The 105003-nt window shown below is 43.9% G+C and overlaps 2 protein-coding genes across 4 annotated transcripts; one reads left to right on the top strand and one right to left on the bottom strand.

Moving 5' to 3' along the window:
• Positions 1-11463: 11463 nt before the first annotated feature.
• On the top strand, positions 11464-57654 carry LRGUK (leucine rich repeats and guanylate kinase domain containing). 3 transcript variants are annotated; one of them, XM_072340434.1, is made up of 21 exons: positions 11464-11739; positions 12850-12957; positions 13571-13652; positions 14707-14807; positions 15270-15351; positions 17938-18062; positions 21207-21350; positions 24133-24213; positions 25670-25756; positions 27761-27867; positions 31624-31743; positions 34772-34868; positions 35917-36030; positions 39338-39539; positions 40443-40556; positions 44014-44171; positions 46891-46979; positions 51596-51730; positions 53829-53858; positions 56027-56196; positions 56965-57654. In XM_072340434.1, exons 1-21 carry the CDS (start codon positions 11569-11571, stop codon positions 57099-57101), a joined length of 2454 nt encoding a protein of 817 aa, XP_072196535.1. In that variant the 5' UTR covers positions 11464-11568; the 3' UTR covers positions 57102-57654. The 3 variants fall into 3 exon arrangements, 2 of the variants coding, with proteins under 2 accessions (XP_072196535.1, XP_072196544.1); XM_072340443.1 differs by lacking the exon at positions 53829-53858 and having other exon boundaries at positions 56965-57652; XR_011904071.1 differs by lacking the exons at positions 46891-46979; positions 53829-53858; positions 56965-57654 and having other exon boundaries at positions 56027-56142.
• A 5650-nt stretch (positions 57655-63304) lies between these two features.
• SLC35B4 (solute carrier family 35 member B4) lies at positions 63305-75993 on the bottom strand. Its single transcript, XM_072350442.1, has 10 exons — positions 75741-75993; positions 71954-72067; positions 71379-71481; positions 70328-70377; positions 69755-69836; positions 68366-68426; positions 67849-67958; positions 67019-67094; positions 66724-66799; positions 63305-65954 (listed from the first exon to the last, which is right to left on the bottom strand). Exons 1-10 carry the CDS (start codon positions 75815-75817, stop codon positions 65708-65710), a joined length of 996 nt encoding a protein of 331 aa, XP_072206543.1. The 5' UTR covers positions 75818-75993; the 3' UTR covers positions 63305-65707.
• Positions 75994-105003: the final 29010 nt, after the last annotated feature.

Here is a 105003-nt window from a genome sequence, read left to right as displayed (position 1 = left end):
TACAGCATAAAAATAGATGTCACTCCCAACAGAAGATGGGCAGGCAGCGTTTGGCCATTTGGGTTGGCTATTATAAGCTTTTCATGTGCAGTTTGTTCAGTGTAATTTCTGTTGGAAAAACACAGTTTTTGTCTTAGGTGCTAGGGAAGGAGAATATGTCATATCTAAGGTAACCTCCTGGCTGGACATGCTGTGTTGGACACAGGAAGGGTGACATTTTCTGCACCTACCAAAACTACCTTTACCACCTAGGCGTTTTCAAATCTGTTTCTTTTTCTTTTTAACAGCCCCATTCAGGAACAATCTGTCTCTGGCCCCGAAATACATAAGCCTCATTTCACTCCCATTGCCATCCTCCATGGAGCAGGGTCTTAAAGAAGCTGTTTCAACTCAGAGAGCATGAGCCAGCAGCCGGTCCCTGCATCACCAAGCCAAACAGATGGGATGGGGAGGGGACAAGGAGAGAGGGCCCTTACTCCTGTCTGAATCATCACAAATCCCACTGGAAGGGCAGGCATTTTCCAGATGGTAGGAAATAAACTCTGGGAGACTTCCATGCAGAGAACTCATTAGCCCTGCTGGCACTGCTTCAAGCCCGATGGTAGCCCATCTAAACTCTGTCTGGACCTGCCCTTTTTTTTTTTTATCATCTGTTCCCATGAAATCTCCAGCTCCATCTTACATGGAGCAGCTGCCCAGCTAGCTGTTAATTTGATTACATGTTGCCTTTGCCTCTTGGAGAGCTTGGAGCTCAGGCAAGTATCTTTCCTGCAAACCTACTGCATACTAATCCAAGCATCTCAGCTGCCTTCACACCTCCCATCAGCCCACCACTAATGTTAACCTGCCTGTGCATTATGAGAAATAAAGAGGTATTTGGAGTGAGGTATTGCATGTACATGCATGTGAACTGATTTAAGCCCAGCCACAGCTAATGTTATTACTTTGCTTTGCATTGGCTGCAGTGATGCTCTCAGTCCCAGCACACATCCCATGCAACCTATGGGTGTTTCTGTTGCTGTAGGTGCTTCTGGATGCAGTAGAGATCTGGCTTAGCTGGCAGTGTGCTCCTCTTTTTGTGGTTGCTGGATATCAGACAGCCCAAGCTGTTGTCTGGTACAAAAAAAAAAAAAAAAGGTACTTTGCTGTTTTCTGTCTAAAACTTCATAGCTTTTCCATAGCACAAAGCTTGCCCAGCTTGTAGATGGCTCGAAGCACTTTTTAAAGTCCATTGAACAAGCCCCACTGAAAGATAAATGTTTCTGCAACTCAATTGGGTTAAAAGCATGCCAATTCCCTTGGGGGTGACCCAGTTGCCCTCTGCTTTAAAATATGGGAGGCAGGGTAAGAAAACCCCCATGACAGCTGAAAGAGGTAGCAAAACTGTCCTATTTCACTGCAGCATTTTACACCCAGAAAGCTCACAAGAGGCCTGCGCAATATAAAGCTCCATGTAAGTGGTGTTTGCAGAGAGCAGATATTTGTACATGCTCAGCATCTGCTGTTCGTATGTTGGCTGATGGTTCTTCTGTTTCTGTTGAATGGGGAAGGCAGTGGGAAGCCAGGGAACAGTGACTGGCCTAATGGGGTCAGCCCTCCCATGTTTGCAGCCCAGGGTGTGAATAGAGTAGAGTAGAGTAGAGTAGGGTAGAGTTGAGTTAAGTAGAGTAGAGTAGAGTAGAGTAGAGTAGAGTAGAGTAGAGTAGAGTAGGGTAGAGTAGAGTAGATTAGGGTAGGGTAGAGTTGAGTTAAGTAGAGTAATGGGATGGGGTGGGATGGGATGGGATATTTAGGATAGGATAGGATAGGATAGGATAGGATAGGATAGGATAGGATAGGATAGGATAGGATAGGATAGGATAGGATAGGATAGGACAGGATAGGACAGGATAGTTCAGTTGGAAACGACCTAAAATATCATCAAATCCAATTGTCTGACGACCTCAAAGCTAACCAAAAGTTAAGGCATATTATTAAGGGCATAACCCAAATACCTCTCGAACACTGGCAGGCATGGCACATCACCCACCTCTCTAGGAAGCCTGCTCTCATTGAACAGCTCCTGCTTGACTTTGAAGCTCTGGCATCAAAAGAAAGTGTGGCCTGCGGGGAAAAGGAGGCGATCCTGCCTCTCTACTCTGGCGTAATGCATCCAGATATGGAAACATCAGTACATAAGAGACATGGACCTGCCTAAAGTGGGGTTGTGAGAAAGAAGGGGACCAACTCTTTAGCAGGATCTGTTGTGACAAGACACGGAGAAATGGTTTCAAAGGAAAAGAGGGAAGATTTGGACTGGATATAAGGAAAAAGTTTCTTATGATAAGGGTTGTGAGGCGCTGGCACAGGTTGCCAAGAGGGATGGTGGATGCCCCATCCTTGGGTGATCAGGGTAGAGCAGGTTCTGAGCACATTAATCTAGTTATTGATATCCCTGTTCGTTGTTCACTGCAGAGGAGTTGGACTAGATGACCTTTCAAGGTTCCCTTCCAACTCAATCGATTCTATGACCCAATGGTTCTAAATCATAGAATCATAGAATCATAGAATCATAGAATTACTCAGGTTGGAAAAGACCTTGAAGATCATCAAGTCCAACTGCAGCCTAACCAGTACCCCATCTCTAAAAAACCTCTGCTAAATCATATCCCTGAGTACCACATCCAAACGGCTCTTAAACACATCCAGGGATGGTGATTCAACCACCTCCCTGGGGAGCCCATTCCAGTTCCTAACCACCCTTTCTGTAAAGAAGTTCTTCCTAATATCCAACCTGAACTTGCCCTGGCGCAACTTGAGGCCATTTCCCCTCGTCCTGTCACTTGTCACTAGTGAGAAGAGACCTGCCCCACTCTCACTGTAAGAACCTTTCAGGTACTGGCAGACGGCAATAAGGTCTCCCCTCAGCCTCCTCTTCCTCAGACTAAACAGCCCCAGCTTCCTTAGTCTCTCCTCATAGGGCTGATTCTCCAAGCCCTTAACGAGCCTCGTTGCCCTTCTCTGGACCTGCTCCAGTACCTCCATGTCCTTCTTGTGCTGAGGTGTCCAAAACTGGACAGTAAAGTCATGCAACAGATTTAGAAATGTGAATCTTTCAAATTCAAGGCTGAGGTCCTGGAAGCTCCTCATTCATTTGTCCAGGAGCTCCATTTGGTTTTACCAGCCAGGCAGAGATGTGCTAATTCCAGAAGCAGTGCAGTCTAACAGACAGGAGACCACAGCTGTGTCCAAGATTCCCTCTATGGATTTGGCAAATAACTTCATTCACTCTGCTTATATTTCCCTATCCCTATGGAGATGATGCTTTCACAGGGTTGTTCTAAAGGTAACATCCATACATGGCCAGGATGCGCTCAGTTTACTACAACTGAGCTGCTGAGCACTGGCTGAGGACACGGTGTGCGTTCTGTTAATTAATCAGATCCAGTCTGTGCCAGTGCAAGGCTTCCCCACACAAGATGTTGGCTTTAGGAGGCTGTAGCCAGGTGAGGGTTAGCCTCTTCTCCCAGCTAACAGCGATGGGACCAGAGGGAACGGCTTCATGTTGCAGCAGGGGAGGTCCCCGTTGGATGTCAGGAAGAACATCTGTGCTGAAAGAGCGGTTGGGCACTGGCACAGCTGCCCAGGGAGCTGGGGGAGTCAGCGTCCATGGAGGCGCTCCAGAAGCGTGGGGATGTGGCCCTGAGGGACGTGGGCAGCTGGGGGGTGGTCGGTGGGACTTGGTGATCGTAGAGGTCTTTGCCAACCAGAGAGATTCTGTGATTCTGTGAGTCGTTTATTGGCATGAGTGGTACAACTATCAGCAGGCAACAGCCCACAAGCAGAGCCTGGAGAACATCACGGCAAGACGTAAACGCTCGACTGGGACACTGCTGGAGCCACAGGCCCCGTAGCGTTCAGGTGGGGCCAGGAGGGTGGATGTGCAGCCCAGTGCCTTCGGCAGCACCAACACGCCGGGTTCCAGCCTGACAGAGCCAGAGCCAAGGCCTGGGGCTCCTTCCCGGTCCTCTGCCCTCCTCGCAGCCCTTCTCACCTCGCCCATCCCTTCCATCTTCCCCCAGGGCCTTCTGCTGGGAGCACCGCCCGCAGAAGGCAGTGCAGGCAGCACCGGAGCCGGACACGACCTGCATCATCTGCATGGAGACCGTAGGTGACAGCAGGTCGTACGGCACCACGGTGTGCCCAGCCTGCCAACACGCCTGGTTCCACCGGGCCTGCATCCAGGTAGGAGCCCTCCCCTCGACCTGTGGCACCGCAGGCGCTCAGCAGCACCAGGCCTGGCTCACACCCACACTGCTTGTGTTTCTGCTGCAGAGAATGGCCCTCGGCTGTGGGCTTCAGCGCTTCCACTGCCCCAACTGCAGAGACACGCAGACGTTTCTGCAAGAAATGCTGACTCTGGGGATCCGAATCCCAAACAGGTTGGTGTCTTTCAGCCAGCTCTTGAGATGTGAGGGCACAAGAGCTGTGCCTGCCCAAGGACTGCCCCGGCAGGCCTGGCGCTTGGCAGCCATTAACATGGGCCTATGTGTCAGTGAGAAGCAGGAACCAGGGATAAGGTGGATGGGGATGGATGGATTTCATGGGTTAGTTTTAGTCCTGGGCCAGTGAGTGCTCATCACATTCCCTCCCTTCTCTGGTAGAATTCCAATATGGTGGGAAAACATTGCCTATGCAGGACTGGCAGTTTGGTACCGACGCTGCGTGGCCAGCGACTGCCATTACCCCCTTGGCAGACTGCGGTCAGGAGAGGGGTGAGTGAGCTCAGCTGCCCTCTGGGGCTCTGCGTGGCATCGCAGCCTCACCACAGGCTGGGGGAGCACAGACTGAGCACCAGAGCTGTGCCAGGCACTCCCTGGCTCAGGGCACTTTGTGCTCACGGCCACAACCTGTTGCTTTCCACAGGCCTTGGGAGCTGCTCCTCTGCAGCTCCTGTGCTGCACAAGGCACACACGGCCTCTGTTCCCACCTGAGTATCAGCACAACCATCTGGGAGTGCAACGCCTGTGCTGGAGAGGGCACCGGTAAGAGGCAAACAGCCACGTGCAGCTCGGTTGGGCCAGGCAAGGCCTGGCAGCGGCTGCTCAGAGCGGCCTTGCTCAAATCCCTCCAGCCCGGGACAAACGGGAGCCAGTTCCACCCCGTGGCTGGAATTCCATCCTGCTCACCTTCCTGCCTCCCCTTACAGCCTCCGGCACCAGCTCAGGTCTTGCTGGCCTCAGCAACACCAGCCAGCAGGGACTGCAGCCATCTGAGAGCTCTGTGGCAACAGAGAGCAGCAGCTCTGGCACCTCCATCCAGGCACCATCAGGGCCAGATCACCGTTCCTGTGTGCCTGAGAGCAGCGGCCTGTCCATCCAGAGCAGGACGGACCACAGGAGAATCTCTACACGTCTACGCCGGGATGAAAACATCTTGAATGAGTCCCGAGGACGACGTGGGAGAACCCACAATGCTGCTCTGATTGCCGAGAGCAGCACAGACTCTGCCAGCCAGGGGACATCTCGGTCCTCGAGGCACTGCCCTGCACTAAGATACAACCTCAGGTGCAGGCAGGGACAGCGGGCCCGGACAAGAAGCCGCTCTCCGTTGCGGCGCCGGGCCCCAGAATCTGCGAGCCGGCCCCAGAGACACCGTGGGAGCAGGCAGACAGCAACCCCAGGTGCTCAGAGCTGCACCCGCAGCTCCAGCACACCGGCAGCACCGGGGTCCTCCAGGGCTTCCCCAACAGCCCATAGAAGCCCATCCAGACATCCGGGGCGGGCCCGCAATCGAAGCCGCTCGCCTCTCCATCGCCGGGCTGCGGACACCGACAGCCAGCCCCGAAGACGCCGCACCAGCCGGTCCAGGCGGCGAGGGCCAGCCCATGGACGGAGCCGCTCCCGGGTACCACGTCGGGCCCAGCAAATCACCGGCCGGCCCGGATGATGCAGTAGGAGCTGCCGTCTACAAGCTCCATTCCAATCTCTAACCCTAAACCCTAACCCTAATCCTATCCAATATCATCTGAATCCATCTCAATAAAACTTAATTCCCTTATGCCACTGTCAGTTTGGTTCTTCTCTGCCTTTCCCGAGGTGGGCAACTTTAGGGCCTGGATCCATGGGCTTCCCTTCCCCAGCACCCAACCCATTCCTTCGTCCCTGCAGTCCGGGACAAACGGGAGCCAGTTACACCCCGTGGCTGGAATTCCATCCTGCTCACCTTCCTGCCTCCCCTTACAGCCTTTGGCACCAGCTCAGGTCTTGCTGGCCTCAGCAACACCAGCCAGCAGGGACTGCAGCCATCTGAGAGCTCTGTGGCAACAGAGAGCAGCAGCTCTGGCACCACCAGCCAGCAGGGACTGCAGCCATCTCAGAGCTCTGCGCCACCAGAGAGCAGCAGCTCCAGCACCTCCATCCAGGCACCATCGGGGCCAGATCACCGTTCCTGTGTGCCTCAGAGCAGCAGCCTGTCCATCCAGAGCAGGACGGACCTCAGGAGAATCTCTGCACGTCTACGCCGGGATGAAAACATCTTGAATGAGTCCCGAGGACGCCATAGGAGAACCCACAATGCTGCTCTGATTGCTGAGAGCAGCACAAACTCTGCCAGCCAGGGGACATCTCGGTCCTCGAGGCACTGCCCTGCACTTGGATACAACCTCAGGTGCAGGCAGGGACAGCGGGCCCGGACAAGAAGCCGCTCTCCGTTGCGGCGCTGGGCCCCAGAATCTGCGAGCCGGCCCCAGAGACACCGTGGGAGCAGGCAGACAGCAACCCCAGGTGCTCAGAGCTGCACCCACAGCTCCAGAACACCGGCAGCACCGGGGTCCTCCAGGGCTTCCCCAACAGCCCATAGAAGCCCATCGAGACATCCGAGGCGGGCCCGCACTCGAAGCCGCTCGCCTCTCCATCGCCGGGCTGTGGACACCCACAGCCAGCCCCGAAGACGCCGCACCAGCCGGTCCAGGCGGCGAGGGCCAGCCCAGGGACGGAGCCGCTCCCGGGTACCACGTCGGGCCCAGCACATCACCGGCCGGCCCTGATGATGCCGTAGGAGCTGCCGTCTACAAGCTCCATTCCAATCTCTAACCCTAAACCCTAACCCTAACCCTATCCAATATCATCCGAATCCATCTCAATAAAACTTAATTCCCTTATGCCACTGTCAGTTTGGTTCTTCTCTGCCTTTCCCGAGGTGGGCAGCTTTAGGGCCTGGATCCACTGGCTTCCCTTCCCGAGCACCCAACCCATTCCTCCATGCAGCCCGGGACAAACGGGAGCCAGTTCCACCCCGTGGCTGGAATTCCATCCTGCTCACCTTCCTGCCTCCCCTTACAGCCTCCGGCACCAGCTCAGGTCTTGATGGCCTCAGCAACACCAGCCAGCAGCCATCTGAAAGTTCTGTGTCACCAGAGAGCAGCAGCTCCGGCACCTCCAGCCAGGCACCATCAGAGCCAGCTGACCGATCCTGTGTGCCTGAGAGCAGCGGCCTGTCCATCCAGAGCAGGACAGACCGCAGGAGAATCTCTGCATGTCTACGCCGGGATGAAAACATCTTGAATGAGTCCCGAGGACGACGTGGGAGAACCCACAATGCTGCTCTGATTGCGGAGAGCAGCACAGACTCTGCCAGCCAGGGGACATCTCGGTCATCGAGGCACTGCCCTGCACTTGGATACAACCTCAGGTGCAGGCAGGGACAGCGGGCCCGGACAAGAAGCCGCTCTCCGTTGCAGCGCCGGGGCCCAGAATCTGCGAGCCGGCCACAGAGACACCGTGGGAGCAGGCAGACAGCAACCCCAGGTGCACAGAGCTGCACCCACAGCTCCAGCACACCGGCAGCACCGGGGTCCTCCAGGGCTTCCCCAACAGCCCATAGAAGCCCATCCAGACATCCGAGGCGGGCCCGCACTCGCAGCCGCTCGCCTCTCCATCGCCGGGCTGCGGACACCCACAGCCAGCCCCGAAGACGCCGCACCAGCTGGTCCAGGCGGCGAGGGCCAGCCCAGGGACGGAGCCGCTCCCGGGTACCACGTCGAGCCCAGCACATCACCGGCCGGCCCTGATGATGCCGTAGGAGATGCCGTCTACAAGCTCCATTCCAATCTCTAATCCTAAACCCTAACCCTAATCCTATCCAATATCATCTGAATCCATCTCAATAAAACTTAATTCCCTTATGCCACTGTCAGTTTGGTTCTTCTCTGCCTTTCCCGAGGTGGGCAGCTTTAGGGCCTGGATCCACAGGCTTCCCTTCCCCAGCACCCAACCCATTCCTCCCTGCAGTCCAGGACAAACGGGAGCCAGTTCCACCCCGTGGCTGTAATTCCATCCTGCTCACCTTCCTGCCTCCCCTTACAGCCTTTGGCACCAGCTCAGGTCTTGCTGGCCTCAGCAACACCAGCCAGCAGCCATCTCAAAGCTCTGCGACACCAGAGAGCAGCAGCTCTGGCACCACCAGCCAGCAAGGCCTACAGCCATCTGAAAGCTCTGTGTCACCAGAGAGCAGCAGCTCCGGCACCTCCATCCAGGCACCATCAGAGCCAGCTGACCGATCCTCTGTGCCTGAGAGCAGCGGCCTGTCCATCCAGAGCAGGACGGACCGCAGGAGAATCTCTGCACGTCTACGCCGGGATGAAAACATCTTGAATGAGTCCCGAGGACGCCGTAGGAGAACCCACAATGCTGCTCTGATTGCGGAGAGCAGCACAGACTCTGCCAGCCAGGGGACATCTCGGTCCTCGAGGCGCTGCCCTGCACTTGGATACAACCTCAGGTGCAGGCAGGGACAGCGGGCCCGGACAAGAAGCCGCTCTCCGTTGCGGCGCCGGGGCCCAGAATCTGCGAGCCGTCCCCAGAGACACCGTGGGAGCGGGCAGACAGCAACCCCAGGTGCTCAGAGCTGCACCCGCAGCTCCAGCACCCCGGCAGCACCGGGGTCCTCCAGGGCTTCCCCAACAGCCCATAGAAGCCCATCCAGACATCCGAGGCGGGCCCGCACTCGAAGCCGCTCGCCTCTCCATCGCCGGGCTGCGGACACCGACAGCCAGCCCCGAAGACGCCGCACCAGCCGGTCCAGGCGGCGAGGGCCAGCCCAGGGACGGAGCCGCTCCCGGGTACCACGTCGGGCACAGCACATCACCGGCCGGCCCTGATGATGCCGTAGGAGCTGCCGTCTACAAGCTCCATTCCAATCTCTAACCCTAAACCCTAACCCTAATCCTATCCAATATCACCCGAATCCATCTCAATAAAACTTAATTCCCTTATGCCACTGTCAGTTTGGTTCTTCTCTGCCTTTCCCGAGGTGGGCAGCTTTAGGGCCTGGATCCACAGGCTTCCCTTCCCCAGCACCCAACCCATTCCTTCCTCCCTGCAGCCCGGTTCATGCTGAGCTGGGTTCTCTCCCCAACTCCAGCGGGGCGCAACGTTTCCAACGCACACCGTGGAGGAGGCCAGGCTGGCAGCTGCAGCCCCGTTCTGGGGCACACATCTTCCACACACTCTAGAAACCTCCCAGGCTGCTGCTTGTGCATCGTTCTGCATTTTCAGCATAGATCGGGGAAGTCGAAGTCCCCCATGGGAACAAATTCTGCCAGCTGCTCATAGAGCGCCTCGTCCATTTATTCATCCTGGTTAGGTGGTCTATAACAGACCGCCACAAGGTTGTCAGCTTTGTTGGCTTTCCCCTTGATCCACATGGACTCAACCTTATTATTCCCAGGCCCAAACTCAGCAACACACTCTTATAGAGCCCTTATGCCCCTCCTTTCTTGCCTCTCCCTTCTGAAGAGTTTATTGCCCTTCACTGCAGGAATACAGTCATGGGAATTGTCCAACGCTGTCTCATCAATGGCAACAAAGTCACAGTTTGCCTGATGCACAATGGCTTCCAGCTCCTCCTGCTTGTTGCCCATGCTTTGTGCATTGGTGTAGAGGACTCAGCTGAGTCACTGGCCTCCCCCCCAAACCCATCATTGCTCCCTCAGGCTCATCCAGCAAACCTCGTTTCATCCCTTTCCCCCTTCATACCTAGTTTAAAGCCCCAGCTCCTGAGCTTGGGATCCACTTTTCCTTTTGAGACAGATGGAACCCATCTGCAGCCATAAGGCCAGGTGCCAATTAAATCACCTCGTGTCAAAAAAACCCTGGAATTCCTGCAATTGCACCAGCCTATCTTCCACATATTTATGAGATGGGTTTTCCTGGTCCTCTTACAAGGCAAGAGGATGCAAGTGCCAGTCTGCCTTGGACTTGTCACTAGTGAGAAGAGACCTGTCCCACTCTCACTGTAAGAACCTTTCAGGTACTGGAAGACAGCAATAAGGTCTCCCCTCAGCCTCCTCTTCCTCAGACTAAACAGCCCCAGCTCCCTCAGTCTCTCCTCGTAGGGCTGATTCTCCAAGCCCTTAACGAGCCTCGTTGCCCTTCTCTGGACCTGCTCCAGTACCTCCATGTCCTTCTTGTGCTGAGGTGCCCAAAACTGGACACAGTACTCGAGGTGAGGCCTCACCAATGCTGAGTACAGGGGCAGGATGACTTCCTTAGTCCTGCTCACCATTCCTGATACAAGCCAGGATGCCATTGGCCCTCTTGGCCACCTGGGCACACTGCTGGCTTATATTCAGCCGACTGTCCATCAGCACACCAAGGTCCCTTTCTGTCTGGGAGCTTTCCAGCCACACCTCCCCAAGCCTGTAGGGTTGCCTGGGGTTGTTATGACCAAAATGCAGGACCCGACACTTGGCCCTGTTGAAACTCATTCCGTTAACCTCGGCCCATCGATCAAATCTATCCAGCTCCCTCTGTAGTGCCCTTCTCCCCTCAGGCAGATCAACACTCCGTCCCAGCTTAGTGTCGTCTGCGAACTTACTGAGGGTGCACTCAATCCCCTCATCCAAATCATCAATGAAGATGCTAAAAGCCGATCCTGTACAAATCCTGACAGGACTCAGCCTTTCCCTTCAGGATTTGCCATCTTTCCATAAGCTGTCCAGCCTGTGCCTTTGCTGCCCTCCTCTGAACACAGCCCCAGCCGTACCCTATCTGAAAGAGCAGCCATTGCAAGGCAGCCACTGTGCCCAGAGAGCTCTGGGAAGGAGGCACAGGGAGCTTTTAGTGGAAAAAAAAAAAGAGTAAATCTCATTAAGGTTTTTAACATTTAATGGGCCGTCGAGATAATGAAGGAAGGCAATTCGGGGTAGCTTTATTGCAGTTATCATCACGTTTCCCTGAAGCACAGAGATAAAACACAGTGGATGGTGTCCATAAGGAGGTTGTTATGAGGCGGTGTGAGGAGGGCGGCTGAGGAGAGCGGCCTCAGAGGCGGATTACAACTCCCAAGATGCTCTGCGGCACGCCTGTCCCCCTACTGACGGAGAACTACACGTCCCAGCGTGCACCGCTCCAACCGCCGCTTTCTGATTGGCTGGCTGTCGGGATGGCGCGGATGGGAAGGGAGTGGTTTTTTCCCGTCTCTATGACAACGAGAGAGTAAACAAGATGGCGGCGGCCTGAGCCGAGGGCTGAGCTTGGATGCGGAACGCCGATAACGCAGCTTTCTCTGCCTCTCTGCTCCCATTTCATGGCTGGGATAGAAGAGAAGCAAGGAGAGGAGCTGCCTGTTCCTTCTCCTGACCTCCAGCACGACCGCGGGCTCTCCGAGGGGCCCAGCTTGCAGCACAGCCCCCCTTACCAAGAGGATGAAGAGGAGGAGAGCGATGATGATGAGCCTCAGGAGTTGCAGCCCACAGAGGTTCAGCTCAGAGCTTCCCCAGCTCTTTGGGAAGGGTTGTGCCTATAGGGACAGTGTCTTTTCCCTCCTCATCTCTCAGGGTAGTTGTTGGGGGTTAGGGGGGGAAATTGGGGCAAAAGGATGTGATTTTTGATTTCCCCAGCAAAAGAAAAGGATGCTTTGGTGCTTTCCTTTATTTGTTAAGGTCCCTTTCATCCCTACTGTATCCAGGAGGGTTCTGTATTGCCTCCTTCTCTCTCCTTCTATGAAGATTAAGACAAACTAAAATACGGATTAATTAATTAACCCAATGTATATGAATTAGCAAATGAAGCCCCTTTCTTGCACATACTCCCAGCCCTCAGGTTAAATAAGCTCCTGGACCCAGCTTCTTGGCTGGGCTTTCACATCCACTGCTACAGCAGTCATGAAAATATCTCTGCAGTCAACACTGCTATAACGTATAGGTGTAATAATTTAAATGATTGCCATTGGAAACGTTATTTATCCTTGTCTGTAGATAAGGGATCGTTGTGTGACTTCTCCCGTCTCATAGGAATTTCACAAGCCATTGGCTTATTTTCTCATTAAATCTACACAGTTGTTCATTAGTGCCATCTGTCAAGTAGCCTCTTTGGCAAAGAGTGTTCTCTGAAGAGCAGCAGTAGCTGCTCATGCTGAACAAATGTAAGGGGCCTCCAATAATGCATGTATTGGGGTACAACGCGGGGGTTATGTTAGTGCTGATTCGCTGAGATGTTAACATCCATAATCATTGCGAGTTTCATGGCTCAACACCTCTTCTTAATGCTGAGCCTGTAAATCAGAAGGTTAAAAAAAAATCTCAACAACAACAACAACAAAAGAAGTATTGGAGAGATTGACTGTGAACCTTTTTCAGTGCCTGGACTTAGTCTGTAACGTGTTTCTATTTATCAGTTTTGAAGGCTCTATTCATCACTCTTCCTAATGTGTAGTTAGGTGATGGAGCGCTTAAAGCCGCATTTGATTGAGGTCTTATATTAAGCTGTTCCCAGTTACTGCTCTTAGATTCTATAGACTGGAATTTTGTTTCATAAATCTCCCCTAAACCCATTCCTCTACTTTTCCCTCCTTCCTGGTGTTTTATAGGAGTGTTTGGAAGGAGTGTTGGATGAAGACACTGTGGCTGAGGGTCTCCACAAGCTGGGGCGCTCAGCGCCTGGTACTGAATACGTTTATCTTAATCTGTCACTTTCAGTAAGTATAAGTGAAGAGTATCATTGTAAAGTGCTTTTCTACTCAGAGGTTTCTTCTTGATCACAGAAAATAGTTGACCTGGTAAAATAATTTTAAGAAATAAAGTTTTCTCGACCCATCAATTTCCCATACATGGGACACTTCATAAAACACAACACAGCTACTGCTCACAACAGCCACATCAGTACTGTTCTTTTCACTTCGTTGCAGCAGTAGTAATGTTTTTCTGTGCTCCATATTCAGGCGTGGAAATGTATCTTCATTCTTTTATCAGCTAGAAATAAAAACAGAAGAACATACTAAACATCTAAGAAAGCTGCATTCAGTGTCTTCTGGACAGATGATTGCCTTAAATAGTTCTTGCTGTAGGCATCTCTTTATGGAGCTGCAGCTGTGTCATGGTTGTGTTCTAAAGTATTCTTATGATATCTTCTCCATTTGTGGCTGGTCTACTGGTCTAATATAGTCTGCTTTCTGCCGTTCTGTTCAGAGAGACCCAGCTGGAGGGACCTTGGAGGATGTCTTCAATGTCTTCTGATACTTCATGTCTCTTGAGAGAGAAAGGTGAGGCTACACAGTTAGTTATTAAAGTCTCTTTGCTCTATTTTTCCAGGGTCGTGAGTTGAGCGACATTAACATTCTCTCCAGATACATTCACCTACAGAAGTTGGAACTTTCATATAATAAAATTAATGGTATGTAATAAATACACTAGTAAATTCTTGGGTTGTGAAATCATTTAAGATAAGAAATGCAGCGTACCATGTAGGCTTAATATCACAAACCTTGGTCTACATTTTAATGGCATAACTATGCTGGCTCTACAGACTGAGGCAGTGGCTCAGTCTTCTCATGGATGATGTATGGACTGTTCAGACAGCTGTACCAGCATATGCTTATCAGTGGGAACATGGAGATTATTGTCCAGTTTATTATCCACAACTAAAATGCAAGCAAGCATGTCAGTACAAGATTAAGGTTGAGACTTTGCACATACAGATGTCACAGTGTCTAAAATTATGGCTGGTACAATTTTGCAAGCTTTGGTCTATCCTTCCTCAAGGTTTTCCATCGCTGACCAAAGAACAAATAGTACACTAGATTTAGAGAGATAACTAATGGAGACTGAAGTAAACCCTGTTGTCTTCTGCTCCTTTCCTCTGCCCTATCCCCCCCCAACTCATTTTTTAATTTAACATGAAAACAAATGAGCTGTAATAGCAGCCCATTACAGTATTGCTTTCAATTTCATTTCAGTTGAGGTGCTGAGTCGTGTCATAGCAGCACTTTGGTAAGGCAGCACTTTCTCTGTTTTACAGACAAACTGTTAGTAAAAGCCTGCATCTGAGCTGAGCATGGACTTCTTTGTAGCACTCATTATTTAGTTGTCAGTAAAGACTCAAATACTTTTCTCCAATAATTAATAAGTTAGGGCAGTAGGAGTCTCTCTATTACTTTAAAGGGAATTAGAATGCCAAACTATATTCTGGCTTACAGACAAATACATTTCCTAATGGAGATTTTATGTGGAATTCGAATATTTGTTCTTTGATGTTTAGTAATGATCTTTTTTTCTAGTACAAAGTGTTAATATATTTGATTTCTGCATTTCAAACACTGCTTTCTGAATGTGTAATCACAAGCCGATTTTCAGTTGCTATTGAACATAATTATCACATTCTGACATGATGACATCTGCATTTACCTGTGCATTCATGTAAAGCACTTGTGCATTTGTTTTGTTATTAGATCTTTCTTGTGTCAGTCAGATGCCTTATTTACTAGAACTGAATGCTTCCAACAATGAATTGACTACATATTTTGATTTTAAGCCACCAAAAAATCTCAAGGTAAGTTGCAAAAAGATACATTTTATATATGGGTGTTTTGTTTTAATAAACTTTAGGCATTGTATTTGAATGTGTGCAAACGCCAACTTTTGAGCTTTCCTTGTTCTTCTCTGGTTGACATTTGACATTTTAGTATATCTTCCAAACGTCTGGGTGTTTTACATTGTATGTTTCAGTCTTTTATTTTCTTCCACATTCTGAACCTCAGCATTCCATGGGGAGGTATATTTTTCATACATATGCATCATTGTAAACCCATTAATGATAACTTTGTTTGAAAAAAAGTCGTTTTGAATTCCTTCCTGTAAAAATGAGCCTTCCTGCTTAGGTCCCGGTATTAACATTGATGTTCTTCTAACTTCTGTATCATTGATCACAAGTTTAATATAACAGCCATTTAATTTCACAAGACATCTACAAGTGGTGAAAAAAAAACCTAATTTTGTCTTCTTTTCTCTTTAGGAAGTAGATTTTTCACACAATCAAATACCTAAAATGCAAGATTTGTCAGCATATCAATCACTAACTAAACTCTTGCTGGACTGTATCCTTTATGGAGATTTGAGTGGAAGAAATGTTGCTTGTTTGCTTTATGAACAACTTTTTTTTTCAAGTAGTTCTTTGTATTTTTTCCTTCATGTGATGCTTTTCTTTAGAAGGAAGCTTAAGTAATACTGTAAATGTGACATGTCATGCTGCCTTCATGTAGCAGAGCTAATAAATAACTCCACTGTTTTTTATATAAGGGTAGTTAATAGGAAATCAACCTGAAACACTAAGATCCTTTAAGTGGAAAAGTTGTGTGTTATTTAATCTTAGTCTTAGCTACTGAGGACCTATGGAGGTTCTATGGAGAGCAAGGCTGTTTAGTGCTAGTGAAAAGAATCTTTAAGTGAGAGGAAATCTCCTGGAGTATACAACTGTATACATGCACAGAGGCAGAGTATTCTGCTGCACAGAACCACAGAGTCACACAATGGCTTGTGTTGGAAGGGACCTTAAGGATCATGAAGCTCCAACCCCCTGCCACGGGCAGGGCCACCACACTCCACATTAATACCAGACTAGGCTGACCAGGGCCCCATCCAACCTGGCCTTGAACACCTCCAGGGACAGGGCATACATACACGCTACACTGTCACTGGTTTCTCTTTTGCATGACTAAAAACACCACTGTGGCAGAAATCAGATAAGTATGGAACTGCAGATAGAATTTCTTGATTGCTTACTTTTCTAAGGTTGTCCATAATGCTCTTTGTATAGATTATATATGCTTCTCTGAAAACTCTTCTGGAGCTTCACAGTGATGCGTAGCCTCGTGTACAATTGCTTCCTGAAGCCTTGTGACCCTTTCCTCTTTGCTTCATAAGTTGCATCTTGACGTTCTGCTCTCTGAAAAGGAGAAGTCAGCAGGCTGTTGCAGGCTTTTTTCCTCTCTGTCTCTTGTCCTTGAAGTAGCCCATTACCTAACACTATTAGTACAATGTCTTTTTAATGTAGGAACAGATAAAGCATTTGCAGGGTTTCCAGGTTACCTTATTCACACATTTTACAAGGTGTGCAGGTGACAAAATTCTTGTCAGAAAATGGCATTGAGATGCTATTCCTTTGCAATTCTAATTTTCTATCACCGTGCAGTATATATATATTCACTTACATACATATATATGTGTGCATGTGACAAAAATGAAAAGGGAAAAAGAACAGATATTTATATTATGGATCTGAATCAGTATTTCACCATTTGGTTGGAATGCTACAGCATGCTGTCTTCAGTTTCTTCATTTGCACTGATGCCAGTGTAGTAGAGATAAAAGCTGTTTCAATGTGCACGATCATAGTGGGACTCTCAGAAATAGAGGCAAATAAGGACAGAATTTAGAGCAGTAAAGTGACATTGTTCCTAACCCATGTCAAGCATTCCTCACGGAAGACATGGCAGACAAAACAAGCTGTTCTTTGTAATCGTAAATGAAAAAGGGAATAACAATAATAAATATCATGCGGTCGTGGAAATGTTTGGCATGCATTTCCTTCTTGACAGCAACTAAGCATTTCTTACCATATTTAAATGAATTCTAATGCAGATGGTAAGGTCATTGTAACTTTCTTTCTGACAGGTGCACCTAGAAGCACACCTGACAGGAGTATAAATGAGTTTTCAAGGAGGAAGCTGCCCAAACCGGAGAGGAGACAGCTTGGGTGATAATAGCTGACAAGGCATTCTAGTGGGCTGTTAGAAAACTGATTATATTAGTTCTTAGTGCTGAGCAATTTGCTGCCTCATATTGGTGCTTATGGCTTAAACCTGTTCGTCTCAAATCAGGCTGGTGCTTGTGTTTACTGGCAGTGAATGATTTGTTGATCTCCTTCATATTGACCTTAATTCTTTGCTCACTAACGCTTTTCCTCCTCAGTTGAAAGAGGAGCAGTCCCTTGCTGTATTTGCATCAATGAATATCTGTCAGCTATCAGTGCCGGCACACGGTTCTGGTTTCTTTCCTAAGTGTAGGAGACAGCCAACTGAGGTCTTTTGAAAAGAAAAATCTCTGCTTACCAGCTCATTTCTCCTCCTCTCCTTTCCTATCTCAGCCTGTGAGTGCAGAACTTAGAGGCAGAATATAATTAAGTCCTCATGTAAGATGGCAGCTAAGGAAAAAAAAAAAACACAACAGTGTAAGGTTATGGTTATTAAAGAGGATTATGTTGACACTGTCTAAGCTTACATTTCATTTAGATTTGCGATATCATTCGGATTTAGAAGAAAAAAAATCCAGATAACTTGTCCACTGCTTGATAAGAGTGAGAACTCATCTGTTTTAGCAGGCAGAGTTCGTTATCTTGAGTCAATTAAAGAATGTTTTCTTCTGAGGTTGCCTAAAGGTATTTCTCTGTGTCCTGCTTGTTCTGGCTATTTTGCTCGGTTATGTCACTTGTTTTTCACATCCATAGTTCCACATTGATACTTACCCACCAAAAAGAAGGGGAGGGTAAATTCAGTCCAGTCCAGCTCCCTGTACCACAAAATTCAACCCCAGTGAGTAATGTGGCCACCAGCGACTGACCACCAATTATTGCTATGATTTTTTGCATCCAGTTATTTTCCTTGAATTCCAAATCCTTTACTAAGTCAATAACATAGAGGAGATAAGAGGACTGGAGAAGTGTCATAGTCTGACTCATCTAAGTTTGTCACACAACAGACTCACTGCAATCAGTGGCCTTGCGAATTTACCTATCAGAATACTTGATCTGGTAAGAAAGTATTTCTTATTGTTGTGCTGTCAATCTTTATCAATATATTGAGAACTTAATAAAAGTGAAAGTAATTACATAACAAATTTTAAAAGGTGTGTAATACAGGGCTTTTTCCTTCCTTCCTTCCTTCCCTTCCTTCCTTCCTTCCTTCCTTCCTTCCTTCCTTCCTTCCTTCCTTCCTTCCTTCCTTCCTTCCTTCCTTCCTTCCTTCCTTCCTTCCTTCCTTCCTTCCTTCCTTCCTTCCTTCCTTCCTTCCTTCCTTCCTTCCTTCCTTCCTTCCTTCCTTCCTTCCTTCCTTCCTTCCTTCCTTCCTTCCTTCCTTCCTTCCTTCCTTCCTTCCTTCCTTCCTTCCTTCCTTCCTTCCTTCCTTCCTTCCTTCCTTCCTTCCTTCCTTCCTTCCTTCCCTCCTTCCCTCCTTCCCTCCTTCCCTCCTTCCCTCCTTCCCTCCTTCCCTCCTTCCCTCCTTCCCTCCTTCCTTCCAACATAAGGCATATTTTAGATTTTTAGTGGGATTTATCTCATGTGGAGAGAAATGGACACCTAAGCTACTGCATTAACCTCATCCTCAGTGGATGACATCTCCCTTAACGCAAGGTGCATCAGTCCTTGGAAGCATCTCTTGCTCTGTGTTGGTGATAAAGATTGCTGAGGATTAACTAACCCATTGTAGACCTTTATCAGTCAATGCCTACACTTGTTTGAGTGCATCTGGCCCCTTTTCTAGTCTTGGAAAGGTATTTATCTCAGTATTCCTCAGTTCCACATTAGAAAAATGTTAACACCAAGCATTTCTTCTAAATTATATCAAGATGCCTAGTAGGGAGGGCTATCACTATAGAGGTTGCAAAGTACAAGCAAAAACTACTTTTAATGCAATTGCCATAAAAATACAAGTCTACATCTTAATAGGTTTTACTTTCTAGTAGTATTTTAAAATAGTAATTTAAATCTGGGTATGAAAAAGCTATACATAGAAATATGTTCATATCTGCTACATTAGTGTTAAGCACCTACATAAATATTTTAGGTAAAGCGAATGAATCCTTTATTCAAGGAATTCTTTTTCAATCCTTTTACAGTTTTAAAGATTTTTTAATGTGTGTGCTGTAGTAATTGGTGTAGAAGAGCAGAAGGTCTGTGCCCATCACTGCCTGATTGTCCCTTATACTTTTTGCTGCTGTGGTACAAGCATTCACATTCCTAAGTGGGCAGTTGTATATTTTGAATAATACATTCAAAAATCATTCAGCAGCATATTTTTAATGGACTTTCTATTTCTTTCTAATGCCTTCAGTGGCAATAATACTATTTTTTCACCTTATTTTTAGTGGATAAGATTGGCAAAACCTTGTCTAGAAGTTTTGGAATGAACTATAAGAATATGAAAATCTGAGCTGACGGGAAAATCTTTTCTCTAAATAACTCTTTTCTCTACTAACTTGCTTAGCCTTTGTGAACCTTGATTTCCTCATCTGTTAAAAGGCCTAATAACAATTCTGTTAGTAATGGTTATCTGCTCTGTAAAATGCTTTGGAGATCGTGTTAACAGCTAAGGCTTATTAATATGAACACGTTCTTCAGTTTGGGTTCTTACATGCTGATACGATTATTTATCCAACTGCTTGTCTTTTTTAATTAGCAAAGTAGATAGTCATGTGAAAATTATGTAAATAGACAGATTTTAGCATAGCATTTTCTTTTACTAATTAGAATGAGATGCAGTTCCTCTTTTACCATGGGCAGTCATCCCCCTCTCTTCTCATTGATTCAGATTCCCTTTCTTTTTTCCCTAGAGCTTTCAGGTTGAAAGAGTAGTAAAGGTCTGAAGTTTGGAAGAAAGACTTCAGAAACTAAATACTGCCTAACTATTGCAAAAAAAGCCTCTGTTCTGCTTGAGCTTGCAAAAAATAACAAGTGCAACTCTAATGAACTGGACTCTTAGGAATTTTATGCTTAGCAAGAAAGGACCTCTACACAAATGTCTTTTGTTCACAGAATTTTGTGTGTACCTCTTGCATAGCATTTTGCGACTAGAACTCCGAGCTCTATCTTATTAAGGAGGTCTAACAACATACAGGAAGAGAGAGCCTCCATGCTATTAATAACCTAATTAAAGATTTAAAAGTCAGAAAAAATGTCAAGGACAGACAACTGGATTAACATTAGAGTCATCTGGCTTATTTATTTCAACAGTTCCTAAATATTTATAAATAGAGTATGAGGCTTCTAAGGTTTCAGTACAAGGTGATGCTGATGGAAAAATATAACTTGCAAGGTTATATGGAGAGAATCATATTGAGAGGCCATCTGGGTACATGTAGCCACTGAGACAAAGATGAGTGGAGAATCGTGCATCTTGTATCTGTTTAGAGTTAATAGCAGGAATGGGTATACGATTTGTGAGGCCCTGAGAAGTGAAGCCATCTGGTGTCCCGTGACTAATATAGTCGTTCTATCTTGTATCTTGTTTGGAAGCAATGTAAAACAATGGTAATTGCTTGAGTTCTCAAATGCTTGGGTCATTTCCTGTCCAGGTGAACTTACAGGAGAGGTAGTTTAGGGTTTTTTTTGGAACATTTCTCTGCATGCTGTCACTGGCAGCAAATAGTCTGTCTTCACTTTGTACATATTAATGAACTTGTGTACCCTAAAGATATTTTATAGATTACCTGTAGCCCAAAGAAGACGGTACTGTTTTGTTCTACCTTAATATTTTCATTATTTATTCTTTAATCGTAAAGTTAAATATACATTATAATTTAGAGGGAAATTGTATGTATATATATATGTGCTCTATATTTTTATGTATATATTTTCTAAATTTTGAGTTTGATAATGGCGAGAGTATTCTCTAGGCAGTGTTATCTCAAAAAGAATGCTGGAGCTCCTTTTAGACTGTTATTGTCTCTCGCTGTTATTCAAGGTGAGCAGAAGATAAGTTAAATAGAAGGTAGTTTTTGTTTTTTTTTCCTTGAGGAGTATGGAAAGCTGCAGTGTGTCATCTCACGATGAAACCAATGCATAAAAGGCCTGTTTGTAATGGAATTCTCAATAACAAAGTGGACGCTGTTCTTCCTCAGAAATGTTGTTTCCCATCTGTAGAACTTTTGTCAGACTTTATATGTTTTCTTGTATTCTTAGAGCTCTAACCTGCTTGAGAAGATAACCGGGTTGGATAGCTTGAAAACTCTATGGAAGCTGGACCTTTCTAGCAATAGAATAACTAGTCTAAAAGGCTTGGAGGGACATGATCTACTAGAGGTGATCAATCTAGAGGATAACAAGGTAACATATTTAATATTGATCTCAACTTTTTCTGAGAATGCATCCTTTTTTGTTTCTCTTTAAGTCTAATCCCTTGAAACCTGAAACAATCTTACAATACTGTAAGAAGGAAATATTAGAAAAGATGCCAAATCCTTTGGTGTTTTGCTCCAGTATTATTTCACATGTTGATTAGCAGTATATTCCTAAGGCTTTATTTGACATCTCTAGGTTTATCGTTATGTAAGGATCACTTCTGTCTTATTTAGTGCTCATGTACATAAAGAACTAATAGAATTCCCTTGAGTAGATATGATAGAGGTGAACACTGGTGGTTTTCTTTCAGCTTGATTTTTCCTGAGGATCTTTACTTACATCACAGCGTTTCTACTGTCAGGAGGGTTTGCTAATATCTCTCAGCCCAATTTTATGACCACAGATTCTTCTGAGCTCTCAAGTGGAAAGTTTCTGTAAGGCAGAACTGCATGTACTCTGTTATAAATTGTGTTTTGTTCTGCAGCAGGATTTTCACAGGGAGTACAGTGATACAATCCAACTCATTTGTATTTGAATTTTGAAACCCGAGCTGCGTATACCTAATCTTTTTGATATTGAGTTCCCAGAGTCTCTAACTGAAAAGACTGTCAATTCATGAATCATTTTGACATCAAAGATAGATCTGCGTGTGAAAAAAAAGAAATGAAGGAGGAAATGAGAAATAACAATATAAACCAGGAACTGAACTTTTCCTGTAATTTTTCCCCACACAAGAAACATTTATAAGAGGAGTACAATACTCTATGAATTCTTTTTCTCACAGTGTGTTCAAGTTGACATTTCAAGGTACATCAGTGTGTGAAATTACACAAGACAGGAAACTATCTAATGGTGTAGTTGTTATTAGTATTAATAACACCACTTGCATTGCTTCATATAGATTCCACTGTTCTTCATGACACGTAGAAGCTATTAATTCTGCCTCATCAAAATCTACCTCTGTTAATGATGTTGTTGAAGCTGTTTAATGAGTCACCATTTTTGAACATTTCCTTCTGCAGAATAATTTAAAGAGAATATTGGCACAATTGCTATAGCCTCAAGTTTTATCTGTCTAAAAAGCTGCATTAAGGGTTCTCACTGGAACTCATTGTTCCAAGGTAAAGTTAGATTGGTCTACCCGCATCTGTTGTGGGAGTAGAATGCCAGCTGCTTGGTGTCTCTGGAGAGCTGGGTGGACATGATATTCTGCAGATCTGTGGGGCCAGTCAGCAGACATAGGACAGAACATTCAGTGTTTTATTTCTGTTCTGCCTCCACAAGGTGGAACTGTCCCACTGGAAGTGTTCCACATGCTGTCGTTCAGGCCAATGAGGACAGTAGATTTATCTGTAGAATGTAGCTATCTTGTATATCATAGAATCATAGAATGGCCTGGGTTATAAAGGACCATAATGATCATCTAGTTCAACCCCCCTGCTTTGTGCAGGGTCGCCAACCACCAGACCAGGCTGCCCAGAGCCTGGCTTTGAATGCCTCACCCTTGCAAACAGTCATACCCCTCCTGTTTATACTCTCCTTTCAAATACTGGAAGGCTTCAATGAGTTCACCTGGGAGCCTTCTTTTCTCCAAGCTGAACAAGCCCAGTTCCATCAATCTTTCTTCACAGGAGAGATGCTCCAGCCCTCTGATCATCTTTGTGTCCCTCCTCTGGGCCATTCCAAGAGCTCCATGACTTTCTTCTGCTGGGGGTCCCATATATAACCCATATTTAACACGTATATATAACCCGTATATATTTAGGGGTTTTCAGTTATGGACTGTTGGTTTTCAATGACTTATCTGGGAAATCCATTCAAATGACAACCTAGTCAAAATTGTTCTGCAATGGGCTTGTTAACTCAGAAGGAATATTGAATATGGTGGTTGAGATTTATATGTTTAGAAGCCTCCCGTAAGCTAACTAAAAACTGGGGATGGTTCAGTCTTCCAGCATTTGAAGGAAAATTAGTATCTTTAGAATTCCATTTATCCCAGCATGTGTTGGTTATGTCTTCTGAAACTGTCTTTTTCCACCGATTAAAGTGAAATTGTTAAGTGGCTGATCTGGGCCAATAAATTTACAGATGGCTAAAATGAGTCAGTAGGAATTCCTTTTTACCCACTTTGTTTTAACTGATTGCCTTACAACTGTTCACTGGGTACCACTGTCTTGACTTCACTTTGGGCACAAAAGCTTTGGTCAGTCCCACTAACTTCTAAAGCTTAATGGATATAGCTGAGTGCAGCCAACCAAGGTTTTCTTTGTGGATAGATGAGATGTTAAGTGGGATGCATTACCCTCTGGACATAGAGGAAAGAATAAGTATGCCGATGCTTTTCAGTTAAGTGCTGCAAGTTAGATAAGGTGAACTTGAGCTCCAGTGAAAAGAAAATCTCCTTAGAAGGAATTATTTTCTCTAGTCACGAAGCACAAATATAACTGCAGAATTGCCTCACTTAAGCACATCAGCCATATAAAAGTTAAACGTGTTATGGCTTGACGTATGAAAGAATGGGGAAAATGCAGGTGGTTCAAAATTACTCTGTTATATTGCTTCTCCAGCTAATATCCAAGTTGTCTGCCTTTTGTGGCTGAAAATGCCTTATTGAATGCAGTTAACATGTATACCCAGTTTGTGAGTACAACCACTTATCTTGATTTCCAGATTTTAGGAACAGGAATTTAAAACTTCTTTTCTTTTTCCCATAGTTATCACTGACTCTGTTGCCACTAATTTATGTTCTGTTTTTGTTGCTAATTAGATCGCTGAGCTGAGTGAACTTGAATATATTAAAGATCTGCCACTCCTCAGGACTTTATGTCTTTTAAAAAATCCAGTGCAGGTAAGAAGAAAGTAAAAATGAAGGCAAAAATATGAACCTAGAGATGCTGTTTTGTGTCACACTAGATTCCATTTAGATTCTTCTTCTGTCTCTGGGAGTGACCGGGTCATCTCAGGGAATGAGGATAAGAAACGAAGTAGTGATGAGTGGTTGTTCTGCCAGCATATTTACCCATCTTTCTTTGGGAACTTCCTTAGCCAAACCTATATATAAATCATGTTTCACATCCACACAGTAAATCCATGAATTTGATCAATTCCATTTGTTAATACTTTTGTATTCATAGTATACAATGGTTTTTTTTGGTGAGGGTGAAGGAGTGGGGGTGGAAGATCCCACTTCTGTTTGCATGAGAAAAGCTCAAAGGAACCTAATAGTATCCCATTTCAAATAATGTGTCTCTGGGATCTCTATCATCTTTTCATCTTTTGGATTTACTCAGTTCTCTTTTATGGCTCCCTTAATATTCCTCAACTAATGAATTAAACATCTGTTTTGCCCAGGTTTTCAAGAAATGTGTAGATGTGGCACTGAGGGACATGGTTTAGTGGGCATGGGGATAATATGTGGACAATTGGACTAGATGATCTGAGAAGTCTTTTTCAACCTTAATGATTTTGTGATTCACAAAATGTCAGATATACTGACTTTGTGTTTGTAACTTGTCCTGAGTAAATCCAAGATGACTCTCTCCTGACTTTTGTGACTTCTAGATTGTTTGAACTGGTGCTGAATTGACCTTGGTTGGCCTCCAGTTGCTCACCAGACCACTCCCTCACTTCCCCTCCGCAGCAAGAGGGGTAGAAAATAAGATAAAAAGAATAAGATGAGTCAAGATAAGGACACAGAGATAACTCACCAATTATGATCACAGGCAAAACAGACTTGGGGAAGATTAATTTATTACCAATTAAAAGTAGAGTAGGATAATTAAGCAAACAAACGAACAAACAAACAAACAAAGACTGAAAACACATCCTCTATATCTTCTTACACAGGTCATATTTGCTTTGTCTCTTCTTTTAGAATAGGCTGTCCCAGGCCCCCTCCATGTACTGAAAGCCTTTCTCTGTTTATATGACCTTCTCTTAAGTACAATCTGATCCTGTTCCTTTAAATTACCATTTTAATAGATGACAACAGTCATCTTAAGACAGCCATTTGAGTTTTGGTTATTAGTGTCAACTTTTTATTTGATTTTTATTTATTATTTTTTATTGTCCCAGTCTTAAACTCATCATTGTTAAGTGCTTATATAATGCAAGTTCTCTTCTAAAGTTCCTACAGTCCTGCTTGGGTTGGAAATATTAGACATTGATGATTATGTAGTCCTGGAATAGATAATGCTTTTGATTCTCCAGCAGTCTTTTTATATCACATTGTATTAAAACCAATTTAATTTCAGTTGATAGATATTAAATATTAGATTGATGAATCTAGGTACTTTTTCCTTCAGGAACAAACAGATTACTGGCTCTATGTGATTTTCATGTTGCAACAACTAACAGAACTGGATCTCAAGAAGATTTCAGTGGAAGAAAAGGTATTTAAGTGTATCATTCTGATTTTTTTTCTAAGTAAAGAATGCAAATACAAAAGAAGAAAAAAAAAAGCCTGAATAATTGTGCGTGCAAATATAGGTTTGTTGTTATTTGAGCGTGATGGTTCTCCCATATTTCAGACTACAACATAGATAGACTACAAATTCAGAGACTTTTGCTTCTAAATCCAGACGTGTATTCACATACAGGAGCACTTGCATGTAAGTGAAAATGCAAAACTTAGCTAAAAGTTTTGTTTTCTGGAGGAACAGAGTCATAGAATCATAAAATGGCTTGGGTTGGAAGGGACCCCAAAGATCACCAAGTTTCAACCCCCACCACCACAGGCAGAGCCACCAACTTCCACATTTTATACCAGACCAGGCTGCCCAGGACCCCATCCAACCTGGCCTTGAGCACCTCCAGGGCTGGGGCATCCACAGCCTCTCTGGGCAAAGTATTTACTTAGCAGCTGGGGTTGCTGACATAGTGAATCTGATTAGGCAACAATGCTCATAACACTATGTGGCAACCACTGTGCTACTTCTGAAATGCCGTTACATTCTTTTTTAATGTTGTATATTGCAAGATGAATTCTGTATATTATGATGATGCTTGTTGCCAGGTCTACTCAATACAGCTTTCTCTGTATAATCTTCTTCCCTCTGATAATTCCTCAGACTACTTACAGTAACTTCTTGAAGGGAGGTTGTGATGAGGAGGGGCTTGGCCTCTTCTCCCAGACAACAAACAGGACCCGAGGAAATGGCCACAAGTTGTTTCAGATGCAGTTTAGACTGGACATAAGAAGGAACTTTGAGTTTCTCTCAGAGAGTGGTCAGGCACTGGAATGGCTGCCCAGGGAGGTGGTAGAGTCACCATCCCTGGCAGTGTTCAAAAAGCATCTGGATAGGGAGGTAGGAGATATGGTTTAGTGGTTTTCTGTAGCTATGGTAAAGGGAGGATGGTTGGACTAGATGATCTCATAGGTCCCTTCCAGCCTTGCGATTCTATGATTCTATGGTGATATAAACCTTTTCTTCTAGTGCTGTTATAGCTAGAACCGTTAGGGTTAACAGTTGTATATTGGTGTTGGATTTAAGGGAAGCATCCTTAAAAAATAAATGTATAAAAGATCCTTGCAGGAAATTTGTCACTCCTAACTTCAGCTGCATAAACACCAGGGATCAAGGCACTTGTTTACTGCCAGCCTCTTGCTATCATGAATGCGAATAGATGATACCAAAGATGTTGATCTCTATTCTTTGTCTTATGTGAAAATCTGCTTTCCTTCTACACATGTATATTCAAGAAATCTTTCTTTCTCTGTGGACTATAAAATTAAGCCTAGATGACTGACTGAGACTAGCGCACAACTTTTGTGTGGTTGAAGTTACTTCTAAAATCCTTTCCTCAGGTTATTGTCAAGCATTAATAACAACAACAAAAGAAGTAAATACAGCCCATTAGAGGTCAATACCCTCAAAAGAATTTTGACACAATAAATAGGGAGAATCTTTGTAGTTTCAGTGCTCTTCCTCGCAGAAAAGGCAGAAATGCTTTGTCAGGAGAAAACTGCTGTTTGCTTACTTTGTTAATACTCATTCTGTTCCTTCTCTAACAAATAAGTGAATGGCTTCAGTCTCTGAGGATTTTAATTTGGCATCTTCCACTAGCACTGAAAGGATGCAAATTAATGGATAATTAAAACCTAAGCAGAATTACTTTGTGTCTTATGTAGCATCCTGTTTTCTCTCCAGTAAAAGGTTGAATATATTAATGATGGTGACCTACTTCTGGCAACCTTCCATCCATCTATCAGACTGTATTTAAATCTCCCAAAAAGATTTATGTAGCAGAGTGCTTATAGACAAGCCAAACGCAAAGGCTGACCCTCACAAATATGAAGCCTTCATTATTCATAGTGATCTTAGAAGTGTATTGCAGTTGGGAACAATTACATCACTGCCCTTCTTCTTTCTTTTCTACCTAAACTCTGGAGACAGGTTGATGCTGTGAATCAATATGACCCTCCTCCAGAAGTTGTTGCTGCTAAAGATCATATGACTCAGCTTATGTATAGCATGCTGCAGCCCCAGAGAATCTTTGACAGGTAAGCTTACCTCCACTTCACATCCGCTCCTGAGGGTGGCACTCAAGTAAAGCAGAATATGTTGGCATACTTAGAGGGGCATTTTTCTGTCCCTCTCCCACTTTTAAATTAATCTAATGAAGAGGACATGTTCCATCATATTCCGTTAGCGGTCCGCAAATTAGGCAGATCTTGTTTGGTTGAAATGGATTATGAAATGAAGTTAGTCATTCACCTCTGAAGTCTGAGACAGATTGTCCACAACTCCGTTGCTTTTAAACAATCTGTTGAAACAGATGGCCATTTGCACCATAAATGAGAGATGGAAAATTTCTATTTCTAAAAGTCGATTTGAAAGTCTCTAGAGGGAGAAGAGAGCTGTAAAACATTTCTTCCTGTTTTCTGCTTATTCCTCTTCACACTACTGGCATACCAGCCTGAGCAAAATGGCTTTATTTTGTGGCTTTGGGGTATGTTTTTTTATTCATAAGGCAAAATTTTCAAGTTTGTACTTGAGGAAGTCCAACTACTTCTGCCCGTGGGAGGAGATGATGCTGACTGCCATTTAAAGAACAGAAGGGAGAAGCAAATCAATGTTCTTTTTCTGACATTACCATTGTCGTGCCAGGTGACTTCACTCCGTCTTATTTCTCATTTAGAAAATGGAAATCAGCGTACTTTGCTGCTCTGTAGATGAATGATGATAGTTGCTTGATAAGTCTGGAAAGTGCTTTGACGTATGCTGATGGAAGATACAATGACATATAAGTGGTTTGTTATTTTATCAGCTACAGTGGGTGTTGAAATCAGCTTGTGCCCAGCATCCTGTCTTAGCACCATTATGGGCATCTTAATTCATAACTAAGTAATGTGATTCAAGATCCATGATTCAGTGACTCGATTTACATTTTTAGAATGTCTGTGTTGCAAAGCTGGTTTTATTTCTTGGCTTGATGTTGACAGATAGGAACTATCCCTGTGGTGATGATAGCTCTGAGAATATTAAAAAAACAAAACAAAAGAAAAACTAAGCAACCAAACAAAGAGTAGTTTTACCTAAGGGCATGGATTTCTTCCAATGCAGACATAGGCCTTATTTAAATATTTGTTTATTGGATTGTGCCTGTGTATCTTCATGGCTAGAAAGGAACAACTCTGTCTTCTGTCAGAGGCACTGTGTACACAAACATATAAATAAGCAAAGCAATATTTATGGTACTGACCAAAATTGTTAATGATGCTTCAAGTGTTTGCCTATGCTCAGCTGGAAAACACACAACACAGTCATTAATGAAATCTTCCTAATGATGATACGTTGCTGTCTTCCACGCTATAAACTGCTTACTGGAACGAGATTGGTGTAGTTCATTTGCATCTATCTTGTTAGATGAGTTTATAATTAATTCTGTTTTTAGTAATATTTCTATTAAAAATAAAGCCTGAAATCAAAGGAAAAGGTTATACTGTTACTTACTCCAGTCAGAAAATATTAGCATAAGTTACTTATGCCATTCCCTCTCTGTGTGTGCCTCCTGATGCTATCTTTAATTACATAGTAACAGACCACTGAACAATATTATGTATATTTTTTCCCTGACTCTAAATGCATGTGACATTTAAAAAGGTGGCTTGACATAGTTATAACTGCTATGGGGGGAGTGGAAATTTAATAACAGAGGGCTCTTCAGTCTATTGGGCAAGCACATGATGAGACTTACTATCTGGCTTTTGAGGATAAATTTATTCAGAGAAAAAAAGAGGGCAGGATTATTTTTAACAATGAATCTAATTAACCATTGGAACAATTTACCATGGGTACCAAGAAATCTCCACAACTGGAACGTTTTAATTAAAATATGCTCTGACAGAACCCTCAGCGTCAGGCTTGCAACAAGAACTGACTTGGGGAAATCCTGGAGCCAGTATGATGAAGGGGATCTGGCTAGATGATCGTGAGTCCCTTCTGGCCTTGAAATCTATTAATCATTCACAGCAGTGTATTGCTCTACTCACTAAAGAAAGTTGAAAGGTTAACATTAAATAAACCAAGGACTCCTTACCAGATTCTGCTTTTACATTCTAGCAAAACCAAAACTTCTGAGAATCAGTAAATGGTGATGTAATGAGAGATAGCACTATGGAAATGCTCTCCATTTTCTTCTTCTTCAAGGAATATGAAGATATGTTCCACTGTTCTAGCAATGGGAATTTATTTAAAGAGAATGAGAATCCCAAGTAAATAAGCACTGAGCACCCTGATCTTGCTGTAGATGTCCCTGTTGCTTGCAGGGAAGTGAAGCTAGATGACCTTTAAAGATCCCTTCCAACACAAAATTATTCTGTGATCCTGCTAATAAGCTTATTGTGTTAATGTTGTCTAATTTTTGTAAATGTCACGGTACATTTAAAAACAAAAGCAAAACAACCTTAGGTCTCTAAATGATTCTGCTGCTCTCTTGCTTGAAAATAGTCCAGTAAATGAAGCACTGGACCAGGGTCTTGCTTCATTTTACAGTTTAGTAACCCCACATATGTACAGCCTCAAGCCAGCCAATTTGTTAGGTGTGTGTGCTATGTCTTCTGTGAGGGTAGTATTTATCTACTTCACTGGAGAATTAGGAACTGAATTACATTATTATCTCGGTACTTCTGAAACATTCAGTCCCATTACGTCCGTATAATCTGGTAGAAGATGGAGTTGTTTTGTTGAACCTAAATAGAGGTGTAGCTATTACTGTGGTTCTGTTTACTTATTTATTTATTATTACTTCTCCCCATCCTTGTGTTTGATGGCCATCGTTACTTCTTGTGGACCTTGCCATGTGCAAGGGAAGTGTTAAAAGAAAGGAATCTGTTTTCAGGAATTTATGCTCACCTGCTGTAAATCACATTAAATGTAATCCTAGTGCACAGAGGTAGTTTTCTTCCATTAAAGCCGAGGCTGATTTAAAGCTGTTCATTATTTTAAGATGAGAGTTTCTGAAATTATTTCAGCTATTTTTGACACGTTATCAAGTGGCGTGATCTTACGGCCCAACTGTGATTTAAAAATGAGATTTCAAAGTTGTGTTCTATTTTTAGTTGCTTTCGGAAATGCAGAAATGCCATTTATTCCAGTATTTAAAGCTGGAAGAGGAAAATCGAGAATCAAACCATCTGCACAGCATGGAGAAGTTGGAGCCAAAGTGAAGGCTTTGTGTTTTTGTAACAGTTTGGTTTCCTTCATTGTAGTGTTATTTGTGTTCCGTGGTGTTTAAGTTTCTTAGTGTCTCTCATTGTACTGAACTGAAGGACTCTTTACAAATTACCACCTTCATCTGGCAAGGTTAGCAAGAATATATGCAGGAGTACATAAAGATCTGTAGGACTGAGTTGAAGTTCACTCCAGGCTTATTGTTCCAATCATTAAAATATTACCATCCCTACAATAGAACTGTAAAACTCTTAAACAAAACCCTGCAATGCCATAACTGCAGAGGAAACTTCAAAAAGACAGCACATCAGAGAAGATTACTGTACGCATAATATTATACCTTCAGCAAAAGAGACCCAGGGGTCTTTATTGTGGCATTCTGCTCTGTTTTTATGTTTAGAGCATATCAAACTGAGCACACGCTTTTCCTGATCTTTGTCTATGCTGCGATCGATGTGAATATAGCATGATAGATAGAGGAAATTAGTGGAAAGGATGATGAAATCTCTGCTGAGGCTTTATGCAATGTTTTGAAGACTTTATTTGTAGGTAACATAATGCCTCCTTCTTTTCCTTTCTCATAGCACCCTACCTAGTCTCGATGCTCCCTACCCCATGCTGGTGTTGGCTGGCCCTCTCGCCTGTGGGAAGAGAGAGCTTACTCATAGGATCTGCAGACAGTTCAATAATTTCTTCAGATATGGGTAAGTTCACTCCTTGAGGTTAAAAGAACACGAAGAGATCGAGATCAAAATTGCTGCTGTTTGTTGTTTTTTTTTTAATTGTTGTTTTTTCTTTTCCCCAAAGAAGTTAAAAGTTAAATACAACCAATAAATGTTAGTTAGCTGTGCATTTTATCTCTTCATACTGCTTAATTGCCTGAAGTCATCAAATACTTTCTTTAAAAGAAATGCCATTTAAATTATCTTGTTCTTTTTCAAAGGTGAACGGCAAAGAAGCAAACAAAAAAGAGTCATTTATGCTCTGTTTATTGATCCGCTCTATCTACTCTCACACATGCCCTTCAGTCTAAACATCTGCTTACATATGTATCCATTTCTCTTAAGTTTTTATAACGTACCTGCATGTAAACACATTAGCATGCATGTGCACGCTGCATCCAGAAGCTAGGCAAGAAGCAAGTGCAATTGTTGGACCAGTTTATTATCTTCCAAGTAGTGCTATTGGAGTAAATGGCACTTTTCAGCCTTCACCACCTGCTGGGAGGAGCAATTCTCCCACTCTGAAAGGCCTGAATTAGGATCCTTTCTGCTTTGGGCTCCCTGTGTATTTAGTGCAGAGAAACCAGCTCTTTCCAAGGGAGATTCAGCTTTTGTGAATCACATACCTATCCTCAGTGCCCATAGACAGGAATTGTGGCTAACTCAAATCACCACTGTCTGGTGCCTAAAACTAGGTGGTACAAGCTGTTCCTTGTGTCTACTCATCCCATTAGTCATAGTAGCTAGCTTCCAGAGATCCTCTTATAGATCCACATGCTATATGGCACTTATCTGAAGCCCCGTATGCCTGTTATATTGTCGTTCCTCTGTTTTATCAATTTCTCAATTGTTTGTTGCTTTTACAGTCACACAATTTTATCTGTTCTTCTTAAATCTTGGCCATATTTTCATATGTATGGTGTTTGCCACATCTTGAATCCATATTCATGCTGTCCTGCTTACTGAGCAGTGAGTTGAAAGAAAGGGACCATGGGCATGTGAATATTTGAGAAATATTTCTCAGTTTCACAGTTTCTGCATGCTGATGTAATGTATGTAATGTATGTAATAGCATAGAATCATTAAGACTGGAAAAGAAGTCATCCAGTCCAACCATCAACCTATCACCACCATGCCCACTAAACCATGTCCCTCAGTATCTGGTATAGCCTTCCTGTCTAACATAGTTCTCTACAGTGAAGAAGCTTACATGCCTTCACTGTGCTCAGATTAATGACCCAATCCAGCACATGGCTATAAAAGGGCAAATCAAAAGGACATTTAAAGAAAAGACCTGAGAGTGTTATGCAATTGGAAAAATGTCTTTTCCTTCCCTTAAAAAAAAAAAAAAAGCTATGTTTTGAAAGACGAGATGGGAAATTACTAACTAATTGAATGCCAGTTGAAATTTTCTTAGCACTATGTGTTGGGTTTTGGTTTGTTTTGGTTTGGTTTTAAGAGCATTGTTTTTATACTGTTTATACTATTTTATTTCCTAAAAGTTTTATGCACGAGGAGGGGGAAGAAGGGGGAATAGAGACGGAATCTTAACAGAGCAGATAATTGCAACCATAAAGAAAAGCTGTATTTTAATTATTCAGTGGAGATTTAAGCAATTTTATGGCTTACTCTTTTAATTTTCCAACATTCCACTCATTAAAAATGTATTTCATGCAAGATACTCTAGCAGTTTGAATGTAAACATGGCCTTGCAATTAAAAAAGGGTTGTAATGTTTAAAAGCGTTTCAAAAAATAAAGTGAAATTAGACCTTCAAACCATCTGGCTTGTGCTCAGGATTGACCTTTAAAGCTGGATGCGTTCATAGTATCTTAAGAAAAAATCAGGCCTTTGAAGTGATGTTTTAGGGTCCATGCATAGCACACTGTTCTCATTTGTTATTACTTCCTGATGTAAAAAGAAAAGAAAGAAAGAAAATTAATGACACTGAATGGCAATGCTTGGGCAAATCCTAGGCTAGAAAAGCAGGAGCTGAGTCCTTGGCCCACGCTCCTGATAATACTGACTTGGTATGAACTGGCTCCTTGTTCTGTTTTCCATCATTTCCAGCTCTAATCTCTAAATTACCTCTCTCCCTGTCTCTTTAAAATGTATTAAAACCTTCTCCAGAAACGTGGCAATATGGGTGAACCCTGTAGGTGGTATATTAGCAGGGTATGTTTTTTGCCATACTTTCCAAAACAGTCCAACAGCAGTCAAGGAGGAAATGCTGTCAGTGTGAACGTCGTGTCATGCTTTTATTCCTGTGATCCAACAGTGTAAAAATTAAAAACAAAATCGAACCAGAAACAATTAGCAAAGTATCATTTCCTAAGAACATGAGCCACTGAATAGCAAAGCTGCTATTAATCCAAGCTTAATCCAAAGTTGCTACATGCATTGACTTAGCTGGGGCTTTTTGAACTGGTTTTGTTTTAGTATTTTTCCATGGTAGTTTAGTTCCCATATCTGAGGCTTATCCCATTATCCTTACATGGTGACAGGCAATTACTTTTCTAGCCTTGTGTCCCGCTTATCTCCCTAGTTTCAGGACTGCATCTCCTCTTGATATTAGGGCACTGTTTAAGGGTTGGTCTTTGTATCTCGTTCTTAACCTCACAGTTCAGCCTAACTCCCGGTCTCCTTTTCTATATTCAGGATTCTACTTTATATCATTCACAAGCTGACATAACTGGGAAAAAATGGCTTCATCGTTTCTCTGTTACAGGATGCTATGACAGCTTCAGCTTTAGCTATCCTGGGTTGGAGGGGATTTATAGCCAAAATGTAATGTTACATTTAAACTTTTCTGTGTGTGTATTTATGAGTTAATCTTTCAAACACGCAGCATTAGTGGTATGATTTGCACCTCTTTATATTTCTCGTATTTCTTCTCTTCTTAAAAATAAAATGATTTGCAGAACTCTCCCCCTTTTTTCCCCCTTCCTATCCCATGGCTGCTTCTGTGATTGAAAACAGGTTATTTCTTTATTACACCATTTATCTTCCAGTCCCTGTCACACCACCAGGGCAGCTTACTTTGGTGAAGAAAACAGACTTGATTATCATTTTGTTTCTCAAGAAGCATTTGACAAACTGTTGAAGGCGGTGAGTACCTCACTAGTAGTCTGGCAGGACTGTTTGCTACAGAGTGAACTCAGCTTTTCCATCCGAGTCATCATTCACAGTTATGTGAATGAATATGAAAGCTCATACAAAACAACCAAAAGTTCGTTGCATATTTATGTTGTCTTTTCTTTTGTATGCATACATAGAAACTATTCCGTAGGCCTAATGGTCAGTAGGAATCTTTAAATAGCATCATAAAGTAGAAATAATCTTATTTGCATGTACAGGCATCTAGTGTGGGTTAAAGAAACATAAATTCATGAAATATCTGTCATCTCCCCTCTAAATTTTCCAGTAACCCTGCAGGGAATGCAGTCTTTTGAAGTTTAGCAAATTCCCCCTAAAGGCATTGTGCCTCCAGCTAGTGTTTCTGATGTCTTTTGCAGCCTGCAATAAAAGTTTGGCTTGAAAAGCCACAACAGAGCTCATTATTTGTACACGTACAAACAAGGGAGCCAACACAGTCTTAGGCGACTGATTTTAATGGTTCTTAATGGTAACTCTCAGTAATCAAGCAGTTTTGCTTACATTTCTCTAGATGAACTGCTGGGAACCAAATTTTATGTTCTTAGGTATTAACTTTGAAATTTTTTGGCCAATTATGCATTCTCCTTGCAGGATTGTTTCCGTCCTCTTTTCTTTGGCATCTTCTCTTTTAAATGGCAGAGCCATATGGTTTGATGTATTGTCACAAAAAAAAAAAGGATGCCCCTTTGTTTTAGATCTTACTTTTTTACAGTGCGAATACATAACCAATGAAAGCTGTAACCTGTCAGCAGCTTGTTTTCAAGGCTATGGTGCTTTATTATCCATGAAAAACGTACAAGCCCATACCCTGCAGGCCAGCTATGTGCTCTTCTCTGCAAATGTTGTGTTCCCACTGGCCTTATTATCATTGATGATTTAGTCAGGGAGAAAATCTGTTGGAAAAGCAAGCTAAGAAGTTCACTGTAATTATGCTCCTTTCAGAAAGTGGTTTTCATTAAAATACTTCCTTTGTCATTATACTCACTGTTTTGAATTTCAGGGGAAGTTTATAGCAACCTTTAAATACAGCGGCCATTACTATGGACTTGGAAGAGACACTGTGGATTCAATTGCCAGAGAAGGTCTTGCAACATGTATTCATTTAGAACTAGAGGTAAGAATTGATCTTGCTTAAACATTTTTGAATATATGATTTTGTGAGAACTGCTGCGGGGAGGAGTTCATGCATCTTGACTGTGGTTTGTTTCCGCAGCATAGACCTATCAATTTAGTCACTTTAGAGGCATTCTAAGGCCTTATGCCAGGCCTGCCGTGGATAGATATCAGTGACTTCTTTGGGCTTCATTAGTGTCACTGGAGATACTGTCTTTGAGTCTAATGAATGGTATCTTTAACTCCTCTGCTTGCATCAAGTAGCTCCCCACTGTCTATGCATGAAACAATACCTAACATTTACTTTACAGATGCCCACATTTAGTCACGTGCTGCCATCTTAACATTTCTTAATCAACTTTTCCCATCTTCATTCACCTTATTTCCCCTCCATGTCATTGGTATTTCCATTATGGTATCCTCAACTTTTCATCCATATTCTTTCCACCTATCCCCATCTTAGACTGGGACTGGTCTAGAGCTGCACATTCCCTATAACAACGCCATTCTTCTCCTTTCCTAATGAGGCAACAGAGGAGGCAATGGTTGGGGCAGAACTGTTAAAAGATGGAATCTCTGTAAGGGATTATTTTACCTTCTTTGAGATTTGTCAGGTGCACATTCACAGATGGCAGAATCTCAGAAGTCTTGCTGTGTTAGGAGATGAAGTCACAACAATGTGCCAAAACCTATCTATTGGAATCCCCAGATAACAACATTTTAGCTCGTTCTCTAATTAAGAACTTTTCTTATTTTAGATGGTTTACTAGGTAAGGATTGAGGAAACAAAGAGGAAAGACTGGCTTCATTTCCTCCTAAAATCTTTCTGCAAAGCTCCATCTACATACATGAGCTTCTAGAGCAAGAGACTCTAGAGAGTGCCCAAAACATAATACTCAGTGTCTCTGTGTTTTGCTGTGTTTGTAGGGCTTAGCTCTACCTCTAGGGGACTGCTACAAGTTCATAGATGCTGCTACACTCCTGGATATTACTGAAGTTGTTGTCAGGGAGAGACAGCTAAGAAACTCCTTCGTTGCTAAAGTTTTGAGGTCACATAGTTATTATCTGCACTCTTGAATCACTGCGGACTCTTCTAGCAGATGAAAAACAATAATGGTGTGTTATGTACGTGAATAGAAGTTATCCAACTCCATTATCTTCTGCAAGGCTCATAACAAAAGTGATTTAGCACTATTAAAGGAAATTTTAATTATGGTCCATCGTCTGAGACTAAAAATTTAGAGCTGTTCATTCCCTTTAATCTACAGCATATCTTTTACTGATAAAGGAGTCTGACGCACATTTTAACATTTACATCTCGCTGAGTCCACAGTTACAGTTAGTGAAGCTGCTGCTGTTCTGACATGCAATATGTAGTGGAGAAAGCACATTTGCAGTGCTTTTCATTTGCTTGTGTAGCCATGAATATCTGGAGAATAACAGAGGAGCTGCATGTTCCAACCGAGGGCTTAGTGGCAGAGCGGCACATGTCTCATTATGCTCCCAGAACTGTAAGTAGAATCATCAAGTCACTAAGGTTGGAAAAGACTACAAAGATCATCTAGTCCAACCATCAACCTGTCCCAAGCCATGTCCAAGCTTGTGTCCCTTGGTGTGGCACCTACCCTTTTCTTCAACACCTCCATGGACAGTCCATCTTGTACAACTTGTCTCCTCCCAAAGACCAAACTTCTTTCCATTTGATGCTGGTTATCCATCCAGGCTGTGGAGTCAGAGGAAACGAGGTAAATGTTAGTTGTGTCTTTTCTATAAGCCCATGCTGTTAACTGAAGAAACGAAGCTACTTTAAATGGATGGGCATCTTTAACTCAGGTTACTTTCTGGCCTTCCTTGACCTCAGATAGAAACTCAGGAAACTCAAGTTATTTTCTTTTCTGATTTTCCAAGTCCCTCCTTGCTTTCAAAATGCATCAACTTCTGCATTTTCTCATTCTTTATCTTAAGGTCACTTTTTCTCATCTCACATTAGACAGTCACTCAACCTATAGTCCCTGTGTAGTAAATTTATTGGGCACACCAGAAACTTTCTTTATCTCTTCTTTATTTCTCTTCCCTGTCCATCCCTACTGGGCCACCTTCCTATTGCAACATAGTCTGTGGTCAGGTTAATCGTTTGTTACATTAATTCCTGATCAGAAGGAGTCATAACTCATGGTGCAGCTTGAGATGTGGAGGATGCTCCTAGTCTGGAATGTGGGGATGCTTTCTCCTGATTGTTTCATCTTTGAAAAGTTACAAGCATAGCTGTTTGTAGGTGGTCACATAGGAAGATGCCAAGATTTGTGCCCCTTCCATTTTTCACCAAAATTAATAGGATTTTCCCCAGAATCATTCCCATTCAGTTCTGATGGAATAACAGTGTCTAGTTTTGGCACATTATGTGTGCTAGATACTGTTTTTTTTCTCATCCCCCTTTTAACCAGTGTTGTCCACCTCCAGATCTGCAACTTTTAATGACCATTACTGGCATGTTTATTGCTGTGAGATCTCTACTGTCAGGCCTTTGCCCTGTCTGTTATTGTCCTGTGGCTGTACTCCTTTGCACTGTGTCCTTTCTCAGCTTTTTCAGATCTCTGCTGTTGTACTAGGCCTGTATTTATCTACATTATTATGTTGAGTCATAAACATCCCATAGTACCTGGAACAATTGCTTGTTACTGCTATGTAGATAAAACTATGGTTTTACTACACTAAGAGAAAACAAATCAGATAGATACCACACCTGGTCAACAAAAGAAATTGCTGTCACAGCTGAGCCAAGTAAAACAAAGTTAAGGGTAAGTCAAGAGATGTCCAGAGGGAGCAGGACAAGCCTGAGTCTTGAAACCCTGAAAACTCAGTGTTACAAGCAGTGGCAATACCATATTATAGGGCTCTGTGGTTACAATATTCTGTTTTTTGTATGTAGAAAGAGAGAGAAAGGTTATCCAACATATGAGTTGCAAATGAGAGCTGTGGAAAATTCAGGGTTGGTACCTAACCCAGAAGTACGATGAAGTATAATGCTTTAAATCACTGGAAGAATTTGACTGAAAGGCTTCATTTAAAGGGGTATTTAGAATAAAGTAGTTCTATTCTTATAACACTTCTCACATGTAGACATTTGGCACTTTGCCTTGAACTTACCCATTTTGTTGAGCTGGATTCCAATCTTGAGACCTCGGATTCAGGTTACCTGTGCTTCTTTCACAGTGCTTTGTGACAGAGTTGTCCTCAGCTCAGGTATAAACTCAATGGACACTCAGTTTCAGGAACAACACATTGTGCTTTTCTCTTTCGTTCTAAAGGGCGTGCGTAGCTTGAAAAATACCTACTTTAAACCCAGATATATCCTGGTGGTACCAATGAACAAAGCAAAATACGAGCGACATCTGCGGAGGAAAGGATTATTCAGCAGGCCAGAGATAGAAGAAGCAGTATCCAGAGTGGACATGTACATCAATTTAAGTGAGGATATTCCAGGATACTTCGATGCAGTAATCAGCGCAGGTGAGTTAATCTCTTTTATGCTATAAAGATGACTTTTCGTGTTACAGAAGTAAATGGATTGTTACAACAACAGGTGGACCCCATCATTGATTTGCCGTGTTCATTTTCGTCCCAGGAATCCAAGTACCCCGGAGATTTGTCAGGAGTGAATTATTCTGTGTCCAAGTTGTCACAAGCCCATCTAGAAAGGAAACCAAATAATTGAAGTTAGCAATACTAAGGGTTGTCTTCTGTAAGAATGTCAAATAGATGTTCAGTGATCTATGTTAATTGTCTGTTAGTTTCTGAGTAGAGGTCAGAGGTGCTTTTGACCTAACAGATCTAATTATCTCTGGACCAGATAGACTTTTTCAAGTGTTGAACTGATGGCTGATATGTATCTTACTATAAAGGAGAGGCTGCTGCAATGATTTTCCTTGTCAGACTCTTCTAATTAGTAACTGGTTCAAGTCTTCCAGCCTGAGACAGGCAACGTGTGAGTGGTCAATATTTCATTAAAACCAATGTTTGCTTCTTGATATTAAGGGGTTGAGGGCAGCAGAAGGTGGAGAGGAATCCTTCTCTAATTCATTCTGTGCGTGCCCTTTTGTTGAGGTCACTTTTCAGTTCATCGCAGTGATGGTGAAATATTTATATCATAGTAGTAACAAAAACATTATCTATAGTCATTGTCAAAAGCAAAAACCCTAAAACACAGTAAACCAAACTGTAGAATAGAGTGTAGAAACTTAGAGCTGAATTCCAGGTTATTTGCTTGAGCATGATGCTTATGAAGAGGAAGATTTTTCTCTCAGAGATGAGCTGGATGAGTTAAGAATGCAGTTGTGTCTCAGGCTTCTGTGATCTGTGACTTTATAGTGATGGAAGCTTGTTTTTTCACCAAATTCTTATCCCTTTCTGCAGATGAATTGGATGAGGCATTTGTAGAGCTGAGTTTCCTGATAAAGGTATACCTGGGTCTGGAGCCACCTGCAGTTTCTGATAGCAGTCAAAACGTGAATAGCAAAGCAGGAACAGGTACTGTGTTTGGGCACATGCTACTACTCCCTTTTATCAGTAGAGTGTTGCTGCTTATTTGTTATGAGAATTAAAACCTATGAATGATGCAACCTGTGAGACCGCTCATCCCTGAAAGCTCTGTGTGTTTCTTTGTAATGGGTCTCCTGGGCTGTTTCCTCCCTAGTATGTAAATCTTTAATGGAGATCTTTCCAGGTACTTTACACTTCTCTGTGCCCAGAGGCAATAATATGCAGAAAGTAAGTTACCAGACTCTTCTGAGGATGTTTCTGGGCTGAGGATCTCCCATTCATTCCAGATCAATCATAAGCTGGATATGTGTCCCTGGCTGAGAGCTTTGTGCCTATCAAACAAGAAAAGGGCATGGCACTGAGAGCTTACCTTTCTCTCTCCCTCAGGATAGCCAGAAGCATGAAGAGATCTATGAAAACCAGGATACTAAGATGAGTGAAGGCATCTTAAAAATTCACTCCAAGTGCTTTTGGGGTTACCCACTGCAGCATAAACCCAGTTGATTGGCACTGTGTTTAAAAGAACCCTTTAACTACTTGAATAACTGAAGATGAAGCCTCTTGATCACTTCAGGCTAACCCAAGCACATGCTGCTGCAAAAAGCAGTTCTGCCCGGTTTCTCCCTCCTGCCTGTACATTTCTAGTCCTCCCTTGCTCTCATTCCTCTGATAGTGCAGTCGCATGTAATCCATCCAAAAACTAACCCAGAAAAGAACACGCCTGACTTTCAGACAGATCAATTCCTTGATCTACCTCATCATGTAGCTATAGGGTTAGCTCAAGGAGAGAAGGGTAGGGAAAAAGAGCTCCATGAGTGCTTCTGGAAGAAGAAAAGACTGCTCTCATCAGAGAGTCAGTGTCTCTCTGAAGAGAGCAGTCCTAAGATTAGCTTATGAGAACCCAGCTCTAGCTCGTGTATTTATTCCAAATGGGACATGTTACCAGCTGTGATAAAAGCAGAATATACTCTCTAAAGTATGGGGGGAAAAAGAAATAAGGAGATATCACAGCAGTGAGATGTTGCACAACACAGGCTAACAACAAGATCATTTATGTGAACTTTTACCTCTAAGAACCTCTGTGGTTTATGGCTCTCTTGGTTAGATCCACTGCAACAGGAGAGTAATTAGTTTCTGAAGTTGTATTGAGCCAATATTCATGATCTTCTGTGTGGCTCAGAAGGCTGCAAATAAAAGTAGATGAAGGAGGGCAAAAACGCTTGAAAATGTTAATGAAGGATAGTGCAGAATTCATCAGTTCATCATTTCAAGTAATTTTGTATCCTGAAAGAATTAATAAATACTAATTTCCCAGGGGGGAATGAAAAGCTCCTCTGCATATTGTGGCATCCCAGTGCTATAGCAGTGAGCACGTTTTCTGAAGAATCTTATTTAATCTTAATCTATATCGATTCTATTTTCATTTCTAGAGCTTGCATATTTGTTTGAAGTCAGAGGGAGGAATTCCTTGCCTTACTGCCTATAGTCTTGGTGCTTATTTGTCTTAAAACCACAGGTTTTGTCCTAAGAGGCAATAAGACCCACCAAGCCCCAACTAGATTATGGGGGGGGGGGGGGGGGAGGGGAAGGGAAAGGTTTAAAGGGAATAGATTTGTATGTAACCATGGTATTTTTAAAGATGTATGTGTACATACCTGAGGTTTCTTTAAAGGTCTCTACATTCCTCAGAGGTTCTGTGAGTGGCTTGTCACTAGTTACAGAAACTTCATTAACAGTGCTACATTTTGGTAATTCTGCTGTCCATAAAGCAACTTTTAAATTTACTATGCGCCATTAAATTCATTTAGAGCTTCATTTATAGGTGTTTAAATGAATTTAACTATCCTGTTTCTAGCGATCATCCCTTCCCCTGGACTGTGTGAAATAATTTATGTTTAAAAACTCGCCTCAAGGTTGTCTTTAAATGGACATTTTTAGTGAGATAGAAGCAGGGGGAAGATTGGTTGTGTGAGATTATGATAGGTTGTTAATTCTCTTTTTAATGAACTGCTGCGCAAGATCCTTTGCTCATATGCAAAGTGAAAACACTGGGAGAAAATAGATAAGTTCTTCTTTTTAGAAACTTTTTACAGGAGAAATTTAGCACAGTGCAGAGCTGATAATGCTTTGTACTTGCATTAGCAGCTTTCATCCGCAGAACTTGGTACTACACAACTATTAATTATTTCTCACAGCAGTCCTGCAGAGTATGTGTTACTATTTGTATTTTACAAGTGAGTGAAGGAACATTTATGTGAAAAGACTATTTGTGATGCTGGGCACCAGAAAGCCCACAGAACTTTTTGCAGTGTGAAGCCCTGTGCTTCTGAAGGTTAGATTCTACCGCTTACTCAGTGTCAAAATGAGTGATTTACTGTGAGTGAAACAGAGCCTACCAATCTCACGTCTTGTCTCTGTTCTTAACACCAGATCTCCTGGCAGCTACAAACCAGCAGCATATATTTAATGGCTGGGCTGAAAGTCACCTGATGACTGTTGAAACTTTTCTTTTTAAATAAGTGCATATAGTGAGAAAAGTAACTGCATATAATATATGAACGTGCAGATGGACTGGGTAGCTCTTTGTCTCTCATCTACTCCAATTGTGTGTGATAATACATGAAATGACACACAATACAATAGGAGTAAATGAATTTACACAAGGAAATGATTGAATTTCTGCAAAAAAAAAGTGTCGTGTACCAGTAAAAGATATTTTCCTGTGACTGAGTTTAATATTTAGATATCATTTTATAGGCAGAATAAATCATAGAATTGTTTGAGTTGGACGGAACCCTTAAAGACAATCTCGTCCAACATCCCTGCAATGAACAGGGACACCCACAGCTGGATCTTGTTGCTCAGAGCCCTGTTCAGCCTGACCTTGAATATCATAGACTCATAGAATCACCAAGGTTGGAAAAGACCTCAAAGATCAATCAGTCCAACCGTTCACCTATTACTAATAGCTCCCACTAAACCATGTCCGAAGTAACAGAAGAAAATTTGGATGCTGGGGGGAAGTTCTTCATAGAGAGAGTAGTGAGGTGCTGGAACAGCTGCACATAGAGGCTGTGGATGCCCCATCCATCCCTGGAGGTGTTCAAGGCCAGATTGGATGGGGCCCTGGGCAGCCTGGTCTGGTGTTAAATATGGATGTTGGTGGCTCTGTTTGTGGCAGAGGGTTGGAACCTGATGATCCTTGGGGTCCCTTCCAACCCAATCCGTTCTATGATTCTACAAAAAGATGTCCAATTCTAGCTTCCTATCACATTCTGACCACTCTAAGAGAGTCAAAATTCCTAAGTAAGCGGATTTCAGTTAGCTTGGAATGGTTTATATCCTTTACCAGTTCATAACTTCAAATGCCAAGGTTATTTCTGACTGCTGTGAGCAAAGTGCTGTTCAGAATATTACTTCTTGAGAAGTGTCTTTTCCATATTAGGTTCAAGAATACGTTTCTTGCAAGAGCAAACATTGTCGCCCAGCAGAGGAGTGAGTGGCACTACTCAGTCTTCAACTATCAATGACTTCTTGGACTCTTCTACCAAAAATTATTCAGGAGACACTTTGGACAAACTTACTGTACAACTGAGCACTGTGGTAAGTAGCATTTGCTCTAATATGAGGATAAAAGTAATTTATATGCAAAAAAAAAAAACCTATTTGTAGATCAGATTTTCTTTCTCCAGAAAAGAATTAAGTTCTGTTCTTTGGTTATCTTTCCTTCCATCCATTTACAAGTAACCTAGAGTTCAAGGCAGATGAATAAGACAAGGAAGGCTAACTTACCTGCTCAATTTAACACAAAAATAAAACGATTTATCATAATGGATTTCATCCAGTTGTGCCCTGATGTAAAGAAGCCGAATATCATCTCCCTCAGTTCCTTTACACAGTATTGAAACTTTCCCGTTCAGAGCAGTTAGGTGCAGATATTAGGACAATGAAGATTACTTACGAATGCCATCCGGTGGCAGTGGAAAAACTCATTCAGCCAAGTGTCTCAGAGCGAGTGCCAGAGATCAAATTTAAGCACATTTTTCACCTGCTTTTACTTTTTCAATCAACAGATTCAACGGTGTGCTTGGATTTCAAATAACCTCTTGCAACTTGGGCTTCATCTCTCTTTTCTTCTTCTCAGCAGTGTTTTCCCTAAAGGCATTCATTCTCCTTGCAGGCAGTGGGGGAGTTGGGACTACGAAGCAGATGTGCCTAATGCTCTCTTTATATGACAATGACAGGAGAAAGAGAAAAATGAAAGCTTTAAACTTTGTTCCATTCCAGGGTTATGATGTCATTATGATGAATGATGGCTTGGCAGGCACGACTTGCTGTACAATTTTGCCACTATATCTCTGTATTTATAACTACCTCTGATGTTTAGAATTAGTGTTCTAGATGGAGCAAAGTAGAAGACCCCCTCCTGGGCTTCCCAGGCTTAAAAGAAAAGGCTCTCTTGAGTGTGAGGAAGGCTGCGGTGGTAAAATGGCTGACATAAATAAGGAACCTCGCATCTTCCGATGTTCTGAAATGAAATGCCTGTGTTCAAGCCTTGCAGAATTCAAAAGCTGTCACAAAGTGTTGTTCGTTTTCATGTTTCTTTCATGTAAAGGTTTGTTAGTTTAAGGTGAGACAGGAAGCAGATTTTTTCTTACCTTGGTGGCTCTCTGACAGCTCCCCAGCCCCAGCAATTTATTTCTCTCGCTTTTTTATTTCATCTTCTTTTTATATTATCTTGAAAGTTTACATTTTGTCAAGTCAGGGAGAAGTGGTTTATGATGAAGGAGGCTCTCATTTAATGTGGGTTCTACTTACTTCATGGCTGCAAGGCTCTCTTTCTTGTTAGTCTCCTTGTTCTGTGCTGGCAATAACTTTTAGTTATTTACTATGCTAAGTTTCCAATACATTTTTATGTGCAGAGGAAGCTTTATGGCATCAGCTGAAGTGTGAATGTAGTAAAACATTCAAGGTGAAACACAGGTGCCTCTTGGACTGTATTTAATGAGAAGAATATAAATATGTCTGTGGCCTTAAAGTAAAATTGTGTCTAAACTGTTACATTTGAGACTATGCATTTTTTTTTTTCACTCTAAAGCACTGAAATAATTTGCTGTCACTGCAGTAACTGCATTCCACTCCCATCATGTAAAAAATATATGAAAAAATTATGGATGTGGGTTGTCCATGAGCAAATTAAGAAGCAGAGTCTGCTGCTCAGAGGAAGACAGCAGATCTGATTCCCTGCAGCCTTTTATCCCTTGTGAGCATGCCAACCCTGCACCAATTTCATGTAGCTGCAATTAACTACATAAGGGATGAACATAAAGGAGTCTATGCCTGTAATCCACACCAACAAAAACAGGAATGGAGCTGCATCTTTACCGAAAGAAAGCAAAACATAACTCAAGCTCAGTGAGCTTTTAAACAGACCTTTATTTATCATAAGTAGTGAAAGAAAGTGCAGGAATTCACAGTAGTCATCACGTGAGCCATTAGCAGATTAACTGTATTCTCTTTCATTCCTCATACCATCACAAAAAGCCTCTGTTACAGACACGTGATTTAGCTATTATATTGATAAGTATCAGCGGCTATCAGGTGATAACAAAGCAGGATGTAATAACTTTGCTCCGAGATTTACATTTCATTTTTTAAGCACGCTGTTGCTCGGCGTTGGGCTGACCTGAGAAATTACACTGCACACAGCACGTGTTAATTAACACCCCCTTGAAACTCAAGACCATATTTTTCAGTCTGCTAAGATCGTAATGGGTTCGTTTTACCTTTTGCAAATTCCAGTCGGTTAAATCTATCTCTGAATATTGGTTTATATAGGAAGAAAGACAGGTTTGCAGTATTGTTGGAGCAAAGAGAGAAAACTGGTGTATTTAAGTTGTAGCAGAAGCAGTTTTGTTCTGTATTTGACCCCTTGTTGGTGAAGATATAAGACAAGAGCATAGCTAGAATTATCCCAGCTCTGTTATACCGTGAGGTAGGAATGCATCTAAAGTAGTTCTCTGCAGATACTCCTTCTTGCTATGTCCTGGCACGTTTTGAATGTTATATGAAGAAATAAATAGGACTTTAGTGGAGATAAATATCTTCATTATTCAATGCCTGCAAGATTTTAGACCAAAATTTGCTTCATGTAGATTAGTGAATTATACTTAGCATCTTGTTACTTATAGTAAAACTCTATTGTCCCAGAATAAATGCATACACTTTAAAAACTTAACAAAAGAGAGGGATATCACAACCAATTAAATGACCCTATATTCTTTTAAGTTCCTGTATGAAGTTGGTTGTATTTCTTTATCAGGAAGAAGCTTCTCTCCAAAGGCGTCATGCTGCAGCATGTCAGGCTCTGTCAGGAAAGGTACCTAGTGCATACGTCCAGCTGTTTCAAAGGTAATGTAGAACCACAGAATCATTTGACCCCTTTGAGGTCATCTAGTCCAACTGCCCTGCAATGAACAGAGACGTCTACAGGTAGATCAGGTGCTCAGAGCCTACTCCAGCTCTACTCCTTGGATGTCACCAGGGACAGAGCATCCATCAACTCTCTGGGCAACCTGTTCCAACCACCCTCACTGTAAAATAATTTTTCCTTTATATCAAGCCTAAATCTCCCCTCTTTAAGCTTGAAATCATTTCCCATTGTTCTATTGCAACAGACCCTGCTAAAGACTCTATCCCCTTCTTTCTCACAGCCCCCATTTAGATACTGAAAGGTTGTTTCTGGCAGTGCACAGTCTCCAAAATGTTTGTTAGTGCTTCTGGTGATTAGTGCTGGACCTTGCTCAGCACAAAGTTCTTTGCAGTGCACTCCTGTGCATACTTCTGTTTAAAGCAGAATTTCTAAAAGCTGACTCCATTTTTTCTGGCTCTTTTTCTTTAAAGAAAATGGATCGTATCTTTACTGTCTCTTCTGTCTTTCCTGCTCATAGTCACAGCCCTGCAAAATGGCGTTAAGTCTGTAAATCTTAATGTACTTTCTTTGCTTGGTCTTTTGTGGGATCTCTGCCTTTCCCTGGTAAATACCAATGCAAATCTTCCTATTTTGGATTCTTTTTTGCTTGCTTTTCCTACCTGTTGTGAAAAGGCTCATGTTGACATTTAAAAGTAGCACATGGGCATCTGTATCAGCATTTATCAAAATGAACAGAACAGTGTTTCAGCTCTGTCCAAATGCAGTCACTAATTATACATACCAGCTTTCCAGTAATGAAGACTGAAGACTGATTCTTTAAAAGTAAATAAGGGAAGAAACAAGTCACTGGATTAAACTATCTTTAGGAAAAAAAAAACAAAGGCAGAGATGCATAATTATGATACATTTTCTAAATCTTAAAGCTTTTTAAGTACTGAAGGAAGACTTTTCTTTCCTCTCATTTATTTAAACTATGTTGTACTGAGAAGAAAAATGGAAATCAGTGTTTTCTTATGCTGGATGTTTTGGTTTTGATTTAGTGTGGCAGTGTGAACTGTTCTCTTGTGTCTGTTGCTCTTTGCAGCCTTTATTCCATAATAGTCATTCCAAGGAAGCTGGTTGAGGAGTTATACATGAAGCTGTTTCAGCAGAGCTGTCAGGCAGGTGAAAGAAAATCCTGTCACTCCCAATCAGTATTTGCAATTACCAGGCCTCAAGGGATAGATGCACGCAGCAGAATTGGAGGCAAGAGTAGACAACGCGCCATTCCACACAAGAAGTTAAGCCAAGAAGTGACATTAATATGAATGTTATAAAATGATTTAAATTCTGAGAGAGAATCTGATTCCTGGAACACAACAATTAGGTTGTGGAGCCCTTTGATCATTTTCATGGCCCTCCTCTGGCCCCAGACCAGAAGGTCTGAATTCCTTCTGTACTGAGGGACCCAGACCTGGACCCAGTACTCCAGATGTGGCAGAGTAGATAGGGCCAACCACCTCTTCTCACTGCTGCCTCCCCTCTTTTGATGCAACCCAGAATGCAGTTGGCCTTCCAGGCTTCAAGAGCACACTGCTGGTTCATGTCCAGCTTTTTGACCATCAGGACCCCCAATCCTTCTCAACAGGACTGCTTGCAATGAATTCTTCCAATCTGTAGACATACCTGGGATTGCCTCAACCTAACACTTCGTGTATGGCCTAGCTAGACCTCATTGTGTTCTCATGGGGCCCACTTTTCATGCTTCTCCAGGTCACTCTGGATTCTGTCCCTTACTTCTTTACTGTCAACTGCACCACTCAACATGGTGTCATCAGAAACTTGCTGAGGGTACACTCAATTCCACCATCACTGTCATTGAGAAAGACCTTGAAGAGCGTTCTTCCCAAGATAGACCCCTGGAGGACACCACTTGTCACTGGCTCCACCTGAACATCAGACCATTGACCACATCCCTCTGGCTGCAACCATTCAACCAATTGCTTATCCACCTGACAGTCCACCCTTCAAACCCATGTCATTTCACCTTTCTCTGCAAGCCTGTGCTTAGTAATTTCGGCAATGTTACTTTAAGTTCTCTCTAATTTGTTAATTAACTCTCAAAATTGACCAGATAATGTCAAATGTCCTTAGAAGTGCAGGCAAATAAATGTCAATAGCATGTCTGAGGGACATCATTTTATTGTCTCCCCATATGATACTAAAAGTGGACACCAATCCCTTCGTGCAGTCGAACTGTATTAGGCATTCAGACTAAACATCTCATCTCACTACTATGTCTAGATGCATCTTGGCTTCAGTACTCATCAGATTTTTCTCTCTGATGGAAAAATGCTTATTTTAAGCTATTTCATTTGGAGGTTTTTCCTTCTCTTTTTACTTGGCTACGTAAATAAGACAAAAGTCATGCTGTTTGAAATCTGGTTTTGAAAAACTCTTGCTATTTTTGCTTGAATCTCATCAATTTTGTCCCAAATTATTTTATTTTTAGAATGATACACCTTTTCTTTATTTCCATTGTCAGCAGCAGTGCATAAAATCTATCTGCCTAATCTGCTGCTTGTGTAAAAATGATTTCTTTCACTGGTAACATCTCTGACCTTACAGAAGCTTTTAGCTGATAACTCTTCATGTTGGAAACTTGCTGCCGTAGGTTTTGCAAAGCCAAAAAAGGTGGTGAGTTTTGGTGGATTTTGTTGGTTTTGGTTTTGTTTTGGTGGTTTTTTTGTTCAGTCCCCTAAGCCATTTCACTCACTTGCAGAAGAATTAATTGTGCTGGTGTGATGCTGGGTGAATGGAGTGGCTGTGAACCCAAAATGGTGGAGGACAGAAGCATCTCAGCTTACTTCTGATGCAGAGAATGAAAACCCCACTTCAGCTAGGAGTGAATCTAAATACAGTGAGATATGGTATATATATATGGTATATATCTCACTGTATTTAGATATAACTGATAGATATAACTGGTAGATACAACTGGTGCCAAGAGCGATAGGTGCAGAACAGTTCTTAAGGTACTAAATGTTTTGAATTTCCCATGAGTCAGCAAATATTAAAAGATTCTTTAATGCTTAATCCCACCATTGCACATTTTAATCCAGACTTATATATATCGCTCAGTTTTTCTAACTATGCATTAGAAAACTTTAAAGGTGGTGTCACAGAAGCATCCAACCTGCTTTATTTATTGCAACCCTGCAGGGTCATCTACATAAATTTGGGTTTTTAAATCTAAATTACTGAAAACCTAGCCTCTTTATTTTTCTGCCTGTGGCTGTGTGTAATTAAAGTCATTTTAATGTCTCATTGCCTGATACAATGTAAGGGCCGTGTTTCGTGGTTTGATCTGAATAATTCCACTGTCTCTGTGTCTGAGGGTAATAAGTAAGGAGTTGGGTTGAAGTCTCATTCAGATCAGACCTTCATCTAATGATTAACTTCTTGATTTTCTTGGAATGTTGCTGAAAGAACTGAAGTAAGCAAGAGCAGACATCACGAAGAGGAAAATTTATAACCCGTGAACTCACTTTTCTGAGTTGGAGGAGATTCCTTTCGCTTTACAGTCTCAGCAGAGCTCCCTGGAAGAGCAAAGGTGCATGGTCCACCTGTGGTTGAGATACTCCCTTCAGGCTGGATTTGCTCGCCATGAGCATAAGATGTGATGCATGTAGCATACATGTCTTGCACACCCCGTTGTCTGGCCAGCTTCTGACTTCAATATACTTCCACTTTTCAGTTTTGTTTTTATGCCTGTGCTAGTGATGAAACTAGGACTAAACTACATGGGTATGAGCTACATGGGAGCTATTTAAATTATCCAACCCATTCTCATTTGATCTGAGGCATAGTAATGCAATGCAAGTCTTTAAATACCTCTTAACAGCAGTACAAAACTCAAGACCAAGTGTGAAGAAGATATTTGGCACCCAGGTAGGTAGTGGAAAAACATCCCTTTCACCTTTAAAAATGCATGTGCTCCTTAACTGTCTGGTAGATTGGTTTGAATTTACTTTTCAGATGAGATGTAGCTTCTGAGAGTGAATAGGTTACGAATACCAAGATTTACTCTAAGTAGTAGAGAGCATTTTATCGCCCAGTCCTTAGACCTGTAGCCTTGAATTCTGCCTTCAGACTTCTGCACTGATTCTTCTACCTTCCATTGAGCAGAGTTGTTTGATACAAGAATTCCTTAATTTCTTCTTAACTTTTATTTCCATTATGCTGATGTACGCAAATTGAATTCTGAGGGCACTCAGTAGCTCTGGGGATCGAGTGGAATCGGACCCTTTTTTCCCTATATTTGGTTCAGATTTTTATCTGATCCAATGGTGAACAGTGGTCAAACTTTAAAAGTCAGCATTTCAATGAGAATGTCTTATTTCTGGCAATCTTCAGTGCTGCTTATGCTTGGTTTTAGTTATACAGCGTCCCTGACTAGGTGTCCCTCTTCATTGCAGTGCAGCTGGGCTAAATGACCTTTAAAGGTCCCTTCCAACTCAAACAACCCTATGGTTCAAGCACTAGCTGTTCTGTCACATTGAATAGAAGCCCGTAACATGCCCTCTGTTTTCTTTCTGTGTTTTTTTTTTTCCAGGGACCTTGGAATCACTCCTGCACCAGGCATCTCCCAGCAACAATTACTGGAGCCAACAACATGTAATTCTCTGGTCTCAGATGGAAAGAGCGTCATCGAAGACCACAGCTTCCCCTTGATTAACACAGAAAGCAGGTGAGTTCCATTTCTGAGACTGCCTCTGAGTGCAGTGGAGGTTAATGCTGCAGTACTAAGATGTAAAACTACTGGCCAAGCTAATGCGGCTGTCTCACGTGTTTCAGCAAGAGCCTTATTAAATGTACAGTGTACAAGTCTTGTCGTTCACAGGGATGGTTTCATTTAGATACCGTAATTCATAAAAAGAGAGAGAATTTCCAGAGCTTTCTATTAACAGGATGTTTGAAGGGGAAACGATGCTGAATGAAACTTGTCCCAGGTATAGAAAAACAGAACTTCAGTGACAACTATATGTATTTTTAGACAAATTGCCAGATATTGCTATCAGAATTATTTCATATCCTCTTTAAAGGATTACCATAGTTAACACTGAATGCCATTTGGGAGGCTCTGGAGAATAGCCCAAGTTCATATCTCATCGATGATAACAGCAGACCTTGCCAGGATCCTCTGTAGTACCTTTGCCTTGTTGCTATGTGGCATATCTCATCCAATGAGCGATGAGCATCCTCATTTCTATGTCCCACAGCTAAACAGGTTCCAAGGTATGGAAAGGAGACAGCTCCTATCTCACATAGAGCTTGTAGAGAGACAAACATATATATAGATAGATATGAAAAGGCTACATTGCCTTTTAGGCATTCTGCTATGAAGGGAGCTATATTTTGCTGACTAGTTTTGCAAGTCCATGTTGCCATCTTGCCAAGACGGCTGTGACTTGCTCTCATTGTCCTGTTCCATAAGAATGTCTGAGCTCTGTCTGCCAACTATTACACCAAGTGACACTGCAGCTTTTCTATGCAGAATCCTGAATAAGCCTTTTTTTTTCCCCCTCTTCTGGCCATCTGTTGTAATCTCATACCCAGATGGCATACACAGAAGCAGCTGGATGCCACGCAGCATGACCCAGTGCAGAATAACATACCAGATCCCCCATCCACACACGGAAATGGGTGTGCACTTGTGGCCATGCTCTGGGCCACCTTAAAATGAGCTCTCCTCACTCTCACCTATGCAAAGCTCATCTGAAAGCTGCAACTGTGAGCTGGTGTCTGTGCCATAGTGCTGTTGTAAAGCTGGAATTAGATCATTGGTTGAGTCCCATAGCTGATACCTTATTCTCACTCTATACAAATGAAGCTACCTTTCCTGATGTGTTAAAACACCCATACCATGTATTTTCCAACTATTTAAGTGAACAAATCACTGCATTAAATAACTAAACCAAAACGCACATTAGGCAGCTTCTCACATAAGTCAAAGCCACGAGAAATGCTAATATCTTTGTAAGATTTCAACCCATTCACTTCATTCTTCATCTACTGAAGCAGAATTCTTAGATAAACTTACTGTTGGAAAAGAAAAAATATCTGTGTTCCTTTTATATCCTAGGGAGGCTGCCAGTTCCATTTATGTGATGCACTACCTGCCACTGTAATTACAAGTAGTTAATTAGCGTGCTGTAAAGAGGTTGAAACCGTAGGCCTCTGCAGATTCATTTGTCCTGAGTATTTGTGGCACAGTGGAGTGTGCTGAAGGGGAACAGAGTGAGCGTATGAGAGAAACTGAGTGCATAATAGGTTGCAGAGGGATTCTGCATCATCTGTCCTTACCAGTAAGTGGCAAGACCTATAACTCAAATGAGTGTGAAGTTGTAAAGGTCTCACCCTTCGCATATGGGAATAAATATGTCTTTCCACTCCACCACATTTTGGTGTTTTGACTTTAACAGTGCTTTCATTTAGCACTGTTAATAACACGGTGGAAAAGCAACTGCGAGGAGGGAAAATGCAAACTGCTAATCTGATTCATTTTCTGTGCATGCATCAAGGCCCACCACGAAACCGTATGGAGTCGTGTTGTCAGATTCTTTTGCAAGGGAAATAAGGAAAGTTTGGAATACATTTTCTAATAGGAATGGTTGATGGAAATGCTGTTGTGTAGATGCATTCGAAATACGGACAGAAATAATCCCCCACTTCTGAAGTACTGCAGTAAAAAATGTAGTGATTTTACTTGTCTGGATATTGAGGTGGTTTAACCTTTTCTTTTGCTTTTTTTCCCAATTTTATGCTTTTCACATTTGGAATGGAAGAAAGAGTAAAATTAAAAAAACCAACAAGGGGTAAGATCATGAATGTTTTGACCTCCAGGCACAGGCAATAAAACAAATATTGTTTGCCAGGATGGGGTGCTGGGATTACAAATAGGGCCATAGAGTCATTATGGTTGGGAAAGACCTCTAAGATCATCCAATCCAACCATCGACCCATCCCCCACCATGCCCACTAACTATGTCCCTCAGTGCCACATCTCCATGCATTTAGCAAGGAGCTATCCCAAAACATAATCAAATGCAGAATATCTGTCAATCGACATATTATACCAACGTTTGCAATGATGTATGTTAGGGATTGGCAGTCCAGTGCAAGCGTAATTTAAACAGAATGTGTAGCAGTCCAGGGCTTTAGTCTTCTACTCATTACTAATATAATCTGTGTTTAGTGCAGCCAGACTCCATTTATCTCATTATTCCTCGGGGCATTCAGGTTTCTTTCTTCATTTCCTTTCCATTTAAATGATGGGGAAAATAGAAGTAGAGGTAAAAGCTTAAAGTTAGGGCACATACCTACTCCACATGTGGTAGTTTTCTGTGCTGGGGAAGGTCTAGACATAGATTACTAGCAGATTTTAAGCTCTAATAATTTCTCCACTTACTTTTTGATAGCTTTTTTCTTCTGAGTAGCATTCCAAGAAACCTTAAGCATTTCCCATGATGTTTTTTGCCAGAGAAGCCATTTGCTAAACTCTGTGCAACTAAACAAGGAAATGAGCATTACAGTAAAGCCTCATGTCAAGGCTTATTAAAACTCACTGCTTGGCTAAGAGTGAAATAATAGTGAGATATTTTTTGAAGCACCCAACACTTGGTGTTTGGTGAGCAGCCTTGGATTCAATTGAACCTCAGAGGAAGATGCAAACACTCAGTTCATTACAGAATATAATATTCCTTTACCTTGAAGGCAGTAGAAAAAATCACATAGACTTCTACACTACCTCTAGGTAGAAGATAATTACCTGTTTCTTATGGGAGTAACACACTTTTTAATCTCATTATTCATGATCCCTTCTTCTCTCTGCATGGTTTTATTAAAATACCACAGAAATTCTCTCCCTATTCCTTGGAATGCTGTAATCACAGTATTCTCACAAGGTATAACGCATCTTGCAAGGATTAGAGGATGAAATTCTTTCGGCCTGCACTATCAATAAGGTCAGGGTGGGTAATCTTAGAGCTCCCTCACAGATTCATTAAACCTATGAATCAGTTTGACCTTGTAGATCAGAACAGCAGACATTATCAAATATCTTAGGCATTGCTCCAGAAATATGTTATGGTTTTACATTAAAGAGGTAGTTATTGATCTCTCTATAGCAATCAGAGCCTTTTACTTTCCTTCAAGTAAATTGATATTATATAGATGGAAATGGAAAGCCTTTATCAGAGTAAGCTAGTCTGGTCATTGTCATTGTCACATTTACTCATTTTTGCCTTAATATGAGTGTTCTCAGACCACTCAGGCTTTGTTTTGGGTTAGTTTTTCTGTAAGACACCTAATAGGTCAGAGGTGCCTTGATTACAGCTCATTGCTAAATGGCTACTTGTGATGCAGGTTGTCACTGGATGACTACAGAACCTCTCCTTTTCAAGGCAGTTCCCATTTTATTTTATTTACCAAAAGAAGCCGTTGTCTGCAGATTTGCTAATCATAGACTCACAGAGTGGTTGGGTTGGAAGGGATTCTGGCTGCCCTCCACCAGACCAAGCTGCCCAGGGCCCCATCCAACCTGGCCTAGAGCACTACCACAGATGGGGCATCCACAACTTCTCTAGTCAACCTGTTCCACTTCCTCACCACCCTCTGAGTAAAGAATTTCCTTCTAACATCTGACCTAAATCTCACCTCTTTTAGTTTAAAACCATAACCCCTATCCCTATCACTATCAGACTCCAAATACGGAGCCATGAGTTCTGATCTCAGATCTGGTAACTCAAAAGCCAGCTGGCCATGGTCTTGGGCAACCTGTTCTGGTTGGCCATGCTTGAGCAGGGGAGTTGGACTAGATAGATCCAGAGGTCTTTTCCACTTTAATCTGTGATTCTCTCAAGCATCAGCTTTTATTTCTGACTTCTGGTTGAATTGCGTGATTGCAACATCAGTAATAACACCAGACTTGGTGTGTATGCTTTTTTATCGCTATTTTAAAACATAAACCATTTTCTTCTCTCAGCTGCAGAGGACTTGGTCTTGCTAGCAGACTGCTTCTAAACCCAACTGGTGCACCTGCTGCGGAAGGTCTGCCCGTTCGGAGCCCTCTTCCCCCTGCTCATCTTCCTGAAGCTGCCGAAGCTCAGCATCAACATCCAAGGGGAGCTGAAAATGGAGTGGACAGATGGAAAGGTTTGAAGCTTATTCCAAAGTAACAGTCTTGCTTATGCTTACTGTAATGATCAGGGACAATTTGTTTCAGTTGGAAGGGACCTTTAAAAGTCATTTAGTCCAGCTACACTTCGGATATTACAGGTATGTGGAGTCCTCAGTACAGCAGAGACATGGATCTGTTGGAATATGTCCAGAGGAGGATGGAAACACGTCCCCTATGAGGACAGACTGAGGGCACTGGGGCTGTTCAACCTGAAGAAGGGAATGTTCCAGGGAGACCTGAGAGCAGCCTTACAGTATCTAAAGGGTGGCGATGAGAAAGAAGAGAACGGAGTTCTTAGTAAGGTCTGTTGTGACAGGACAAGGGGAAATGGTTTCAATCTAAAAGAGGGGAGATTTAGATCGGACATAAGGAAGAAGTTTTCTATGGTAAGAGTGGTGAGGCACTAGAACAGGATGCCCAAAGAGGTGGTGGATGCCCCATCTCTGGAGACAACCAAGGTCAGGCTGGAGCAGGCTCTGAGCATCTGAGGTAGCTGTAGGTGTCCCTGTTCATTGCAGGGCAGTTGGACTAGATGGCCTTTAAAGCTCTCTTCCATCTCAAACAATGTTATGATTCTATATTAGCTTTATCTGGGCGATAGGGGAGCCTTTGTGCCTCTGTGGTAATGACACAAAAAGCAACATTCTGATGTGACAACTCAGGATTTCCAGCTGGAGATGCACTTTGTGGTAAATTCTGACTTATTATTTCTTTCTTCGCTTATTTATTTATAATTTCTGCAGAGACTGAACTTCATGGTAACAATCTTGAGAGAAAATACAGCAAAACCAAGACCGGTTCTTCCCATGTGCCTCAGCTCACCAACTCCAAACTTATCCTGCCTCCAATCCCATCTGGGCGGAAGGGCACCAACCCTTGATGGGGACTACTACAAATCAAAGCCACAGTGAAGCTTTCTGTCTAACAGGAGTACTGAATTTGATAGGATTTCTCTTTGTCAAAGCGAAGTCTATCAAAGATTATTTCTAAATCCATTTCTGATTAACTCTCCAAAAAAAAAAGTTATTTATTTATAACGTTATTAAAAAGTAATTTCTGTGTTTCCCAACACTAGAAATGATTTCCCCAGGCATTCTCAGCTGGGAAATGCTGTAGAATTTTTCCACACCACCACGTGTCCATATCTTCTGTTAATTTATTTATTTCCTCCCCCACTCATCTTATAGATTTAATTGAGGTGTGGAACCATAAGAGCTTCTGGTAATATTGCCCGCGCTGTAGGATTAGTGAATTGTTGTAAAATGTGTTTTCTTAAGAGAGGAGACAAAATTATTTCATTTGCACACGTATTTATAGAAACGACCTCAGAAACATCGTTAGGATCTTTGAGAACTGGCTGGAGCCTTTAAGTGAAGGTTTCTTTTTCTGTATGTGGAACAGAGCTCTGACAAATAAACAAGACTCTTGAGCTGATGTATGTCCTGATTAATTTCCATTGCCATCCATTTATAGAACAGACAGTGAAGCCCTTTACCTGAGCAGCCTACCCAGAAGAAGACTGTTTGCTTGTTTACATTACAGAGGTCCTCAGTAGTGTTTGTGTGCATAGAAGATACAACTCACTGTCCAAGTGCAGACTTGTGTCCATGGCTGTATCTCACTGTGCCTGTTCAGAACGTGGCTAAGTGGTTATGTTGTTTAAATAGGATGAACTGAGCAAAGTAAGTAATAAGTAGATGCAGATACCCTGACCTTAAATTCCAGGTAAGCTTGTAAAACAAACTCAGCCTTTTATTAAGTAGCTTCCTTTCCACACTGCAGCTGACCATATCCCTGACCTGAAGCACAGCCCTTCAGAAGCACCAACAAGGCTGCTCTGCTGGGTTCAGGAGGAGTTCAAGTAGCTGAGGCTGCAGTTTGAACCACCTTGATGGCTTTGACCATCGCAGCCAGGTGAGTGCCTGACTGCCACTACAGTGTCACAATATCTTCAGCAGATCTCTGCATGGCTGTGTTGTCTCTATAAATACCTTTGCAGATGTTACCCTGGCTGTTACAGCCAGCTGCACGCTTGATTGACGTGGCTGCTGATCAGTGCATCAGTTTGTGCTGTTGTACAGGTGATAGTAGTATTGCTAATGTCATGGTTAATGAATATGTACAAGGTACCTTGTGTTTCGCACGCAGCAGAGCCAGGGGTGATCACACCTCCTAGCTGAGCCTGGTAACAGAGCTGCTTACATTAGGAATGCAGTGCAGATGGATCAGTTATTTTGTTGTTTGGTGGGTCTTTTTTTTCCTGGACATTTAATTTCTGCACGTCTGGAAAATCAGGGCAGTGATGGGTGACACCCCAGCTACATCAGTGTCTCCTTTGGGGTTTTGGTTGGCTTACTTGGGTTTCTATCGGATAATAATATAACGTGTATCAGAATAACATAACTGGAAGAGAATCTTCCAGTTTGCAAGCAATTATTGGACCCTGAGCTCTCAAGTACTTCCAAAGTTGGCATTCGTGCCTTCCCTCCCCAACATTTTACCTCCGTGCACTCTTGCTTGCTTTCCTCCCACTTCCCAGCAGAAGTTGCTCACCCAATTTACGAGGTTCCCAGCAAGTTATGTGGACTTGCCCTTTGCCCACCCGTACCCTGAAGCATGGAACATCTGGCCCAGTCAGAAGGCAGCAGTGCTGTTGGATTACCGACGTGTGCTATTTGTGCTTTGTTCAGCAGATTGTGAAGCTTTGCAGTTGGGCGTTCTTAGTTTAGAAGGTTTATTTTTGGCTGAAAGTACAGAACTTGCAACTCCGTGCCTATATATTTATAGGCTGGCAGATAAAAGCGGGACTGTTTCAGGGAACTCTGTTTTCATTGGCAGGAAGTGTGTTTGGATTACAGCAGAGTAACACCTTAAGTTAGTCATAGTCAAACAAGTCTCTGAGTCCTGAATTTTACAGAGGGGAGCATAACAAGCTGTTTAATTTCCCTTTTGTGCAAAAAAAAAATAAACCCGAAGCATTCAGCATCCAATAAAATCCATACTGGCGCTTTCTGCCACGTGAATGGAAAAGGCTTTAGCAGTCTAGTCTAGTCAAGTCTTTGCTCGAAGGATGGAGAGTTGGATCTTTGAGATGAAGCAGAGAAGACTGGGAACTTGTGGAAAGTTGAAAGCAGCTCTTCAGATTGGATGTTGGAGGAAAACTTCTCCAAAAGTGCGGTTGGGCACTGGAAGAGGCTGCCCGGGGCAGTGGTAGAGTCCTTGTCCCTATTGGTGTTCAAGAAATAGGGCACACTGAGGGACGTGGCTTAGTGGGCAGTATTGGTAGTAGGTGGATGGTTGGACCAGATGATCTTAGTGATCTTTTCCAACCTTAATGATTCTGTTACCCCCATCCCTCCCCCCCAAGCCCATAGCAACATGGTAGGAGTAACCATGGGTGGCGTAGGACCATGTGGATGCAGTAGGACAAGGAGTTGCTGAATTAAGGAATGTCTGAATGTGTTGGATAGACTTAAGAATGGAGTGTATTCATTCAGATCCCTCAAATGAAAGGATCTGAAGTTTGTTGGCTAAAAGTTTGTTTTACAACTCAAGAAAGTCTTCCAGAGGTCCGTGGATGTCCCTTCCTGCAAATTGGTGAGCACATTGAATGCTAGAGGTGGAGATGCTCCATGGACAAGAATGTAGACAACCAAGGCAAACAGCTACGGGCTCGGTGGAAGACAAGAGCAGGAGACAAGTGCTGGCCCAATTCTCCAGCACCCACTTCCCAATTTACACAGTTGGACCTGGTTAAAAAATGGACATAACATTATTTGTTTTGCTACTTTTGGACCATCCCTGTTTCCTTCCCCACTAACCACACTGATACAGGCTGGTAGAGGTTTGATGTGAGAACTACTCTGAATCCAGCAGCAACCCCTTTTTATTTTCACTTGTTACGAATATTTTCTGGAAACAGATGGTGGAGAGTTGGTTTGGATTGACCAAAGGGATCCTTATTCCTTTGCTGAATGCCCACATCCATGTCTAAAAATACCTTTACTGAAGCACTGCGTCGCATCCTGGCAGCAGCTGGCTGCCCTGCTAGCTCTGCCTGCTCCCTCAGGAGCTTGTCTAATTGAATATGCTGCATAATATGCTGCTAATTTGGCAGCTGTCAAACTGAATTACGCTATATTTTTTTAACAGTAGAGCAGTGGGGGTGAGAGAAGTTGTCTCACGGTGTGATTACGCCAACTGACCGTGTTTCTCTTTGCACCCCTCGTTTAAGGGAGAGCCAAAAAAGGGTTTGAAGAAGGCCCATTTGGGTCCTTTATTGGTCTCATCCCACACGCGCTCACAGCTTTAGCTCTCCCAGCAATGTTGGGTCTGTTTCCTAACCATTCTTTCCACGTTGCTGCATTTGCAAACCCAACTCAAGCATCCATTCCATTGGAGCTGGAGCTTAAGCAAACTCTTCTTGATACCCATCATAGGCTCTCCAGTAACTCTTGCTGCTTGGACATACCCTTTTGGTAACCCTCCTGAAATATTTCAAGCTTCTGAGATATTTGTCCTGTCTCCTGTAAGGTGGAGAGAGAGGAGCCCACGTTGCTAAGCCTGAATTTCTTTCTTTGCTGTGGGGAGGAAGGGGGAGGCAGCTCCTACATTGTTATCATTCTTGCTTCTCTCCACTTATATCTCAGAGCAAGTAGGAGCACGAAGGTATAAATCAATGTCCATCAGAAGCACGAGAGCTCCATGGTGAAAAACCCCCTGTGCCAAAGGTACTTCCAGAGATGATATCTTTCCTTTGGACCCACATGACAATCTTGTGCTTCCCTGCTGGTACCAGCACAGAGGCCACTCCTGTCCAGGTGACAACAGAACAAAGAGCAATTTCCTTTGGTTCTAAAGGTGGAGTGGTTTTTCTTGCATTAATCCCAAGTGTTGTGGCTCCCAGTAGTCAACCTTGGAGACCACGAAGGGCTGTGCTGCTCTCCTTCCCTTGCCTTTAATGTAGTGTGATAGTAACAGGAGAACACGGAATGGTTTTAAACTAAAAGAGGGAAGATTCAGGTGAAATGGGAGGATGAAATTATTTTCTCAGGGCATGGGGGGCCCTGAAACAGACTGCATGAAGAAGTTGTGGATGCCTCATCCCTGGAGGTGCTCAAGGGCAGGATGGATGGGACCTTGGCCCACCTGATAAGGTAGGAAGCAACCACCCCATGGCAAGGGTTGGATCTGGGTGGGCTTTAAGGCTCCTTAAAACCCAACCATTCTGTGATCCTGATGGAAGACATCTCTGCTTTACATAACATTTGTTGTCCCCGTCTTGGTTCAAGGGATCACCAGCCATCACCTCTGTGCTATGCTTTGGGAAGCCACCAACCCAGGGATTACTTCCACCCATGGTGACTCAAAGCAGGTTAACTCTTAGAGCGTGGAAGACAACATGCATCTTCCCATGGCTGTCCCCAAGCACCTCCTCTATGGGAATAGGACCATGTGGCTCTGACAGATGCTCCGACTTTGCCCCCACTTTCTCAAGCTTTAAAGGGGTAGATTAACATGCATTAACATAGATTTCCTGCACCGCTGTCCTTTGGTCAATGCAGGCTCAGCTCATCCATCTTCCAGCTGCTCAGAAAGAGCAGGAGGTGAAGGGTAAAGCCAAGTTCCTCATAACTGTATGGAAGAGGGAAAATAATAATGATTACCTAAAAAAGATCCAGCACATTTTGGAGAAGGAAGGGGACCAGAAGAGACCCACAACCCTGGGCCATGATGGAGGCAAAAATAATGGCCCCGTATCCTCCAAGCTATTCCTCTCCCAGGTTTCCCATGTCAATAAATCTCACTCTTGGGCTTCAGCTGCTGATTTATGATTGCTATAATGAAAGATGCTGAACAGAAACTAACTGTGTGGCTCCGGATGATTTACAGAGACATCTTTATCCCTCTCCTTCCCCTCTCATTTAATTTAGTGTCGGGAGTAAGTTTTTTACACCTTGGAAGTGACATAGATCTCATGGAGGTATTCCCAATGGAGGTCAAGACTTTCCCTCTCACTTTAATAAATACCCCTTGTTTTTCTCCATCCCACCGTGGTGAGGACGGATTGAAAGTGTTAATAAACACAAACCCGAATTTAATGACAGGTAAAAGATTTGGAACAGAAATGTTGAGTTGATGAAAGCAGTGCCCAGCCAATGAGGGTTTATTAAATGAATGGCCGCCAGAGTCTGGGGAAAGATGATTTGTTGAGTTAGAAATGTATACACTTGGTTAAGTGCTTGGGAGTTGTACGCCTATTGATGCAGTGGGGAGGTTTAAGGGGTTAAAACCATGGCAAGTGAAGCAGTGCAGCATAGACAAGATTTCCAGGAGCCTGAAGCAACCAATGGGTCTTGTTTGGGGTCTTTGAATCCTGATGGTGCCCTCAGCACCAACTGATTTGGGGTTCCAGCTTGAACTGAGCCATGGCTCCAAGTCCAGAACATGGGCACCTCAGCTGCCCAACTCACCCACCTGAGTGCAATTAGGACTGTTAGTGGATATCATTTATCATAAACACAATTAAATGGGAGGCCTTCCCTGTGGCCGTCCTTTCCCTCTCCAACCATCTTCCTCTTCCTGCACTCAGACCAGATCTCACTTCATTTCCCACATCAGTAGGAACCAAGGCTAAAAAGGGGTGGACACAAGAGGATAAGACAAAGTGATCTCAGTTTAGGGCTGCAGAGGAGGAAAACAGCCACCCCACCATTCTGTAGGCACCGTAGACGCGTAGCTCATTATTGTTTTAGCTGCATTTCCCTTGTGCAAGATGGAAGGGCTCAAAGTGGATGCCTTGTCCCTGGAGATGCTCAAGGCCACGTTATGGGGCCCTGGGCAGTCTGATCTGGTGGGTGGTAACCAGCCTATGCGTTGCCAAGAAAAGCACATCTCCTGTTGCGTGCCAGTGGCAGGGAAAGGAGATAAGGCTGAGGTTTTCCCTTGAAGCTCAGCAATAGTCATTCCTACCTTTTGTTATGTTAAAGGAAAGATAAACTGTGTGTTTTCAGAGCCCCAGTAATTTTCTGATCGCTGTCAAGACAGAAGCAAAGGATGCAAGGAGAAACAAAAGGAACTTCATACTTTGAACAGGAGATCTTTATTCTGTTCGACAAAAAGAGAACCCCAACAACATCGAAAATACTCCCCCCAAAACCCAACCAACCAACCCAAAAGCTCTGTCAATCCAAAGTGCTGGTTCTAAAAGCATCTTGGCTCATCACTTTGCTAAAAGAAAAACAGATGTGTCTTATCACCCTATCATTTCTATTGCCAAACGTAAAACCCAAACAAATCAGCACCCCCCATTTTGGGTTGGGAGGATTCAAATACTAGTTTTTGGCTATTGGGAGCATTTCTGCACAGACCTTCCCTTCACCTCACAACCAGGGGAGCAGGAAGGGAATTGCTGTCACTTCTACGACAATAAATACTTGGGAACACATAGAAACACACAACAGACACGTTAAAAAAAAGGGCATGGGATAAGAACAAAATATATAACCCATGATAGATATCTGGCTTGAGAGGATTACAGCTTATAAAATAAAAGGAGCCCAAACATCCCCCAACTGCACCATCATCGCACAGAAATGGGTGACAACACGTAATCGGGGGGGGTATCTTTGTTGATACAAAGGGCAGCAACCTAGAGAGTAGGCTATGTACAGTATGTTACAGGCACTCAGGCACCTGCTCAGCTGTTGTTTAGGATGGGCAATAAGCTGGGGGACAGCCACTGCAATCAGCAATAAAATGGAGGGATAGGAGCTTTGGGATGGTAGCCATTGCTTGGGGAGTGCTTGGCATTGGTTTAACTGGGAGGCAGAGAGCGATTGTCTTTTGCATCTTGTTAGTTTTTCATTCTCTTTCCTTTGCTTTTTAGCAATACCCACAAGTATTCCAGGTTTTGCTCTATTTCCCACCCAGGGCTGTGTGATGCTTTGTGGTTGACAGGAGCAATGCAAACCAAAAACCACGAGGATGTCGGTGATACCAAGAGTTGGCCAACCTTGATGTGATCAACTTGACGCTACTTGATATTCTCATGGCTGAACAGGGGAAGCATCACAATGAAGTAACCACGGTGCTAAAGGAAAAATCAAGCCAAAAAAAATCCATGCATGTTCTCCCTCCCTGCTCCAAGACCGAGAAAGACAAGGCTGCTCATCAACCTTTGCTCTGCTCAACCATGACCAGCTCCTAGAACAGTGTTGCACTTTGCCTTGCTGGAAGACACGCATCCAAAGCTCTTGCAAGTTTTCCACATGTCATGCAAGAGGTGATGCTATGGGACACCCGTCCTGCACCAGGTGGATGCACAGAGATCTCATATGAGTGAAGCTGATCCCCAAAGAAATGGAAGAAGGAAAGAAAAGGGGAGAGCCAGCTGAAGGGACAGGAAAACCAGCCCCTCCTCAGCAAGAGAAGTAAGCTCGGCTGTTCTGGCCCTTCTGAAATTCCTTGGCAATGTTTGTACCCTGAGGCGTGTAGTGATAGGGCGAGGGGTAACCGTTTAAGAGTTAGATTTGGTATAAGAAGGAAATTCTTTACTCTGAGATTGGGGAGGCACTGGAACAGACAACCTAGAGAAGCCATGGAAGCCCCATCCCTCAAAGTGCTCAAGATCAGGTTGGATGGGGCTACAGGCAACCTTTCTAGTGGTGGAGGTTCATAAAAGGCCCTTCCCAAGTCAAACTGTTCCATGATTTTACACTGAAGTGTCCCAGGCACACAGCACTGACTGTAGGTGGCAAACTCACCTGTGGCCACATACTTGGGATGATGGAAAAAGGAGGAAGATGTGGCTAAAAAGTGACCTGCACTAAGTTCTACCAGAAGCAGGAACCCCTTAACACCCTCCACCTCATTAGGTAGCAATGCAACATCATGATTATTTAGTGACAGGGAGCTTGGTGGCTTGGAGGTAAGTCCCCAAAGCCACTCCTTGGTAGTCTACCAAGCAGACTGGAGAAGGTGGAAGCTATGGGTTGTAACCAATATCCTCCCAGCAGGATCAGGCAACAAGGACTCAACAGCCAGGTCTGGCACTTACAGTGTAACTAAAAACCTGCTCCGTAAACAGCAGCATCTGGTGGCTCCTTGGGGCTCAGCCATCCACTACATTAACCCGGCTGTTAAAGGACGGCACCAAATGGGCTCAGGGTTCAGCTCAACGAAGCTGGGAGGACTGCAGAAAAGCACAGCAAGGTTGGGATCCTAATCAAGAACCGGGTCAGCTTTTAAATTACTTTAAAAGGGAAAGAGTTGCATAACAAAATGCACCCTTCTCAAAAGTAACCATATCCTCCCACCACGATCCATTATTCCAGGCAGGTTCCCAGCAGAGGCTCCATGTTTCCCAGGAGCTTGGCACAGCCAACACCTCCCCTGTGTAATAAAAAGGAACCCCTTTGGGGGGGATTTCCTGCGGCTCTGCTCTATAAAACAATAAAAAGGTCCCTCCAGAGTGTTCCCCAGCTGCTATTCCTCCTTCGGCCTCTTCCTCCAGCGAGCCAGGAGGGGGCCGAGGCTGTTCCACACCTCTGTGTACATGAGAGTCCCCACGAAGACGAAGGCAGTGCCCAGCCAGTGCCAGGCCGTGAAGGGGTTGCGGAAGTAGAGGATGGAGAAGATGAGGCTGACGAACTTGCGCAGCGTCACCACCAGCGTGACGGTGAGGGAGGTGCACTCCGTGGTGAGGATGAAGACTCCCCGAATGCAGACGTATCTGGGTGGGTGGGAGGTTAAGGGGCATCAGAGCTGAAAAGGGAAGTTCTCCTAGCCTCAAAAAACACAAAGGTTTGGGCAATGGATAACCCATGTTTGCTTATAGAGGGAATAAATGTCCCTTCTCAGCTCAGCTGTGCTCTGACCCAGCCTGCTCTATGGGAAAGCAAAACTCCTCCACTATAGACTAGCCAGAGCTGATGTGCTAGCAAAAGGTTAACGGCAAACAAGGTTTGCAGTTCTTGCAGTGGAGCAAAGGGAAACTAAAATCAGACTTCTGATCCACTACTAGTTACAGATGGAGAAGTCCCCTTTCCTCCCTAAGAGGGCAAAGGAAAGGCAGATAAACGGGTTGGTCTTATGGAGGAGCACGAGCAGCTATAAGGCACACTAACCTGTCAACAGTGAAGAAATTGGTAACTGAAAGGCCCTGCTTTCCAGGGTATCTTGGCTTCATCAGACTTGCAGATCTGCCCTTGCTGCCTGGGAGAGTGCACACGGGCATGAATGGCTGTTATCCCTTCTAATGGCTGGCAAAACCACTGTAAGCTTTTAACAGCCAACCTGACTCTGGTGGAAGATTTCAGCCATCCTGGAAAATGCCCCAAGTTCCAGGTTGAATTTCACTCTGTATTTTCCAAGAGTTACACAAACATCAGCTCCTAAAAAGCAGGGAAGGCACCAAGGGTTCAGCATCCCCACCCCATTCCACCTTTCCTATCGTGCTGCTATCTCCAGAGCTTGTCTCAAGCTGCACATTGGAAGGATACTGAGTGATGACGTTCATGAGGAGGTAGAACCACATGATTGGCATGGTCAGCCCAATCACTGGGATCTGGAACAGCTCTGTGGGGAGGAAGGACAAAGAGATCACTAAGCAGCAATTACCTCAAGAAAAATGCATCTGCTGTAGGCACACAAAGTGTGAGCCAGGAGGGAGAAAGACTTGCTAAGATGCAAGGAGAGAGAAAGTCTCTTTTGTCCATGAATGACAAAAGCTTCATCCAGCATTATCCAGAAGACAGAAAGGTGTAAGAACAAGGCTCCCATCTATGCAACACTCACCAGACTGGCTGAAAAGAACTGCGTGGTGGTAGATGTTTGGGGCCAGGAGAACAAAGCCAGGGAGTGGTAACGCGTGCTGGAAAGAAAAGGTAAAGAAAGACATGATGTTAATAGATCATGTGAATCCACTCACTTCTCACTCTGAAAAAATCAGCCTCACACATCTCTGTGGATGTGAGCTTCATTGCTCTATCCTCACAGAACGTGATCCTTTGGGTTTCTGCCCCAGGAATACTGCCTGTTTTCAACACGCTCTGTGAGCAGCAAAAGAATCCTCCTCCTTCTGGGAAGCAAAGGGGGAAGATGGGATCATGTAATCACATGGCTTGGGTTGGAAGGGACCTCAAGGATCATGAAGCTCCAGCCCCCCACCACAGGCAGGGCCACCAACCTCCACATTGAATACCAGCTCAGGCTGCCCAGCGCCCCATCCAACCTGGCCTTGAACACCTCCAGGGATGGATGGGGCATCCACAGCCTCTCTGGGCAGCTGTTCCAGCTCCTCAATACTCTCTCTGTCAACAACTTCCCCTTAATGAAGAAGGATCTACTACAGCCCAGCTATAGAGGCTGTGAATTTCATCAGTCTGCTGCTGAGCAGGGGAAATTCAGAAAGCCAGGCCTCCCCCCTTTATAAAATTCACCTCCTGGGCTGCACATGCAAAGGAAACTTCTGGAGTCAGATGACTACACATAGCTGAAACCACCACTATCATTTGAAGCAACTCACAGGGCTGCCTGTATGGATCTGAGTGCCAGGTGGGAGGGAAAGGGTCTCTGAGCAGCTCTCTCTGTCCAGTAAAAGAAACAACAAAGATGCAGTGACTCACGTTGTAAAAAAGGGCCTCTTTGGAGTGCTTCCCAAACTGCTTGTAAAGAGTCTCCTGGAAAATCCCCATTCTTGCAGACATGAGGAGGGCGAAGGTGAGCGCAGCAATACCTGGAAGAGAAGCACTTGAACTGGCAACCGCCCTTCTTCCCCACTGCTGCATAGCTCACAGTCTCACGTACATCAAGCAGGGAGGAATCAAGAAGGTACCCGCAACTACGCCTGACTGTAGCCTCATTCTCTCACTGCACCACTACTACCTTGCAGAAATCCTTCAGGTGCTGTATTTGACTTGTTGGCTACATGATGAGCATCTCCTTGCACAAAGCTCTTAATGAGTGCCACAAACTCCCACTCTTTGCAAATCAACATCTACTGGAAGCTCAACGTAACAACACCAGCATGTGGACTCCTACCACAGTCTGCTCTGCCCAATCCACAGTGGCCAAGGATGAGACCTCAGGGAGCTGAGCCTTGCCTGCTTCTCAGCAGGGCTGGCTGGAGATGTGCTCACATACCTAGCAGCCACCACAAGAAAACATGGAGTCCATCCTCTTCATTCAAGCTGGAGTCAGATGCCTGGTGAAGAGAGACACAACAGTCACCATGAGCTACCACAGCTCTGCATTCCTCTACCTCATTCCTGGCTTGTGTTATGCTTCAAGCAAGCCCATAAAGAAAAGAATGCCCATTCCAGAGTCGCTTCCTCAGCTGAATGGATGTGACAGCAACTACAGTGCATTTTGTTTTCCACTCTGCTTTGAAGAATGAACCAGATTACAGTTAAAAGTATAGATGTCTGATCAAGAAAGGCATTTTTCCTTAAAGGAATGCCCTGGTTTGGCCAGAGACTGAACTCTTCAACACTAGAAATAACCAGTGCTGCATAGAAAGCTCTTGGATGGCCCACTGGCATCTGGCATAGAGGAAACAACAAGGGCTCTGGCCAAGTCCCACTTAGGTACTACAACTGGCTTACAGTCAAGGCACTGAGGGGACCAGACCTGTACATGCTGTAAGCTGATGGTAAAACACTTGGTGGCATGACTTGGCTGAACGTTTCTGCTATGGTTTAGTGCAAATTAGATTACACACGTTTTCCATAACTCTGCATAGCATATGTCATTGTTTCTAAAACCCCACGCCCATTAAAAGTTAGTCTGGACTAATACAGAGCAAGGCTGTAAAGCACAGACCTTCCTCAGACACCCTGAGAGTATAAGCAGCTATGAAACAATGGCTTCCTTCCTGTTTGACAGCCATCCAGTCTCTCAGAGCTGGATGAAGTGAAACAGGTTTTCACTTGACTGCCACTTTATACCACTCCTCTGTCTTCAGCTGACAAGATCAGGCTGTGGATGCTGACCCAAATAAAGCCCAACCTGGTGCTACCCATGGATTTTCTTCACTCCCTCCCGTTCTCCAAGCATATGTACTTTATTTCAAGGGTCAGGGAAAGTCATGTTGGATGACAACAGAGCTGGAAAACTGTGAAACCTGACAGGCTCTTCTAGTATAAAGAGAGCAGAGAATTAAAATGGCTCGTTTTTGTTCAGCGTTTGCTTGCTCCTAACTGTAACACACTGCAGTAAGGGCAAGAGAAAATAGCTAGCTGCTAGCTGTTATCTGTGTGGCAAAAAGAGAATGGATTATTCTCAGCAAAAAGCAACCTGAATGACACAGGGGAAGGCATCTGTAATTAAGCCATATGCACGTTTTCCTTCCCTCTGACCCACTGAAAAATGAGGAGACTGCAGGAACAAATCATTACAGGGAACAGATCTAGGAAACATCTTGCCTCTCCATTAGCACTCAGGGCAAAGGGAATCACTGATGAAGGTGCCCAGGGCAAAACCTCCTGTCAGAAAGGTTCACAGTTGTGACTTCAGGCCCCTTCCAATCCTTACCACTTGCTTTGCAGACATGAAAGTGCAGGTAAAGATCCCCATGGAAACCAGGGCTATGGATGTGTATTTCGACAAACTGTATCTGCACAAGAGAGAAACGTCAGTGATCCAGCTCAGATTTATACAGTTCATCTATTTCTCCTTTGCTCTGTATTTTGTTCTATTGCACTGTTGTGGACTTGGCACAATGGGCACAAACCCTTTACCTAACACTGGACACGGCTGGGGTCAGGCAGCCAACATACTGAGCAGAGGGGCAGAGTTCATATAAGAGGAAGCCTGAACATGTTGGTGTGTTATCAACACTGTCTTAGTCAGAAAGCCAAAACATAGGACTCTTATGGGATGCTCTGAAGACACTTAACTCTGTCCCAGATAGAGTCAGTATACCAAGTGAAGGAGTGAGGGGCAGTGGGAGTGCTGAAAAGGATCTTTACTTCAGGAATACCCTGTGCTTCAACTTCACTATCAGTAAAGCAAGGATATTTATGAGGGAAGGCACTTCACACTGGACAGGATTAAGGTAATGGCAATGCACTGCATGATGGTACAAGAGAAGTGCTTGTGATTTACCTTTTTTTCAGAATGATGATACCCAGAGCCATGCTTGCTATGAGAGAGCCCTGGGGAAAGGAAAAGAAAGAAAACCAAAAACATGATAGAATTCCTTGCACTGCTGCACCTGTCTCAGACAAATAACCTTGAGCTCAGCACAACTACCATGAAAACACCAAGTGAAATGGCAGAATGGGATCAGGGAGTCTGACAGGAGGAAGGGAGTCTCAATTCAGCCATCAGGAAGGGAGAAATCAAGCCAGGCGTCCTGGGAACAAGGATCTCCTGACCCACCGACCTTCCCTTTCTTGGCCCACTCCCAACACTCCATGAGCAGCACGTAGCCAAACCACTGTGTTTTTAAATGGGAAGAGGAGTGCAGCTGCAGAGACTGATTGCAGGGCTGCAATACACAAATCCCTCGTGGTTAATGCAGGACAGGGATCCTACAGCACTGTCTGTTTTTCTTCTTGTTAATGTCTCTTGATTGTACGTATCTCAATGCAGTGATAGGTTGTGGAAGAAAAGCCTCCACCCAGCAGATTTTGTTATTCCCAGCCACCAGGGCTCTATTTTCTTAGTTTTTAATAGATATCTTTAAGTGAAGATGCATTTTAATAGCATCTTCCAAAGCAGAGGCTCAGGGAGGAACAGTACATATGGCCAAATCCATCCTCTCTGACCTAAGGCATTTAACAAAGGCATTTACTCTAGAACATGAACCATTTTGTTTCATTATGAGGTGGAAAGGAAAGCTGAGTCCTTCAGGCCAGTAACTGAGTCCATGCAAGTCTGACAGAGAGCTTGGGCTCTCTGTCAAGACAGAGCTTGGGCTTGGTTTGGTCACTCTTATTCCCTCATCACCTCAGGAAAGATGAATTATGTGCCAGCTTCGATTTCCTCATCTGTCTAAGGACATTTAATGGTGAACATTACAAAAGTAAGACTTAGAGCTGAGCCATCATAGCAAAAATATGGTAGAAGAACACATGCAACAGAGACAGTGCTTGCAGATGTGATGGGAAGAGATGTCACATGAGGTGGGAAAGGACAGCATGGCAGTACTCACTGATCTGAAGATCATGTGCAGCGGCATGGCAATATTTAAGTTCAAAGCATAGTTATTCACCACACTGACAGTGAAGAACATGGCCACCATGATGAGGTAGTACCTGAAACACAAAGTGGTGGTTAGCAAAATCAGCCCACGGCTGTGCACGCTGGGACACACCTTGAGAAGAGACAAGTGGTACAGAGAGAGCTGGGAGCTGAGCAGGAACCCACCTAACTCTTGGTGAGAGAGAGCAAAGAGATCAATACAATTTGGATGCATCCATGCATCCACTGCATGAAGCACCAGAGAGACAGCGAGCTCTTCAACCACAGCCTATTCTTAAATGTACAGAATATTGCCCTGTTTGTCATACAGGTGCATACCCGACAGCAATTTCCTATTGAGTATTCTCAATAAAATAAGGAGTTTGTATTTTACCAGGCATGACAAGTTCTCAATGAGGCTTTGCAAATGCTTCTGAATGGATCGGATTTGGAAAGGATAAACGGATAAGCCATTTTATTAAACACTTCTTGAGATAACAGGGCCGGGCAATTTGCAACAAGTGAAAACATTCAGGTCCACTGTACCTCATTGGGATGGCCGGCCGCTTCCTCCCGAAGTTGGCTTCGAAGATAAAACCTTCCACTGCAATAAATAGGAACTGGGAGAACGTCACTATGTTCCCACATCCTGGAAACTGCCTGCAGGTATGGAAAAGAAAGACAAGCATAAGAGCAATGTCACAGAGTGCAGTGCATTGGGCTGTAATAAAACCCGGTTAGCAGCTCACAATCCCACAGTGAGCATCAACCTGGAGGGACTCCCTGTTTTAACTGGCCAGGTTCTCATATTGCTTTTGTTAAAAGCTTCCCTGCAGGCACTGACTCACCTGTATTTGTGTAGATGAATGTGTAGCAATCCCTTCCCCTTCTATTTCCAAAGATGAAGGAAGCAACCACTCCCTTCATGGAGGACAGAGTGAAATAAGTCAGGAAGTGAAAGAAGAAACTGCTCTGATCTGGGTCTGCATAATGTCCCACTGTGGTACAGGGTGTGAATGCACAACATCAAGTACTGACATAACCATATTGAAGCAGGGTCTCCATTCTCATGGGGAAGAGGTTTTGACAAGGCTCTCTTACTACATGCTTGCTGCTGTGTGTGCTACAGGCCAGGTAAAACTGTGACTACAAGGCAGGCAGCAGGATTTCTCATAACCCCTATTTCTACCATGGGAAGGAAGAGCCGAGGTGAGGTCCATATCAGCACAGCAAAGCTTTGTGACTTTGGTTCTGCACATACCTCACCCCCACAACAGACAAACATCAGCTTGGTGCTGCTTTTAACTCACACAACAAACTTCAGCTTTCTGCCCTGCTGCATTTGCTGGAGGTGATCTGACCTCAAAGAAGAGACCCTGGTAGCTGAGCACCCATGGTGGGTGTGCCTGCTGCAGGCTCTGCCTTCTTCCTAAGAAGCTTACATGGAACAGGAGAGGATTTCCCAGCAGGCACAACTGTCAGCTGTTGAGAGGCTGCGAGTTGTCAGATGATCAGAAAGCTTGTTGTTATTTGCAGCAGGAGACACAGGGAGGACTTCTCCTTCCTCTGCTGCAAGAGGGAAGCTGAGGCCAAGGACTTAATGAAGGAGATGCATGCTGCCAAGTCCCTGCTGCTGCATGAGGGAACAGAAAACAGTCAACCTGAGACAGAAGCCAGGTTGCATGAGGGAAAAGAAGAGAGACTGAACCACAGACAGAGGCCAGGCTACAGGATTATAAACCATATCTCTGTAGGAAAACATAAAGCAAGAGTAAACCTGGACTGAAAACAAGCCAAGACTGTTTTCAAGCACTAGACTTTGTTTCCTCCCTATTCACAGATCCCTGCATCCTGTTGCTTGCTGTACATCTGACCTCACATCACCAATAAAATGTTGACAGAAGGTTATGTGTTGACAGATAATAAAAAGGCAAACAACACAAAAAAACCAAGCCCAAAATAAACAAACCCAGGCTGTATCCACCCATATGTTTGACTCACAATCCCAACACGCTGATAGACTTAAAAGAAACGGCGTGTAGTCTGCATGTATCCACCAAAGAAATTCTTTAGCTGTAGCCAACTGATGGAGAGACCTTCAGAAGCAAAGCATCATCAACCTATGATGCTTCCAAGGACTGAACTGCCTGGGCTACCAGCATGTAGCAGCCTCAGCAGATAATGGATCACAAGGGGAGAAACCCTGTTGAGATCTACCATGCAGTGATTCAAAGGTCTTTACATGGATGACACCTCCCAAGGACACGACTTCAGAAGGTCACATTGGCTTTCTAACCAATACTGTATGGCTCAAGTCTGTATGACCCCAATACTGTATGACTCTGGTCCCACAGCATCAACAAGGAAAGGATGCCAGCATCAAAGGCTCTGAATGCAGGAGATGGGAAGAACTGGAGTGTTTCTTGCCCTACTCAAGCCCCCTTTCTTCAGACAGCAGATTGCTTAACACGCTTTTGAGAACATCCAACAAGGAGTTTCCCTGCCTTCCTTCTTAGGGACCCACTTCACTACAGTGAGAGGGAGCAAACCTGTTTGTTTGGCCTGCTTTACATAGCAACCGAAGCCCATTATTTCTTGCCCTGTCTCCTCCACAGCCATTTTCCATACATTTCAAGTCTTCTATCCGTCCCTTCAACATCTTTTAGACTAAGCAGTCCTCATTCCTTTACTCTTTCCACATAAACCCTAAGCAAATCTCTTTCAATCACCTTTGTCATTCCCAACTAGACTCTGATTACTGCATTTTCCTATTGTCCAGCTCCAAGATCTCCTTTGCTATGGGCAGGTTCATGTTCAAGAAGGCCTCTTCCCTTCAGAAAGCAGCAAGACCCAAAGAAACAGCCAGTATTGCCCCAGTTTGGTGAACAGGGGAAGGGAGGACACAGGAACTGGACTGGAACAAGGTAATTTCTACAGTGGATATGAGGCAAGGCTCAAGATCAACTTACTTGTAGAAAGATGCTTCTCCTAGATATATCTGAGTAGCCTTTGAGCTGGGCTAAATGGCTGGAGGAAACACAAGTCTGGTGGCAAGCAAATGGAAAAACCCCAATCCCAAGTTCTTTTTCATCTTGGGGGCTAGGAAGGAACTTCCTTCTTCCTTCAGTGATGCTGCAGCACAGATTAGAGCTGAGCTCAAGAGGAAGGGCACGTTTTGTTATGCAAGGTCTCTCCCTCCAAGAACTGCTGCTTGTTTTATCCAGTGATTGCTGAGTGATTGTGTAACCTTGTGTTACTGGACTCCCACTTTGAAGCAATCAACCCTATTACTGGAATTAGCCAGGCTCTCTTTCCCACTCCCTTTTCCCTAATAGACTGGGACAATGATGGTTGAGGAGGAAGCAAGGATAGGTTTTAAGGCTTATTATTTCTAAAGCCTGGACGCTATTAGAGTGCACACAACACCCAACAGTCAGCCAGGGAATGTCACTCCCTGCTGACTAAGTATGATGATAGACACACAGCCAATTCAATCCTTATTTTGTCCAGTCAGATCTAGCACTTTTGCTGGTGGATTTGACCCGAAAACCAAACCAAACCATCACTAACAACCTCCGAGCTGCAGCAGCCTTCCTCCATCGGGGCGAGGAAAGTGATGCAGCGCTCAGAGTCATTCCAAACATCAAGCCCTGCTACATGACAGTCCACCTTCACCCTGAGAACTCCTCATCCTCACTGCCTTGGCTTTGCTGCTGCGTGAAGCTGCTGAAGACGGTATATGTGCGGATAGATGGCATTCCCTTGGTTTTGCCTGCTTGTCCCCTAGCCAGTTCCTGTGCAGCTTCTCTTTGGGATTTCCACTGTATGAGGAGCTGGGAGCAGAGAGAAAAGGTTGAAGGGACATTAAGGGAACGACGTGTGGTGATCCACGTATCCATAATGGGATGCTGAGACACGCCTGCACCAGCAAAACCAACCCAGGCACGTATAAAGCTGAACAACCCCCAGAACACCATTAAACCCATGCATGGCAATGTGAACCCCAGGCCCTGAGGATGCCATACATCACAACATACAGCCCTGGGGTCTGGAGCTGTTCCCAGAGCTGTGATGGGTCCGACCATCCCCTTTAGGGCCACAGAACCCCTCAAGGCCAACCTCAAGCCGGTTTCCAGCCCCAAATACCCCCCCAAGCCCCCTCAGACCCCTCAGAGAGAGCCCCGAGGTGCAGCTGCCGGCTCCCTCCCACCCCAAGGCCTTAAAGCTGAGGTGGGAAGCGCCGCGATACCCAACCCCAAAAGGAACCATCCCTACCCCTATCCATACCCCTCGTTGTGCCCCCCAAACCCCCCCCAAATCAAATCACCCTCACCTGACCAGCAGCTCAAGGAACACCACGTTGCTGCAGCAGCCGCAGAACACCAAACACACCGCCAAAGCCGGGTGCATATCGCAACCCAAAGCAACGAAACGGCCTTTCCGGGCCTCCACAGCATCCCGTTCCCGGGCCTAATGCCCCCTCACTACCGGCCCCCACCACCCCCGCTTCCTCCCGGCCGCCGGTAGTTCGCTCTCCGCCCGCCTCACGTTCGCAATCACCGCCGCTCCGTCACCATCCGGGCTACAATTCCCAGCAGCCCCCGCGGCGCTTTTCCGTCTCCTCCCATAGGGATGGTAGCGCGGGGCATGATGGGAGTTGTAGTTCCACGCTGGTGGGGGGGCCGGGCTGTAATGGCGGCGCTGATGTGGCTGAGGAGAGCAAGTAAAGGGAATAGGCCGGAACGGCTCGACGAGGAGGCCGTGGGGTTTTAAAGTGTTAAATAATGAAATCAATTGCTCAGATGTGAAATAGGGCTGACCCCATGCTGCTGCTGTGATCCTCTTGAGTGTGTTTTGGGGTCCTACCAAACCCAATGGCACTATGAGGTGCCAACTACCAAACCCAATGGCACTATGAGGTGCCAACTACCAAACCCAATGGCACTATGAGGTGCCAACTACCAAACCCAATGGCACTATGAGGTGCCAGCTGCCAAACCCAATGGCACTATGAGGTGCCAGCTACCAAACCCAATGGCACTATGTGGTGTCAACTACCAAACCCAATGGCACTATGAGGTGTCTACTACCAAACCCAATGGCACTATGAGGTGCCAACTACCAAACCCAATGGCACTATGAGGTGTCAACTACGAAACCCAATGGCACTATGTGGTGTCAACTACCAAACCCAAAGGCACTATGAGGTGCCAACTACCAAACCCAATGGCACTATGAGGTTTCAACTACCAAACCTAATGGCACTATGAGGTGTCAGCTACCAAACCCAATGGCACTATGAGGTGCCAACTACCAAACCCAATGGCACTATGAGGTGTCAACTACCAAACCCAATGGCGCTATGAGGTGCCAACTACCAAACCCAATGGCACTATGAGGTGTCAACTGCTTCATGGAGAAGACAGTGCAAAAAGAAGGCGTTCTGCTTGTATTTCTGACCTGTAACACATGAAAGAACCTTTTCCACAGTGGATAATTTGCCCTCATGACTTAATGCTTTGGCTTTCCCCATCAAGGGTGAGGACACTGTTGTGTCAACTATGGGAGAAACACAAATCAATACAGTGCTGTATAGAATAAGGTTGGAAAAGAGCACTGAGATCATCTGCTCCGACCATTGATCTATCACTGCCATGCCCATTAAACCATGGCCTTGCTCCAGAGATCCTATGATTCCATCCCTTTACGATCCCATCCCAATAGATGGACTCTCCAGGTTCTCTCTCTTTTGTGATCCTCTTCAGAATCTTCACTTCTTGATAAGCTGTCATCCCAATGCTCTTCTTCAGCCTAGAAGAGAATATCAGGTGAGAAGATGGCTGCAGTTATAGGTGACCCAAACACCAGGCATGAGCCTTCATTAGCAGATGACAAATGAGAAGGACCAGCAGTAATTAAAGACAGAAGTTCCATTTCTGTCTCCTCTGGAAACTGATTGTAAAAAGAAAAAGGAATGTTTAATTTCTACAGGTTCACATTGCATTGTTGCTCTTCATCCCTTTCCTAAAGTGTGTGGGTTTTTTCTTTCATTCCTGATCCCTGTTCTTGCATTCCTGCAGTTGGAGCAATGTAAGTTTAATGTAATTAACACAGATGTGTATGTGATTCAGTATGGGTGTAGGGTCTTCTTTCCTAAGCTTGTGTGGAGCCCTACTGAGATGTACCAGCATCTGTCCAAGCCCTCTGCGATCAAGTGAATCCAGAAGGATCAAAAAGTGAGATTTTTATCCCGTAGATGTTTCATTTTGATTTTAATAAAGTTTTTACTTGAATCAGACCCAAATCTTTCATTGTTTCTCCCTTCTCTTTCCTTCTCTTTCCTTCTCTTTCCTTCTCTTTCCTTCTCTTTCCTTCTCTTTCCTTCTCTTTCCTTCTCTTCCCTTCCCTTCCCTTCCCTTCCCTTCCCTTCCCTTCCCTTCCCTTCCCTTCCCTTCCCTTCCCTTCCCTTCCCTTCCCTTCCCTTCCCTTCCCTTCCCTTCCCTTCCCTTCCCTTCCCTTCCCTTCCCTTCCCTTCCCTTCCCTTCCCTTCCCTTCCCTTCCCTTCCCTTCCCTTCCCTTCCCTTCCCTTCCCTTCCCTTCCCTTCCCTTCCCTTCCCTTCCCTTCCCTTCCCTTCCCTTGCCTTGCCTTCCCTTCCCTCCCCTCCCCTTCCCTTCCCTTCCCTTGCCTTGCCTTCCCTTCCCTTCCCTCCCCTCCCCTTCCCTCCCCTTCCCTCCCCTTCCCTTCCTTTCCCTTCCCAACTCCGAGCTCGTGATCTCAAGGCTTTCAAACTCCTTATTAGGAGCTGGAAACCAAGACTGGTTGGAGCACGGTTTTGATGATGGGACTAGATGATCTTAGTGGTCTTTTCCAACCTTTATGATTCTATGTGGCCTTGGGGCTTACACAACCTCTGGCTGAAAGCTTAGAAACTATGGCAGTGACATCCAGGAATCCTTAAGTACCTGCTGAGCTTTGCCTACAGATAGAAAGCCTTCATTGCTTGATAAAAGTACCAGAGACCCAAGGAATCTGGGGTCTCTTTTGCTCTGTAGTTGGCTAAAGTTTGCTGTTCCCCTTACTACAAACAAACAAAAGCCAGTGAGGTTTTCTGCCCTTACTCCGGGTAGAAATGCCTCAGCTTACTTTCTTGAGCTTCCTATCAAACCCTTTTAAACGGCTTATATATTATTAAAAAGCACCGTGGTTCATTAGCAACAAACAAAGAAGGTTGCTCAGGCTTGCTGGCTCTCTGTAACATCTCCAGGGTTTCCTGCTTCCACATCCTCAGCTGCTGCATAGGTCAGAATGATCGATTTTTATGTTCCTTTCACTAATAAGATTTTGCTACCGTAGGTGCTCACTTCTTCGCCTTTCATTTGCTTTCTTTGTGCTTCAAAGGGTAAGGGGGGGGGGGGGCTGAGGTTGTTTTTCTGCCACAATAAATGTGCCGCACCTTCGTTGCTAAACGCATTAAGCCACAGAACAAATTGCTTCTTTTGAACTGCTCCAGTGTAACAGTAAAACCCAAATCTCAGCTCATAAAGCATTTTGAGCTGTGCATTGTAGCCTGACACCTCTGGGAGGGCAGTTCTGTATGGCTTAGTGAGTACTCAACATCCTTTCTAATGTTATAACTACAAGGTAGGTTCTGGGATGAATTGTCAGGCTGAGTTTATGCTCTAATTCTTCAGGGTTGGAGGCTCACATCTCTGCAGAAACTTTGAGCTCATCTCAATGCATGGACAGATATTGTCATTCCTGGACCTGCTTTGAAACCCAGAGAGGCTGTGGATGCCCCGTCCATCCCTGGAGGTGTTCAAGGCCAGGTTGGATGGGGCCCTGGGCAGCCTGGGCTGGCATTAAATGTGGAGGTTGGTGGCCCTGCCTGTTGTGGGATGGTTGGAGCTTCATGATCCTTGAGATCCCTTCCAACCCAAGCCATTCTTGCATACCATGATTGGACAATGTTGCTCTCAAGGCCGTATTCTGCAGCTGGAACAGTCTAAACACAAAGACAAGCTGAGATTTGTAGGTCATAGTAATACAGCTGGAAAATTAAATAAGCTTTCAACTATAGAACAAAAGCTTTTCTTTACTGCCCAGGGTTTATCTGTATATTTTTTTTCCCAACAACAGCAAAAAAGATATTACTTCTACCTACAAACATCGCCTTGCTTCTGCCACTGTTATTTGGATTTCCTTCCAAGGTGGCTAAAATAAAACATGTTTTCCCATCATGGAAACACTGGGGAGTCTGTTTTTGCCTGGAAAGCAGGCAGGCTGAGTGCACGGCGGTGTTTTCTGTAGTACCAATCTGCAGCACTTCAAGGTTTGTGTAAACATTTGGAATCCCTGTCTTTTGAAACACAGCTCAGAGCAGAATTTCAGACCCTTTGCTGGGGGAAAGAGTCGACTCTTCGGTGTTGACTTGCTGAATGCATCAGAAATCTGTCCTTCAGCTCTGTCTGGAAACTACACTGTGAGTGCTTGGCCATGTTATCAGCAAGAAAATGAAAACAAAGCATGTAAGAAGCCAGTTCTGTTTGGTAGTTTGTTTGCCCCAATACACAGTCAGTCCTTGACTCCCCAAAGGGACGTAGATATTCAGTCTTTGCTTTAGGAACAAATGCAATGATGAACAAAACCCGACAAAGCTGCAAGCTTCAGCATGAAAAAGTTCTTGTCTCATTTCCAGGAAGAATAAAAGAAACCCCCCGCCCCCCCAAAAAAAAAACAAAATAAACTGACTGCATTCTCAATGCTTGGGCAGTAGATTAATCAAAGCAATTTTCCCTGTTTTCCAGTCAATGCATAAAGAAAAGCCAGGAAAGGGCACCTCATTCTGACATGGATGCTGTTCTGCAGAGGCTGGAGGGCACAAGCAATCCATGAATCCATCACATGACCCTTGGCTCAGCCTGAAACTGTATGTTCTTTCAGTGCTGCAAGTGCCCATTGGAGGCGCAGGGTATCAATGGTGGTGGGGCTGTCACCAGTGGGAGTGCTGTGTGTGTCTGTGAAGAAGACCTGCCAAGGCAGTGTGTTTAATTGAAGCATCTCTGAGACAGTGAATTCTTCAATCCTGGACAGTCATGATTTCATAGATGCTTTCACCTTTGACTTTGTGGACAAATAGATATACCATAGGATACACCATTTAGAGACGTAGGATACATAAGGATACACCATTTATTAGACAGAGCGTCTGCAAATGGAGACATTAACTGAGTAGCCTGGTTTGGTGGTTGGTGACCCTGCATGTAGCAGGGGGGTTGAAACTGGATGATCATTGTGGTCCTTTTCAACCCAAGCCATTCTATGATTTTATGGTATTATGCAGTTCATTCAAACCTCTCAGCTCCCTTCCAGGAATGATGCTGAAATGGAGTGCGATGATGTATCATCTCTAAGGGCAATGTCATTTTGACAACAATAATGTTGGGCAGTGTTGACCCTGCTTAGGTCTGAATCAAATCCTGCTGCTTATCATACTAAAAGATGAAGAACTCTTGAGGTATTTGGCTGAGCTAACAAGGCTGGACTCACTTTCTCTTCCAGGCAGTTATTTCATAGAGTCATAGAATGGTTTGAGTTGGAAGGAACATTCAAAGGCCATCTAGTCCAACTCCCATGCAATGAACAGGGACAACCATAGCCAGATCAGGGGCTCACAGCCCCATCCAGCCTGATCTTGGATGTCTCCATGGATGGGTCACCCACCACCTCTCTGGTCAACCTGTTCCAGTGCCTCACTACCCTAATGTTGTGCCTCACTACCCAACCCTTTGAATAGTGTGTTGGCAAGGTAAGAGAGTGGATTGAGTAGGATAGCAAGCAGTGCTGAGACCTGATGTGCTGAGAGTCTCACTCCAAGAGGAAGCATTACTCTCATCTCCTTAGAACCTGTGAGCAAACATGGTCATCCTATGACCAAGATCCCATTACTCCTCATCTAATCACTTCTCAAAGGGTGAACCCTTCTAGTGTAACCCACAGTAGAGGGGGCTGAACTGCATCTCTTTGGCTACAAACTAGGAGCTTCCAGGATATGGCAATGGAAACTCTACTTTCACCAGTTTTGTTTGAAATGCCCCCAATCTTTGGGCTTTGGCCAGGAGATGAGTCTTTTCCTTCTCTGTTGGGAAGGTTTTTGTGGTAGTCAGCTTAAAATTTTCTTTTCCTTTGTGATTTCACATCACTTCGAAATAACTAAAATAAATCACTGATGCATTTTAACGTGCATTAGAAGAGGCAAGACTCTCTCCTTTCCTTAAATTGTCACATTCCTTGGATTTACGTGTTCAATCAACTTCCAGGTCCCCCAAATGTTCCTCCCTTCCCCAGCAGATATTTTCTCAGCAATTTCAGGTATTTGCTAATTGCATCCCAGCTCAGCAACATGCACATTCCTGTACAGATCAGAAACGATCACCATTTCTCTGAACAGAGCAGGAGACATTCCTGCTGGCTCAACCATTTCATTTTCAGTGAGTGAAAAGAGCTGGTTTGCTCAGAAATGTTTTTCTGCATGCTCAGAACTTGTCACTTAGTAGTGTAAAGCAGCAGGGATCCCTTAACAAAGAAAAGATGCTCAGCTGAGGATTTGGCCCCTCTTCTCTTCTGTGTCACTTCTTAAACTCCCCCTCTCTTCTTACCCTTTTCTTTTTCCTTTTTTTTCTTTTATCTTTTTTTTTTCTCTCTCTTTCTTTTCTTTTTCTTCTTCCTTCCCCTTCCCTTTCACTTCCCATCCCCTTCACTCCCTTCCTCTTTCTCTTCCCTTCTCCTCTCCTCTCCTCTCCTCTCCTCTCCTCTCCTCTCCTCTCCTCTCCTCTCCTCTCCTCTCCTCTCCTCTCCTCTCCTCTCCTCTCCTCTCCTCTCCTCTCCTCTCCTCTCCTCTCCTCTCCTCTCCTCTCCTCTCCTCTCCTCTCCTCTCCTCTCCTCTCCTCTCCTCTCCTCTCCTCTCCTCTCCTCTCCTCTCCTCTCCTCTCCTCTCCTCTCCTCCCTTCCCTTCCCTTCCCTTCCCTTCCCTTCCCTTCCCTTCCCTTCCCTTCCCTTCCCTTCCCTTCCCTTCCCTTCCCTTCCCTTCCCTTCCCTTCCCTTCCCTTCCCTTCCCTTCCCTTCCCTTCCCTTCCCTTCCCTTCCCTTCCCTGCGAGGTTTTATGTGGGTGATTTCCAAGGCAGACCCACACCATCAAGCAGTACCGGTGCTGGAATTGCCTATATGTGTTTCTACACGTCAAAAATGGCAAAGGCTATAAACTCCAGGCATATTTGGGGGATTGCCTGGGGGAAAACTGGAAATAGCTTCTTTTTTTTTCTTTAACTCTCTCCCCCTTCCTCCTCTTCATTCCTTAGAATCATTAACTTGACATCTCTTTACATGAACTGGAAGAACTTCAACCTGAAGGAGTTCTGAGAATCTCCCTGCACCGAACTTGTCTCTCAGTGCTGGAGGTGAGTGAACATAACTTCCCAGAGGTGATTGATGGGACCTCATAGAAGTGTTCTTTCAATTAAAATAACCCCCACACATCCAAAGATGGGGGAAAAAAGTGGGGTTTTCACTATTCTCTGGACAGTAAATCAAAATTAGCTGCATCCAAACGATGATAAGTTCTCTCATCTTGTGGAGCCTCACCTTTAACTGGCTTCCCTCCCAGAACCCAGTCTTGATCCCCAACACCACCTGCTTTAACACACCTTACCCCTGGAAAGCAACACTTGAGTGAGCTCAGCTTATCCTCTCCATTAAGTCGTGCCAACGGGTCTCCTTGCACACAGCTGCTCCCTTTCTGCAGCGAGAGGGCTGGGTGTTCATAAAGGGTTGCAGGCACACAACCTTGAGTGATAACAACAGGATTCATATTTTTTCATATGATTTAAGGCTGAGTTTGGCCTCCCTCATGCCTTGAGAGAATGAATGCGCTAATTCACTATACCCGCAAGGCATCAGAGAATCATTATCATTAAACATCTAAACTATGCATTCACCCCGGGTAGAGCTTGTTGTTTTAAAAGCCTTCAGTGACAGGGAAATTTAAGAGAATACTTTTATATGTAGTAGGGAGTTGTGCAAGCTGTGGCATTGCAGTCCAGTGCTCAGACCTTCCTTTCCTCAGCATACTGTAAATGGTTGCCCCCAAATTCACTTTTTCTTCAATCAAATCCATGGGAATCACCACTAAGATGTCTTTATCTAAGTGCTGTGTCCATTATTAATGTACCTTTGTCGTATTGCCTCCATCACTATGGGAATTAGCTCTTCCCAACCTTGTGGTACCAGTTTGTCATTTCTGTGCACTGTGGGACATGTGAGATTTTGAAGACTGGATCTACCACGTATTCTGAAGTTTTGTGGTCTAGCAAAAACCATTTGGCACCATGATGCTACTTAAGCAAGCTGACATGTCTTCATGTGAGCTTAAACAAGGTAGTGGGAAACGTTTTACTACCCTAAATTTTCCCCATATTAAATATATCCATGTTCTTACCTACCCATTCCCATGTATTGGTCTTACTCTTCTCTGCTTTTACTGTCTCCAAGAGTGCATTCAGAGAACAGGCATAGTGTCTAGATCCTCTCTAGGGACATGGGTTAGTGGGCATGATGGGGATGGGCTTGATCTTAGCGGTCTTTCCAACCTTAATGATTCTATGATTCTCTTTATTGCTTCACCTGTGACTTCTGTTCACTCCTGTGGTGTGAACACAACTGGGGCTTCTAGGTTAATGGATGGTCAATTTGTTCCATGGTTAGCACAGCCTTGAATCAAAGTGAACTATCACGCTCCCAAATAATGCATACCCTAGCATGGACCAAAGAGTGGGCCGTGCCAATATGTCTCCTGTTTGGTGCTGGTGGGATTAAGATAGTCCAGTTCTATGGGCAGAAATGATACTGTCTTTTGGCCTCAGAGCTGGAAGACATTCCCTTACTCCACTTTTGCAATACCATATGCATGGCCTGAGGGTTTTCTTTAGTTGGCCATCAATAATTTCATGTTCTCCTTGTGTCTCCCACTGTCTTATGATAAGGCTGTAAAGTACAAGTCCTGTAGTCCAGGGTCATCTCATCAGAAGCTTCAGCAGTTTAGCCTCTGTCTGCAGGCAGGCATGCACAAGCTGTAATAGCTGACCAAAGGCAGCAAAGACACAAGCTTCCCTTGTGTTGTCATAACCTAAAAACAAAAGGCCTCGGAGGCAATAGATTGCAGCAAACTTCATGAACACAAGTCAAGGTAGAGAAATGAAACATTCTCTGGGCTCCTATTGACAAAAAGATGCCAGTATCTCAGCCTTTATTAGACTTAAGAGAATCCATCCCTGAAAGAAAGAGCTGGGAAAGACCCAAATCTGTTTCCTCTGAGCAAACTCAACTTGTTCACTTGTTGTTTTGCTGCCTGGAATTTCTCTATGCCTGGGCCCTGAGTTCACTTGAGTGGGTGGGTGTAACAGAATGGGGCCATGGGCAGTCTAGACAGAGGTGGCCTCCTGAAGGCAATCCATCTTCATTAAACACTACAGAGCCCAGCAGCTGGGAGATGAGCTGGGAAAGGAGCTATCTCTGGGTAGCACTGCATTTAACCCTTCAGCAAGCAGTGCAGCAGCTCTCTCATACCTTTTCTTTATGTATTTATTACTAAAATGGATAATTATAAGTCTACTTCCAGCATACAGCTAGGAAAATACGTAGTGTGATAAATGAGCAATTAGTTCAAGGGGTGATACCAAATGAAACCAAAGGTTGGACCCAATGATCCTTGCTGGTCCCTTCCAACTTGGGATATTCTATGGTCTTGTGATTCACATGGGATGCAGCTAAACACACCTCTTTTGGGGAACCAGCCAATCTGGCTTCTTGTGGACTTTGGAAGAATCAGATATTCAGTAAAAAATAAGAAGGAAAGTTCACACAGGGTTTTGAATGCAAAGGCATTTCCAGGATGAAGTCTATCATATAGTTTCAAACTAAAAGGGGGAAGATTTAGACTGAATGTAAGGAAAAAGTTGTTTACAATAAGGGTTGTGAAGCACTGGATCAGGTTGCCCAGAAAAGTGGTGGATGCCACATCCTGGGGACACTCAAGGTCAGGCTGGATTGGGCTCTGAGGAACCTGATGGAGCTGTAGGTGTCCCTGTTTATTGCATGGGAGTTGGACCAGGTGACCTTTGAAGGTCTCTTCCAACTCAAACCATTCCATTATTCTATACAGTCCTGAAGCTATAGGTCACTGGAGCCTGGAAAGATGGAGCTGCCTCCATGAGCTTGTCCTGTTCTTATACTCTCATTAGGCATCTGATATTGGTCACTATAGGAAGCACACACTGCACCAGTTGCCCCAACCTAGGGCTGCTGCTCTCATCTGTTTCTCCATGCATTGCTCTCAATATCTGCTGTCTTTGCATAAACATTTCACTGGCACCAGCTGCAGCTCTCTGGCAGAATGAGAGCCAGCAGGACTGACACTCAGCTCTCTTAGCTTTTCCAGACTCTGCATGATTTTCACAGCATCCTCCAGAGAGGTTGGAGTTTTCTTTCTCCAAGCTTTGTCCTTGGTGAGGTTTCAGAGGGAGAAGCGGTCTGGAACACATTGCAGGTGCATCGGATGCTCCTTCTTCATTTTGTCTCATATTGACAAAGTAAGTGAAAATGGAATATAGATTGTAGTCACTGTGAGTCACAGTCCAAACATTCTGGGATAATGAGGAGATGAGATGATGTAATTCTCTTTGTCCTTCTGAGTCCTGCAAAACAAATATTGCCAAGGAGGAAAGTGAGGGGCGTTCTATATAGTGCTATTGCCACTGTACTGGAGTGTTCTTCTGTGACACTGTAATGAACTTGCAGTTTGTAAAGTTCTTCTTTTGGCAAGATATGTTTGGAAAAGGACAAAAATGAGGAGAACTGTGAGGTCCACCTTTGGAAACTTGATTTCAGGAGATGTGAGCTGGTTACGATTTGCTTTTTGGGATAACTTGCTCCTCAGCATTAGATCCAATCTTACGGTTTAATACTTACAGAGTATATACAGTTTGAAGCAGAGTCTTAAAATCTCATGTGTAAGAGCAGCTTTAAGTATTTTTAATAATCACTGCTTGTTATCTCCATCTATATAAATGAGAATTGCAACCAATACACAGCTGAGATCCTCTACCAGGTCTGTGTTGAGTCACTGCCATCGAGGCTCTGATATCAAAGGGGCTAGCAAGTAAGCAAGGGCCCCAGTTAGCCCTGGAGTCATTCAGCATTCCTAAATCCCTGTGCCATCTCAGGAAGCCTGTGGAGGTGATGTCCTCTCCGACTCTTTAGCCATGTGGGTTATGTGGCCAAATGGCTCTTGATGTTGTGAATACATGAGCTGAAGCAATACATGGACCAGTGCTCTCCAATTCAGATTGTTGGTATGGAAGACTGGGGCCCTTTGTATCTGTGTAGGATAAATCTGGGACTCTATACATATGACATTGAAAGGGCAACTGGTGAACATGACCCAGTATGCTTTTGGCCCTCCTAGGCAAGGTGCTGCACAGCCCACCTGGATCCAGAAATAGGACTGAGTGCACTCTTCCCCATTCAGTGCCTTTCCTATCAGGTATTGGAGGACCACTCCTTTTTGGTCTGTCACTGTATATAAATGGTCCCTTAACCACATGGGGCATCAAATAGCTCGTGGAGCTCAGCTGTGAGCAGAGATAAACAGATAGTCCAGAGGGGAGATGTTTCATAACCCCTTGGCAGTCTCCAGAACCATGCTACTGTTGCTTTAATAACTCAAGCCTGAGCAGAAAGGTTTTCAGAATGCCTGTACGTGTGTTTTGATCATTGCCTGTTAAAAATGCCTCAGCTAGTTTGTGACCCGTCACAGGCTGGAAGTAGTTGATTTGGTTCATGTACTCCAAACAATGCAAGGGGAAGATATGAGATATTAAAATGTTGAACCTTTCATTTTTGCTGGGTTTTGTTCTCTGCTTTCATCTGTGATCTTGACTCTCCTCCCTTTGTGTTCAGTTTCTTCTGTGGTCTGGAAAATGTGGTGCATTGCCCTCAGCTGAGGCTGGTGCCTCCAGCCTTCTCTCCATCAAAAATGAAGCTGTGACCAGGGATTAAAACTTGACAGAGGAATAGTAGATTTTTCTCATAGTGCTGAGTGAAGTAGGACATGAACATCTGAACGTAGTATAAATTACTGGGATTTGGGATTTTCCAATGAGTATCAAATCCTCAGGTGATAAAACCTTAACATCTGTTGGTTGCAACCTGATTGCAGTGTCCTCAGACATAGGAAGCTGAAGAACATTGGAGAATGTGATTCTTAATCCAGATTTGACCTTCTGGTCTACATCCTAAATGAAAAAGGTGCTGGTTGGACAGATCCATGCATCCTTTGTTGGAATGAGCATGGCCATGGCTTCACTCGATGCAAGAACACACACAACAGTGGTAATTCTACTGGGAACATGATTAGATGTAGACCACGTCCTGTGGGAGATACCTGTGCCAAAGGAAGGCCTATGCTAAAACTTCATGGATACAACAGGTCTGCAAAGCGTAAGGTGATGAGCATGGCTATATGAGAACTTCTAGGAGCTGAGGCATTCTCTTCAGATGTTGGGACCTCCATAGACGTATGTTCCTGGCCTCCATGTACAACCATAGAGACAACATGAAATAAATTGATGATGGTCCATCTGAGACATGCGAAATCCTCTCCAGTTATGATTGTATTGCACAAATTTGAGGGCAAACCACAGTCATCAGAGTCACTTTTCAGTCCTCCCCAAGGAAATAAGTGAGAAAAGTGAGATGTGCGACCCTTCCTACCACTTCCACCCATGTGTCCTAGAGCAAGAGACCTTGGAGTCCCTGTTCATTGCTTAGGAGCTGAACTACGTGACCTTTAAGGGTCCCTTCCAACTCAAGGTGTTCTATGATTCTATAAGTGAACAGGTGTTTAATTCTTTCCTTTCAGGTGCAGGAATGGCAGAGGATGTGGGCTGCTGAAACATGCAATTTGACAGGAAAGATTAATGGACTTGCTGAGTGACATTAAATATAAAAAAGCCCAGGAGCTCCGATTTCTGCTCATGTCTCCAAATTGAGTTTGGAAGCTGTAATTTTAAGTTGGCACGGGACAGGAATGAATGGGAAGGTTGTCAAGTACAGGCAGTGTCTGCTGCTTGAGGGGGAAAGAACTGATGTAAAATGTGATCTCAGTGATCAAGGAGCCCTAGGCTGAGCTATAATACACCAGCACATGCCTCCTTTCCAAGAAATGCACATAAAAAGGTGGGGGAAAAAAAACCAAAATTGAGTAAAATGGGTGCTGTGCTTAGCAGTGCGTCCTTATAGCAAAGAACGCCATTCCCATCATGTTAGGAAAAGTGAAGGCAACATGACCAGGGAAGTGTCCACAGGAGTTTAGGTGATACAAAAGGGCTCATGAATGTGAAAGAGCTTTTTGTGGTTGCTTGCTCAAAGGATCCTTTCTTCATTTATTTCATTTACATCTGGTTTGCAAGTGGGGAAATAGCTCAAAATTTGAAATGCTTCCAAGGAACAGCTGTCCCAGCTGACCAGTGCCACTTCTTATGGCACTAAATGCCATTTTTTAGGCAAAAGGACCGAACTCTCCCTGCCTTAGGAAGTTGCTGGGCAACAGCTGAACCTAAACTGCTGTGCACATTGCTAAGTGCACGGTCCTGAGTTGTCCGTGGCCAGTATGATTTAGAATCATGGAATAATTAGGGTTGGAACAAGCCATTAAGCTGAAGTCCAACCATCAGCCTGTCAAATCTAAAGCAGATGAGTATGTTCCTATTCCTCTGTGCCTAAAACAAAGCACTCTTCCCTTGTATACACTGAGCAAGAAGCATTTTCCTGCTGCAATGCTTCCTCTCCACGTGGACGTGACGTTTCATTAAGCCATGGCAATTTGCTTATGGATTTAATACCTAAATATCCCTGGCTTTTATGAAATGATACAACCCACAAAGATTTGATGTCACTTTGGTTTAAAAACATAACATTTCCACATATTTTAAGTGCATAATGTTGCAGTGCTTGAGCAAATGTGGGCAGAGTCAAGGGTAGGGTTTTGACTGGGCCTCTGCCCTTCATTCTGTTGTTGGTACTTATAGGCTTAACTTATAGGTACTTACAGGCTTAACTACAGTTGAGTTCTCTGAGGGCTTTCCTTCATTTTATTTCCTTTTTCATTCAGTAAATGCTAAAAAGGGAAAAGGCAAATTTTGAACACGGTTTTGGCTAACTGCAAATGTACTTGAAATAAATGGCTGCACGTGACTTTATTCTATTACAAAAGCAAGGCAGGCAAAATTGCTGCTGAATTGTAAGCAAGGGGTCACCCTGCTCTGCAATTACCTTGGTCCCTAATGCACTGAATTGCAAATAATATCCGTTCCTGGAGTGTAATACTATCTGGCTCTGCATGCCAGACGAAAATGAACTCATAGACCAAAGCAGCCTTAGAAAACAGCTTTCAGAAGAGATGAGAAAGTGGCCGTAATCTCCATCCCGAGTGGGAAAGTAATCACCCTCAGTTCCTTAACTCTGCAAGGAAAACTTTGTACAACAGCGAGGGACAAAGGTACCACTTGCAAGCAGTGCTGGCTTAGCAGCTTCACTGCTGGGTATTGCTAGGCTGCTGGAGGATGTGTGAGAGACTGATTTCCCATTGGTGTCAGGATGAAACGTCTTGCTGGGAACATCTGAAATGATAGATTTCACTGTCCCGGACTCAAAGATGTGTTTTGTAATGGTGAAAGTAGATGTATCACATGGATAAAAAACTTTAAATGCTTCAAGTCTTCAGCCAAAGTTAAGGTGTCTTTTGGTTTGGTTTGGTTTGGTTTGGTTTGGTTTGGTTTGGTTTGGTTTGGTTTGGTTTGGTTTGGTTTGGTTTGGTTTGATTGGTTGTTTTTTTCACCAGCAGAATTTTTCCCCGATATGTCCTGTCCCCATGATGGAGTGGCCGCAAATTCTCAGCATACCCGAGTTCCTGAACTGCACTCCTTATTGAAATGGGATGAGTCCAGAACTCACTGCCAGAGTCATCCAGCATTGGTGGCTCTGCAACCATGCTGTATTGCTGTCTCAAAAGCACACATTTTCTATTTAGGGGACGTATATACTAGAAGCACTGAGGTTGTGAGCTTTTGGTCTACAAAGCACTTCACAGACTGATGAGAATTCCGTGATTCTATGAGAACATGATTCTAAGGTTGGAAATACAGTGCTTAGTCTGCTTCTGCGCTCAGTTACCAGAATGAGGTCACTTCTTCATCCCCTTCATTTTTTTGACTGTATCTCTGAGTTAGGTTAGCATTTATTTCCCTGGACGTACAAGTTTAGATAACCCCATCAGGGCACTATAACAGCCTTTTCTGATTCTCATAAGCAAAATCTCTTTTCCCATGAAATCTTCTTTCATCTTGAGATTGGAAGACCTAAAAGGTACTATTGTCCAAAAAGCAATTTTTCTTTCTTTACTTCCTATTTCTAAGCTAATGAATAATATAGACAGGGAACATCTAAAGTTCTTTCCAACATATTCCAATAGGACACATAAAGGGGGTCATGGTTTGGTAAGTACCAGCGTTGCATACCAAACCTATGCCAAATTTAACTTCTCTATGCACGTTTGCTCTGATATCCCACATGAATGGCTGTGCTCAGTTTCTTACTGGAAATTTAATGTGGCTCACTGCCACAGACCATGTAGGGAAGTCAGGTCAGTCATATCATCTTCATTTTCTAATTATTTTTCCAATGAATTGAAGCAATCTTCCACCAAAAAAACCCAACATGTCACTGTTTTAAGGGGGGGGTGCTGCTGTTGTCTCTCTTGGAGTTGGTTTCTTGTTGCCATCAACATTTCCCATGGAAAAAAAGAGCAAATCTCAGCTTGGTAATAAATAAATGGAAGTAACAAGGTAACAAGAGTCTGCAGGGAAAACCATTTAAAACCACAGCGGTCAGAATGACCCACTTCTTGTATTACCATTTATATCATACAGTTATCATTAAGATTGGAAAAGAGTCATCATTAAGGTTGAAAAAGACCACTAAGATCATCTAGACCAACTGCTGACCCACCACCACCATATCCACTAAACGATCACCCTATGTGTTTTGTTGTCTGTATGCAATGCTCCAGGTTTCACTCTGGTTGTTTTTCACTTAGAGACCTTATTGTGCATTAGAAGGAAGCTTAAATATCTTCATCTTTGTTCTACGTCTTGGGAGATCCATGTTCATACCATTGAGATGGTTTCCCCTCATCCTCATGTCATGCACCAGGGACATGGGCACTGACTTTCCCCAAGTGGCTGCAAAGCCCATGGCTGTTTTGATCCAGCAGGATGGGTATGGAGAAAGACTGGTGCTTTCCATTCCCTTCTTCGTACACTAAAATTCCATCTAACCCTATTCCCAGTTTCTCTTGCATCTCACGGCTTCTGCCCTTGATCTCGTTGCCTATGATACTCAGAATATGCATGGAGCTGTCAGATGTGGTACATGCAATGTCACCTCCTGGTGAAGTCACTGTTCACGACCAGGTGAAGCTGGGCTTCAATTACTCTGGACAAGATCATTATAATGGGGCTAACTCCTCCTATTAGTCTTAAAGGCATTAATTCTGTGGAGGGTGAGATTCAGGTTGGATATGAGGAAATTTTTCTCCTCAGAAAGAGTGATGATGTATTGGAACAGTCTGCCCAGAGAACTGGTGGAGTTACCAACCCAGGAGGTCTTCAAGAAGAGGGTAGGTGTGATACTGAGAGACATGGTTTAGTGGGCATTGTGGGAATGGGTTGATGGTTGGACTAGATAATCTTAATAGTCTTCTCCAACCTTAATGATTCTATATTGGCTCTTTCCTTGGTTTGCTTCATGCCTCAGTACAACCTCATGATTTGGATGTGATCCTACAAGACTGCATCCATAAAGGACCTGTTCTCTGTAAGGTCAGCTTTTCCCCTATGCAGTGCCACTTCTTCTTTGCATGGCATTAATTGACATTTCTTCTTGAAAGAGGAATTGAGGATGAAATAAGAAATAGGTCCAGGAGCTTGTTGGAAAGACCGTCTGTGTAGAAATGCAAGCAAACATCTATGAAAGGAGTGACCAAGTCTATGTTCTAGATAGTTAAAGACATTTATGGAGGATCTTGGGGCTATATAAAGATGTTCAAGTGCCCTGGTAAGCTGAGAAAAGGGAAATAGAGAAGCGGAGGAAGAGGCTGAAGAAATGAAGCTGTGAAGGACCTCTGTCAGGAGTGAAGCAGTGGATAAATGGGATCAGAGGGGTACAGTTTGCAAGAGGTAGTGGGGTGGTGGGAAAGCTCAGCAAGGAAAACTGTGAGGCTAATCTTGGAGAAGAGAAAAAGTGGCTCCAGTGAATTTGGGGCTGAATTTATCAAAGTTGAATGAGTGCACTTAGCTTGAAGTGAGACTGATAAGAACTACTCTGGGATCTGGGCATTCTCAGGGCACAACTGGTTTGGATGAGAGCTCATGTAACATCTTGTTTTCCTTCAGACACCTTGTCCAGACTCTCAGCTCAATGAGGACATTGCTGTGTCCATACCAGTCCCATCACTGCTTCCCAGGCCTTGAGCCAATGAAGTGCAAGGGCATGAGAAACACAATCTGATCTCTTTTCTATAGGCTTTTTGAAGCAAGAAGTGGTAAGGGATCAGAAAACACTGCTGGAGTGTTCCTAGCTTTTATCTGATGAATTATGTGTGAGTGCTGAGACATTTGGCTAAATATTAAGCCTGAACTTTAGAAAACGGAAAGTCTTTCCTCTCCGGAAAGGTTGGCATTAAGGTAAGTGACAACTGCACATGAATGATCCTCTTTGTTTGCCTTATCTTACTTTCACTTGATTGCTTGAAAATATTGCTGATTGCTCAAGTAGCTAAGAAGACTCTCCTGGAAATCTACCAAATATACTTCAGTGCAGGTTTTTTGTTTTTTTTATCTGCATTTGGTCTGAGTTTGGTATTTTGTTCATATTTTATTTATATTTTTAAATCTTTTTGACAATTAAACAATTAATTTCATTCTATCCTTGCCCCATCCTTTTAATGGAGGCTGTAGGATTTTGTAACAATATGCCTCACCATTCAGCTCTGGGTGTTCACATCACACCCACCATGAAGTATCTCAATGACCTAACCCAAATCTACAACATGGCCTTGGACCTTTTCCTTGGGTAAAAGTAACCAGTGACATAAAGGTTAAAAGGGCCTCTTCTCAACAGCCCCATGAAGATACTGGACATCCTTAGGTTCTTCTTATTGCTCAAGACAGCCCTCTGTACATTACAGTCCAAACATGGATATGATACAAATGCCTACAGAGATGCCTTTTCTTGTAGATGCAGTTCCCAAAATGTGAGTTGAAACTACAATAGGGCTTCTGAGTGTTGTGTTACGTGCAGACTTGTAAACTCAAAGCACTTCACTAAGTCTCCTTTGAGGTGTCATAAATATGAGTTTAGAAAATGGGATTTTCTGTCCAACACTTAATTGTCTCCTCATTTCTTCCCTGCTGCCCTATGGGCTGTTTAGTCTGGAAGGGCTCTGGCTGCCTGGAGAAACAAGGACTACCTGGTTCAACTGGTGTGGAGATATCCCTGTTTAAGATGTATGTATTTTGAGACAAAATATTGGCTGAGCTTTGGGAGAAAAATCCCACAAGCAATGGGAGTTCTCCTTTATTTATTGAAGAGGAAGCTGCTGTGGGTACTGCAGTCACTGAGAACCTACTTGTTTGCTCAGTGCACTTCTACTGAGCATCAAGAGGCCAAATACACCCAGAAGAAAGCCCAGTGGGTCTGGTGGTCTCACAACTTGGTGGCCTCCATCATTCTGGGCATCTCCAAATGGCAGTAGAAGACCTGCTGGAACACATTAGAGATGCATGGCATAAATATGTCCTGACTTCCCCACTCTGAGGATGTGAACAGATTTAATCGCTGAATGCAGCAATTGCAATTGCAATTAAGCCTATTCAGGCCAGTTACAAGGCATTCAGGGATTTAGGAGCTTTATATGGTTCAGTTAGATTCAATTGTTAAATCCAAGCTTTGTGGTGCATTCTTTTGAAGTGCAGGATCTTCAGGCAGTCCTACCTTGGTGTAATCCTAGAAAGCTTTGGGTGTTTTGAGGCAGAAATGGGGAAAAAATAATCTGTTTACTTATGTGCGTGAATTGGCTACTTATTATTGAGTCTGTGATGCTCCCATAAACCGTAGCAAGATAGAGCTCCAAGACCACTTTATGCATCATGTTTTGGCTTTGGGTTGGGACAAGGTTTCACTCACACTTTGTTTCTCAAACCAGTGTCCTTCCTTTACTCAAAGACGTTCCTATTGTTTCACTCTTCCTCTGTCTTTCACCTTTTTAGCCTGCTTATCTCTTGGCTGTGAGGTCTGCAGGGATGGATGGATCCAGCCATGGTGATGCACTGGAGATTTTGGGACACACAGCACTACAAAATAACCATCAGTGCAGGGAGATAACCTTGGTGATCACCGACTTCAAGCAGCTCAACTTCTTGCAGTATGAAAGCTCTGGTTCTTCTGAATGCCTTCTGACATTCACGTCTTCTCCTATATTTATGTGCTGTGACTTCCAGGGGTGGATGATTTTCACCCTCTGGTTGGGTAGCCATAGGATGCAGCTCCTATGGCTTTGGGTGCAGGAGATGGTGGGAGTCTTCAGGGGGTAATTTCCCATATATGTCAACTGGACATCCCAGTTCCTTTCACTGCCCTGTACCTCTCAGCTCCTTCTTTCCTATCAGTAGCAATGCTAATGCATCTAAGAGGCTGTCTTGTAGAAAGCTCCCTGGTGCTGTGCAATGGAACAAAGTGCAATTACAATTTAATCTGAGATATTTTGATTCTCTATTTTAAGATGCTTCGACCGGCCCTCGTACTTGAGCCGTAACTTAGATTTGCACCCTTCTCCTTGGGTTTCCTTCCTCACCAGCAAGGGAAAAACTCCTTAACTGCCTTCAAACAGAGACTTTCCCCCCTCCCTAACCTTTTCCCCAACCCGGCCCCTTTCTTTTCAAACATCCCAGTTATTTTATTATTATTTTGTGCCCACGAGGTAAAGATATATATATATATATTTCCCATCCCCTCCCTTTTTCTCCCCTCCTCTCTCCCACATTCTTGCCAAGAGCACACAGGGCGGCATCCCATGCCCGGTGCTCGTCCTAGCTGTGAACAGTGCAGAAGGAGCTGGAGGTGGGGGGATACCCACAGCAGCCCCTCCTCCTGCCTCAAAACTCCTTCCAAGTGTGCAGGGAGTTGCGCTACAGCCTGGCTGACGTGTTCACAGGCTCTTAGGTGCTGCCAGCCCCTCTCACACCCATGGGGAGAAGGCAACTTGCAACTGATTTGTGCAGGTAAGCAGTGCCGTCCGCCTGTGGCTGTCTGTCCATCTGCTCAGGTGTTGGGTTTTGTGCCTGGTTGTGGGTTATGTTTTTTTTTTCCACTCTTCCTGTTCTCAGGTTGCAGTTCAAGGAGCAATGGCGTGAGAACGGGCTGGGGGCTGTGGGGAGGGAGAGACGACTGTGGATGGTAACACAGCTTCCCAAAGCACCTAAACCAGTCTGCAGTGTGAATTTGGGGTTGACTTTGGGGTCCTTATGATGGGAAGTGACTTTTGGCTGGTCTCAGAGGCGGTGAAAAAACGTTGTCTTATCATTTTCTTTTCCTTTTGGAGGCTTTCTGGGGGGAATTGGGTTCTGATTGTGTAATTTCATGTGCTTGGAGGGTCCAAGCATTGCAGTGGGCAGAACACTTCCCTGACAATCTTCCTACTGGTGGAGTAAGAAACCATATTTCTCTTGTTCAATTGAATTGTGTGAGGTGGATGCTGGTAAAATAGCTAGCACTGAAAGCAAGTCCTGGATCAAAGCTGCGACAACAGAGCAGACCCCTCCAGGACTAGTTATAATTCCAGACACAGTTAATATTTCAGTGAGTTATGGGAGAAACAGCAGAGAGGGTTGGTCTGAGGCCATTCTTGGCTGGGGAAGATAGAGTCTTTCAAGGGGAGAAGCTGTATACATCTGGGCTGGATTCTGCTTTCCTTCAACTGTATTTGTTGTAGCATCCGATAAACTGCAATGAATGCAGAGACCAGTCAGATGCAAACTGTGTTTATAACACAGTTTTACACTGCGAGTCTGCTTGGGTTTCCTGATGCTCCTGCAAAGTGGTCCCTTCTGTACGCCCTATACAACATCAGGTTGGTTATGGGTGGGAGACGCATTGGGTTGGAAAATGCTTGGGGTTGTTTGAAGGGATCACAGAATCACAGAATTGAGTTGGAAGGGAACTTTAAAGGTTATCTGGACCAGCTCCCCTGCATTGATCAGGGACACCTACAGCTTAGTCAGGTTTATCAGAGCCTGCACCAGCCTGGCCTTGAGTGTATCCAGGGATGAGACATCCACCACCCCTCTGGGCAACCTGTTCCAGTGCTTCACTGGCATAAATCACATAAATATGGGGACATATCCTTACCTGCAGGTCCTGGCATTGCCTCACAGAAGGAGTGAACCTGGCTGAGGCAGGAGCTGAAGGTGTGATGCTTTATACAGTGTGAGGCTGGGAATATCTAGGGGGGAATGTTTCCTCACCAGAGGCTATTTGGATAATGGCCATTTAGGGGTTTCTCACTTTGTCAGCTCTCCCTGGTCTGAAATATTGGTGCACCGGGGCTATTGTCTGATAGGGAGCTTATGTGCATGAAAGACTGGTTGCTTTTTCCACCTGGCATGGCTTGTCTTACATTTCATCTGTTTTCAGGTCCTTCTGCTCTAAATAGTTCTTCTTTGGTGGGTCAGTCCCTCTGACCACTGTTCATTCTAGATAGCGGACAAGAGAAAGAGGAGGAAATGCAGGATGACACCTCCAGCTCCTTTATCAGGCCATGTGGAATCCTGCTGTAGGATGTAGTGCAAGCACCATGCCCCCTGGCCCATGGGAAAGGTCATCTTGTCTTCATGCTATGGTGGGGAGCAGACTTGGAGGGAATACAGGAGGTAATGCATGTGATGCTGATGGTGAGAAGTGGGTGATGTGTTCATCTGGGGCCTTACCAGTGAGTGGAAGGAAGTAGAGAAATTCATGTAGTGATGAGAGGTTTGGGTCCAAATCTTCCCATGGACCCCATAGGTTGGTTGTTGAGGGCTCCAGGACTGGATGCTCTTGCAGTGACTGGGGAATGGATGCTTTGCTCAATCATTCCACTTTATCATCCAAAACTCCTTCTCCTGTGTCTAGCTGAGCACAGACCCAGCAGTGACATCTGTGAGAGAAAGATCCAACATGGGATTAGCTGCATCTGTAAAGGCTTTGGTATGAGCACCTTGTGGTGCCCCACAGAGGAAGGGCAGTTGTTTTGGGGAAGGCTTGCACATCAACAGAACCATCAGTCACCAGCATCTCACCAATTTATTTTGTTTGTACAGCCAGTCCATAAAAACCTAAACTGACAATAGTCATAGAAGTGAAGCCAGTTCTCCTTTTGTTAACCATTAATACCTGTTTAATGGTGGACATAAAATATGATTGCACCAGATGGCAAGGATGGGTACAACAAATTATTATATGTGTGTATATATATAATAAAAGCATATAAGTGGGGTAAAATGATTAATTATGTCATGTGCTGTCTGTTCATCTGTCTGTCACAATCCAGTTGCTTTGGTGCCCAGAGATGAAAGTTCAAATCAACATGGCCATCCCTTCGCACCATCTCAGCAGGGGCTCTCATTGCAAGTCTGTGATTGGTGTTTGCTTCATGACCATGCCAAGAGATCCTAGGGAAGATTCAGGGCCAATACTTACTGTAGGGGCCACAATCTTTAGTTCACCAAGAGCAGAACGAATCTGTCGGAGGCAATGAACCAGCATCGGTTCAACAACAACAGGGGGAATTTTTCCTGCCCCCCAAACCGAGATTCCTCTGCTCTCAGGGGATGTGGCACCTGGGCTGGGATCTTTTTCTGTCTCTCCGCTCCCCCTTAGCCATGCTGAGGGGCACTTTGCAAAGCGAACAGCCTCCTGGAAAGCAGCCAGCCTTCGAGTGAGCAACAGTGAGAAATGCAGACCTGGCTGCTGGCCAAGCAGTCGATCCATTCATCCATTGACTTCCTTAACCCTTTTATGTTTAACCTCCCCTTCTATCGATCTCCTTGCCTTTAACATCTGCATGCCCACCTGGAAGTATCGCCTCTGACGCTGCTGATGCATAATCTTGCAGGGCAGACCTTTTGCCTCCACTATGGGAAGACAGATTAATGAGTAGCATCTCATGAATGCCCTGGATGGCAATAGGATGGAGAAGATGCAAACAAGCCTCAAGCCATGTGTGCTGGGAGACCTGTTCAGTGGGCAACTTACATCTTTGTGTCATTGCTTGGGAAGGGATTCTCCTAACCTTGCAACCTGAAGCAGGGTGCCTTGTTCCAAAGCGGAGGGATAAAATGGAGGTGGCAGGAAGAAGCTGAATTGTTTTGGGGGTATTTTCTGCCTCAGGTGATTTATGCAACGATGGTTTGAGTGGTGCTGTGTGTCTCTCTTCATTTTTTTTTTGAGTGAATTTTTCACTGTTTAATAGGATCTACATTGTGTTCCTTTCTAGCTCGTCGACTCCGCATTGGGAATACACTGGGGTCAAGGCAGAGCCACTTGTATTATGTGAACCTCTGGTGACCAAGGGCCTCCATCAAAACTCTCCTTCAGATATATCCACACCAAACCTTTACTGCGCCCTCTGCATTATTTTGCAAGGAGAAGTTGAGGGAAGCCACCAAATAAATCTCTTGTAGAAGGAGGTTGGGTGGAGACGATCATCACAGCCAACATCCAACTGCAGCTCTCTGAGAAATTCAGTGAGTCTGCTTGGAAAGTTTTCTAGGTTTAGCTGAGAAGGTATTTTTACTATTTTTAATGTGAAAACCTGATGTGCGGGGAAGTCACCACGGTGTGGAAAAAAAGCAGAGGAACGGTCTAGCTTTCATTTCCAGGGTTTGGGTTTATAAGATATTTTGCTGCTTTTCTCCTTGATGCTTTTAAGCTGAAACATTCTACCCAGCGGTCCTAGAAGCTGCATGAATATTTTCTGTAGGGTGTGGAAAATGGCAAAACCAGCCCCAATTGGATGTACTTTCCAAGTTGTTCCATAGTAGAAGAGCTATGACCTACCCGTTACCTCCAGTTAGCTGTTTGTCACCTTTTCATCAACTTTTCTATCCCCTTCCCAGAAAGGAATGCCCAAAATGTCCACTGAGGTCCCTCCTCAATGTCTTTTTGCCCCAAGTGGATGTTCCCACTGGATGTGTGCAAATCCTAAGCTGTGCTTCGCACTGTGTTGTGTGATGCTGATGTGAACAGCTGCAATGAGTTATAGAGAAGGATACTGGAGATGCACTGATGCACGGGGCAGAAACTCCCCCAAACACATCTTCCACCCTACAGAAAAGCTGTAGCCAGGCCTTGCCATGCTCTCAGTAGTCCTCCTGAGATGTTAATCTGTTCTCTTTTAATATCTAGCTCCGTCTTTCCACAATTGACATTTCCCAGGGAATCAGCAGCTGTGGGGTTTGAACCACGAGTCAGTGGGGCTGAGTAGTAGGCACAACCCTTCAGTGTCGTTGCCTTTAGACAAACCAGGCACGTTCAGTTGGGTGCTGAAGTAGAAAATAGGTTTCTTCCTGCTCTCACTTCATCTTCTTTTATTGAGCAGCCTCGCAGGATTCCCCCCCTTCTCTCTCCATCTCTGTTAAGCATTACTAGGCAGAGCAATCCCTTTAAATCTGGAAATCAATGATATTTATATTAAATATATATATATATATATCTACAAAACACTTGCTCAAAGCTCTTGCTCTGAGAGAGGGAGGGGAGCTGTTTAGCCATTTACCCATTCTGCAAGATGCAGCAGTTTCTTCTTACTGCTGATGCTGCTTTTTCAACAGACTCTGTGCTGCAGTGTGCGCTCCTTTCATTGCTTTAAATTTCTCCTGTTTCATGGCAGAATTACCTGGAGCAGAGAAGGCAGGTCCTCCAGGATGGGAGAACCACTGACCCATCACCACCATGGCCAGTATCCACGTCCCTCAGTGCCACATCTCCACATTCCTTGAACACCTCTAGGGAAAGTGACTCCACCTCTTTCTCAAGCAGCCTGTTCCAAAATATGAGCATCTGCATGAGGGATACCTTAATGTATGCTCCTGTAGAAGCTTCTTGGCTCTTCTGGTTTCCTTTGGGACATTCTTTATGGGTATACCTTGACTAAGGATGGTGCTGGATCACAATTTGAGCTAGGTCAAATACAGCCACCTGGGGTGAATGGATTTGTATTACCCAAAATGACATCTGGCAAGAGTCTGAGTAGTTCTGGGGTTGTAGAATCATAGAATCATCAGGACTGGAAAAGACCTACAAGATCATCCAGTCCAACAGTCCACCAATCACCCATAGTTTTCACTAAAAGTAGGGGGTGGTTTGGGAGAACACATCTGCTTTGATCCATCCTCCCAACATCTAGCTGCAACACTGTGTTCCATGATACTAGCACTACAATGGCTCATGGCTTGCTGCACTTTATTCTTCTGTGAGGTCCATGCCTATGCAACCTGAGTGATACAGTCTTGAGCAGTCACAGGCATGAGTTAATGGCTGGACTAGGTTAACTTAGTGGCTGTGCCAACCTTAATGATTCTATGATATCCTGAGCAAGGATGCAATTGGCACTGGGGAGCAGGAGGTGCCTTGGGTAGGAAATGCCAACTGCTGCATGGCTTGCAGGCTGCTTTCTGGGACAAAAAAGATCAATTCACTTCTTGGCAGCCCCTTCTACAAGAGGGTAGAAGATGCTGGTACCAGGTTCAAGGTGTTGGTAATCAGAAGAGGCTTAATGTGGACTTTTCAGAGTCTTTGTGCTCAGATCAAGGCGTGTGTTGGGTATAGCACCTGAAGTCTTAGAACAGCAGAGATGCATGGGATGAAGCAAAAATCTGGGTTGGAATTTCCTCTGCAGCAAATTATGAACATGTTTGCTTGCAAAGCTGACGTATCCTCAAACTGACACCAGCTACTGCATCTTCAACCTGCCTCCTGAGTTTTACTTACATTGGTTCTTTTGAGTGAGTTCTTGTTACTCTTTAGGAACTGGGCAAAAACTGTGACATTTTCTCTCCATCTTTATGAGCCATTAGGATTTATTCCATCCTTTGGATCCTTGGTGTGCTAAGCCTCGAGTCCTTATTTTTATCTTTCTTCTTGACACTCAAGATTTGAGCCTGGCCTTTGCTTTGGGTTGGGTGCAGTCTGTCCCTTCATTTTCCTTCTTTGTGCTGCATAATGTTTTGCCTTTGTACTAACACCTCAGCTACCTGTTAACACTGATGCCATCAAATCTTGGACCTTCTTCATATCTTTGTCCTGCTGGTATCCTTCCTGCTTCCACATCCTGAAGTTCCCATTAATTCTTCATTTCATCTGGAAAGGCTTCGGGTGCCCAGATGTAGCGCTGTGATGAAGGTTTTTTATCTGTATGCAACAGGGATAGTTATTTAGTGGATGGAACAGCTGCTGTGGGAGATCCTGGGATGGGAGAAGCATGGGATCCAGCTGGAAATGCAGCCAAACAGGAGGCAAGCATCAGCCAGATGGGTCTGCAAACCTACTGAGTCCCATCATTTTTAGACAGACCTTGCTGACGGGAGTTATTTATTTATCTCCATATTTGTTGGCAAAGCAAAATGGAATATGAGTTTATTACAAATATATGCTCAGGAAGAATAAATACAGAACAATAGCTCAGCCCCTGGCACTGCTGTTTAGCACATAAGACCTGTTCCTTCCTTCCTTCCCCCTCTTGCTGTGCTTTTCACTCTTCTGTTCCAGGTGTGGTAAAGGGAGAACCCAGCCCATCAGCTCTTTGGAATTTGGAGGCTATTTGTTCTGCTGGAAAACCTGGGGACATTTGCTTCTGTAGATTATTTACCAGGCACTGTACAAGATCAAGGAAAATGCTGGGATTGCTTGCATAACCCTGACATTTATGAGGTCATTGCCCTGTTCTTACCAAAGCTGGTAGCTCTCTGTGATGGTTTAGGAGGTCTTTAACAAGGGTGATGACAGTCAGTGTCTACAAAGATGAGTTGAGAGATTCTGGATCGCATTTTTTCTAAGATCTAATGCATAAAATGAGCATTGTGATGACACCTAAATGGTAACTGGACTGAGATGCCCTAGGCTGGATGGTGCAGCAAATGGCAGCCCTCACTGGCCTTGGCCAACACAAAATGTTGCATCCCAAAAGATGGAACGCATGGAAGGAACAAAGCCAGGTGTACCATTGGAGTACCCAGCCCAAGTCCAACATGTTCAAAAATGTAACATCTGAAAGCTCAACTTGCATATGGAAATTCATTCCTGCGCATGAACATGTGAAATCCATGGGATCTGGATTTTGCATCCTTTCTTTCACCCTTGCCATGTGAATCCTTAGTGTATTTGTTCAGTGTCAAAGCATTAAACAATACTGAGGAGAGAACAAAAAATTGCTTATCAAGTGCTTAAAAATGTGCTTTGGCATAGCACATGAGGACTGCAGAAGCTCAAATTTCATTTTGTTTAGACCTTTTTTCTATTATTATATATTTTCTGTGTATGTGTGACCTTGGACAACAATTGCTGATCATTCAGATGTGCTTTTAGCTCTGTTCTTTGTCCCTTTGGTTGTGTATTGCTTCCAGGGCATCACTGTGGTATTACGGACCCCTTCCCTGTGGCTCAGCACTCTGGCAAGGAAGTTTTTAAGAACAGAACAATATTTTGTTGGAATTAGAAAGAGGTAGAGAGATTTTTGTTAGCATTTAAGCTTTTCTGGATGCCTACCCCATACAGACCAGCAAGTGCATGAGGACAGGCTTCAGTCTCAGTCTGATATGTTCTCATAAAGTAGATGCATTAGATGTCATGGTGCATAATATATGACATTTCTGATGTTATTTTAAATGCATATGTTCCCAGAAAAAAGTGTTGTAATTACAAACTAAATTATCTTTCCTTTGGTTTATATTTCTATGATGGAGTGATGGCATCAGTGGACAAAGGAAGGGCAGCTGATGTCATCTACCCAGACTTGCACAAGGCCTTTGACATGGTCCCACACCACATCCTTACCTATACATTGGAGAAATGGGGGGTTCTAAGGGTGAACTGTGCAGTGAATAAGGAATTGGTTGGATGGTCATGGGTTGTGGTCAGTGGCTCAGTGTCCACGTCAAGGTGTTGATGAGTGTTGTGCTCCATGCTGGGTTTGCTCACAGTCCTGAACAGACCCTGCCCTGCATAGCTGAGAATTAAATAAATGGGTAGGGAAAAGGGGATGTTGTCAGGTTAGCATTGCAAGAAGGATGCTGAGAGGTGGTGGGATGAATTCACCAAAACTTATAATGTGACTCTTGTGGAAGATCTGGGATAAAACAGTTGTCCCAGATCTCAGCTCTGAACTTATGCTCCAGTATTTGATTTCCTAGATGCTTGACCCTGTTGTTGAGGCCTTGTAAAAGCCTTCATTTAGTGGTGATTGTATTATTTTTGCTGTTGCTTTCAACCTGAAGTCACCTCCACAGCAACTGTACTGGAGGTAGGAAGGAAGGATGCAGCACAAGTCAACAACTGCCTGGCAAAGATCTCCAAGTACAGACAGCAATTGGAAGAGAGAGGAAAATTAAAAGAGAGAAAACACCTCAGGGACACTTCAGTCCTGACGGTCTGAGAGATTGGTGTATGTGATAGACAAAGTGACAGCAGCCCTCTTGATTCTTTAGGGTGCTGTGGACTCTTGACCTTTCTCTTACATGGGGATTTCTTTCTGTTGGACTACCCCACACTCAGTCTTGTTTTCCAAATGGGACCAGATCTGCAGTGCAGTGGGATTTTGAAACTGGATGTTGTTAGATGTAAGAAAATTTCCATCCATGGTAAAGAGCTTTTCACATCTGCAATTTCCACCCTGGAAGTAGTCCATGTCTCCCTTTGAAGTCTGCTCAGCCCCAGACATGCAGGTGAGACTCAGAACAGGAGAAAAAGTTTTTATTGCCCTCTAAAAAAAAAAAATGGAATAAAATCCCTTCTTGCAATGCTGCCTCTGCTGTAGTTATTACTTCATAGAGAGAAGTCACTGCTTTGCCAAGGGAGGCTTCTGTAGCCCTAATGAGCTGTCAGCATTTGTTTGGGGACTTTGCTAAACTGTCTGTGAGTAACCAGAGTTTTCAGCCCTCTTTGACTGCTCCATGATGAGAGGATGGATTTCCAGGGATGGGATTTAGGGACCTGGAGGTTGTTTGCAAAGCAGGCCGTTAAAGACTTGAGTGCGGGTGAAATGATGCTCATGGACAGATCTTTACTCCCCATGTGTCTGTGGCAGCAGACGCTTCCCTCTTCTTTTGCAGTAGTAATATTCACCTTTAGGATTAATTGCTGATGGCCATTACTGCCTGAAGAAGGGTGCTGTCAGAG

This window comes from Excalfactoria chinensis, chromosome 1 (assembly GCF_039878825.1).
Source record: "Excalfactoria chinensis isolate bCotChi1 chromosome 1, bCotChi1.hap2, whole genome shotgun sequence".
Lineage (NCBI taxonomy): Eukaryota > Metazoa > Chordata > Aves > Galliformes > Phasianidae > Excalfactoria > Excalfactoria chinensis.
The sequence above is the reverse complement of the archived record's forward strand: the minus strand, read 5'-3'. Positions and strand labels throughout refer to the sequence as shown.

Coding starts and splice junctions, on each gene's coding strand:
- SLC35B4 (XM_072350442.1), bottom strand. CDS start 75,817: ATGCACCCGGCTTTGGCGGTGTGTTTGGTGTTCTGCGGCTGCTGCAGC. Junction 72,068..75,740: donor TTCCTTGAGCTGCTGGTCAG/GTGAGGGTGATT, acceptor CCATACCTGCAG/GCAGTTTCCAGGATGTGGGA. Junction 67,095..67,848: donor AAGAGGCCCTTTTTTACAAC/GTGAGTCACTGC, acceptor TTTTCTTTCCAG/CACGCGTTACCACTCCCTGG.
- LRGUK (XM_072340434.1), top strand. CDS start 11,569: ATGGCTGGGATAGAAGAGAAGCAAGGAGAGGAGCTGCCTGTTCCTTCT. Junction 31,744..34,771: donor AATAATTTCTTCAGATATGG/GTAAGTTCACTC, acceptor TTTATCTTCCAG/TCCCTGTCACACCACCAGGG. Junction 51,731..53,828: donor TTGATTAACACAGAAAGCAG/GTGAGTTCCATT, acceptor TTGGAATGGAAG/AAAGAGTAAAATTAAAAAAA.